At 37.6% G+C, this 118,923-nt stretch overlaps 1 protein-coding gene across 6 annotated transcripts; it reads right to left on the reverse strand.

The window, feature by feature from the left end:
* Positions 1 to 14,634: 14,634 nt before the first annotated feature.
* CYTIP (cytohesin 1 interacting protein) lies at positions 14,635 to 92,652 on the reverse strand. 6 transcript variants are annotated; one of them, XM_065927863.1, is made up of 11 exons: positions 92,524 to 92,567; positions 91,500 to 91,546; positions 91,063 to 91,151; positions 90,910 to 90,967; positions 36,687 to 36,736; positions 36,391 to 36,445; positions 32,380 to 32,482; positions 32,065 to 32,158; positions 29,242 to 29,311; positions 20,938 to 21,004; positions 14,635 to 18,292 (listed from the first exon to the last, which is right to left on the reverse strand). In XM_065927863.1, exons 4-11 carry the CDS (start codon positions 90,910 to 90,912, stop codon positions 17,832 to 17,834), a joined length of 903 nt encoding a protein of 300 aa, XP_065783935.1. In that variant the 5' UTR covers positions 90,913 to 90,967; positions 91,063 to 91,151; positions 91,500 to 91,546; positions 92,524 to 92,567; the 3' UTR covers positions 14,635 to 17,831. The 6 variants fall into 6 exon arrangements, with proteins under 6 accessions (XP_065783935.1, XP_065783932.1, XP_065783933.1 ...); XM_065927860.1 differs by lacking the exons at positions 91,063 to 91,151; positions 91,500 to 91,546 and adding an exon at positions 84,290 to 84,386 and having other exon boundaries at positions 90,910 to 91,013; positions 92,524 to 92,652; XM_065927861.1 differs by lacking the exons at positions 91,063 to 91,151; positions 91,500 to 91,546 and adding an exon at positions 84,290 to 84,386 and having other exon boundaries at positions 92,524 to 92,589.
* Between the last annotated feature and the right edge of the window lie 26,271 nt (positions 92,653 to 118,923).

Raw genomic sequence — 118,923 nt, forward strand, 5'->3', positions numbered from 1 at the left:
GTTGGAAGAAGGGAATTAAAGAAACTCCTTTCAGGTGACTTCCACTGCAGTGAAGTAGGGGTTAGTGTTACACACCAAAAATGAGGAGAAATAGAGGCTGGAAAGTGTAAAGATTTCACTCAGCCATGATGGGAAATCAAACAGGAAATTCATAGGAGAAATTCAGCTTTTTTTCTAAAGAAACTTTTAATAATCTTTGTTGCCGGGGTCCAGCCTTGGCAGGATACAGGGTTACCCTCTGGATGAATGGCGTCGGCGAGAGAAGATACGTGAGACTTCTCTTCTTATAACTCAGAATCCAACCCTTTAACACATCCAGAACTGGCAAACAAATAGTAAGATTTTATTTATTTATTTATTTTTAAATAGTAAGATTTTAGAACAGTGTTTCTTGACTCTCTCTCTCTCAGACTCTCTTGGGGAGCTTGTTTAAAAGGAAGATTTCTGGACCCCGCCCAGACTTATCTGACAGATTATCTGGGATCTGGTGCCTGGGAATCTGCATCCTAACAAGTTTCTCAGGTGATTTCTTGCGCAGCAAGCCAGGACTGGTCTGATGATGCTGTTTCAGAACCACTATCTTAGCTCATGTCTAGTCCTGCAAGTCCTATGCATGACTATTCACCCACATCCTGTTTTTAATCAGTGGCTGAGTCTACAGTTTTAAAACTAAAATAAAAGTGTCACACATTGTGGTGAGGAAATGGCAACTGTGCCTTCAAGTGCAGCTAGCTAGGATCAGACTCAAACCCAAGCTCATCTTCTATGATTTTGTTATTTTTTATTTAAAAAAAAAATAGTTTAAAATCCACTTATTTATGTATGGTCAAGAATGGTAGAATTACAATATTGAAGCATAATTATAATAGTAAGCTGCATTGTTTAGTCAATTAGATTTGAAGATGTATCAACCTAGTTACTTAATTCTGGGCATTTGGGGACAAGATAATCACAGAATTTTACTCTCCAAACAGTGCAAACACCATTCCTCTGTTCAATTCCTCTCTGGTTTAACTGGTTCATTGGTACTTGGAGATTCAAGTAGGAAACAAGTGTGGCAAAAATGGAAGGCACTTTGTGTTGGCCATTAAGAAGGAAGGTGGGTACCATTCCACCTTCTCTGCTCTTCAGACACTTTCATCAGTAATGAATTTCTGATCTGGGCAGAATGCTGTCATGTCAACAGTACCAAATTGACACTGTTGTGAAGAAAGGGAAAGCTCACTTCAAATTCAAGTGATGTGCTTACATGAAAAACTTTGTAGTTTCCTTTCTCATATGTCTGACTCTCATGCATGCTAAATGGCTTCAGTTATGTCCAACTCTTTGCAACCCTATAGACTGTAGCCCTCCAGGGTCCTCTGTCCATGGGATTCTCCAGGCAAGAATAGCAGAGTAGGTTGCCATGCCCTACTCCAGGGGAATCTTCCTGACTCAGGGATCAAACCCACATCTCCTATGTCTCCTGGGTTGGCAAGCGGGTTCTTTACCACTAGTGCCACCTGGGAAATCCATCTGACTTAATGTCATAACGTAAGTGAGGTTCTTTGTTCTCCTCTTCTGAAGGATTTGTGAAAAATAATAATCACATTTCTAACTCCAGTCTGAATTTAGTGACCCTAGTATAAGTTCTTAAAGTACATTACATATCTTTTTGTTTTTGTTTTTTTGTTTATTTCCATTTATTTTTATTAGTTGGAGGCTAATTATTTTACAATATTGTAGTGGTTTTTGCCATACATTGACATGAATCAGCCATGGATTTACATGTGTTCCCCATCCTGAACCCCCCTCCCACCTCCCTCCCCATCCCATCCCTCTGGGTCATCCCAGTGCACCAGCCCTGAGCATTTGTCTCATGCATCCAACCTGGACTATGACCCAGCAATCCCACTCCCAGGCTTACACACCAAGGAAACCAGATCTGAAAGAGACACGTGCACCCCAATGTTCATCGCAGCACTGTTTATAATAGCCAGGACATGGAAGCAACCTAGATGCCCATTACATATCTTTACCTTAGAATTTATCATGAGGAATTCCCTGGTGGTCCACTGACTGGAACTCCACACTTCCACTGCAGGGAACTCCACGCTTCCCTGGTTGGAGAACAAAGATCCTGCATGTCGCATGGTGTGGTTAAAAAAAAAAGAAGAAGAATGTATCATTCTATGATATAAATATATGTCTTCTAACAGAACTCTACCCTAAGTCTTGTGTCTTTAGTAAATATTTTCTTCATCTAGTATCCTAGAAAAAAGGAAAAGTGTACATGCCATCCTTGTAAGTTAAGTTGTGCACCTAGGAAAGGTTAGTGGAAAATCTCACAAAAGAGATCATGAAGTGGTTTTCTTTATGATCGGAATTTGTAGGTAGGTCTCTTCCCTGTTACAGATGTAGAAACTTGATTGTGTCAGCATCATTATTGTTCCTTGTGATTTGTCTTGTCTTTTGGTTGCTTTGAAATTTTTTCTCATTGGCTTAAGTGTTCCATGGTTCTACTCTAATGTGTGAGGTTGGGTTTATTTTTATTTAATCCCCTCGAGTTGCTCTTGGGTGTTTACCAATTCTGCTAAATTCTCAGATCTTCAAATATTGCCCCCCTCTCATTTTCTCTGTTTCGTCTTTCCAAATATCCGTTAGATGTATATTGGAGTTTTTCATTCTCTTTGCCTTGGCTTTAACTTGTTTTAGATACTTTCAATCTCTTTATCTCTCTCTCTACATTAATGCAGTTTCCTTCATTGTTCAGTTCATAAATTCTGTTTCCATGTGTGATATGCTGTTTCATCCATTGTGAAGATTTAATTTCAGTGGCAATATTTTTAGACATGAAATGTGCTTATATTTATTTATATTTTCCGAATTAATGTTGCTATTTTTATTCCAAGATGATTTTTATTCTTTTTATTCTCTTTAATCAATTTCAAAATCCTTATATTTAATAAACTTTATTTTTAGAACAATTGTATATCTACAGAAAAATTGTGAAGATTGTATACAGAGTTCCTCTATACCTTGCACCCAGTTTCACCTCTTACTGACATCATACATTAGTATGGTACATTTCTTATATTTAATGAACCATTATTAATATATTATTACGTTAAGTACATAAATGGGATTTAATGGACATTAACTAATGTCCATAATTTATTCAGAATTTCTTTTACCTAATGTCCTTTTCTGTTCCAGGATGCTATTTCGATATCACATTATATTTATTCATCATATCTACATAGGCTACTCTTGGCTATGACAGTTTCTCAGACTTTACTTGTTTTGATAACCTTGATAGTTTTGAGAAGTGCCAGTTGGCATTTTGTAGAATGTCTTTTAACTATGATTTTTTTTTTAATGTTTTTCTTGCTATTAGAATCAGGGTATAGATTTAGGGGATGAAGAACACAGAGATAGAGTGCCATTTGCACCATGTCATATCAAGTATCAGTTCAGTTCAGTTCAGTTCAGTCGCTCAGTCATGTCCGACTCTTTGAGACCCCATGAATTGCAGCATGCCAGGCCTCCCTGTCCATCACCAACTCCCGGAGTTTACTTAAATTCATGTCCATCGAGTCGGTGATACAATCCAACCATCTCATCCTCTGTCGTCCCCTTCTCCTCCTGCCCCCAATCCCTCCCAACATCAGGGTCTTTTCAAATGAGTCAACTCTTCGCATGAGGTGACCAAAGTATTGAAGTTTCAGCTTCAGCATCAGTCCTTCCAATGAACACCCAGGACTGATCTCCTTTAGGATGGACTGGTTGGATATCCTTGCAGTCCAAGGAACTCTCAAGAGTCTTCTCCTACACCACAGTTCAAAAGCATCAATTTTTCAGTGCTCAGCTTTCTTCACAGTCCAACTCTCACATCCATACCTGACCACTGGAAAAACCATAGCCTTGACTAGATGGACCTTTGTTGGCAAAGTAATGTCTCTGCCCCTTAATATGCTGTCTAGATTGGCCACAACTTTCCTTCCAAGGAGTAAGTGTCTTTTAATTTCATGGCTGCAATCACCATCTGCAGTGATTTTGGAGCCCCCAACAATAAAGTCTGACACTGTTTCCACTGCTTCTATTTCCATCTATTTCCCGTGAAGCGATGGAACCAGATGCCATGATCTTAGTTTTCTGAATGTTGAGCTTTAAGCCAACTTTTTCACTCTCCTCATTCACTTTCATCAAGAGGCTTTTTAGTTCCTCTTCACTTTCTGCCATAAGGGTGGTGTCATCTGCATATCTGAGGTTATTGATATTTCTCCCGGCAATCTTGATTCCAGCTTGTACTTCTTCCAGCCCAGGGTTTCTCGTGACGTACTCTGCATATAAGTTAAATAAGCAGGGTGACAATATACAGCCTTGACATACTCCTTTTCGTATTTGGAGCCAGTCTGTTGTTCCATGTCCAGTTCTAACTGTTGCTTCCAGACCTGCATACAGGTTTCTCAAGAGGCAGGTCAGGTGGTCTGGTATTCCCATCTCTTTCAGAATTTTCTATAGTTTATTGTGATCTACACAGTCAAAGGCTTTGGCATAGTCAATAAAGCAGAAGTAGATGTCTTTCTGGGACTCTCTTGTTTTTTCGATGATCCAAAAGATGTTGGCAATTTGATCTCTGATTCCTCTGCCTTTTCTAAAACCAGCTTGAACATCTGGTAGTTCACGGTTCACGTATTGCTGAAGCCTAGCTTGGAGAATTTTGAGCATTACTTTACTAGCGTGTGAGATGAGTGCAATTGTGCAGTAGTTTGAGCATTCTTTGGCATTGCCTTTCTTTGGGATTGGAATGAAAACTGACCTTTTTCAGTCCTGTGGCCATTGCTGAGTTTTCCAAATTTGCTGGCATGTTGAGTGTAGCACTTTCACAGCATCATCTTTTAGGATTTGAAATAGCTCAACTGGGATTCCATCATCTCCACTAGCTTTGTTTGTAGTGATGCTTTCTAAGGCCCACTTGACTTCACATTTCGGGATGTCTGGCTCTAGGTGAACGAGCACACCATCATGATTATCTAGGTCGTGAAGATCTTTTTTGTACAGTTCTTCTGTGTATTCTTGCCACTTCTTAATATATTCTGCTTCTGTTAGGTCCATACCATTTCTGTCTGTTATCAAACTCATCTTTTCATGAAACGTTCCCTTGGTGTCTCTCATTTTCTTGAAGAGATCTCTAGTCTTTCCCATTCTGTTGTTTTCCTCTATTTCTTTGCATTGATCGCTGAGGAAGGCTTCTTATCTCTCCTTGCTATTCTTTGGAACTCTGCATTCAGACAGGAATATCTTTCCCTTTCTCCTTTGCTTTGCACTTCTCTTCTTTTCACAGCTATTTGTAAGGCCTCCTCAGACAACCATTTTGCCTTTTTGCATTTCTCTTCCATGGGGATGGTCTTAATCCCTGTCTCCTGTACAGTGTCATGAACCTCCGCCCATAGTTCATCAGGCACTCTATCAGATCTAGTCCCTTAAATCTTTTTCTCATTTCCACTGTATATTCATCATATCAAGTATACATATTATCAAAATGCTTTGTCATTACTGCTGCTGATCTTGAGCATCTGACTGAAATAGTGTTTATCGAGAATCTCTACTGTAGAGTTACTTTTTTTCCTCCCCTTTCTCCATTATACTCTTTGGAAGTAAGTCACCATGCTTAAGGAATAGGACTTCTGCTCCACTTCCTTGAAAGTGAAAGTGAAGTGGTTCAGTGGTGTCCGACTCTTTGCGACCCCGTGGACTATAGCCTACCAGACTCCTCCCTCCATGGGATTCTCCAGGCAAGAATACTGGAGTGGGTTGCCATTTCCTTCTCCAGGGGATCTTCCCGACCCAAGGATAGAACCTGGGTCTCCCACGTTACAGGCAGATGCTTTAACCTCTGAGCAACCAGGGAAACTTGAAAGTAGAGTACCTTAAATACATGGAATCCTTTCATATAGGAGATTTGTCTCTTTACCCCATTTATTATTTATTCAGTCATCTATTTATATCAGTATGGATGGACTCATACAAGGATATTTATTTTGTATTTTGGGTTACAATCTACTATTCATTTATTTTGTTGCTCAAAGTGTTCTATATTTGGTAATTGGAAGCTCATTCAGTTGGTTTCTGTGTCTCCGATATATTCCATCACTGTGAGATTTTTTCTTCTTTTTCTTTAATACTTCCTTATTTTCTAGCACTATAAAACACTTAAGGATCTTTTTGTACATTTCTTGTGCCAATCCTAGAATCAGTTGTTTTTCCAGGGAATGCTGGTTTCTTTTATTGGAGGATGGTATTAGAAACCAAAATCTTAGTATTAGGTGTGCTCATTGCTACCAGGATATCTTTGTTTCTGGGCTCTGTCTCAGCTGACAGAGCAAGTTAATATATGTGTGTATATTAACCCATGTATATAAACATATCTATAAGTATTTCTCTGTATAATCATCTATATCTATATTGATATTATAATGGGTAAATTCTGATGTCTCCAACTCTTAACTACTTTTTTGGTATGAATCATTCTAGCCTCTTCTGTTGCTTATCTGTAAATTATCACTCTAACAGTGAAAAGCCTGGTTCCCATAATCAGCCATTTATTTATTAATAGTTTAATTACAATATACATGTATACCAGTATTAGAATGTTTAACTAGCACCCCCATGGGAAACAATTGTTTCAGTTAGAATATAATGTTGATGTGTCATTTTTTTCTTGCCTTGAATATTATAGACTTAAATCATTTCCAGAGTTACTTAGGTCAGCTTCTTTTCCTTCCACTTTCTTAAGTAAGTTGTTTCATACATTACTAATACAGTTAGATTGACTTGTCACATTCTGCATTCAATTCCGGGATCCCCCAAACTTCTAAGTGGGTTTTTATTAATTTGCATACATTGAGTCATTTTTGAGCTGAAAATTCTATGGGTATTGACAAGTGCATAGTGTCATATATTCATAATTATAATGTCAAACAGAGTCGTTTGCTGTTCTTAGTCTGCTCAGCTCCCACAACAAAATTCCATAGACGGGGTGGCATATGCAACAGAAACTTTTCTCTTTGTTCTGGATGCTGGTTCCAGATCTAGTCCAAGATCAATTTTGGGAGGGTTCAGTTTTTGTTTAGAGCTCTTTCTTGGCTTGCAAGTGGCTTTGTCCTTAGGCAGCATCCCTACCCCAAGGCTCTGCTAGGTAGTCAGCCTCCAGAACTTTGAGAAAATAGATATCTGTTGTTTCACCACCTAGTCTGTGGTATTTTATTTCAATAGCCCAGGTAGACTAAGAGAATGCTATAAAACTCGTGAGTACCCCATCTATTCAACCTTCTCCACATACCCAAACAGCCCACACCACCCTCCAAAACCCCTGCAAACCACTGATCTTTTCATAATGACTACAGTATTTTCTCTTCCAGAATGTCATATAGGTGGAACTATACAGTATGCAACTCTTTCAGACTAGCTTCTTTCACTAATCAACATGTATTTAAGGTTCATCAAGACTTTTCCTGGCTTGAGCTCATTTTTACAATAGTTGAATAATATTCCACTGCTTATCCATTAACCTTTTAAAGGACATTTCAGATCATTCCAATTTTTTCTGTGATTGAGAATAAAACTGCCGGAAATATTTGTTTTGGGGTTTTTGCGTGAGGATGTAAGTTTTCAAGTCAATCAGGTAAATATAAATAAACATGAAAAAAGTGAAAGTGTTAGTCGCTCAGTCATGTCCAGCTGTTTATGACCTCATGAACTGTAGCCTGCCAGGCTCCTCTACGAGGTGAAAAGACGGGCAGGTTGCCTTCTCCAGGGTATCTTCCTGACCCAGAGATTGAACCCGGGTCTGCCGCTCTGCAGGCAGATTCTTACTATCTGAGTACCATAGAAGCCCCCAATATAGGCATACTTAGGAAATACTGCAGGTTCAGTTCCAAACTCTGAAATAAAGTAAACGTGTGCATGCTAAGTCACTTCAGTTGTGTCCGACTCTTTGCAACCCTATGGACTGCAGCCTGCCAGGCTTCTCCTTCCATGGGATTCTCCGGGCAAGAATACTGGAGTGGGTGGCCATTTCCTTCTCCAGAGGATCTTCCCAACCCAGGGATTGAACCTGCGACTCTTACGTCTCCTGCATTGGTAGGCGTGTTCTTTACCACTAGCATCATTTGGGAAGCCCTAATAAAGTAAACAGCACAATAAATAGAGTTACATGATTTTTTTGGCTTCCCAGTCCATATAAAAGTTATATTTAAACTATATGGCTGTCTATTAATTGTGCAATATCATTATTTAAAACAATGGCCAATGGAACATCCCTGGTGGTACAGTGGAGAAGAATATGCCCGCCAATGCAGGGGACACAGGCTTGATTTCCTGGTCAGGGAAGATTTTACATGCAGCAGAACTGAGTTCACATGCTGTAATTACTAAAGCCCGTGCACTTAGAGCCCATGCTCTACAATAAGTGAAGTCACCATAATGAGAAGCCCATGCACTGCAATGAAGGCTAGCCCCAGGTCAACTCAACTAGAGAAAGCCCGCATGCAGCAACAAAGGCCCAGTGCAACCAAAAATAAATAAATAAGCTAATTAGTTAACAAAAAAGAATAGGATTAAAAATACCCACCAATGTATATGCCTTAATTTAAAAATACTTTATTGCCAAAAACTGCTAAGCATCATCTGAGCCTTCAGTGTGTTGTAATGCTTTTGTAGGTGGGGTGTCTTACCTTGATGTTGATGGCTGCTGACTGATCATGGTGGTGATTGTCCAAAGTTACGATAGCTGTGGAATTTTTTAAAATAAGACAAAAATAAAGTTTGCCACATCGATTGACTCTTCCTTTTTGGAATGATTTCTCTATAACATGCAATGCTATCTGATAGCATTCTACCGATAGTAGGACTTCTTTCATAATTGGAGTCAGTCCTCTCAAACCCAACTGCTACTTTATCAAATAAGTTTATGTAATATTCTAAATTCTTTGTGATCATTTCAACAGTCTTCACAGCATCATGACCAGGAGTAGATTCCACCTCAATAAATCACTTTCTTTGCTCATCTCTAAGACGTAACTCCTTATCAATTAAAATTTTATCAAGAGATTGCAGCATTACAGACACATCTTCAGGCTCCATTTCTACTTCAGATTTTCTTGCTATTTCCACCAAATCTGCAGCAGTCTCCTCTACTGAAGTTTTTAGCCCCTCAAAATCACCTACAGGGGATGGAATTAACTTCTTCCAATCTCTTGCTGATGTTCATATTTTGGCCTCTGCCCATGTATCACAGTTGTTCTTAATGGCATTTAGAATGGCAAATGTTTTGCTGAAGTTACTTTGCCCAGGTCCATTAGAAGAATCACTATCTATGGCAGCTACAGCCTTCCAAAATGTATTTCTTAAATAATACAACTTAGAAGTCAAAATTATTCCTTGATCCATGAGTTGTACAATGAAGGTTGTGTTAGCAGGCATGAAAACAGCATGAATCTCATTGGATATCTCCAACAGAGCTCTTGGGTGATCAGACACATTGTCAGTGAGCAGTAATATTCTGAAAGGAATCTTTTTTTTTCCTGAACAATAGGTCTAATAGTGAGTTTAAAATAGTAATCCTTGTTATAGGCAGATGTTCTGTCATGTAAGCTCTGTATTTTTCCATTGATAGAGCACAGGCAAAGTAGTTTAACATATTTCTGAAGGGCTCTAGGATTTTCAGAATGGTTTCAACTTAAAGTCAGTTGCTGCATGAGCCTCTAACAAGAGAGTCAGCCTGTCATTTGAAGCTTTGAAGCCAGGCATTGACTTCTCCTCTCTAGCTATGAAAGTCCTATATGGCATCTTCTTCCAATAAAGCTGTTCATCTACATGGAAAATCTACAGGTTAGTGTAATCACCTTCATTAATGATCTTAGCTAGCTCTTCTGAATAACTTGCTGCAGCTTCTGCATCAGCATTGCTTCTTCACCTTGCACTTTGATGTTACAGAGATGACTTCTTTCCTAAAATTTCAGAAACCAACTTCTACTACCTTCAAACGTTTCTTCTGCAGCTTCCTCACATCTCTTGGCCTTCATAGAATTAATGAATGCTCTGGATTAGACTTTGGCTTAAGGAAATAGTGTGGCTAGTTTGAACTTCTATCCAGACCACTCAAATTTTTCCCATATCATCAATAACACTGTTCCACTGTCTTATTCATGTGTTCACTCTAGTGGCACCTTTAGTTGCCCTCAGTAATTTTTTTTTTCCTTTGCATTCACAACTCGGCTAACTATTCAGGAAAGGGACCCAACTTTTGACCTATCTCAACTTTCAGCATGGCTTCCTCACTAAACTCTAACATTTCTAGCTTTTGATTTAAAGAAGGTGTGTGACTCTTCCTTTCACTTGAACACTTAGAGGCCCATTGTGGAGTTATTCACTGGCCTAATTTCAATATTGTGTATCTAAGAGAATAGGGAGGCCTGAGGCAATGGGGGAGAGATGGGGGAACAGTTGGTTGGGGGAACAGTCAGAATACACATAACATTTATCAATTAAGTTTGCCATCTTATATGAACATAGTTTGTTGCAGCTCAAAACAACTATAGTAATAACATCAAAGATCATTGATCACAGATCATCATAACAAATATAAAATATAATAGTAATGAAAAAAATTTAAATATTGCAAGAATTCACAAAATGTGACACCAGGATGTGAAGTGAGCAAATGCAGCTTGCTGATAGACTTGCTTAATGTGGGGTTGCCTTCAATTTTTTTAAAGACCTTCAATTTGTTAAAAAAAAAAAAAAAAAAAAGCATTATCGGTGAAGTACAACAAAATATAGTGCAACTAAGCAAGGTATGTCTGTACCTAAAAGTGCAAATGCTAGATCATATGGTAAAATTATGTTTAGCTTCATAAAAATACTGCCAAACTGTCTTCCAAAGCACTATACTAGTTTGTATTCCCAGCAGCAATGAAGGAATATTTCTGTTAGTCCACATCCTTGCCAGCAATTTATATTGTCATTTATCTGGATTTTAGTCATCCTAACAACCATGGAGTAGTATCTTGTTACTACTTGGGATTTAATTTGTAAATTAAATTTAATTTGTAAATCCCAAGTGATAAGTGATATTGAGCTCTTTTAATGTGCTTATTTGCCACCTACATACCATCTTTGGAGATGTGCTTGCTCACATCTTTTGAGTATGCTTTAATTGGGTTGTTTGCATTCTTATTTTTGAATTTTAAAAGTTCTTTTTATATTTTGGATGCAAGTTCTTTTTCAAATATGTGTTTTGCAAATATTTTCTCCCGGTGTAAGGTTTTTCTTTTGATCCTTTTAACAGTATATTCCCTAAAGTGGAAGTATTTAATTTTAATAAAATCCAATATATCAGGTTTTGCTTTTACAAATCACCTTTTTGGTGTATGTAAAAAATTATCATCAAACCCAAGGTTACCTAGATGTTCTACTATGTCATCATCCAGAAATTTTATACTTTTATGTTCTGCATCTAGGTCTATGATTCATTTAAGTTAATTTCATGAAATGTGTAAAGTCTTGCATATGGATGTCCAATTGTTCAAGAACCATTTTTGAAAATACTGTCCTTTCTCCATGAAACTACATTTACTTCTTTGTCAAAGATCAGTGAGTATATTTGTGCAGGTCTGTGTCTGGGCACTTTAATCTGTTTTGCTCTACAAGTTTATTCTTTTGCCAAAACCATGTTGTCTCAATCATTATAGATTTATAGGACATCTAGAAATAGTTTATTATGATTCCTCTAATTTTCTTCTTCTTCTCTTCCTCCTCCTTCTTCTTATACTTCTTCTTTGGTGTTACATTGGCTATTCTATATTTTACTTTTTCATAGAAATTTTAAAATCTCTTTCTCAATGATTACAAAATAGCTTGCAGGAATGTTGATTGGGATGTCAACAAATCTATAGATTGTTAGGAAGAACTAATAGCAATACTATTGAGTCTTTCAGTCCATGAACACAGAATATCTATTTAGATTTTCTCTGATTTATTTCATCAGCATTGAGATATAAACAGATCTGTATAGATCTGTACATATTTTGTCAAGTTTATACCTAAGTGTTTCATTTTTTGGTACTGTTGTGAACAGTATTGATGGTTGAGTTTAAAATCCTAGTTGTCTATTTCTTGTATACAGGAAATCAGTTACCATGCTTTTGTATAGTGATTTGTTTCCTGTAACCTTGCTATACTCACTTATTAGTTTCAGAATGTTTGTTGTTGATTTAGGGGGATTTTCCACACTGACAATCATATTATCTGAAAACAAAGGCAACTTCATGTCTTCCTTCCCAATTTGTATATCTTTTATTTCCTTTCCTTGTCTTAATGAACTAACTAAGATTTTCAGTATAGTGGTAAATAGAAGTGGTGAGGGGATATCCTTCATGTGTACCTCATCTTAGGGGGAAAGCATCCAGTTTCTCACATCATAATATTAGCTAGCTGTAGGGTTTTAATAGATGTTCTTTATCAAGTTGTGGTGCTTATCCTCTATTCCTAAGATATACATGCTTTCTATTCTTCAAACTGTCTTATTTTCCCAAGTTCTAATAAATGTGTTATTTGCAAGATCACCTGACAATTTGCTCATAGTTAATCATATCATTTTGTGTTTTAGAGTTTTGATTATGAAAGTTTTGATTTTCTGTGGAATTCCTTTCATCTGCTCACAAAGATGTACACACATAGATGTGAAAAAGTCCAGCATATCTATCAGTGAATTCATTTAAATACATTCAGATTCCCTGAGCAGAATTTAGAAGCAAGTAACTGGTTCACTCTTTAACATTCTTTTAAAATCTTTTCATTTCATGCAGTTGGGGGACAAAGCTGGGAGGTCTATAATAGAGCTGGATAGTTTCCTCCTCAGCTTTTTGTCTGGTTATACAATCTTGGCCAATTTCTTTAATTTAAAAAGTCATTAATCTTAGCATTTCTCTATGTAAAAATTAAAAATGGTGACATTCACACTTTCTTTTTGCTCATAGAAGTTTAGAGAAGATTCAATATCTTAAGTTGTCAATTTGTGAACTCCCTGAATAGTGTTGTGACTATTGGGAGCTTCTAACGTAGCTCCCAATCCTCTTCTCCTGATGTTCATGCCTTTGTGTAAGCCCAGCTTTGTGAGTGTGGGTGGGTCCTGTGACTTTTATCTAACAAATAGATGGCACAATTGATAGAATATCACTCTTGTGATTATGTTCTGTTCTATGGCAAAGGTACTGGGATGTCAGTCTGGTTGCATTGCATTATTTAGGACTCTGTCTCACTTCCCTGGTGGCTCAGAGGGTAAAGAATCTGCCTGCAATGTGGGAGACTCAGGTTCAATCCCTGAGTTGGGGAAAATCTTCTGGAGAAAGGAATGGCTACCCCCTCTTGCCTGGAGAATCTGATGGACAGAAGAGCCTGGCAAGCTACAGTCCACGGGGTCACAAAGAGTTGGACATGATTGAGCAACTAATGCTTGTAGTATCTCTTGCTCTCTATTGTTGGGTTTTGATAAGCAAGTTGCCATGAAACCTATGGCTACAAGAAATGCTTCTGACAACAACCCTGAGGAATTGTGATACGAAATCCTTCCCCAGTCAAGCCTGTAGATAAGAACTCAGTCCTGGGTGACATCATGATTGCTTCTCTGTGAAACTCTGAGGATGTTACAAAGAGTGTAGGGTCAGACTGCCCACAGTTCAAAAGCCAATAAACAGGCCAGTTTGGTGAAAAGGAAAGCTTGCTTTATTTCAGATGCCAGCAACTAGGGGGATGGTGGGCAGACATCTGTCCAAAGGCCGTACCCACCCCCAACTGGCAGAGCACCCCCCCACAACCAGAGGGGCAAGAGCTTTTAGAAACCAAAGTGGGGTTACATACAGAAACAGCACAGTCATCTTTGACAGTCATCTTCAAATTGGTCATCAGTGGTCTAATCAAGGTCAACTTGGTTGTTTTAGGTACAGTTAATTTTCAGTTCCAGGGTGTTTCCTCCCATTTCTTTGAGGCCAATTCTTGGAATTGCGGCAGCTTATGTCATGGGTATAGTCTGGTCATCATGTAGTTAATTTTTTCACCTGGTGTTTTAGTATCTATAAGACAGCTCCTGGGTTATGGTTCAGAATATTATCTATAGTCCTTGAGAAGGAAATAAATGTCCTTAACTATATTTAATTACTACATTATTGTTATTATTTAATCTCCTTTGACTGTTTTCCTTTGTTTCTACATTTTCATTTCTCTGATTAAACTTATTCTTTGACTGAAGTTTTCCACAGACAAAAGCAGGCAGTGGATGTTGTGGAGTTGGGGGTCAAGGACCACAGGGTCCTGCTTCGTTTCAAGGAGACCCAGCTAAACATTGCCCATACTCCCGACCCACAAACCTTTGAGATAATAAATATGTTTTAAACCTCCATTTGCAGCAATTTGTCAAACAGCAACAGAAAGCTAATACAAGTGCAAAGCCTCAATTAAATAGGTAATATATTTTAAGAACCTCAAAGAGGTAGGTGTTAGTAGGTCACTCTAGATTTTTTTAAATTTCATTTCATTTAAAGTAAGTAAAGACAGAGAGAGACAGCACAAATTTCTGTAAGTGAAGAGTAGCATTCTTTATTTCATAAAGGTATCAAAATTTTATTTTATTGCCCATAGTTCTATAAGGAATTGGATATAAAGCACCAATAATTTTGTAATCCAAAGTATAGTATAGTTGTTATGTATTATTTACTATGCTTAGACTGTATACATCCACAGATATTTATACTTTATGATTAGTATACACAAGCTGTTTCCAAGTTTGATCTTCAGTTCAGACTAGGATTTTTAATATTGTTTGTATCATGCACTAAGATGGAAAAGCATTAAAAAGTAGAAATGATAAATAAAAGTCATTTCAAAAAATATAGTTCCAACCTGTCTGACATGGTGGTGTTCCTATAGTCACATGACAAGAGTGATTCCTAATAGGTTTGATTCAAATTTGATTTATCAATCAAAGCCATATTAGAAAAATGCATTTTCATAACAAATTGTTAGTTAATAAATTCACCAATATTACATATTTGACAACTTTGGGGTTAAAAAAAAAAAACTCTTCACTTTTCTTTTCCCAGTAAATTATATCAAAGTAAGTCACCATGATCATTGTGCACCAGAAAATTAGAGAAATGACATCTTCTAAAGCCCCACTGAGGTCAGATTCAGGCTGAAAAAACTATGCTATGAGAAATTTACCCACATTTCCACTCAACAAGAGGTTTCTTACAACCTGTGAACACACAAAACATGAGATGCCCTTCCTTCCTGTACTTTGGTTAAAAATGCTTAACTTTTTTCCCCAACATATCTAACTTGACTCTCACGCTTCTTATCGCAGATGACGGCGCAACACGCTGTTCTTCTTCCCTCTACCATTTTGGGTTTGATGCTTACTGTAAGACGGTATCATACAATATTTAACACTTCAAACCACAGAAAAGCAAATGACATCTTGTCTGCTTTTCCAGATGAACTGTGGTAGTTCTTAAAACATTGTTCACGTAGAATACTTTAAAATCATCTTTCCTAAAATAAATGTGGTATTTTTGCCCCTGGACTTGGTGAAAGAGGATTAACAGAAAATGCTACATTCATGTAAGCAGATCTTTAACATGACAATTCTAGTCTGTGGTGAGAAATAAGCAATATCTGTCAAATCACAATTGATTTGCAAGCCCCTGGTGAAAATAAATGTATTGCTAACCGTGTAGCTATTATAAGTTATGTGCTTATGTCTGAAAACTTGCTTGTAGACCTGAGAAGAGTCACCTTATATATGTTTGCCTTCCTATGTACCAAATAGAGTTTTTTCTCCTATTTACAATACCCTTATTCATGCAATATCTACAATTGTACATTTTAGACATTGGGGTTGGGGCAAATGGTAGTCCTGTGGTGATAACTACACAGAACCAGCAAAGAGGTGAGCAACATCCAGAGAGACTCAGCAGGTAAGCTAGAGCTGGGAAAAACCAGCTTCCATTATTAGCCCTCCCAGTGACATGGGAGCTTCTCTGAATACCTGCTTCCTTCTCTATATGCCTAACGTCTCTCTACAGGCTTATTTCTGGGATCACATGGACAACATCCTTCACCTATTATGCATTCAGTAAATGGCAGACAAGACTGCCGTTGTTCCTGTGAAAGCTCTAATTTTCACATGAATGATTCTTACGCAGAGCCCACTGGACACTCCTGAATTTAAAGAATTAATAGAAAGTATGACCCATTAGCGGAGAAGGCAAGGGCAACCCACTCCAGTACTCTTGCCTGGAAAATCCCATGGGCGGAGGAGCCTGGTGGGCTGCAGTCCATGGGGTCGCTAACAGTCAGACACAACTGAACGACTTCGCTTTCACTTTTCACTTGCATGCATTGGAGAAGGAAATGGCAGCCCACTCCAGTGTTCTTGCCTGCAGAATCCCAGGGATGGGAGAGCCTGGTGGGCTGCCGTCTATGGGGTCACACAGAGTCGGACATGATTGAAGAGACGCAGCAGCAGCAGCAGCAGCAGCATGTCCCATTAGAAATATTTTCCTATTTTATTTTATCATTTATTTCTTACCCTACAAGCTTCCTTGCCCTCATCTCTTTTTTTCTCAAAATGAGTCACTCTTTACTCAGTTTAATTGTATCAGCTGCACTCAGTCATCTATCTCTCACACATACACACATACACATGCACACACAGCATTCACAATCAGTACGGACTGTTTATTGCATTGTCCAGATTATCTATCCTAGAATATAGGTAATGAGCAGCTGTATCACCAGAACAGAGATATCATGAACTTTAATGGGCATTGAATAAAAATGTGATTGAAAGGTGAGGAGTAAAGTGATACCAACATAACTAATAGACAAGAGAGTGCTGAGGCAATAACTATTAAGAATATATAATATAAAGTGAGGAGTAATGTGAAAAAAATTCCACAGGAGGAAAATCTTTTTCCTAACTCTAATTTTTCAAATTTTAGATATTTGTTCAAAAAAATCACAAGGCTGTAGGATCTTGAGAGTTCCAGACTTGTCATCAATGTTTAGGAAGAGCAAAAGTTGAACCAGGTAAGAAAGACATCCTAATTCATTTTGTTTAGGCCACCAATAAAAAAGACCTTACTATAGTCTTCTTTAGCACCCATCTTAGAAAACATCTTTCAATGAATTTTATAAGCTTAAATCATCCTATTAAATCTACTTCTTGCTTCATTGTCACTGTGGATGTAAAAAAGGGTTGATGATCATCTTTGCTTCTAATCTTTCATAAATTTGAACAGAAACATTCAAAATCACCTATGAATAAGCCTCTCCATACTCTTCTGAGCTTAAGCAAATATGAAGTTTTGTAACCTACCAATTAATCTACAGAAGGTATTCCAAATAATTACATTCTATCACTTTCTTATTTACACTTGATTCTAAAATTTCTCAACTTTTCACATGACTAATCTAGAAAATAAATATTACCCTTGCTTTCACAGGCAGCATTAAAATAAGCAGGCACTTGAGTTAATTTGCTATATTTTGTAATTTATTATTATTTAATTTTCCTACTGCCTGCTTAGAACTTGAACCGTTCTGGTTAAAAAATATTTGCAGAAGCATACATAATGGTACAAAAGTTTAAATAAAGTTCACTACCGCTATGAAATGCAATGTCAGTTTTGCAATCCATCTGCACTTTCCCACTAAGTTGGGTGGAGTTGATCTAAAGGAATCTGAAGATATTTACAAAATAAGCTAATATGAAAGGGCACGACAGCCCATTAAAAGCGACTCTCTTCCTCTTCCACAGCGCGGTGAAGGCCTGGGATGAATTTCAAGAGCTGTTTCCGGACACTTCCCCTTCTGCTTTTCCTGGGCAGGGTCCCATACATGCCTGAGAAGTTGCCTTCGCACAAAGGAGACATGGACCCACTGCTGGCAGAGCTAATGCTCCGGTTCCTCCTCGAAGAAGACCTCTTCAGAAAATCATCTCCTTCCCTGGGGACAAAGCACTCATCATCTGTGCTTGTCTGGCGGCTGAAGGCTTCCCGACTGGAGTCTTCAGACGCGCAGGTCTGGTACCCATCCTCACTGTCTATCGTCATGGAGCTCAGCCAGCTCTTACAACTGCTTGCACTGGATAATCGATTCCGGTCCAGGAGGGCTGGGCCAGGCAGGAGTCCAAGCAATGTGGATTCATCTATGTCCATATTATCCAAACTTGGGCAGTTAGTTGCATCACCTAGAATGCAGAAAAGAAAGTCTACTGTGAAATAGATCTAAACATCACTTCTTACAAGTAAATACATCAAAATTTCTTTTTGAAAGGCAGAAGAAAGAGTAAGGGTAAATAATTCTTTTCACCAAGCTTGCACAAATAAGTGACTGTCTATGAGATCATTTGATAAGCTTAAGAGTATGAGTTTTCAAGCTATTTGTCCATAGACTGTGTGTGCTCAGTTACTCGGTTGTGTTTGACTCTTTGTGACCCTGTGACTGTAGGCTGCCAGGCTCTTCTGTCCATGGAGTTTTCCAGGCAAGAATACTGGATTAGGTTGCCATTTCCTACTCCAGAGAATCTTCCTGACCCAGGGACCAAACCTCCATCTCTTGCATCTCCTGCATTGGTAGGCGGATAATTTAGCACTGTGACACCTGGGAAACACTTGTTGATGGATTAGTTTCATGTAAAGGATTCCATTGTCACAAAAATAGTCTAGATTAAATAAATTGAAATAAAATTCTTCACATGAAAACAATTCAACTCATCTAACAGCATTCCAGTGCAACTTTAGAGAATTTCCAAAAGAATCATTTCTTACATTGAAGTGATCCTGCCACTTTTTATTAAAATCATCATAGAAATGGGTTCCAAAGAATATACTTGGAGAAATGCCCTCTTATGGATTTTCTCTATTTTAGTTTCTCTGATTTTTTTTTTTTACTGCATTTTTTATTATTATAACATCACTTGAAGTGTATGGAAAGCACAGTTATAAAACCTGCACCTTACGGACTGATTATTAGAGAATTCAAAGATGTTTAGAACAGAAAGGATATCTTAGAGCCTCGATATTCCCAGTTTATTCTTAGAATACTTAAATACTTAAATTCTTTGAAATGGTAGTGTATCCAGAAAACATCCCTGTCCTAAAATAAATAATCATTTGAAAAAATTGAATGTTATCTGCTTGGCTGAATTTCTTCATCCACTTTTTATAACCTACATCTGGGCTCTCCAAACTCAAATTTTAATCTCATACCAACAGCCTGTTCATATCCCACTTGCTTCTGTACTATCTGAGTTGTTTGGTATGCTGCTCAAAGGAAGGAGATTATATGTAATACTAGCCAGAAAAAAAAATCATTTGAAGGTGACTTTGCTTCCGGAAAAGTAATAGAACATTACACACTCAGAAATGTGTTTTTTTTAACCTCATGCTGATTGTCTCTACTGCTGCTCTCCTTTGCCCTTGGTTGACAATATTAAAAGAGACTGTTTGTTTATTTTTCCATTTGATCTGCAAGGTTGAGTAGGGTCAGCCCTGTGGTGACCAGTTAAAATGCATTCTTTTTTGTTAACAAAACCTACTTTATTTCATCTGGCAACAAGTTGATGAATGTCTTTTGATTGGAGAGCATTTGGCTTGTAGAATCTCATGCCCTGGATGTTTATTCTAGATCTATAAAAAGTAAACTAAAGAACTCTTTTAATCTCTCAAAAAAATATAGACAATGGCCTTATGAGGAGCCAATCTCCTTGATCCTGAAATGAGGACCTTGCCTATACAAGGCCATGACCATAGAACCACAGAACTGCCTACACTTATCAGATCAAACCCCATCTCCCCTTCAGGATGCTCCTCTGCAAGTGAAGGCAAAGATATCCCAAACACCATGAAGTCTACAGAAATCCAGGAAGCGGTCATATATTTGTGCCTCTGACTTGTTAGCAAATTTTATATCCCTCAGAAAAACCCTGTTATACATTTTTAAGACTATTACTTTATAAACACAAATAGAGAAGTAACTCATATGTGTTTCATTTCCTGAAAAGAAAGAACTTGAACACAAACTTCTGTCATATATTAGTGCCAAATTAAGAATTTAATGTATCTTTTTTTCTATAAACAGATGATCACTTTAACCAACAGATATTGTAAGGTTACAAATAGAGACTTTAGGTCAGTCTTATCCAACCAAGATATAACCTATATTTCACACCCACATCGCTAGTGGTTTCAGTGCATTATTTGTACACATAAGTTCATTCCTCAGGTTATACCAGTCACAGAGCAAGTACCAAGTCAACAAATTTTAAACTCAACCCTTCTTCTCAGAATGCATACAATGGCAAGAAGCATGTATTTACTGTTTTAAAGATCCTTAACATTTCTTGGGTTTGAGGGCCATGAAGGAGAATACCTCTGCATTATTGTAACTTACACAATTTGAACAAATAATACAAGCTCCACCTAAGGAGCATGCTACCATTCCAGCTTCAAGAGTTTCTCAGAACTACACAGCCCCTGAGCCATAGGTATTCTCAGGAATTTAATTCATCTGCCAAATAGGAAAATGAGGCAATCATTCATATTGCTCTTCTAAAATCCCCAGGTGCTTCTTGCGAGTGTGTGCATGCATACATGCATGTCCATGTTTTCATGTGCATGTGTTATATGTATGGAAGAGGGGACGTCATTGGACTTACCTCTCCTCCAAACACACTGGTCACTCCAAAAGCCAAGCCAAAGGAATACAAACTATTTTTGACCCATGCTAGACAATTTTTTCCTTGTAATGATGCCAATCTTAAAACAAGTTAGACACAGAAGTACTGAAAGAATGAAATGTAAGTGTGGTTTCTGAACCGGAAATCACATTTACCATGAAGCAGGCGTTGTTCCTGTAACTGCAGAGATCTGAACTCCACCCATTTCTTCTTCAAGGTTTGCTGAGAAAGAAGAAAAAAAGTACTAATTATTAGGAAACCCCAGAGAAGACAGCAATGTACTTTCAGATGTTCAGATTTGTCAATTCATTTTTTTCATTTCTTTCTAACACTAACAATCCCTCTCATTCATTTGAAAGATTTTTTTTTTCTGTGTAATAGGAGAATATTGGAAACACCAATTTCTCAAGAAATAGTCTAGAAGCACCAACAAATTGAAACAATGACATTGTTTCAATAGAGACGACAGATACGACAAATAGAAACAATGATATTTATGGGTTTTTTTAAATTATTGGAAAAACAGATTGCTTGGGTTTGTGTCCACTTACTAGCTGATTCAGCAAGACTTTAAACTCTAGGCTTCTCTCATCTATAACATGAGGACAACAGAACCTAAACCCTGGGATTTTCATGAGGGTTATAAGCATTAGTAGATGAAAATGGGTGGAAGGGTGGATACAGCTTAGTAAATGTTCAAAAAAATGTCATGATCATTTTGAATGGACACAGAAGATGTGGTACATATATACAATGAAATATTACTCAGCCATGAAAAAGAATGAAATAATGCCATTTGCAGCAACATGGATGGGCCTGGAGATTATCACACTAAGAAAAAAGCAAGTCAGAAAGAGAAAGACAAATACTATATGATATCACTTATAAGTGGAATCTAAAAAAGTGATACCAATAAACTTATTTATAAAACAGAAACAGATTCACAGACATAGAAAACAAACATGCTTATCAAAGGGGAAACAGGGCAGGGGAGGGATAAATTAGGAGTATAGGATTAATACATACATACCACTATACATAAAATAGATAAACAACAAGAATTTATCGTACACCACAGAGAACTACATTCAGTATCTTATAGTAACATGTAACAGAAAGAAATCTGAAAAAAAAATATGTATAACTGGATCACTTTGCTGTACATCCGAAACTAACACAATATTGTAAATCAATTGTATTTCGATTAAAAGAAATACCACCATCATTCTATAAGCCTGGGTCATTAACACTGTCTTTTCTGCTGGAAATCTATTTATTTTCTATACACAAAAGGGAAGCTGACCAGCTCTAAAAGATATCCTTGGAGGGCTAAACTTAGAACATTTCTTAACAGTTCTTGACTTCTTAGCTGCTTCCTTCCTTGGCTGCCCTGTGCATGAGAACAGTGGCCCAGGGAGGGATGAAGTGGCTGTTGTAATGGTCACAACTGCACATGAGGCCTGGCCTAGCCCACAGCCAGGCTGTGGATGGGAATCGAAAGTCAACGAAGCAGAAGGCACCCAACAAGGCAAAAAGGCTCCTTCTCCCTTCTCTCTGCTTTTTACTCTACCCCTTCCTTTGCCACTTCAGGTCCCCACCGCAAGCCCCCAGGTTTAGGTCCCCCACCACTCAGATTTGCCTGTGAACCCTTATCAGGAAGGAAAGGCAGTCTGGTTAGAAACAAGTGGTCCTTTGTACAAATCAGCCTGGAAGGGGTAGACGAAGGCTAAAACGGGAGAGTGGGGAAAAAGTACATTTGGAAGGGGAAGACTAAAGGAAAAGAAAATATTACAAGAGTGTCATTAAATGTTTAAGGGGGACTCTGGCTGGTTCAGGGAATGAACAATCACTGGGCCGGATTTTCTCAGCCTTGATACAGTAACATATAGCGGCACTCTAATGCCTGTCAATATAATATGTGATCAACAAGTCAAAGACATAAAATACCTCGCTCAGTTAATTCCTTGTTCTTTCGATCCTAAAACATAGTCTACCTGGCTCTAAGACTGCTGGGCTGCCTGAATTATAGCTCTTGTAAACCTGAGGTCATGTGAAGGTCAGAGTCAGGAAACCAGGAAGTACAGAACCAGCAGGGATCTGGCATATACACTAAGTCCTTTTCTCCTTCTTAAAGAGGTTTATGTCTTACAAGAGGATAGAGTCCAATTGGGGAGCATAAGACCAATACTCAAAACTAATTATAGGCAGAAGAGGAAGATGTATTTCTGTACTTACTACCTATAAATACAAAGTCAGGGCTTGCCAAATAGTTTCTGTGAAAATAAAGGTTTTTAAGTATCAAATCTGTTGATTTGTCCCAGTCATCTCAGTATGTCGTCACTTAAACCAAGAAAATACCAGTGTAAAGAGCAGCTGTGTCAAAGTGACTAAGAGCTTTTAGTCCGTATTGAAGCTTCCCTATTTTCTTCAGAGTCTGTTTCGGTCTACTGTTAACATCACAGTGGTGTATTTGGACAAATCTAACCTCTCGTTATTAGAAGAAAATTGAAGCGTAGGCAGGATCTAACCCTACTAGGCCACATCAGCTCAACTCACTGTGCCTGGTTCAGTGCCTGTCATACTGAAGCTGCTCCTTAAATGTTGGCTAAATGAATATATGAAAGGGTGGCTTCCTGAAAAAAACACTCAGCTGTCACAGACTGGATATTTGGTTGAATATGTCTCCAAAGTTTTCATTCTCCATGAAACTTATAGATAAACATTTCCATGGCACTTTACTACTTATATGCCACCTGGGTTTCCCTGGTGGCTCAGACAGAAAACAGTCTGCCTGCATGCAATGCAGGAGACCCTGGGTTTGAACCCTGGGTCGGGAAGATCCCCTGGAGAATGGAATGGCTACCCACTCCAGTATTCTTGCCTGGAGAATTCCATGGCCAGAGGAGCCTGATGGGCTACGGTCTGTGGGGTCACAAAGGGTAAACATGACTGAGCAACTAACACTTACTACTTTCATAGTGCTTTCATGGATAACTGTCCTAAAAGTTCCAATTAAAAAATAAAGGTTCAATGTAGCAAAATGTTTCCCAAGGGCCACAGACTCAGTAAATATCAGAGAATAGTTCCCTCAGTTATCCCACTAGATGTGCTGTTTTCATGTCAAACATTTGAATCATAGGTCACAAGAAAGGGAATCCCTGAAAATTTAGCTCAGAAGGGACCATTGTTTCTGAAGAAGAGGTCGTGGCCACACAAGGAGTCTTTGTGAGACAAGGCACGCTAACGTAGCAGGATGCACAAACTAAATGTCATCGCGTGAAGGGGAAGCTAATCTGACTCTGCTTAATAGGTCAGACCCAGACATTTCTAGCCCAAGTGATGAGCTGGAAATCTCACAATTACAAGATTGGAAAGGCAATAGAAACGAAAGATGATGAAGAGGAATGAACCCAAAGTTCTACTAGACCTGGAGAAAAAGAAAGAGGTCAGGAGAAAATTAGACCCTGTGTGAGGCAGAGACAAAGAAAGGTTTCCTGCTTGATAGAAGAACCTTGGTTAAGCTCTACCACCATGAAAAGGAGGCTGAACAAAGCTGCTAAGGGTGACTATAGCTCATGGAAAGCTTGTACCCACAGGGGCAGAAGCACATGAATGCAGCCTTATGACCCAAGCTGCACACTGGCCCCCGGGGAAGGCATCCAAGCTGCCAGGCCTGGCTCCGTGCTGGAGGTCTTGAGGTGCAGAGCAGAGGCCACTGCCCAGTTCACACTGAGTGGCACCGAGAGGCCAAGGGAAGCAGGCAATCCACACTCCAGAACGCCACAGAAGTTTCATGATAAGAAAGACAACAAAACTGATAATCAGTACATGAATTCTCTGCAAACAAAATAAAAATAGAAAAGTGTTCAAAGACTAAAATAAAGAGTATTTTCAATCCTCTGAGAGAGAAATGTGATGTTCCTAAGAACAAGACATTTGAAACAAAGGAAGACAAGAAAAGATAGGCATGAAAATGAATTATTTGAAAATAAAAAATTAATTTTTAAAACAGTAGAAATAACACATTCTATACAGAACACAGACAACATTACTAAAGATAATATGAAGGAATTAAAAAATAACATAACGATGAAAAGAATTGAAAAAAGAACGTAGATACAGTATATACATACAGATATATATGTATGAGTGAATCACTGCTATACACCTGAAACTAACATAGTTGATTGTAAATCAATTGTACTCCAATTAAAAAATTAAATAAAAACATATTGTGATACAAAATCTGAAAGGGTGGTTAAGAAGCATGGAAGGTAAATCAAAAGACTCTGAAATGTGCCTAGCAGGAGTTTCAGAAGATTATCCAGGGAATGATGAGGAAGGTATATTCACAGAGGTCAAGCTGATGATTACCCCAAACCGAAGAAAGTCACAAAAACTGAGGACACTGAAAGTTCCCAGAAGGATAAATTTAGAAATGAATCCAAGCCTAATCAGACTGTGGTGAAACTAGATCAGTAAAGACAAAAGAACACCTTAAAAGCAACCAAGAAAAAGATGAATAATTGACCAAAATTGAAATACTGGGTTTTGAAAAGAGCCCCAAATGGGAAATCCTCTAGAGAGAATTACCAAGAAAAAAAAAGACATAAAAAGTAGTACAAATGAAAATGGGGACATAAGCACAGCTTGTTAGAAAAGAAAAAGATGAAAATAGAATGTTTATTATCAACTTCGTGCAATAAATTTGAAAATTTCAAAACTTTACTAGCAAAAACATCATTCAATAAAGCTGGCTCAAGCAAAAAACAAACAAACAAAAGCAGAAACCTTGAGCAGTCTTATAAAGAAACTAAAACCGAGTTTAGAAGTATTCACATCAAAAAGAGCCCCAAGTCCAGGTGATTCAGATAGTGTTACAAGAATTCTGCCAGAGGACAAAAAGGGGAAGAGATTCCTCAGCTCATGCTAAGAGCCTAGTAAATTCGATACCAAAACTAAAAAAGCAGATTAAAAAAAAAGATAGTTTGAGAGAAGAAAATTACAGGCCGTTCTATCTGTAAAATGAAGTTAGCTTCAACAATTCTAAAGAAAATGTCAGCAGGCCAAATCTACAAGTATATAAAAAGTATAAATTATGACCACAATTTACATAGTTATGTTATTCTTATTATAATTATGTAAATTATGAATATATTATAGAAATGCAAGGGTGTTTTTACATTAGAAATCTTTAAATGTTATTCACCAAACTGACAGATTTTTAAAAATAAATGAGAAGACCATCTCAACACTTACAGAAAAAAAAGTACCTGCTACAAGATAATATACAAGCACTGTAAAAACAACTAGCAAACTTGGTATAGAAGGGAACCTTCTTAACATGAAAAGTATATCCCTGGAGATAAAGAGTCAAAAGAACTCCCTTTATGGTCAAGAGCAAAGTTAGGATGCCTACTAGTTTAGTTTCTATTCATCACTGTATTGTAGACCTTCCCCAATATAGCAAAATAAGAGCCAAATATCATTCCTAATAGATAGTTACTATCTTCATGAGAAATTCAAAATAATCTATAGATAATTAAAAATTATATATAGTCTGGCAAAGTGTTTGAGTATAATAACAGCATAGGAAAATTTATTTCACACATCTATGAATAAACCTCAAAACAATATTTTTAATAAAGTAACTATATAAGAAAAATCATTTTACAAAGGGATAAATCTAATAAAAGATGCATAAGGTCTATCTGCATAAAAATATAGGACCTTATTGAAATACAAAAAATAATTAAAAATTTTCTAGTGAGATAGTCTTGTCAGTAAGAAAGCTCAATAGCATACAGATATCAGGTTCCTCAAATTGATCTATATAAAACCATGATACTTATCAAAACTCCAAAATTATAGAATTTGACAATCTGATTCTAAAATGTGCACAATTAAAGGGCCAAGAATAACCTAAAAATCTTGCCCAATCAGACATCAATATTTATTACAAAGGTAGAATAGCTGAGTCTGAGAGAAACAAATTAATCAATGGATCAGAATGAGAAGCCTATAAGATTCATTCATATATGGAACTAGTATAAAAATAGAAGTTTCATTTCAGATCCACTGGGGAAAAGGAAAGACTGTATAAAATAAATGGTACTGGGAGAACTGAGTTTCCAAAGAGAAAAAATAAAATAAAACTGGAATCCTATCTTATACCACATAAAAAATTAACTTTAAGTGAATTAAAGACTTCAATATAAAAAAAAAATACTTTAAACTTTTAGAAGTAAATATAGAAAATGCAAATTACCTACAAAAATAAACAATTAGGAGAGCCCTCATAAACAAAATATCAAAGAACAATACAATCAAAGTGCTAAGGAGACAAAACATCAGCTTAGAATAATCCAATTACCTATAAAACTCTTTCAATAGCAGCAGTGAAATAAATATTTTTCAATAACGACCCACCCACCCTCACTAAAAGAAACACTATGACAAGAAGGAAAGTAAACCCAAAAGTAAAGAACAGAATATAGGAAACGGGGCAAGCCCATCAGTTCACAGGTTGGTATACTTGCTCATTACCAGCTGTTAGGAATAAAAACCTGTCTTTTTTATTTTAAAAATTGATAGAATTTTCTAAAGTAAGCAATAATAAAGAAGATGGAATCTTAAATGGACGTTTTAAGATGTTAAGATTCGTGATATTCTAGGAGAGGATGGAGGTGTTGAAAATGTTCTAGGTTAGAAAAACAATAAAGTATGTATATTAAAACTTTAAGAGAAAATGTTCGAAGCACAGAAAATGCTTATAAACATGCAAATATGTGTCGTGCAAGAGAGTTCTTTATTCCATGAAACATAAACCTATTTTTCACTTATGTTTTAAGTAACGTTACTAGCTTATATTCTACATTCCTTTCTTTTTTTTTTTTAACAAAAGGCTGAAACAGCCAGTTTTACTTTTTCAAAAAAGATTTTCACTAAGACCCTCTTCTGCAGAAGCAAATTAGCTTTTGACAGTTTTAAAAAACCTAAAAATAATATGATGAGCTATTTATTCCTTACAAAACTTTAATGATAAAATGTTAGAGACACTTCTTTTAACTTGAAAACTAACACTCACTATTTACAATATCCTGAAGGTCCTAACCAATATTATAAAAGAAGAAAAAAATAAACTAGTTGAACAATTGGGAGTAAAGGGGCAAACTTTTATTATGTGCAGTTAATATGTTTACATAAAAAATCCAAGGGAATCTGCAAACATATAGCTAGAATAAAGGGAGTTCAGCAAGACTCTTGGATCTAAAACTTTACATAAATATCAATAGCAATAAGCATTAGAAAAATTAAAAGATCACTTTAATTACAGCAAGAAAAATTTAGAAATAATTATATTTATTAATTAAAACTACAATTTAAATTTATTTATTATATAGGAATAAATCTATCAGTGTATATGTAATGTACATTATATAATATGTAATGTATAATCAGTGTAAATATAAAATGGATGAAGAAAATACAGAATGTTTTTGAAGTACATAAAAGACTTGAATGGAAAGACACAGACCCTGTGTTTGAAGTAAGCAAAGCAAAAATCATAAAAATGTTCATTGATCTTATTTATTCAAGACAATTCAATTCTTATCACAATCTAACAGAGGATATTTTTTTCAAGAAATTTTATAAATTGATCCAAAAGATCAGAGGGATAAGCAAAATGACAAGAATATAAAACTAATGTTGACAAAGAAGAAAACAGGGCTTGTTGATAAACCAGATGTGGGAGAAAGGAGGAATACAAGATAAAACAGAAATAAGGTAACTCTACCCACTTGGGCCAAATAATTAGGATGCACATGAATGAGGACCTAGATTTCATGGCCTGCCAGAACTTCCTCATTCTAGGAAACTGATATTTTTTAGGCCCTCAAAGAGCCCAGAGAATTTTCACTGAACATCCTGCATTGTTCAGTATCTCCTGAAAACTTCAGTTTCTTCTCCAAAGTTGACAGTGTATTTGCCAGCAAAAGCAGATTCAAGGACATCCACAGGAGTAGAGGCACTTGATCTTTGTAGTAAGAAGGAGGCAAAATGGAAGGACAGCAGAAAACAAAAATCCTAGGCCTTCCTGCACACACATACAGCACTTAGGAAAATTGACAGCTCCTCCATCTTTGTTTTTTCCCAAACAGAATGTAAATCAAAAGAGATCACAGGTGCATTAATGAAAACTTCTTCAGGTGATGTGCTTTCCTGTTGCCTTTCTGAGCCCCATAGACAGAAGGAGGAAGGAAGGAAGTGATTTGCCCTGGTTTGTAGAATTTAATATTCCTGCAAAGGTAATTGTATGGCTCTTGATAATTCAGCAGTTTAGACTCATCACGACATTTCATCTTCAAGGGCTATCTCAATTCTTTAAATAGATCTTTATTCTTCCACTCACACATTCAAGGATGAAAAATTTGCCTCACTGTATTAAATTAAATTACCTTTAAAACTTGCAGCTTTGCCTCAAGCTCTGTTCTTTTGAGAATCATTGTTCCATTAAGAGTCTCTATCCTGTTTTAAGAAAAAAAGGAGGGGGGCGGGAAATAACATGAGTGATTCAAACAAGCACCATCCCTTACGGGGTACTACACTTTGAGCACAGACTATCCTCAAAAAGCAACATAAATGTCACCATTCTCATGGCACTTCAAGTATCTGGACCTAAGCCAAACCTTCTGACAACATTCAAAGAAAGAATTTGGGGAAAAAAAAAAATACACCCTTTGAGAGGGTGACTAGAAGAAAAGACTCTGGTTTATTTGTAAACTGTAGCTCATTTTATAGAAGCCACTCTAGGGCAATGATGGTTGTTCTCGTGTTGTGTGGTCTGGCTGAACCACTTCTCATTTGGTGAATATTCATTGGGCATCTACTATGAGGCAGACTCTAGACACCATGCTAAACGTGAGGAATACAGCAATTGAAAACCCGCGTTAGGGACTTTCAAACAATGAAATCAAAAAACTACTTCTTAAAATGGGAAAATCTTTTCTTCCTTAAGATTCTAGAAAATTTTACCTCTGTAAATTGCCCAAACCTTAGAACTAGAACAAATCGGATCAGAACTACTGAGATATTAACTTTCAAATGACTCATCTCAAAACTTTTAAGTGTACAAACTTTAATCCTATAATTATCAATTTAATGGTGTTCTTTATCCTATACCAATGCCTTTCTGAAAATAAAGAGACTTGTTCTATCCTGAGTGATTTATTTGTTTTGTGGGCTCAAGTTAGAAGCCTTTATTTTGACTACTAAAGCATCATTCTGAATGAGAGAAATACGACGTATGAGATACAAAACTAAGCATCTTTTTGAGGATTGGTTCAAAGTCATTCTGATAAATAAGCTGTAACTCTATAAAGATGCAAGAAATTTGTCCAGGTAAAATAAAAATATTAAATGCAGTCTATTGGGTATGACGCTGTTTCCAAATAGCATTATACCCAAGACAATGAGATGATAGCAAGTCAACAAATCAGCTTTCTCATTTTGGGCTCTTGACTCTAGATGATAGGGAGGATCCATGTGAATCTGTTTGATACCTTACTGTTGATCTGATCTACCCAAGCAACAGATATCTGTGGGCAGAACTGTAGGCATAGATTGGCCGCTGTCTTCAGTATTTGTACAAATTGTCTCTCATTTCCCTGACCTCTGGATTTCCACTTGTCTCCACCCACTACTGTATACACCTGAGGTCTGCCCACTTCACCCATTTGGAATACAGGCTTCTGATTCTAACCACAAGCATGTTCCCTTGAACATGTTCCTACCTCATAGATTGAAATTTCTCTGGAGCTAGAGTGGTCCTCGTCCTTTATCCTGAACTCATAGGAACTATAGAGTTGGACACCGTCCTCTTCCACCACAAGTCATCTTCCGAAATTACTCTCACACAACCGCCTCCCACCCCCCCCCCAAAAAAAAGCCTCCTTTGAAGTTTTAGACTAAGCATGTCCAGGGAATTTTTTTATTGCCAGCTTGCAAGGAACAGCTATGGGATAGCTCGAGAAAGGATCCTGGCATCCAGAGCAGATGGTCAGGTCCCAGTGCGGGCACTTACTAGGTGGTTGGTTTTAACTAAACCTCATTTCAGTCTGAGTCACTTCGTTTATAAATAGGAATAAAATCAACTTCACGAGATGACTGTAAAGAATAAAAGATAATCAGAATAAATTCTAAACCATTAAACCTGACTGGTGAGACCCATGCTTTGCGTCCTGGAAGACACTCTGTCTTCATTTCTTACTCTATTCTTCTTAATTCACCAGCCACCAATTAATTATACTGGCTATCTCTCTATCCCTTGAACATGCCAAGCCTACTTTGATAACTTAAACCTCTCTTTTTCACCTGAAATGTTCTCACCAGGAGTGCTTCAAGTCATCCCTTCTCATCATTTCGCTCTCAGCTCAAAATTCACCTTCTCAGAAAGGACCACTTTTAACATTTCAACTAAAAATGCAGCCCTCTCATTCAGTGTTTTATCCCATACCTTTTTCTACTTTCTCCATAATAGTTATCATAATTTAAATATCAAAGTTACTTATTTTTGTGGGCTTTTCTTACCTATCTCTTTCCATAATTAATAAAGCAGTAGAAGAGTCTTTGTCTCCCTGAGCCTGTCACAGAGCTGGGAATATAGTATTTGCTCAATAAATATTATTTTAATGAATGGGTGAATTCCATCTTTGTCTTATTAGGGTCTAAGGGTGGAAACATCAGTTGAATCTCTATTGGGGAAACGCACATCCCATTAGTAAGTCGGGAATAGTAGCAGAGTCAGTGTATGTGTTGCAGGGCAGGAGGGCTGAGCAGACTGTTCTTTCAGACAACACCAGGAGAGAAAAACAACTGGCTGGTGGTACAAGAAGAAAAAGCTCGGCCCTTCTGAACTTTCATTTGCTCTAACCACAGGATTATGTCCACGGAAATTGGATCCATTCCTCTCTGTCTAAAGAGAATGTGGGCCAGTTTAATTGAATTTGAATCAAAAATAAATTTTTTTAATGTTATCCTTCCCACGCAGACGTTTGGGTTACTGATGCCCTCTGACTTCAGATGTTGACAACATGTTCAAGTTTGAGGAAACCTTGAGAAACAAAAGGAACTGATAGAAACGTCTGTACCCAGACCCCAAGCTATGGCGCGCTGCCTCCCTTCTTGTGATCCTGAACAAAAAGCCTATTCATTCACTCAACAGGCATTATGAGAGACCGTAACAACTTTTTAAGCCCCACAGGAAGCTGCCAGATAGTTACGTTAACAGGTTTCCTGATGATCTGATCAGGTCAACAACTTGTTTGTGGGTAAAGCCTTCTGTGCTCACACCATTGATGTTTGCAAGGACGTCACCTGGGAGATGCCAAGAAAAACAAGTGTTAAAATGGTTGGTTAAATAATCTTTCCTGACCCACAAATGAAACAAAACACACAAGCCCCAAACCTTGGCAACATAAAGGAGCTGAGGAAATTCAAAGCAACAATCACATCTTGACCTTCACCAGCAAAAAAAAAAAAAAAAAAAATTTCTTGCTATTTAAATAATCCCAAACATGAGCATAGTTCTGACTTACCAGCTTGCAGGCCAGCACAGTGTGCTGGGCTGTCCTCCTGGATTTTGCAGATCAGGGTGCATGTATCTGCAGAGCAGGTATTCTGGTTTGAGAGCCTGTAAGTCTGTAAAATGAGAAAGATACATAATTACTATTAAAAACCTCAAAATCTATTTGTCAAAAAAATTAAGCAGTATCAGTTACCTTACATAACATAAATATAAATAACAATTTGGGAAGCTTTTCTGAGTATAAACTGAATCTAAGGACCAATCTGACACTTCCACACATTCTGTAGCTGACCCCATTCATTAAAAAAAAAACCACATCTAGGGCTTCCCTGGTGGCTCAGTGGTAAAGAACCTGCCTACCAATGCAGGAGACACAATGTTGGATCCCTGGTCCAATATTATCCCGCATGCCAGGGGGCGACTAAGCCCATGTGCCACAACTACTGAGCCTGCAAGTCACAACTACTGAAGCCCACATGCTCTAGAGCCTGTGCTTTTTTAAAATAGAAACCACTGCAATGAGAAGCCCACTCACTGCAACTAGAGAGTAGTCCCCACTCACTACAACTAAAGCAACACAGCAACAAAGAACCAGCACAACCAAACAATAAATAAACAAATGTTAAAAGAAAACACATCTGGCTTAAGAAAGCAAGTAGCGTAAGACTGGTTTAAGATTTAAGACTTTCATGCCTAAGAGACCACTTGATGCTATTGTATATTTAACAAGAAAAATTCAGTTTCTCTTTCCCCAGTAGGATAAAACAACAGTAGCCAAGAGCAGAGAGAAAAATCTCTATGTGGTTCTCCCAAGCTAAAGTACTCATTACAGGAGCATATGAAACATTACACATCCAGCAAGGGAGATATGCCAACAATAATTATGTTAAATCAGAGTTCTGCAAATAATGACAATCTGCCCTTCATTAATTCAAAAGCATTATAATTGACTCAATTATCTTCATTCCTGAATGCTCGTTGGTACACCTGCCCTGAATACTCACCAATTCATTAGCCACTCGACTAAAAGAGAAAAAGTTATGCTTCACCTCTTGCCTCAATTTGGCAAAAGCAACTTGGTTTTGTTTTTCCTTTTGATTTGTACCAAGAACACAGCATCAGCGTTTGATGATAGAGTGGCCCAGTGATCTATATTCTTCTTTTTCACATATTTAGGTCATGAGGCCTAGTTCCATTTAGAGTCAAAATCAGCATTCTGAGTTGAGTAGGTCTTCCTAATATCTGTTTCCTAAAATTAAACCACATTCCAGTACTGCATCCTTGTGGAAAAACTAATGTCCAATGTCCATTCCTTTATATTTTAGACATACAATTTCCAGAACCAGCAGAACCAGAAGTCAATCAATGCAAGAAACTTCTAGAAACTTGACTTTGTTAACCTTGAAGGGATTTCTATTCACTCTGAAAGGCATTTAGAATCCCCATATCTTAAAGGCAGATGAGACTTTTAGAGATCATGTAATCTACTCTCAAGACCCTGATGCTAGGAAAGATTGAAGGCAGGAGGAGAAGGGGAGAACAGAGGATGAGATGGTTGGATGGTGTCACTGACTCAATGGACATGAGTTTGAGCAAGCTCCAGGAGTTGGTGATGGACAGGGAGGCCTGACATGCTGCAGTCTATGGAATCGCAAAGAGTCGGACATGACTGGGCGACTGAACTGAACTGAACTGAACTGAACTGAATTTACTTTCCATCAATATCAGAGATTCCTTTAACAGATTTTTTTTGCCAGGAAATTTTTTGCCACTGCCCAGGTCCTTCCAGAAATGAAGCATGGTCTGGTTCACACAACACATGGACCAAAGCTATAAGAGAACTTCCTTTGGGAAACCGCTGTTATAATGATTCTCATTAGCAGTGAGAATTTACACTCCATGTCCAGGAAGCAAAGTAAGTACAGTGAAGGAGAAACATTAATTGATGTAGCATGCACTTGCGTATATGTTTGCTACAGGTGTAAAATTTGTGGTTAGAGATAGGCAGAGGTCCCAAAGGTTTAGAAAGAACTAATCAGTTGGATATTTTTCTTTTGTTCAGTCATTTCCTAGAGACACAAAAGTACACTACTTTCTCATGCCCAATAGCCTTGATTCTTCCTTGTCATTTGCTGACCTTCTATTGGAACCAGGCACATTACTAAGTACTAAGTACTTCACATATGTTATCTCATCTGAAATGCCGAAGAGCCTACTAAAGTAGCACTGAAAGAACACAAATTCAGTTGTAAATGAATCTAAGGTCTGTGTTCTGGTCTCTCCATATCAGCAAAACGCTAACATCCATGGAAACCAGAGGACTTGGACTTATTCTCTCCCAGCTTGCCCTGTGCCCCACTGACCAGGACCCAAATACATGTCCTGGAGGCATAATAAGGGTATGTGAGGTTCTACTTGGCCTTTAAAATGTTCTCAGGGCATGCCCCCTATTTGACAATCACTATAAACCTTGTGAGTACTAGGTAATAGATAATGCATAGAGCTAGTAATGGAAAGCATACACCCATAGGGAATTTGCAGAGGAATGGACACTTGCATCACTAAAATAACATGCTACAGTCCAGAGGTGAAGCCGTCATTCATGTGAATCCACAAAGGTTCAGGCCACTATAACTTGCTGTCTACTAATGACAGTTTTGATTCTTGCTCCATGTAGTATTTATGGTATGAAGGAGAAATGTGGGGGAAGCAGTGATATGTCTATAGAAAGATGAGAAGAGAGTCTCCTTGGTCACATTAAGTAAGGATAAATGAGCAGTCTGCTCCTGTTTTCAGTAGCAATCACTGCGCATCCTTGGGCATAATTCTCATTTGAAAAGAAGTGGTCACAAAAAGCACAGTGTCTCTACAATACAGAATAGGGAGTGTTTCATGACAACGAAGAATAAGAGAGAGTACTATGTTTCTGAAGCCCAATGAAAGAATTAGAGATTTCACCAAATTCAAAAGTAGAATTCAGAAAGGAAAAGGTCTCTTCTTTTCTCTGAGAGCCTTCTCCCTGCTCATTGCAGCTAAAGTTCCATTTTGTTTATTCTTAAAATGTGTCTTATAGAGCAGCTTCCTGTTCCTAATCTTAAAACACACTGAGTTTCCAATTGTTGCCCTGATGATTAGTCACCAAAGTTTTCTGAAGCCAGCACCAAAGTTAAGATATAAAAACTGATGTTTCGCATGAGGATATGATTATGCAGAATGTTTCTAAAAGAAATGCAAAGTGTAATGGAAAAAGAACACAGTAGTACTTAAACTACTTCTGTTGTGCTTAATTAGACAAGCCTTTGTTTGACCTAATGCATTATATTTACAAATATAGCCATGAAAAAGCAGACAGCAAATAAGAAATTAAATTCTTAGGCTATTAAATAGAAATCCATAAAGACTTAAAATTTCCAACAGCATGAGGCAATACACGCATAGAGCCAAATATTCTTAAGTATTTTCAAATAGTAGTTATAAAATGCTATCACTAAAGAAGAGTACAAACTTCTCATAAAGTCCAATATGAAAGCTTTAGTATTTTCAAATGTAATAGTAACTATAAATGAATAGATGCAGTCCATATACACAAATGCATTTCTTTCAAGTATCTCTGAATACTGAAGTGTAGACAAAATCTGATGCACAGTATAAGAAATTATTATGCAAAACCCATCACTAATGGAAATATATAAGATTCACCTATAAAGAGCACGTCATTCTCTTCTTTATGAGCTGACTGATAGCAAGAATTTCTGATCAGTCTCAGACTGACAAGAAGAATAAAGCAAAGAGAAACAAGAAGTTGAGTAAATCTCAGGGTGATTACTTTATCTGCTTGAATGCTTTCTTTCCTTGATGGTACCCAACACAATGAAAAACTACCAAAAGCAGCCACACATAGAGCACAAGTCACAGCCTCTATCAATCCCTAAGCCCGACTTCATTCTTTCTTGGTAAATATCATGACATTGCCAGTGCCACTTTCTTAATTAAAAGTCTGGAAAATTTGAAAACTGCCCACCTGAATTTCAAATCCAAATGTTCCATTATCTTGTTTTTCCACAGTAACAATCTTTCTGTTAAAAAAAAAAAAGCTAGGAATGAAGATCAAAGTATCACATTTGGCACATATCTATCATTAAAAATAGCTGTCAATAAAAAATAGCTGATGTTTGTATAAATTGTAGTATATATGACTCTGTGTGTGTGTGTGTGTGTGTGTGTGTGTGTGTGTGTGTGTATGAGATATCAACAGCCTGGAAAGCTGTGTTCCTAAACATCTTGGTGAGACACCAAAAAATAGATGAAATTCTTTACCTTTGAGACCAGGAAAAGTCACCCACAGAACTCGATCTTGTCAGAGCAAGCTGAAAAATACAAGTACACAGTTATTGAAAGATCCTTAAGACACATCTGTAAAATGTTCTAAATCACAAAGGACTCTTCTTTGGCCCCACTCCTGGGAAATCGTTACAGAAAGGCAGTGATTTCCATTCTCCAGTGATAGCAAAGGAGAGCTGGGAAAGGAACCATTCAGGTATTCCATTTGAAAGATTAAAAGAGGCTTCGATAATAACACCCTATGGCAAAAGAGTTAATGTAATGTGGCAAAATTCCAAAGCTTCCAAAAAGAACTTCCTATCTAATCTGTATCTAAAATAGCCTCTAAAAGTTTAACCACAACGGTTTATAATCACACTGAAATCCAAAGAAAAAATAACACCCATAGAATGGCATATAAAACCCAGATAGTTGATAGTTTGGGGAGATGCTGTTGAAATGACTGTTTATTGTAATAGTTCAATATGTTACTGTTTTTAGAAGGATAAAATCATCTAATACCTAGAAGCATAATTTGGGTAAAATGAGGGACTCAGAACCTCAATTATTTTTATGATTTACTTTTGCAATCATTTTAAAAGAGTACAGTGAGATTTCAGCCAAGAAAGGAAAGGAACTTCAGAATGGTATAAATGTTGTAAATGACATAACCTTTTGCTTCCCTGGTGGCTCAGACGGTAAAGAATCTGCCTGCAATGTGGGAGACCGGGGTTTGATACCTGGGTCGGGAAGATCCCCTGGAGATAAGAATGACAACCCACTCTGGTATTCTTCCCTGGAGATGAGCCTGGCAGGCTATAGTCCACGGGGTTGCAAAGAGTCAGACAGGACTGAGCAACTAACACTTTCACTTTACTCCTCTGCATGTTTTGGGAAGAGATCATTTAGAGATAAGCTTCCAGGATACAGTCTATCATTATAAATAAAGGAAAAGTTGCTGAAAGGTGTCATCTTTCTTTTAAGGTAATTATAGTGAGTTTTGTGTGTTTTGTGTTGGTTCTTTGCTTAGGCATTAACAAATGTTAATCAGCTCTTTCTCAAGTGTTGGTCCAGGGTTCCAAAACAGAAGTTCATGCTACTGGTTAGTCCAAGGTGTTTGTTTAAGTGGCAACCTATTATGTTTCTTATATATCAGTGACTACAGAAAATATCAGGAGATAATGCAGGAGTCCAAACAAATAAAAGTAAAATAGAAGATAACAGCCAAAAGGAGAAAAGTATGCAGAAGAAATTAACACACAAATGAAATCTTCATTAAGGCATTTGTTAGAGAAGCTACATCACTGTAAGGAATTTGAATTACCAAGTACAAAATGCCAGCATTCTCACAAATTTTCTTGAATGGTTCAGAGTTCAGAATTTGGCCACCAGTCAGTATTGTTAACCCAATGAAAAACTGACATCTTCCTACAATAATAATAAATTTATTATACTTTCCTCTTTTATTAGCTCTGGACTGCAAATCATTTATATCCTCTTGAAGACTACAACAAGAGAAGGCTCAGAACCGAAACACACACACACACACACACACACACACACACACACACACACACTTCTCTATATTTGCTTAAAAGAAAACCCTAATGGTGGGAAAGATTGAAGGCAAAAGGAGAAGAGGGGAGCAGAGGATGATACGGTTAGGTAGCAACACTGACTCAGTGGACATGAATGAGCAAACTCCAGGAGACAGTGAAGGACAGGGAAGCCGGGCATGCTGCCATCCACGGGGTCACAAAGAATCAGACACGACTTAGCGAGTGAGCAACAATCTATTTTTAATTTATAAGGACTAACTGCGGAAGGCCTGTTACAGTTTGTGTGGTTTGTTTCAGCCTGATTTTGTCCTGATAAGTGCCATTAACAAGGGTGGGGACCATTCAGCTATGCAGTGGCCTGCCTTCTTGTGGAAGAGAGCAATAAACTTGATATGCCCAAGCATTCTCAACCTCTCAACTATACTATACTCATATTTTTTTATTTTCATTATTTCCATTTGCTTGGCTTTTATCCTTATTTTGGATGTAAAGTACTTAGGTAGGTCATATCATGCTATCTGTAAATCACAACTAGTCTTTATATTTAAAAATATTACTCTTGCTATCAATACTAATCAGATTATGCATATATTTATATATGTGGAAGCATATATGTGTACTTATATGAAGGGCAGATGGGATTAAACACCTCACTTCTGTTCATAATTACTTGTAGCCTTTGGGCCTCTTGAGGGATGTATTCATTTTATTTCTACGCCAACATCTAGCACAGGGTTTGGAATAGAATGGAACCATATAAACAGCTAAACAGAAAAACAAAAGTAAACTACTAGATAACAATACAAGCAAGTAAGTGGTAGTGGGAAATGCAAAGATTTATATGAGTCTTCAACTCTGTCCATTAAATTAAATATTCATAGGAAAAGCTCAAGGGTAGACTTTTAAAAATATAAAATAAAATTTTAATGAAAGAAAACAAACAAGGATTAAAAAAAAAGCTGACTTCTAAAACAGCAAGAACCATAGCAAAAGGACTAATAGAAAACAAAGTCAGTCAAACTCTAGCTAATTGACCTGATTAAAATGGAAATATCTGCCTAGAACAATACGAGATGCAGAGCAGATACTCAGCTCTTGTGGACTGACATGGGTCATCAGTGAAACAAAGAAAAAAATCAGACTAAATCAAATTATGAATTAGTTTCCACTCTGGATCAGCAATGAGCCTATCATAGACACCTAACATTAAATACACAACTGCTAAATGAATGAATAGTTCATTTTCATTCATTTAGCAGGAATTAATGAATTCTTAAAGTTTTAAGACTTTTTCCTCATCAATTTTAAATACACATTTGCTAAGCAAATAATCATAGCATTGATGAGAATCTCAAGATTTCATCTCATCCTCCATTAACCTGCCTTCTAAATTAAAAAAAAAAATCATTCTAGATAGATTCAAATACAAAATTAAGTCCACAAGACAAATCCAAGTTGTCTGTAGAAAAGGAAATTTCCCCACCTCTCTTGGGTTAACAGTTCTACTCTAGCTAATTAGCTAGATTAAAATGGAATTTTCTACCTAGCACAACATGAGATGCAGAGAAGAAACTCAGTTCTTGTGGACTGACTCGGGTTCAGTGAGAAAAAGAAAAAAATCAGACTAAATCAAATTATAAATTAACTTCCACTCTGGATCAGCAATGAGCCTGTCATAGGCACCTAACATTTAAGTTAAAAAAAAATTTAAATAAATGAAGCACCATCAAATTCTCTGACACATGCCACATCTAGACACAGTACCTACTTGTTTTTTATCTGAACTCTCAGACTCAGGCGATGTGGAATGTTCTTAGGGTTCGACCAAACTATCTGTCTACGTGAAAAGAAGTATGTCTGAGTTCTTATCAAAGATCTTACACTTTAGAACAAGTTTTGTCTGCAGCCTGTCCCTGGAGTGAGCAGCCTTCTTCTAGAATCTGACCAGTGGAGTCTCTGCTCCCTAGACCGCCCTCCCAACCCGAGTCTTTTCTCAGGGCTGGAGGGATGACACCAAAACTCTTTAATGAGGAACTGGTATGCAACAAACAGCATATGCTAGCAACAGCTGTCTTTTATTACACATTATCTAATATGAGAAATCTAGGTTTAGCAATTTGGCAGGGTTGCAAACTACACATTCAATTATGTCTCCTGAGAAGACAAAGCTCCTTAACCCCTTGCTAGCCTCTGATCCCTGGGTTGGGAAGATCCTCTGGAGAAGGGAATGGCTACCCACTCCAATATTCTTGCCTGGAGAATTCCATGGACAGAGGAGCCTGATGGACTACAGTCCATGGGGTCACAAGGAGTCGGAAACGACTGAGCAACTAATGCTTTTCACTTTTTTTCAGCTTCTAATATAAAGATGCCTGGGGTTTGGGCTGAGGATTCCAACTCTTGTGTTTTTAGTCAGGTGATTTAAAAGCTTACCAAAAAAATGCAACAAAGTTTTTGTTGCTATGAGATGATTCACAATGTCCTTCTTTAGTGGGAAACAAGACCAAATATTTCAACTGTCAGTTTGCAAAAAATAGGAAAAATCTGTAGCAGAGCCAGATAGTCAGCCCTGCAAAGGAGCTTGTAGTTTCATACTGTAGCCACTTCTGTTGCTAAGTAACAGGCCTGCTACTTCCTCTCCTCACTGTGTACTCATTTCCTGAAAGTGTCAAGAGTGGGGGAAGGGGCAGATACCTATTCACAGATGAGATATTTTTGTTTTGTTGTTTGTTTCAAAAGTCCACAAATTATGTGTTCTGCTCCCTTTCCAGTACCCTACCTCACCCTCCCAATTCTTCCATGAATACAGGTTTTTCCCCTTTTTGAGTCAGGAGGCTTAGAATAACACAGTTCTGCAGAAATATTTTAAGATTAACAAAATAATGGAGCTGAACTCAATTTCTTAACTATAAGTGCTCTTAAGGAATGTAAATACTGTACAACGTTGCAGCTTCTCAAGAAATTCTTATTGTGGGCTCACGAATCTCTTTCAAGAAAAATTTTTGGATATATTCACTAAGCACACCACAATATGGATTAGAGACTCCTTATCAAATTCTTTTGTAATGAAATTAACAGTTTCCTACTAAAAGTATTCATTAAATGATCAAAATATCTTGTTAACATCAAGAACACTTAGGAATTTTGGTGACAGATGAGTGTGTGGCCAGAAATAAAACAAAAGCTCCTGAAGGGCAGAATCCATCTCAGAAATACATACAAAGTCAGTACAATATTCTATATCTGACTTAGAACTGAAATCACCCTTTCAGAAGTTGTCTATTTAGTAATAATTTGATAACCAAAGAAAACCAAACAAAGAAAAACAGTGTGTGGTTCCACGAATGCATATTCAGTCTTCCCATCTGTTTGTCAGTTTTTCACTAGAGAATTCAGTGAAAACTACTTTCCAAGGGTGACCTACTGCCCTTGGGAAAATGGGTGTAAGGCCCATGACTACTCTTTTAGTATCACAACATTCATCAAGATAACACTACTTCATACCATCTCCTTCCTACAGCATTTTCCATTGCAGGGATTTTTTTTCCTAAAACTGTGTTCAAAACCAGGAGACCTCACTGGGCGTATGTCACCTCCTACAAAAACAGGTATTGAGATAATACAAACACAGAGAAATCTATTTTTAAATAATGTTGAGTGCAAACACCCAAATGATTCTGAAAATTAATCTGAAACTACGGGCTAACCAGACACAGCTTTGCAGAAACCAAAGCAAATGATAACAAGAAGTATGAATTGTTGACGTCAGCACTGAAAGGGTTGAAAATAACAGTGGGCAGAAAACACCTGCTTGTGGGATTGCTTCACAGGGATCTCGTTGCCTGCAATTCAGTCAGTGCCAAATGAATAGTTATTCTCTAAAGACCAGTTAAAGTAAATGAACATCCATTTGGAAAATTTTGAACAGTGGGAATAAACTTGCATCAAGTCTCATTGATGATAATTGTACAGAATCAAATATATCATATACAAATGTTTTGTTTTACTTTTTATTTTCCTTAAATAAATTTCACAACAGTAACAAAAAGAGATTTGAATAGGAGGAGTCTTACAATGGGAAAGAATATGAGGAAAGGGAGAAGAAAAGACCTACAAAAGATGTGAACATATTAGTAAAATAATTGGTGTGGAAGTGTGTGTGTATGTGTAAATAGATATACAGATTACACACACACACACACATCTGTATCTCATATACCTAAATTGTTATCTTCTCCCATAGACTCCCTGATTGCTTCATTTCAGTTCATGCTTTCTTCACTCAGGCTTCAAACCAAATGTGGCTCCCTCTTCTCTGCTTTTCACAGCCAAGTCTTTATGTCTCTTTTCCATTCCTTCAGTTTCTCTTTCTCCAACTACTGCAAAAATTGCTCCCTCACCACTAGTCTCTAGCCACTTACCGACAAGCAAGGTTCCAGAGTAAGGTTCCTAAAACTTTGTATTCAGTCATGCTCAGTTGGTTCCCTGTGTGCTGGTCAGACTACTCCTTCCTCAGGTCCAAATCTTACGAAAAGCAGGCCTGCTCTGAGGTCTCCTCTCCTCTCCCACACAGACACTCATCAGGTCTATCTAACAGAGTTATGTACTATTACTTAAACTGCCCTAAGGGCCCCAAGATCTGTACCTCAGCATTTTAATTGTTCCTTTGCTCTGGAATACCCTTCAATATACAGTACATCTATCCTTGAAGACTGTATTCAAAGACATGTACTTGGGTTAGAGCATGTATGTTACTTTATATTGTATAACACCTACTTGTTCTGTCTACTCAATCGTAAACCCTATAAGGCCAGGAAATTGTCCTTCTCATCTTTATACACCCTACACTGCTATACACCTGAAAAGTGAATAAAGGTTTTGGTATTTCCCACAGGGGCTTTATTTCCAGAAAATAACTCGATAGGAATGATTTTTTTTTATTAAATTTAATGTCATAAAGGCACTTTGGAATTGAAAAAGATCAATCATCCAAACCAGAACAAATTATTCCCTTATTTCTTTTGAAAAATACCAAAGAATCAACTATGTGCATCACTAAAAAAAGATCATGACTCTTCCACTATGCTATAACTCTGTAATCCTGAAACTAGAAGGCTTAAGAGGAACATACAATATGCATGCAAGATTTAAGGGCAAAAATTCATGCTTTAAAACAATTCTAAATATTTTTGCATTCAGATGTGTATGTGGGACATTATAGCAAGCTAACAAACCAAAATCTGAAGAGACTTTTTTGGTTTAATTCTGTTTTACAAGTTGGAAATTGAAAAAACTCTCAATAAATCCAGTTGGACATGGATTTTCCCAAATAAGTTTCCCTCTCTAGGGAAATACTTTGCAATCAAAATTAAAATAATAACACAATTACTGAGTTATTGAGCACATACTGCATATCAGTCATTCTGTTAAGCACCGCGCATTTCTTCACTTACACCGCAGAAGAGCCCGCAGGATGGTTCTATTGTTATCTTCATTTCAGAAAAAAGCAAACTGAATCTTAGAGAAGAAAATGACTTATTCAAGATTCCACAGCTACTAAGTGGCACATCTTGCACTCATTTATTCAATAAAAGTCTTAATTCCCAATAGTGTGAGGTACATGCCAGTGCCCAGAACTAAAGATAATGTTGTCAATAAAACTTGCACTAAAAAATATGCATTCTCCCTGGATTATGAACTGACATGACTATTAGAGACTGGGAGAGAGCCTGGGTGGGAAGGACTCCTTCCCAATGGGAGACATATAGGAAAAAGGAGCAATAATTCTCAAACTGGTTGTGTCTACAATACACACCATCTTCAAGCTGATATGCTTAATGATTTTTATATTATCAAAATACCTCTTGTAGTAAGAAAATAATATTCTTTCAGGTTTGCCTTAAAAATGTTTTCTTATGGTCTTAAATCTTAAATTAAGATTTAATGACTAGAGTGTGAGTTTTCTGGGCTCCTTGCCTCTTTCTTCACTCATACTCTGAGCCACTAGTTTCAAAGGATCTGAAATAACATTTTTAACATGCAGTCAGACAAATATATCACTCTGCTCTCAAGAGAACAAGAACACTGTAAAAGGTAAAAAATAGCATTCATACCTGCTTTCTTCCCCGAGGCAAAGTAGCCACAGTATCTGCCAGCATTTGAAGCCTTCTGTTATCATCATCCATGGTAAAATTGCCTGTGAGTGTGGAGTAAGAGCTATGCCCTGGACCACCACAGTACTCCATGAAATTGCCATTGCTGCTCTGTTTCCTGAGTTTTTGTAAAGACATTGTGAGTAAAGATTACTCCAGCTAGCACATGGTTGAGTGGCCTTGCAGGGTGGGGGAAACTAAAAGTATAACCCTCTGACAAGTAATCAAAAGTAGCAAAGCAGAAAGAGCCCATGTGACTTCTGTGGTTTGAGGTACTTGTTACACAAACACTATCTTGCAGTTCACTCCCATTTCTCAGGGCTGTTTTCTTTAAGCCCCTGAGAGAAGGCTAGTTTTTAGCATTCAAATAAATAGATTTATATTTTCTTTCTCTTCAAACAGCCAGAACTCTTACACTTTCAGGTCCTATGGCAAGTTGTATTCAAAACACTGTCCACCTTTTTTGTAAAGGAAAAAGAAAAATTTCCCCAAATTCTGCCATTAGTTTGACATCTACTCTCCTACTTAGTATGGGCCAGTGTAGTGTAAAGGTCAGGATGTGTGGATACTGATTCCCCATGAATATAAGCAAGACCTACAGGGTCCAGTCATAATGTCCTCTCACGAAGTCTTTGTAATGTACTTTCGCCAAACATCTTGGCTCATTAATGCTCATGAAAAAGACATTATATCTGCCACTTGGGCTGTGACCATTCAACATTCCTCTGGTTGTCCTTCCACTACTTCATCCTCACTAAAATTATCTATCATGTCTACAAAGAGCAATGGGAGGGGAAGCACATTTAGAGCACAAAGTTGGCCATGTCCAGACTAGACTTAGTTACAACATCAGTAACTGGTCCAAGGGAGGAATGGAGAGGGCATGAAAGTAACAGGCGAACCAAACAGGCACAGGAACATTTCCAGCTGGTCCCTGCCAATGCACATGCACCAAGGGCAACAACATGAATTACTCACTTTCACTGATGCTTTTATTGGTGGAAGTTAGGGAAATGGTTTTAAGGAAATAAGTTTCAGATGGAGGAGTAGGAGTCATAAATAGAAGGCAAATTCAAAACAAAATCAAAATGAGAAGTTTTGGATAGTATAAAAAGTGAATTGTCATTTTCAAAATCATTGGGAAGTTCAACAGTAGAATATTAAAGCGTCAAAAAGTCTTTAAAATGGAAGTCAAAGCAAATTCAGCTCAAGCAAAATCTGCCAAATGTAAATCGTAAAATCTTCAGAGTTAACGGTGCTTAAGAGATGGAGTTACCTCAGAAATTTTTAAAACCCTATCACAGCATGACTCATTACAATTGGAACTGGATAATGACATTAACAAAATGATGTCTCCAAAGACGTGAATGAATGAATGAATGAATGAAAGTCATTCAGTTGTGTCTGACTCTTTGCTTCCCCATGGACTATAGCCCTCCAGGCTCTTCTGTCCATGGGGATTTTCCAGGTCAGAGTACTGGAGTGGGTAGCCATTCCCTTCTCCAGGGGATCTTCCTAACCCAGGAATCAAACCCAAGTCTCCCACATTGCAGGCGATTCTTTACCATCTGAGCCACCAGGGAAGCCCTATAAAGATCTAAATCAGGGATGACAAACACATATGCCTCCAAGGTTCAGTTTGATAAAATAATATAAATGTGTAATACAAAAGGGAGTTGTAGAGACTTTGGCAACTAATGAATATGGTCAATTATAAAGACATTTATGGTGTGTGTGAGAGAGAGAGAGAGAGATGAGAGAGAGATTGAGTTTTAAAGTATCTCCAGGTTACTATAAGGTACATGAAATAAATTAACACTATTATTTGAGGACAGCAGTCCACCCATCTTCTGGGAATTTTATAAAATTAGGTAAATATTTTAATATTTCAAGATACCACATAGAAATGACATGTTTGTCTGATATAAGGACACTAAGTCAACCAACAATCAGGTTTTACAGACAGATGTTAAAATTGTATCAATTAAGTTGTGTGATACTAATCTTAAGCTAATATAAATTATAGAAATCTATTGAAAGAATAGATTTTAGAAAAATATACTAAATTCAGAAATTGGAAAATAAAATTTTTACTAGATTTATGAAATGTGTTTAACAAGTAGAATACTTTAGATTATGAGATCCATGGCTGTAAAATCAGAGTCAAGGGGAAGTTTGACATTCAGCCAGTGCATACCAGTATGGTCACCCTTGTTAATTACATGTTTATGACTTGGTCTATTTTGATCAAAATAGATCAGTTCTCTCTTCTGATTATCAGGACCTATATCACACTAATTAGTAAATATTTTAATAACTTTGTTGTTCAGTCTCTCAGTTGTGCCCAATTCTTTGTGACCCCATGGACTGCAGCATGTCAGGCTTCCCTGTCCTTCACAACCTCCCTGAGTTTGCTAAAACTCATGTCTACTGAGTCGATGATGCCATCCAGCCATCTCATCTTCTGTTGACCCCTTCTCCTCCAGCCCTCAATCTTTCCCAGTATCAGGGTTTCTTCCAATGAGTAGGCTCTTCATATCAGACAGACAAAGGATTGGAGTTTCAGTTTCAGCATCAATCCTTCCAGTGAATAGTCAGGATTAATTTCCTTTAAGATTGACTGGTTTGATCTCCTTGCTGTCCAAGGGACTCTCAAGGGTCTTCTCCAGCACCACAGTTAGAAATATTTTATTTTAATAACTACCCTGATTAAAGTATCCTTTGTGATAACTGTAGGAAAAACTAATGTTTCCATACAAATGTGATTTCAACCTTCAAACCTTGATTTACAAAGATTTTCTACTATTTACTTCATATTCTATAAAATTTCCATTAAGATTGCCATTGTATTAATTGCCATTTTATTAATTATAATACCCTAAAACCAACTTTCCCTTCATCATCCCCTTTATTTCATAATAAAATGAAACCAGATCAAGTTATCTACCTACTCAGAAAAATTCAGGAGTACCTCATTGTCTATAAAACAAACTAAAGAATTCCAAGTTCTTATCTAACTTCATCTCTGAAATGTCATATCACTTTTATAAGATACATAAGTAGTTTAATGGATAGGAAGTCTTACACCTCTGAAGCAAGGTCTTGGAATGACACTGTGTGCTGCTGACAGAGGGCAAGACATGGTGACTGCCTTCATTCTCATATCACTTTTTTCAGATCATTCTTTTAAGACTTCGTATTTTACAGTTAGATTATAAAGCTAATTTAACTTATATGCAGAGTACATCATGAGAAACACTGGGCTGGAGGAAGAACAAGCTGGAATCAAGATTGCCGGGAGAAATATCAATAACCTCAGATATGCAGATGATACCACCCTTATGGCAGAAAGTGAAGAGGAACTAAAAAGCCTCTTGATGAAAGTGAAAGAGGAGAGTGAAAAAGTTGGCTTAAAGCTCAACATTCAGAAAACTAAGATCATGGCGTCTGGTCCCATCACCTCATGGGAAATAGATGGAGAAACAGTGGAAACAGTGTCAGACTTTATTGTTGGGGGCTCCAAAATCACTGCAGATGGTGATTGCAGCCATGAAATTAAAAGATACTCCTTGGAAGGAAAGTTATGACCAACCTAGATAGCATATTAAAAAGCAGAGACATTACTTTGCCAACAAAGGTCCATCTAGTCAAGGCTATGGTTTTTCCAGTGGTCATGTATGGATGTAAGAGTTAGACTATAAGGAAAGCTGAGCACAGAAGAATTGATGCTTTTGAACTGTGGTGTTGGAGAAGACTCTTGAGTCCCTTGAACAGCAAGGAGATCCAACCAGTCCATCCTAAAGGAGATCAGTCCTGGGTGTTCATTCGAAGAACTGATGTTGAAGCTGAAACTCCAATACTTTGGCCACCTGATGTGAAGAGCTGACTCATTGGAAAAGACCCTGATGCTGGGAAAGTTTAGGGCAGGAGGAGAAGGGGATGACAGAGGATGAGATGGTTGGATGGTATCACTGACTCAATGCACATGGGTTTGGGTGGACTCCGGGAGTTTGTGATGGACAGGGAGGCCTGGTGTGCTGCAGTTCATGGGGTCTCAAAGAGTCGGACACGACTGCACAACTGAACTGATAAAGCTAATTATTCACAAGTCTGTTTCTACACTGTCTAATTTCCTCTAACCACCTCATTTTCTATATGAACACCTATATCTAGGTGTTCAGTAAATGTTTGTTAATAGAAAGAAAAGGGTAGAGGAGAAGATATTTAACAAAATTAATTCAACAACATTGTTCTAAAGCATCAAAGAAGAAAAACTAAACTGGCAGAAAAAATTTGTGCTATTAACCCATATTCCAAAGTTCTATAATTTTCTATAATTCTATGGACAGAATTTTTTACAGTATTCAAACTAGTCAAAAAATCTTGAGATGAGATCCAGTTTATTTTACCAGTGCTATACTAAATTTTCAAGATAAATACAAATCTTATATTAATTGTCCAAGAGCATAAAACAAGACGCATTCTCTAAAGCTAATTAATCTGATCTTGCCTGAGAATCCCATGAACAGAGGAGACTGGCCAGCTATAGTTCATAGGGTCACAAAGATTCAGACACGACTGAAGAGACTTAGCATACATACACAAACTATATATAAAAGGCATAAAAGAATGAAGGAAGGAAAGAAGGGAGAGAGAATATTAAGCTAATCTCACTTATTAATTCTGATACAAATGTCCTAATAAAATATCAAATTGAGCCAAATACTGTATTAAAAATAATACTTCTCAACACAGTAGGATGTGTCCCAGGAATACAAAGATACTTCAACATTAGGATATAAAATATTAACATAAATCACTAAATCTCTAGATGAAAGGAAACATTCAGTGCAATAGACACCAAGACTGGTATGATTCCTTTGCTTTGAAAAATCCAGGGAAACTTTCTTAACATAATGAAAAGTATCTGTCAGGAACACACACCAAATAACATTTTCAGTGTTGAAATGTATTTCTAATACAGTGAGAAGAAAAGAAGAGATGACAATAACTCTCACCAATAATCACTGCTGTACTTCATATCACAAATAGGAGGTATAGAATTTGTAAAGAAAGAAACTAAACCATAAGATTTGTTTGTGACATGGCTTCATAACTAGAATATCCAAGACAATCCACTGAGGAACAGACTTAGTAAGATAATTTTCCTAAATGTAAGATTCAAAGGGTATATAAAGAGAAATAAATTTCTCATATAGCAGCAGGGGATGATATGAACTTGTAATAACAGAGGAAAGAAACATTAACAAAATAGCCAAAATTTCATAAAACAGGAATGAACTTAGCAAGCATTTTTAATATTTTATGAATAACATTATCAAGTCCAGAGTAAGGGAAAAAAAATACCACGCCCCTATATAAGAAAGTCCTTCTTGTAAAGATGTCTATTATCTTCAAATTTTCTAAAATATTCAATGTACTGAATTCAAAATCTACGTAGGTTTTGTTTGCTTGCTTGTTCATAAAACTTGGCACATATTCTTACACCCATCTTAAAGAGCAAGTGCACGAGACTAACTAAGAAGAGTTTGAAAATAGTGGCAGGGGATAGAGGTAAGGTGAACATTGAGAAAATTACCCTACTTGGGTATAGAAGAGTTAGGATTGTGTGGTCAAATAGGAGAGGTATATGAAAAGAATACTGAAAAATCAAATATTGTCAATGAATAGAAAACCCAAAACACATCCATGCATATTCATAAACTTATTATATTATTAACCTATTTCAATTCATTAGGAAAAGAATAGCCTTTCCAATAAATGGGATTGGTACCTGTATGGAAACAATTAAGTTATAGCCTTTTATTAAGTTATAAAAATAGCACCAGATGACTTAAGGAGCTAAATGTAAATATAGTTTCCTTGATATAGACATTTTTTAAAGTCTTTATTGAATTTGTTACAGTATTGCTTCTGCTTTATGTTTCGGTTTTTTTGGCCATAAAGCATGTGGGATCTTAGCTCCCCAATCAGGGATCAAATCCACACCATCTGCATTGGAAGGCTAACTCTTAACCACTGGACAACCAAGAAAGTCCCTAAAAATAACTTTAAATATTCAAAATAATAGCAGAAAATTATAGAGTATTTCAGTAAGAATAGATTAGAGAGTTCAGAGAGCATTAATAACATAAATGTTAAAAATTTCTGTTCAGTGTAAGCTATAATATACATAAGCTAAAGCTAAATGACAACAAGAAATTATTTGTGATACATAATTGGTTAAAGGCCATAATACATAAGGAATATTTAAATTATTCTTTGAAGAAAAGTGTTTTTAAATGAACAAAGACTCTGAAGAGATAACTTACAGAGAAAGTCAAATCATCAATATGCTTATTAAAGGATGTTCAAACATACAAGTAACCAGGAAAGTAAAACTTGAAACAGCAGTTAGATACTAACTGCTGCCCACCAAAAAATGAACAAAAAATTTAAACTGGTGGTATCCAGTGCTGGTGAAGTTACAAGCAAATGGGCTCTTAGAACTTTGGAGGAATATAAATCAAAAAAATTTTATTTGTGGAGTAATTTGACAGTGGGTTTCCCAAATGACACTAGTGCCAAAGAACCCACCTGCCAAGGCAGGAGACCAGGTTCAATCCCTGGGTTGGTAAGAGCCCATGGAGGAGGGCATGGCAACCCTCTCCAGTGTTCTTGCCTGGATAATCCCATGGACAGCGGAGCCTGGAGGCCTTCAGTCCACAGGGTCTCAAAGGGTCAAACAAGACTGAAGCGCTCAGGCACACAATTCAACAGTATCAAAATTTTAAAATGCATTCCAAGAATTCTACTTTTAAGAATTTATTCTACAAAAGTACTCTTACATGTGCAGAACACAAGTATGTTTCTTGTGACATTGTAATTGTGAAAAATTGATGTTTTAAATGAATATCAGTTGAGAAATAGCTAATAACTTGTGATAATTTAATTCAGCAGAATACTCGGCACTCATTGAAAAGTATAGACAATTATGTGCAAAAACATTTTTAAGACAAATAAAGTAGGGGGAAAGGAGAACGATGGACACAATATGATCCCATTTATTCTTTTTTCTTAAAGAAAGATCACATATCTATATGTATTCAGTCACTCACTCATGTCCAACTCTTTGCTACCCCATGGACTGTAGCCTGTCAGACTCCTCTGTCCATGGGATCCTCCTTGCAAGAATACTGAAGTGGGTTGCCAATTCCTCCTCCAAGGGATATTTCCAACCCAGGGATCACACCCTCTTCTGTGTCTCTTGCATTGCAGGCAGATACTTTTAACACATACAGTGACTTGTATAAACATAAAAAGATTACATAATATGGATGGTTCCCTATTTTAAATGGTCTGACTTAGAATTTTTCAACTTTACATTGATGTGAAAGTGGCATTCAAAAGAAACCAAGACTCTTGAGAGCCCTTTGGACTGCAAGGAGATCCAATCAGTCAATCCTAAAGGAAATCAGTCCTGAATATTCATTGGAAGGACTGATACTGAAGCTGAAACTCCAATACTTTGGTCATCTGATTTTGTGACGAATATGAAGAACTGACTCATTTGAAAAGATCCTGATGCTGGGAAAAATTGAAGGCAGGCAGCGAAGGGGACGACAGAGCATAAGATGGTTGGATGGCATCACTGACTCGATGGACATGAGTTTGAGCAATCTCTGGGAGAGGGTGATGGACAGGGAGGCCTCACATGCTTCAGTCCATGGGGTCACAAATAGTCAGACACGACTGAGTGACTGAACTGACTGATACTTTGAATTATGAATTTTAATTTTCAGGCTAGTGACATAGGAAATAATACTTGTGATGCTGGGCAAGGCAACAACACATGGCTCCCAGTCAGCCATGTCATCATGAGGATAAAAAATCAATACACCTACAACCATTCTATTTCTTTCAGTATAGTAGTCAACAAATTACATGAAATATTCATCGGTTTATAGACTTTATGTTAAATGATTTTGCCAAAATATTGGCGAATAAATTTTTCTGAGAGCATTTAAATTCAGCTGGGCTCAGCTATGCTGCTTGGTAGGTTAGATGTATCAAATGTATTTCAACTATCAATATTTTCAGTTTACAGTAGGTTTATCAGGACATAACCTCATTGCATGGAGAGGAAGATCTGCATATATTAATCTGTTAACAGTGGTTACCTCCGGAGGAGTTGAGGGAAGAGTGAAAGTGAAAGTGTTAGCCACTCAATCATACCTAACTCTTGGCAACCCCCTGCACTGTAGGACTCCTCTGTCCATGGAATCCTCCAGGCAAGAATACTGGAGTGGATTGCTATTCCCTTCTCCAGGGGATCTTCCTGACCCAGAGATCAAACTCAGGTCTCCTGCACTTCAGGAAGATTCTTTAACATATGTGTCACCAGGGAAGAATATGAAAGTTTATGAAGGAAGACTTTCAATTTTTATTCTATATATGGTTTGCACATTTTTAAAAAAACAAGTATGCATTCTTTTTTAGTTGGTCAACTTTTAAAATATTGATAACTCACAGAGAATTTTTAAAAATCAATCACATATTAATGATAGTGATATCTTATGATTTTCTAGGTCCTCATATTGTTTATGCTAGTGATAAGAATTATTGTTCTATCAACTGAAGGTTTGATGTTTCTTTATAGGCTAAGATTTTATTTTGCTTAATGGGATTTTTAGGTAATTCTTTCATATTTCTTAATCATTTTCTTCTAACCAAGTAAAACTCCTCCTCAAAAAGGACTGATAAAATTTTCATAAAATAGAATCATAAAGGAAAGTAATGCAATCATGGGCCACTAATTTTTGTTTTTTAATATTTATTTATTTGTTTGACTGACCTGGGAGTTTGTTGTGGCATGTGGGATCTTTAATTGCAGTATGCTGGATCTAGTTCCCTGACCAGGGATTGAACTCAGACCCTCTGCATTGGGAGCACAGAGTCTTATCCACTGGACTGCAAGGGAACTCCTATGGGCCACTAATTTTTATGCGAGCAAAGAGCAATGGTTTGTCCTATCACAAGCCACAGTTCTCAAGTTGACAGTTATCAATTGCCTAATTCAGTTCTCATTAGTCGTTTAGGGTCTCCACTTCCCCCACTACATGCACACAGTTCCATTTCAAAATCCAAATCTTTTATCAAAATTCAAGGTAAACAAGTGACGATGTTTCTTCCTCTTCCCTTATCTAACATCATGTGTCACCCTTCGGGTTCAAGTTCTACTTAACTTGCTCAATAGGTGTGGACAGAGTCACCTCATTAGAACTGGGAAGGACTTCAGGGCTTTAGAAAGTAACTTCTTAGAAGCAATAAACCTGTCTGAGACTGGAATTTTGTGTAATACTTGGAAAAATAAAATACTTACTTGAGATGCAGATAATTTCCCCCTGGCTTTTGAGTAAAATCCAAAAGTTTTAGCCTGTCATTTGAGGTTGTGTATGTTCCAGCAGATCCTGTGACGTCATATCAAACCACATCCTGGTCACACTGGCCTTCTAACCCTCTGACAGATGCAGTTTCTCTTTAGGACTTTCTTCTGCCCGAATCACTGTTTCCCCATTAGCCTTCTTTTGTCTTGTTTCTGCTACCTCTCTCCATATATATATATATATATATACACATGTATACACACCTTCAAATCTCAGCTCAAATACTATCTAGTAAAGAAGCCTTAAATATTCCCAACTGAGTGGAGAAAGGTATTAAACAGGCCACACCCAAATGGAATGGCTCCAAGAAGAGCTATCACTTTGGAGTCTCTATGCAGACACTCCTACAATCCCCTCACTACCCAGAGATGCCTGGATTGTTCCTGCTACCTGTAGGAGACTCGACTTTGACAATAGTAAAGAATCAGCAGAGAAGGACAAGCAGGAAGCAACTTAAGGAAATGTTCCACACCTTCTTGGTTTTTGTTTTGAGTCTAGGAAGGTGGGATGGGGGAGGGATGTGTGTGCACTAGAAGGAAGTACAAAAGAGGAATAGGGTGACTTTAGAACACCAGAATCCTTTCTTTTCTATCACTGTCTAATTATAATTTCAAAAAAAGATAGGAAATCTCAATTTCTTTGAGATTCAAATACAGTACAGGAAAGAACAGTATATTAATCATCTGGATATGTCCATAACCCAGCACAGAACCTGATTAACAATGGACATCAGTAAATATTTCTTAACTTTATTTAGTCAAAATGAAAGCAAAAAATGCAGCACAAAATAGTAAGTATGGAAGATAAACCAATAATAATACATACTTCTTTGGTAAATCCATGTTTGCCAACTATACCTAGAACTATAAGTCATCAGAAGATATTAGCTTAATTTACAGAATATTAGACTGGAAGGAAACAGAGCCATCTCATCTAACTCCCTTAATTTTCAGATTAAAAAAATTAAGGCCTAGAAAATTTAGGTTTTGCCAGTGTCAGAGTAATTTAATGCAGAACAATTACTGGATCACTAGATCTACTTCAACTCAATTCTACAAATATTTACTGAGAATATAGTCATAGTAACAGCTTGGCAATGGGCTAAAGAGCTTAATCCCATAAAACAATGAGAATAATAATATAGTTCTCATTCTTTTCCAGGTGAAGATTCTGAGGCTAACACACTTGCCTAATATTACACAGCTAATACCTAGCACAGCCAGGATTAGAATTCACAGCATCCATTTCCAAAGACGGGGTTACCACTGTGCCTTCCCAAATTATGCAAACATTGTCTGGATATAAAGATGAACGAGGTGTGACCCTTACCCTCATGTAGTTCATATCTGGTAGAAAAGACAGAGAAAAAATAATGTCTCATTATGAAGCAATTAAAATAGTGGTTCTAACAACTACTATGAATTTACCAAAAAAGGACAAAATAGTATTTGTAAACTTAAGAAGTTTAAACTTCTTAAGTTTACAACCTATATCTGTATATCATTAACCATAATGAAAAGAAAAGTACCAATTATTGGCTACTACCTTATGGGTTAAACTGTATCTCTCCAAAAGATATGTTGAAATCCTCTAACTCTCAGTATCTATATGACTTATTTTAGAAATAGGGTCTTTGCGGTTAAGACGAGGTCTTGGGATTTCCCTAATCAAACATGGTGCTTCCCAAGTGGCTCAATGGTAAAAAAGCAGGAGACAAAGTGTCGATCTCTGGGTCAGGAAGATCTCCTGAACCAGGAAATGGCAACCCACTCTAGTATTCTTGCCTGCAAAATCCCATGGACAGAGGAGCCATGGACAGACAGTCCACAGGGTTGCAGAAGAGGCAGACAGGACTTAGGGACTAAACAACAATTCAATATGACCGGCATAAGTCCTTATAAGAAGAGGAAAATGCCATGTTTGAAAAAGACACTCCCGAATAACACAACGTGATGTCAAAGGCAGAGTCTGGATTGTAAGCTTTGCAGTTGTAAAGCAAGCCATGGCTGTATCAACAGCCTGCACCAGAAACTGTGAAGAGGCAAGGAAGGACTCTACCCAGGGCCCTACATGGTGCCTGGCCCTAAGACCGCTTCTGTAGCCTCTGCAAAAATTCTGTTGTTTGAAGGCAATAAATTTGTGATAATTTGTCATGGCAACTAGGAAACTCATACATTCTTCTCCCTTACACTTAGAGATATTATGACAATATTAAAAGCACAATGTGCCGTCAATCTCAAGAACAGGTGATTGCTCAGCACCTCATTGGCCAGGATATTAACTCAAAACACAGTGGACGGTCTTTGAAGTAACAAGTATTGAAATTTAATATTCAAATATATGACAAAGAATTGTGCTGAATTTGGAAATAGGGACACTTCAGCCAAGCACTGTGAGCATTCTATTTCACTAATAAGCTGCAGGTGGGGAAGGGGAAATTAGAAAGGTTGTGAGATGAATGATTTAATGTAAGATAGCTGGACAGCTGGCCCAGTTCCCAAAAGAGAAGTCTGGGAAAGTTGCCATGAAGTCCGGACACTGTTTCAAGAGGGAGCAGCAAGGACGGCTCCCTCCTCACCAATGGAAAAGTACAGAAGCTACTGCCTCTTGGACAAGCACCTGACCAGTGTGGCCCTGCTGGTGTCAACCAGAAACTGGTCTGTTCTCTCTTGTCGGGCACAGATACTATTTTCTACTTAGGAGAACTGATTTCTGGTGTTGAGAAAACCCATCAGTTACTGTATGTAGACCCATTTACACCTTTGAATGTAATGAGGGCATTGTTGATGTAAAACCAGTGAAAGGAAAAAAAAAGGTTTGAGAAAAAGGCAGTAGCAATGATTTAAGCTGCAGAAGATCTTGTTTCCTTCTCTAGCTCTACCATCTGTCAGCCCTGGGGCTTGTTTAGGCGAAGTTAGTGCCAGTGAGGGGTACATTTCCCCATATACTCAATGCAGGGAGACATGCCACATTGGTCTAAGAATTAAAATAAATGACATAGGAAGAGGAAAAGGTTTTTTGATTATGTAAAGTCCTATAAAAATGTAAGGGTTTTAAAAGTTTCCTAGAGGCTGCTAGAATTTGGCACACAGCCTGGACTCCTCTGATGCCATATTCCTAAAAATCATTATAGGGCCTTCCTGGTGGTCCAGTGGTTAAGAATCTGCCTTGCAATGCAGATTGCAAGGCGATACTGGTTCAATCCCTGGTCCAAGAGAGCCCACACGATAAGGGACAACTAAACTGTGTGCCACAGCTACTGAGCCTGCACCCTAAAGCCTTGAGCCAAAACTACTCAGCCTCTGTGTCACAGTTACTAAAGCCCAGGTGCCCTAGAGCCTGGACTCTGCAATAGGAGAAGCCACCAGAGTGAGAAGCCTGCACACCATAACTAGAGTAGCACCTGCTTGCCACAGCTAGAGAAAGCCCCCTCACAGCAACAAAGACCTAGCACAGCCAAATGAATAAATAAATAAAATGAAGACCACTACACACATTGATTCTATTACACACACACCAAAAGGCCAAGTGTTTCAAACGCAGAGACTGTCTTCACATCAGCTACAGGGTCAACGTCAGACTCCATCACATAATTTGTAGAACCTTCCCTGACTTGAGTCCAGCATTCTTTCACTACTGTATATTTTTGTGTGTGCCCTTATGTGCACACAATCTCTGCGAGGAATAATGCCAACTGGTTTGGCTTGAGCTCTTAGGCCCCTGGGTAAATTAACTGACCTGGGCTCACTGTCTTCAGCTTTAAAATGGGATCAATCATTCTACATATCACCCAGTAAAATGTAATAGGAGCCAGTACATAGTGTTTGCTCAATAAATGTTTCTTGTTATTATTATTATTATTATTCGTAGTTTGCCCTGCAACTACTTGGGACTGTTGTGTTCCCTGAATATGCACAGTTTTTCGAACTTCATCTTGCTCATAACATATAGTTCACTTGGATTTACTTGTGATTGTATGGTGGTGGTTTTGTTGCTAAGTCATTCCTGACTCTCTTGCAGCCCCATGGACTATTTCTGCCAGGTTCCTCTGTCCATGGGATTTCCCAGGCAAGAATACTGGAGTGGGTTGCCAGTTCCTTATCCAGGGATCTTCCTGACCCAGGAATTGAACCCATGTCTCCTGCATCACAGGCAGATTCTTTACCACTGAGCCACCAGGGAAGCCCACATTTACCTATCACCTCTATCTGTGGAAATCCTACCCATTCTCCCTGGCCTAACTTAAATGCTACCTCCTTCATGAAACCTTGCCTGGTATCCCAAGCGGATATGAGCATCCCCTCCCCAGAGCACTTGATGCACGTCTGCAGGATCTCTCTATGATAAATCATACTTTGTTCCATGAAAATTCTGTGCACATGCCTTTCTTTTGTAATAACTTGTAAGCTCACCTCCCCCAGTCCCACCTCAAGAGAGTTTCTTTCTCGTTCATCTTTGTATCCCTCCAGCCCTTAAAAGAGTGACTTTCTTATAAGAGCTGTGTGGTACACATTTGATGGATACATCCATAATCTCCCCAAAGCTCTGGCAGTTGATTTATTTTCCCAGTGATTCTTTCCTTTGGGCAATGTAGGAGTTTGATGAATAATATTTACTGTGTGCTTAATACTTAAATGTAATTTATGTTTACTGGGTGTTTGGCTTAATAACAATGAGTGTGAAATAACTTGATAGTTTGAAAGGAAAATCTAATACAGTAATAATATATATTTTATACTTTATTTCTATGATGATAAAGTGCCATCAATTGCAATATTCACCATCGATTTACCAATTTCTTTTCAAGGAAAACGTCCACACTTAATGTACCCAGAGATGGCAAGAAGCATCCTAATTTCAGAAATGTAAAATGTGAAGAAGTTGTGCATCAGAAATGAAGAAGTACAGTTGGGGCTCTTTTCTCCCAACATAGACCCCCCACCTTGTGGTCCCACTGTGCCCCAGGATGTACATGTTAAACTAGGCTCACCCAGCCAGTCCTGTAGGGCAGAATGCAGCCTCACATCTTGTTTGTCTCAGGTTTCTTTTCTTCTATTTGCTAGGACCTCACATTTTGTGACTTCTGCCTCTAAAATATCCAACATCTGTCTCCCCCCTTCCATGACCACCTGCTTCTTCCAAGCTCAGGTCCTGGATTCAGTCCTTAACACAATAGAGCAGGCAAAGGGGCTCCCAGTATAGACTCTCCCAAACCTAACTATCTAATCATGTCCTACCCCATGCCTACTGAATTAGGTTTAGATTTCTTAGCCTTTTATTAAAAGTTACCCACAATCTAATACTTAGCTAATTTCCCAGTATTAATTTTTAATCTAAATAAATTGATTTAGAGACTTCCCTGGTGGTTCAGTAGTTAAGCCTCTGCGCTTCCACTGAAAGGGGCATGGTCTTGATCTTTGGTTGAGTAACTAAAATCCCACATGACATATGGTGCAACCATAAATAAACAAATTGCTTTAGAGGCTCCAAGATATAGCCTTCCTCCTGAGTACATACCTATCATTGTTATACCTCTGCATCTTTTTAAAAATATTCCCTCTTCCTAAAATGAGAAGGGTCCACTCATTTGAAATTCCCTCTACTATGAAGAGCTGAGCTTAAAAGCCACTTCCCTGTGAAGCATACCCTGATGACAGCAGCCAGAATGTTTCAATACCACTACTGAACTTCTATAAAATTTACTATCTGCCCCATTCACATAGCCCTTGGCACATCATCATATAATGCAACTATTTACTTACATAGCTATTCTCATATTAGGGTAGGAACCGCAATTTATATTAATATTTATTTTCAACCCTCATAGGCTTCAGCATCTTGGTTTAGTAAAAGTTGGATGAACATATATTACAGAAATAAGTTTTTGGAACAGATAATTTAGATGATTGGATGTGACAAGGAGGTGTCTGAGGTGCCATGGAGAGTCAGACCAAATAAAAATTACTGAAATTAAGAATTTATTTCAAGCTATATCTGGCATTCATTCAGTGTGACATTCAGAAGCATGGCAGAGGAACACTGGGGAAGTTAAGAATTCACTAGAAGGTGAAATAGCCATTGTCCCTAACCAATTTGTTTTTCTTAGACCAAATAGAATATGTGCAAAGTAGAAATTATAACATGTTACATATTCCCAGAGTCAAGGAGGGGGAAAACCAGGGTATAGGTAATCTACAAAATACCAGTATTTTGCATTAGTAGTGTCAAGAAAAAAGTATCATCACCATTTTACAGGAAAGAGAGAATCAAGGAAAAATAATGCCATTTTACAAGAAGAGAAAAGGAAGCACTTTATGTCTTTCTTGCTAGTGATACAACTTCAGTGGATCAGCTCTGAAACAGAGAATTTCAGCAACACCCTTCTTCTTAAGACTGGTGAAGAATAAAAATGAAGTCTGTGTAAGAGATTCATCTGGAGAGAGACAGTAATTACCGGCCAGGACTGATTAAAATTCTCACTAGGGCCTCAGAGACGCACACTGAACATGGCTAAGTAACGGAAGGAAGGCATAACAACTGCTTCTCGGAGCACGTGTGGAGGGAGGAACAAAGAGGAAAATATAACCCTGGCTTCCAGCCACGAGCTCAAAATCTGAATGAAGGAAAAGCCAGATTGTATCGATCTGTCACTCCTATCCGTGATATGATATTCAGCTCTACCATTGGTAAGATTATTAATAGTCCAGGTCTTTTACACACTGCTGCATTTCCTCTCCTTAAATAATAGCTATCAGAAAGGCCAAGTGTGTTTGTGTCACAGATTTTGTCTCACTCACTCACTTGCAAAAATTCTGTACATATTACACACCAATACAGAATCAAATCGGGAATGTTTCTTTCCCTCTTGACTCCAGAAAACAGACCCAAGATTTCACTCCCAGAACCAAGGGTTGCAAGGTGTATTTTTTGCCAGGCTTCTGACTCCCCTATTTCCCTGGCTTTGAGAGTCAGTTTACTAACTGACTTTTTAAGTAGATCTTTCAAAATAGATGTTTTTGAAATATTCTTTCTAAAACGCAAGGATAGGAACTTCCCTGGAAGTCCAGTGGTTAAGATTCAGGGATCACTGATTCAATCCTTGGTCAGAGAATTAAGACCCCACATGCCACACAGGCATGTCCAAAATACGTAAAATAAAGAGATTCTATCTTAAAAAATAAAGAATAAATAAAACGCAGGGATAACATGAGCAATGGTGTTCACTACAATTAACTGACTTGTTTTCCAACTACTGCTAACTGATGACTTTATTTTTTCAAAGGAAAATAATTCCCTTAAATAGCAAAGAGCTTGTGAGAGCATACCATTGTCAATTTGACCCTCTTCACGGGATCCCTTGCTTGTTGTTTGCTATCCTTTTCTTAAAGGTTTGACATTTGAAACACGGCTCTCTTTTAAGCAACTGGAAAACTAAAATCCCTTACATTGGTGAACTCTCCAGGAAAAACAGTATGGGGGACGGGGTAGGGGGCAGAAGGGACACACGAGGACGTAAAATAGCCTTCATCATTTTCAAGGGAACCACTTTGCCTTAGGGTAACTTCCCTTTTCCTTCACTTTTGGAATTCGATTTCCTCAGAGGCAGGAATCATGTCAGGGAAACGTTGGACTGCATGGGACTTTAAAAATTGGCTAGTCCTTGCTCAATAACCCCTGAAGCCCTTTTGCCATTCTCCTAGGGAATAGTAGTTAATTATTTTCTCAGTTCCTTGGGCTTGTGAAGGTTTCAGGTACAGAGATAAATGCAATTCTGTTATTTTGCTTTTAAGTACTGAAAGTTTGTTAGTTTTATAATATTTAGTTTTGTGGTTGTCTTTCTTTTTATTTCCTTTTTTTAACCTTTTTTTTTTTTTTTTTTTTTTTTTTTTGCAACATAGTTTGCAAAGAGACACACAAAATTGGCATGCAAACCAGGTTTGAAAAAAAGTAGGGCAGGCTGGGTAAAACCAATGGACTTCACAGAAGAAATTGTACTTGGCAATAATTTTATTTGTATTCTTTTTTTATTATTTTTTACGGCTGGTATTTGAACACTGCTAAGAATAAGCAGGACAATGGGCTTTGTAGAGGGAAAGAAAGAAGATAAACATTGAACCCAAATGCCTACATCATAGATTAAATAAAATTTCTCCCAATTCTATGAATGTTTCATCATTAGCTTTAAGAATGCTGTATTTTTTTTCCTCCTGTGGTTAACTCCATACACTCTGCATGTTTCTTCTCATTCCATATTTCAGGTAGATGAGAAGCCATTATAAATTCTGAGCTGTGGAGACCTTAAAAATCAACCAATGCCCTCAGTATCTAATGCAGACAATTTGATACAAAGATGTAGAGCAACTTGTCTGGAGACTTGGGTCATTGGGAGTAGCTGTAGAAAAAGGCAAAGGACTTCTAGTTCCTAGAGCCATGCTCTTCCTGCCAAAGTGAAAGTTGCTCAGTTGTGTCCGACTCTTTGCGACCCCATGGACTATACAGTCCATGGAATTCTCCAGGCCAGAATACTGGAGTGGGTAGCCTTTCCCTTCTCCAAAGGCTATTCCCACCCCAGGGATCGAACCCATGTCTCCTGCATTGAGGGCGGATTCTTTACCAGCTGAGCTAAAAGGGAAGTCCAAGAATATTGGAGTGAGTAATCTATCCCTTCTCCAGTGAATCTTCCTGACCCAGGAATTGAACCAGGGTCTTCTGCATTGCAGGTGGATTCTTTACCAACTGAGCTATCAAGGAAGCCCAAATCGCCCTACCTTTTCCTGGAGGATCATCGTTAGAACCCACTTTGCTGTTTTCTCACCTTCATAAATCCAACCTTTTAAATGTTCAATCATTTTTACAATCTTTCAACTAATCTGTAAAATTTCAACATGCAGTTAGGTAACAATAAATGTTCAATAAAATGTAAAATAATCAGGTCCTTTTTTCATATTGGTATCAAACGTTCCAGCTCTCTAACCTTACTATCTTTCTCTTCCTCCTCGTAAAAATAATTCTTTGCTGCTATTTTCTGACTTTAGACCAAATTCTCATACATATTTCTGGTTTTACTTTTTGTTCTACTCCCTTTCATGTGCTACAGATCAGATTGCTAAGATTTCTGAAGCCTGACACAAGAATCGTTTAGTACTCAATCCTGCTGCCTACTGCCTGTCATCCGTCCATCAATTCAAAAATGAATATGTAGGAATGCATTTCACAGTCTTGGCAGGACAAATTTTTTAAAGACTCTGACTGATTTACAACATTATACTAAATTGCTAGAAATATACTCTGACAAAAAATAACCCTCAATACTAAAACATAATTATAAGACAGCAAAAACAAAAAAACACCTGGAAAAAGTCCGAGATAAATCAACTCTAAATGAAACTGCTTTTCTTTTTACTTGTTATTTTAAATTAAGTAAATCTAAGACTTTTTTGCCCTTGATTATTTGAAGTAGAAAGGAAAAGAGATCAAATATAGATACAATCACAATAACTGGAATTTCATTCAAAAACAAAACTAATGTATTAAAGCAAAAAAATCCATTTTACCAAAATATGCACAGTGAATTAGTATGACCTTCTTATATTGGAAAGGAAAAATATCATGAAGTAAGGAATCTCGCTCTCTAATAAATATTCTCTCCACTGAGGCTTTGCCATCTCAGGTGGAAAGCTAGGGAAATGAAAAAGTTAATTTAAGATACACATAATAAAGTTTTTAAAAACACACATGGATATTGACACTTTTTGTTCAATATCAGTCTATATAAAAATAGAAATTTAGGGTACTCATTGTAAAATATCCTAAATATGCCACCTAGAAAAACTGTGTGTGTTTTCCTCTAGAAGAATAAAACAGAAAGAGAGAAGTCAAAAGAAGGGCATGGGGAAAGAGGAGGAAAATAAGGGGGTAAAAGGAGGAAAAGGCAAATCAGCAGGGGGAGGACAAAGTTGTAGACTTTTCCTGAGTTATGGTGAAGACTCAGCAGGAGAAAGATGGTCCTATTTAACTCTTAAGATTTCTCCTCTTTAACTTCATAATTTATGTCTTTCTGTCCAACTTCACATTACCTTTCTATCCACACTGAACTTCATCTAGAATCTCAAAATCAAATAGTATGATTGGAATATAAAACATCCTTGAGATAATCCCTCTCCTGTGCTTCATTTTACAGACAAGGAAACTTAGAAGCATGGCCTTTAGTTTGCCCAAGAACACATAGAAAATTGTTTTAAATAAGTTAGAAGACAGTGATACATTTAAGATGGATGACCAACAAGGACCTACTATATAGGGTGAAGTAAGCCAGAAAGAAAAACACCAATACAGTATACTAATGCATATATATGGAATTTAGAAAGATGGTAACGATAACCTTGTATGTGAGACAGCAAAAGAGACACAGATGTATAGAACAGTCTTTTGGACTCTGTGGGAGAGGGCGAGGACAGGATGATACCGGAGAATGGCATTGAAACATGTAAATTATCATATGTGAAACAAATCGCCAGTCCAGTTTTGATGCATGAGACAGGGTGCTCAGGGCTGGTGCACTGGGATGACCCTGAGGGATGGGATGGGGAGGGAGGTGGGAGGGGGGTTCAGGATGGGGAACCCATGTACACCCATGGAGGATTCAAGTCAATGTATGGAAAAAACAATATAATATTGTAAAGTAAAATAAATAAATAAATAATTTTTTTTTTAAAGGACCTACTGTACAGCACAGGGAAATCTAATCAGTGTTATGTGGCAGCTGAGTGGGAAGGGAGTTCAGGGGAAAAAGGATAAGTGTATATGTATAGCTGAGTCCCTTTACTGTCCACCTGAAACCATCACAACATTATAAATTGGCTATACTCCAATACAAAATATAAAGTCTAAAGAAAAAAATAAGAAATAAATTGATTCTAAACAAAATTACTCTGGGCAGGAGGTCGTGGGATGGCCCTTTATATCAACTCATCAAAAACCTATAACTGAATATTTAGGAAAGATATATTGTTTGTCCTCAAGTGTTTGATCCCATGTATATGAAGACACTTAAGTTGGAGGACTAAGAATAACTTTTTATTAAAAGTTTTCACAGGAGTATATCTTCTTGGGTTTTGAGGATCTTAACTAGAAGAGTTGGAGTTGAACTAGCTGGTAAAAAGCAGACTTCCTTCACTGAATTTATTTCATGTAGAAGAAACTTAAATATGGAAAATATTAATAACTTTAGAGGAAAGAAAGCCCCAGTTTTAGCATTTCATAGGTTGTGGATAAATGGGAGATGATTCAGATAAGTAAACAGGAAGAAGCTAAAACTCTAATGACAGGGTTTGGATAAAGCATAAATGACTTGATATCAGTCTTTTGATTATCTACAAAAGGACATGACTGACATCCTCAGATATCCAAATAAGAACAATCTGGTTATTCCTCTTCAGATGATTACTTAAGGTGGTACTTTCCAGAAAGGAAGACCTTCAACATTAGCATGTACTGTCAAGGGAATTTGTGAAGTGTCTTTTCTGAAGTTCTACAAAGACAAGACATCTGGGGAAGAGGGTTGGATGAAACCCAGTGACTACATATAAGAACTGAGCATGTGGGATTTCCCTGGTTAGTATTCGGTGCTTTCACTGCCGTGGTCCAGGTTCAGTCACTGGTTGGGGAACTAAGCTCCTGCATGTCATGGGGCATGGTCAAAATAAATAAATGAATAAAACTGAGCATGTAAGAATTGAGTGTTATCAAGTACTTATCTAGCCCTAACAAGTCAAGTGGAACACCAATAATGTGGGAAAAAGAAAATATATTCTATCCTCAAAAGGAAAAAAAAAAAAAATAGGAGGTAAAAAGAAAATTGCCTTGGTCTGTCTCCTAGCATTTACAGAACAGAACACCACGGGTGTTTGCATCTACAAAGACTGAAAGATACTATCAAAAATTATCAGTTTGTGGGGTCACAGTTCCTGCCAGAGTAACCTAATTGCCTTTGACTCACTTTTAATCTGAGTGGATGTGGTGAGAATGGCTGATGTGCTTAACAGCATTTAGTGTTGGTGTTAAATATAGAAAATTCACGAAAGATTCTTATCTACAGAGGAATGGAAAACATTGTTACATATGATGAAAGAGTCAGAGAGAAAGAAAGGTGGGAAACGTCCCCCTTCCTGCCACACAGATCATCTATCAACAAAGATCTGACTGGCCTCAAAGGAAGCTCTGTGCCCAAAAGAAATAGGTGAATGTGTGGTGGGGACTGAAAATCAGATACATTATGAATAACATTACCAAAATATATATGTATGTATTACCTGAAGGTATGATGGAAAAATTACACACTTCAAAATTGAAAACAGGATAGCTAACCATTCTTAAGAGGTACAAAGAGAACCAATTCTGAACATTGCAACATTGAATATAAGAGAAAAAAGATATGAAGCAACAAATCACAAGAAAGAGCTTTTCTTTAAAAACAGCAGTTTTAAAACCTTAATTGCAATTTTATGTGACCCTAATGCTCATCCTAGCCTATACATCAGTTGGCTCTTGTTAGTATAGTTGAAGATGGAAAGACACATTGGAGGTTCTCTCTTTTCATAAACCTACCACACCAAAGAGCTCACCTCTAAAAGGAAATCAAGAAAATAAAAGCATAAGACATACATATCGAAATACTTAAAGACTTCCCATATCAGCATATTAAGTAAGCAACCATCGGAAATATTTGAAGTTAGTGTCGACAAGAGTTATTAGAGTTGATAAGGTTTAACACATAAGAATAATTGCTATACACCAATTTTTGAGGAAACAGTCCTTGGGCAATTATATCTCTTTGATATCCTTCAATAAATCACATTAAAAACTTTTGGTTTTCAAAATATCATCATGGTAATTAGACACCAAAACCAATCATACATTTTCACCACTTGCTTTACACTCTTAACATACAGAAAAACTGGAGTTAATGGTCTGAATTAGATATAACTTTACCCAGAGAGAATCGGTGAAAATTCAATTAACAACAACTTTTAGCAAAGGTCTAAAACAATGTTGAAGTTATTAAAACCTCATCTCTGTCCTGCATGAGCCTACAGTCTGGTAAAAAATCAACTTACCCATTTCCATAGCATACAAAACAGAAAATGGTAAAAAACACTTCAAGAAGACTGAACAGAGAGATTAATTTTTCTTGAGGTGGGTAGGAGTTGCCTTTGAAGGAGGAAGAGAAATTTAGAGAATCAGTATAATTCCAATAGTTAGAAGTGGTGGCCAGGGAAGAACCAACATTACCCATGTGAATGAGCTATTCCATGTGAAGGAGAATCAATAAGGAAAACACAGAGAGAACTGGTCAGAGACTGGTGAGGAGACTGGTGTTCCAGGATAGTAAAAAGGGAATATAAAAAAATGCTTAGCAAGGGGTAATCACCATGCATCTTATTAGGGCTGGATGTCAACTGTGCCAAATAATTTGAACTTGATTCAACAATCAAAGCAGAATGACTCTTTTTTTTTTTGGCTGTGCCACATGGCTTACAGGACCCCAGGGCCACAACAAAGAAAGCACTGAGCCCTGACCACTGGACCTCCAGAGAACTCCCCAGGGAATCATTCATTTTTTGAGGAGAGGTATAAGATAACTAAATAGGAATTTTAAGAAAATGACTTGGAATTAGATTAGGAATTGAAGGAAGAAAGTTTAAGACCAGTTCAGTTAATGTCTTAATCTTATAAACAGGTGATAAAGGCTTGAACTAGATGAGCATCAGTGGAGGAAAGGGAGAAAAAAATAGAAGCCAGAAGTGCTGGAAAGAAATAAGTAATAGGATTTTGTGCCTCTTCCATATAAAGAGCAACGGATGAGGGAGATGATAACTGAACTATCCTGAGGAGCAGGAAGGATGATGAACAGTGATAGCAAGGATACTACTCCACTGTTTGACCCTAATTTCATTGCCACCACTCCAATCAAGATGCAACAGTTCAGTTCAGTTGCTCAATTGTGTCCAACTCTTTACAATCCCATGAACTGCAGCATGCCAGGCTTCCCTGTCCATCACCAACTCCCAGACTTTGTTCAAACTCATGTCCATCAAGTTAATAATACCATTCAGCCATCTCATCCTCTGTCATCCCCTTCTATCCTGCTTTCAATCTTTCCTAGCATCAGAGTCTTTTCCAATCAGTCAGTTCTTCACATTAGGTGGCCAAAGTCCTGGAGTTTCAGCTTCAGCATCAGTCCTTCCAGTGAGTATTCAGGACTGATTTCCTTTAGGAATGACTGGTTGATCTCCTTGCAGTCCAAGGGACTCTCAAGAGTCTTCTCCAACACCACAGTTTAAAATGATTAATTTTTTGGAGTGCCAAAGATCCAACAAACAAGGCTCAATCTCTGAGGTCCATAAATTAAAATCATATTGGGAAATCTAAATCATCACTATGAACAAAGCTAATGGAGGTGATGGAATTTCAGTTGCATCATTTCAAACCCTAAAAGATGATGTGAAAGTGCTGCACTCAATATGCCAACAAATTTGGAAAACTCAGCAATCACCACAGGACTGGAAAAGGTCAGTTTTCATTCCAATCCCAAAGAAAGGCAATGCCAAAGAATGCTCAAACTACTACATAATTGCACTCATCTCACATGCTAGTAAAGTAATACTCAAAATTCTCCAAGCCAGACTTCAACAATACATGAACAATACATGAACTTCCAGATGTTCAAGCTGGATTGAGAGAAGGCAGAGGAACCAGAGATCAAATTGCCAACATCCATTGGATCATCAAAAAAAGCAAGAGAGTCCCAGAAAACTATCTACTTCTGCTTTATTGACTATGCCAAAGCCTTTGACTATGTGGATCACAATAAACTGTGGAAAATTCTGAAAGAGATGGGAAAACCAGACAACTTGACCTGCCTCTTGAGAAACCTGTATGCAGGTCAGGAAGCAACAGTTAGAACTGAACATGGAATAGACTGGCTCCAAATAGGGAAAGGAGTACATCAAGGCTATATATTGTCTCCCTGCTTATTTAACTTATATGCAGAGTACATCATGAGAAATGCTGGACTGGATGAAGCACCAGCTGGAATCAAGATTGCTGTGAGAAATATCAATAACCTCAGATATGCAGATGACACCACACTTATGGCAGAAAGTGAAGAACTAAAAAGCCTCTTGATGAAAGTGAAAGAGGAGAGTATAAATGTTGGCTTAAAACTCAACATTCAGAAAACTAAGATCATGGCATCTGGTCCCATCACTTCATGGAAAATAGATGGGGAAACAGTGGAAACAGTGACAGACTTTATTTTGGGGGGCTCCAAAATCATTGCTGATGATAACTGCAGCCATGAAATTAAAAGATGCTAGCTCCTTGGAAGAAAATTTATGACCAACCTGGACAGTGTATTAAAAAGCAGAGACATTACTTTGCCAACAAAGTTCTGTCTAGTCGAAGCTATGATTTTTCCAATAGTCATGTATGGATGTGAGAGTTGGACTATAAAGAAAGTTGAGTGCCAAAGAATTGATGCTTTTGAACTGTGGTGTTGGAGAAGATTCTTGAGAGTCCTTTGGACTGAAAGGAGATCCAGCTAGCCCATCCTAAATGAAATCAGTCCTGAGTGTTCATTGGAAGGACTGATACTGAAGCTGAAACTCCAATACTTTGGCCACCTGAGACAAAGAACTGACTGATTGGAAAAGACCTTGATGGTGGGAAAGATTGAAGATAGGAGGAGAAGGGGATGACAGAGAATGAGATTGTTGGATGGCATCACTGACTCAATGGACATGAGTTTGAGTAAACTCCAGGAGCTGGCGATAGACAGGGAGGCCTGGCATGCTGCAGTCCATGGGATCACAAAGAGTCGGACATGACTGAGCAACTAAACTGAACTGAACTGGGAAATCTAATTCTCTCTTTATCTGACACTACAGTAGCCATTTTCATTGGCAGGTTAAAAAGTATCAAGATACTGTTGACCTTCAATGATCTATTCAAAAGTAATGGTTTCAAGTAGTTTGAATATTAAAAATAATAATAAAACATAAGCCACTACCTCATCTTCCTTGTTAGCACTAAATAAAAGGGAGGATGGAGTCAAACAATACTACAGATATCCACTTGGATGGAGAATTCAGTAGAGAATATAACAGAAAGCTACAGGTAGCCAGACATATTTAGCCAAAGACAATGACTCTGACAGAAGTTGTCCAAATACACTTACTTATGAATACAACAAGCTCTTTTCACATTGTGTCTCTGGTTCTAAGCCCTCTCATCATCACTGAATCTTAATGATTGTTTGCTCTAACTCTATTGAAGTCAAAATGGGAAAAAGAGCAGAGCCCTTAAAACTTGACTGCCCCACTTAAGACCCCTCTGAGGGAAGACCACAATTATGTGCATTGCAGTTGGACCTGTTCATGTGGTGGAGGGTCAGAGATTATTCCTAGTAGCCAGATTGGTCTGATTCAGGGTTATCAGTTCAACTGACATCAAGAGAGAACAAATATGTCAATTTCCTGTGAGCAGAGGAGTTGAGAGCTGACTGAGGAAACCAAGTGTGAGACAGCAGTACAGAGAAGACAGAAAAACAAAAAAGACAAATAAGACATATCAGAAAAGGGTTCTGAAACAAGTTCTGTGAACAAGACCTTCCATCCTGTCCATGTGTCTGTTTTGCACAGCTTACTTTGCTTGACTTGGCCAAGAGATAAGTTCTTCAAAAACCAGGCCTCAGCTGGAGTTACAGACGAGTCTCAGTACCAGAAGGCCAACACATATTCCATCAGTGCTCTGATTAGCATCTGTAATATTCATCCCCCCAAATCCAAGAGTAAAGAAGACACATTTGGCCCTCATCTTTCCTACTCAGGGTTTCACCTTCATACTAATTTAACCACTGCCCAATATGCAAAACTTTTGAGCAATTCAGGTGAGCAGGGCTTTCCATGCTGACTGTGGTTCCAGAGGATGCAAGGTTTCAGCGCACCTGCTTCCACGAAACTCGGCCTAGCACTGGCTCTGTTTCCCCTTCACAATCACAATGGCACTTCTCAGAAGCCTCTGGGACAAAGAAGACAGCTCAAAGTCATCTGCTAGTTACCCCCAAGGGAATCAGTTCATAAACACCTATTCTAGGAACCCCTAGCAATTGTGCCTGGTGAGATTTGACACTCCAGATGCTACTTTTGAGATAACGGACGGCATCTGCACAAGCATGAACCACTACCTCCCCTCCCTTGATGGCCCAGAGCAGTGAAAAGAGCTGCCTCCTCCCAACCTGGGTTCACAATTCACTTTCCTGGACAGTAAGTGAGCACCTACTGTATACAAGTATAGGAAATAAAGGTCTGGACAATAGAGGGATGTGTCTACAGTAAAAAGATACTTGTAACAGCGCATACAGCATAATCTCAGAGACCTTATAGTCAATTCAGGAAAACAAACGTGTTCACGAAGTAGTGGCCATCCTCCTGCCAGGGTCTCTGTTCAACCTCACAACAGGTGTATGCTCATTCTCTCAGTTGTATCTGACACTTTGTGACCTCATGGACTGTAGCCTGTCGGGCTTCTCTGTCCATGGGATTCTCCAGGCAAGAATACTGGAGCAGGTTGCCATATCCCCCTACAGGGGATCTTCTTGACTTAGGGACTGAACTTGCATCACCTGTGCCTCCTGCATTGCAGGTGGATTCTTTACCTGCTAAGCCAGTGGGGAAGCATGTTCACAAATACCCCTAATACATCAATTTACAACACAAGTACCTTAAGAGATCCATAAACTAAGATGAATATTTACACGTGTGTATATCCTGATTTATGCACAGACAATTCTCAAATACATAAAAAATTATATTGGTTACCACTGTAGAGTACTGCTTAGGGGTAAAGAATGGAAGTCTTTGTGTTTGCCCATCTCTCTGTATGTTTTAGTCATTACCTTATACATGCACTTACCTCTGTAGCTTCAAAAATAGTTTAAGTCCTAAAATACAAACAAAATAAAGTGGGAAAGAGCTAAGCAAGTGATGCTGAGTACCCGATGAGGACTAACTACGGACCCTATGAGGATAGGATGCATCCAAGCAGCTGTGAATCACTGAATTTTCTCTCTGTGTGTGCCTCAGTTTTCACATCTATATAAATTTAGTAGCAACCTCACACAGTAACACCAAAGGCTCAATAAACATAATAAAATATCTATATAGAAGCTCTATACAGTCAGCAAAAACAAGACCAGGAACTGACTGTGGTTCAGATCATAAACTCCTTATTGCCAAATTCAGACTTAAATGAAGCAGGGAAAACCACTAGATCATTCAGGTATGACCTAAAACAAATCCCTTATGATTATACACTAGAAGTGACAAATAGATTCAAGGGATTAGATCTGATTAGAGTGCCTGAAGAACTATGGGCAGAGGTTTGTAACACTGTACAGGAGGTGGTGATCAAAATCATCCCCAAGAAGAAGAAATGCAAAAAAGGCAAAATGGTTGTATGAGGAGGCCTTACAAATAGCTGAAAAAACAAGAGGAACTAAAGGCAAAAGAGAAAAGGAAAGATATATCCATTTGAATGCAGAGTTCCAAAGAATAGCAAGGAGAGATAAGTAAGTCTTCCTAAGTGATCAATGCAAAGAAATAGAGGGAAACAATAGAATGGGAAAGACTAGATATCTCTTCAAGAAAATGAGAGATACCAAGGGAACATTTCATGCAAAGATGGGTACAATAAGGATAGAAATGGTATGAACCTAATGGAAGATATTAAAAAGAGGTGGCAAGAATACACAGAAGAACTATTAAAAAAAAAAAAAAAACCTTAATGACCCAGATAACCATGATGATGTGATGTGATCATTCACCTAGAGCCAGACATCCTGAAGTGCAAAGTCACGTGGGTCTTAGGAAGCATCAGTATGAACAAAGCTAGTGAAGGTGATGGAACTCCAGTTGAGTCGTTTCAAATCCTAAAAGATGATGCTGTGAAAGTGCTTTAGTCAATATACCAGAAAATTTGGAAATCTCAGCAGTGGCCACAGGGCTGGAAAAGGTCAGTTTTCATTCCAATCCCAAAGAAAGGCAATGCCAAAAGATGTTCAAAACTACTACACAATTGCATTCATCTCACACACTAGTAAAGTAATGCACAAAATTCTCCAAGCTAGGCTTCAACAGTAGATGAACCATGAACTTCCAGATATTCAAGTTGGCTTTAGCAAAGGCAGAGGAACCAGAGATCAAATTGCCAACATTTGTTGGATTATTGAAAAAGCAAGAGAGTCCCTGAAAAACATTTACTTCTGCTTCACTGACTACACTAAAGCCTTTGACTGTGTGAATCACAACAAACTGTGGAAAATTCTTAAAGAGATGGAAATACCAGACCATCTGACCTGCCTCATGAGAAATCTGTATTCTGGACATGGAACAATGGAATGGTTCCAAGTTGAGAAACGAGTACGTCAAGGCTATATATTGTCACCCTGCTTATTTAACTTAAATGCAGAGTACATCATGCAAAATGCCAAGCTGGATGAAGCACAAGCTGGAATCAAGATTGCCAGGAGAAATATCAATAACCTCAGATATGCAGATGACACCACCCTTATGGCAGAAAACAAAGAGGAACTGAAGAGCCTCTTGGTGAAAGTGAAAGAGGACTGTGAAAAAGCTGGCTTAAAACTCAACATTCAAAAGACAAAGATCATGGCATCTGGTCCCATGATTTAATGGCAAATAGGTGGGGAAACAATGGAAACAGTGAGAGACTTTATTTTCTTGGGCTCCAAAATCACTGCAGATGGTGGCTGCAGTGATGAAACTAAAAGACACTTTCTCCTTGGAAGAAGAGCTATGACAAACCTAGAGAGTGTACTAAAAAGTAGAGACATTACTTTGCTGACAAAGGTCCACATACTCAAAGCTATGGTTTTTCCAGTAGTCATGTATGGATGTGAGAGTTGGACGATAAAGAAAGCTGAGCCCCGAAGAACTGATACTTTTGAACCGTGGTATAGGAAAAGACTCTTGAGAGTCCCTTGGACTGCAAGGAGATCAAACCAGTCAGTCTTAAAGGAAATCAGTCCTGAATGTTCACTGGAAGGACTGATGCTGAAGCTGAAACTCCAATACTTTGGCCACCTGGTGTAAAGAATTGACTCATTAGACCTGAGAAAGACTGAAGGCTGGAGGAGAAGGGGATGACAGAGGATGAGACAGTTGTATGGCATCACCAACTCGATGGACATGAGTTTGAGCAAGCTCTGAGAGTTGGTGAAGGACAGGGAAACCTCGAGTGCTACCGTCCATGGGGTCTCAAAGAGTAGAACATGACTGAGTGACTGAACTGAACTGAAGATATTCTCAAATATCTTAACACTTATATATGGAATTTAGAAAAATAGTCCTGATGAACCCATCTGCAGGGAAGGAATGGAGTCACAGACATAGAGAATGGACTTATGGACACAGCAGGGAAGGAGATGGTTGGACAAATTGAGAAAGTAGCATTAACATATATACACTATGCATGTTTAAAATAGATAGCTAGTGGGAAGCTTCTATATAACCTAGGGCCCTTTGTGATGACCTGGAGTAGTGAAATGGGAGGGGGAAGGAAGGCTCAAGAAGGAAGGCTCAAGAAGGAAAGCTATGATTCTCATTGCTGTATAGCAAAAACCAACACAACATTGTAAAGCAATTATCTTCCAATTAAAAAATAAAACAAATATCTAAGCTATCCTGAGGGGCTGGGAATTGGCACAGCATATAGACACAGAATCAGACAGCTGCTTTAGGAGGAAAGACAATCTCTTTCCTCCTTAAAGGATATAAAGGAACCAGTATTCTTAGCTGTAATTACAAGAGAGAATATATGATGGCTTTGATAACAATTTGAGAACTTCTGTAAATGCCACATTGACTTATATTTTCCAAAATGTTAAAAGACCACTAAATTCAAATTTTTCCACCCACTTCCCCATTCTGCTTCCCCTTCAGAGTTTTCAATGGGGGTGATGAGTTGTCTGCATGTTACAGATGACTGCCAGCCATAGGAGATCAAGGAGATTAGGTGGTTTACAATAATTTTGCATCTAACGTTTAGCTTCTCCTTCTATTTGGAGACATCTGGTATTATCTTAGCGATGTCAAAGCAACACCAATCCTCCATTTGTTCTTATATATAATTTTTCCATTCAAATTATATAGGATGGCATAGGTCACCCAAAAGATGGAGTGTTGTAAGTTATCTTCTCTACCAATACATCCCATGTTCTACAAAGTTTATGAAAATATAACCTAGCTCTGAAGGGCTGGAGTTATCTAAAGGAAATGGAGAAGATGAAGTTGTCCATGAAATTACATGGTGTGAGAGCACAACCATAGTATTTCATAATTGACAATGAGTTGTCTAAAGTTTTGTAGATTTCAGGGTAATGTCATCATCACTTTGCTTGCTAAGTCAAATGAGTAATGAGCAGTTCCTCTCTGATTCAAGAACTTCTGCTGCTTCCTATTTGGTTTAACTTACCCAAGTACCTTAGAAACAGATAAAATATTATTTCAGCTCCTTAGAGATGGCTGGACTTAATGTTTTCTTTCTTATGAACTAGGTGTTTCACCTCTTGCAAATTTCTGGCATTTCAGGAAAATTTTTTATCTCCATTTTTGTTTCTTTAACTTGGAGATGATTCCAGCTTCTCAACTGTAAGAAAACTCTCTATACTCACAATGAATTAAACCAAAAAAAGGAGAGCAAACACTTTCCAAAGAAAAGAGAAATGATGCTAAAGGTTGTCAAGAGTCAACTGACTGCATTTTAATAAAATTTAACCACTTTAAATCCCTTTTAGTATTAATAGGGGTGAGATCAAATAAGCCAAGAGATTGACTAACAAAATCTGGCTGATTCCACCACTGTGCAGTGAATAAGGACAAATGTATGTATGTGAAATGTATGTATGTGAATTGTAATGAACATTGTCTGGAGAATAGACCAGACAAACTGCATATTTCAAACTCTTACTGATACATCGGGTAGAATGGAATATGGGTATGAATTATCCCTAATTAGCTCTATGTAAAGTTTTATTTAAAGGGAAAATTTTACCTACAAAGATTGTGACAACATTTAGCTGGGATTTCTGAAAGCTGGTCCCAGCAACCAGCAAAAAAAAAAAGAAAAGAATGTATAAAGGATTTATGTGAACACCAGTCAGCCCTTTTCCAGGCCATTTTCCCCTCCATTTCATGTCTCTGCCTATAGCAATATTCTGAAAAAGTGGAAGGTCATGTTAAAATAACAATGGTCATTGATTCTCTTCCAAGTACTCTTCTATCATAAGCCTTTAGCACTCACGTTGCTTCAATAGGAAGGCTACTCATTATAAGATAAATAAGCTTTGATGATCTAATGTATAACATGATATGATAGTTGATAACACTGTATTGTATAATTGAAATTTGTACAAATATAGAATTTAAATGTTCTCACAAAAAAAAAAAAAAGGAAACTTGTGATATGATGGATAGGTTAACTAACTCAATGTGGGTGATCCTTTCATGATGTATACATACATTAAATCGTCATGCCGTACACTTTAAATATCTTATAGTTTTGTCAATTATACCTTAGTAAAGCTGGAGGTTAAAAAAAAAAAAAAAAGAAGTCTATTGAAGCAGACAGTACTTCCAAACAAGAAATAGAGCCCCACTAACCCATGACCTACAGCTAAATACATCTTCTATTCTTAGCTTTCCAGGTCATACCTCTTACTCCATCACTAGAAATGCCTCTTCAATGATCTGATTAGAATCAATTTGACACCTGCTCTAACTTCATCCCTTCAAAATAAGGTATTTCTATAGTTTTTAAAAATACATCCAAAGCTAAAGGACATACATGTTCATGTCCCCTTACCTAGCACAGAGAGTAAAAATTTAAATTTGTCTTTGTATTCTCCCTTATTTTAAGTGTTTTTACAATAAGTAAAAAATATTCTTATAAATAATGTTTTTTTACTGAAAAGGTTTTTATAGCATGCCAAAGCATCAATATATTTGCACATTACATAACAATTGCTGATATAAATAGTTTTAATCTGATAATCCAAGCACCTGTTGTCTTCCTGTCCCCGAGTGGAGTGGTTTCAACTAAAATACTTCACATCATTTTTTATGACCAAGAATTAACAGGGCCAAGCCCATAACAACCAGATAAGCAGATAGTATGAACAAAAATAAAAAACAAAACAGAACAGAAAATCAGTGCCTAATAAAACCTTGCTCCAGGATGGATCTTCAGGCCTCCCCACTGACTGCTGACTCTAACAGTGTTTCTCCATCACTGGGGCCCACCGGCCCTCAAGAAGACCGTTTGTTTATCTTGTGTTTTGCAATGATGTTTATGTTCACCACCATCCGTCCCCCACCAAATTCATGGGCTTCCCAGGTGGTGGGAGCGGTAAAGAACTCACCTGCCAATGCAGGTTTGATTGCTGGGTCAGGAAGACCTCCTGAAGGAGGGCATGGCAACCCACTCCAGTATTCTTTCCTGGAGAATCTCATGGACAGAGAAACCTGGTGGGCTATGGTCCAGGGTCGCAAAAAGTCAGACACAACTGAAGCAACTTAGCCTGCACATACATGCCCCAAATTCATATATTGAAACCCTAATGCCCAACATGATGGTGTTTGGAGATGAGGCCTTTAGAAGGCAATTAGGTCTTAGGAGTGAAGCTCTAATGACAGGATTAGTGCCCTTATAAAAAAAAAGACAAGAGGGCTTGTCTGTCTGTGCTCTCTCCACCACATGAGGACACAGCAAAAAGGAAGTTGACTCTTGGCAGAATCTGACCATGCTAGCCCTGTGATCTTAGACTTCCCAGACTCCAGAAGTGTGAGAAATAAATATTTGTTGTTTAAACCATCCAGTCAATGGTGTTTTTATAGCAGCCTGAGATGAACATGCCTTGAAACCTGTGATAAATGTACAGTCCACAAAGTCTACCAGGCTATTTGGTCGTGTTGCTGCCAGCGTGTCTCATGGAAGGAAGCACTGCTAGGATGCACAGGCTTTAGGGATCAAGTAAATTGTGAATGCAGCTTAAGCACCATTTACTGTTAAGTATCATATATTATTTTAATGTGTTCCATAAACTGAGGATAATATTCAGTAAACCAAAGTTTCTTAAATTCTCTGAACCTCAGTAACCTCACCTGCAAAATGAAGATAATATATTTGTTTTTGCAGGGTTATTCTGAGAGATGAAAAAATGCCTAGGGCAGGGCTTGGAATATAGTAACTCAAAATTTTAAATGGCTTAATACTATGGAGAACAGTACTGAGATTCTTTAACAAAAAACTAAAAACAGAGCTACCATTTGATCCAGCAGTCTAACTACTGGGCATATTTAGGAGAAGATCATAATTCAAAAAGATACATACATTTCAATGCTCATTGCAGCATTATTTATGACAGCTAAGACATGGAAGCAACATAATTGTCCATCAACAGAGAAATGGATAAAGATGTGGTATATATAACACAATGGAATATTACCCAGCCATAAAAAAGAATGAAATAATGCCATTTGCAGCAACATGGATGAACCTAGAGATTATCATATTAAGTGAAGTAAGTCACACAGAGAAAGACAAATGTCATATAATACCACTCATATGTGGAATCTAAAAAAAATGAAACAGGTTTTTTGTTTACAAAACGGAAGTAGACTCACAGACAGAGGACACAGGCTTGTGGTTGCCAAAGGGGAAAGGTGAGGAAAGGGATGAATTGGGAGATTGAGATTGGTATATCCACACTACTATATGTAAACAGATGATCAACAAAGACCTATTGGAGAGCACGGGGAACTCTACTCAATACTCTGTAATAACTTATAATGGGAAAAGAGTCTGAAGATTAGATATATGAGGATGTATAACTAAATCACTTTACTGTACACCTAATACAACATTGTGAATCAATTATACTCCAATATAAAATGAAAATTTCGAAAAGTCTTAGTAGTAGTGTAAGAGGAGAAGGAAAAGTGGTAATGGTAGAAATAGTCACAGTAGCTGTTGCAATAGTCATAAGGTAGAAGCAGTCATAAAGTAGTAGTAATAACGTTAGTAAAGACACTGGAATGCTACTGAAAGAATGATGAGAAGGGAGAAGTTAAGACCCAGGACATCGTAGGCTAATCATGTTCAAAAGCCATCATGCCAGGCATAAGGACTGTAAGGTTAAAGAAATTTGAGTCAGTGAAGTCCGCTTCTAAGCAGAACAAGGAAGAATCTACAAAAAGCATCCTGGGAAAATGACTGCATCACTTCAACTTTGGCTACATAGATCTTCTCTAATGAGGCTATTCACAAGAAGGGTCCATTCTAAGAGGTCACTTGATTAGATTTGTACAAACCTCCGGGCAAGTTGGATCTGCAGTCAGACACCAGAAGAACCCTTCAATCCAGAAAGGCACATTCAGGATTTCTGTTCACAATATCACTGCTTATGTAATTTCTTTGTGACATGTATTAAATAGTACCGAGAAAGCACCCCAAAGTTTTAACAAACCATAGCACCACCAAAAACAAACAATGATTTCCACTTTCCATCTCTTGTCAGAGTCTGGCCAAGTGTGGTTTGGATGATTTGCTACTTTGTCATTCTGGTGCTTCTGGAGTCCCGGGGTATGCTTGGGTCACATGCTTCACGCACGTGTCTCCCATGAGGAGGGACTTGGAAGCATCAGACCCACACAGCCTCTCTCCTTCAGGTTTTAGCTTGCTTCTCCAGGACACTTTCCATGATCACCCTCTCCAATCACCCATCTGAGTGTCTGTCTTATGCACTGTGTTCTGTCACAGCCTGTGGGATTTTTCTTAACACATCATCCTGTAACCAGCTATCTCTTTTCTATAAATTCTGATAGATTTAAGCTCTCTTGAGGCAAGGTCACTTTCCTTTTCTTCACTTGTATCTCTGTCACACAGCTAAGTGCCTGGCAATGGTTGGTGCTCTCTCTATACTTGCTAAAAGAATGATTGACTGTGAAGCAACGGTGGAAGGGTTTACATCAGAAGTTAAGAGCAACAAGAATTCCAAGAAGGAACTTATCTGACATGGAGTACAACTGCAGGCTGATACAGCTGAACACTTCTAAAGAAACTTGGTGACTCCAGATGCATTTGAGCCTACCTATAGGCATTCCAACTTAAAATTTACAATTCTGGTTGTGACTTTTATATTTACAAAGCAGCAGCCAAAGTCAATAGCTGTCCTACCAGTAGGTGCATACCCACTGAAAGGTGAACTGGCTCAAGTGATGAAATGTTCCTGTAAATAGGCACAATACCACTTGCATTTAAAAAATTGGCATTTGGGGTACAGTATTTGGTGACAGGCAAAACTGCCTTCAGAGAGAAAGAGGAGATGGGAAATGAAAGAAAGGGAGCGCTGAGGAGTATGAATTCACAGGCATCGCCTTGGCTCAACAGAGCAAAGCATCAAAACAACGCATATGCTAGAATGATTAATGCCATGGGATTCAGTGGCATCACCCTTTGGAGATCCAACAACCAGAATGTCACATCCTGAACTGATGAAGGACCCTGTGGAATCTTACTGAGTCTGAGGGGAAGGAAAATGCTCCTCTCTACATAAAAGAGTTCAGCAATGACTCAATGGAAAAATACAGCTTTAAGTATACTTTATTCAAGATCTTCCGACATGAATAGTTACGTTCATAGTTTAACTAAAAACCATTGATATCTTCTGAAAGGGAATTAAGAAAAATAGCATTCTTTTCTGCCATGCCCACCTAAGTGGCCACTCACTGTTGGAACATGGGATTAGGTGGTGGTGGGCAGGCTAGTGCAAGGGAAGATGGGATGAGACGCCCAGGGTAATCTGAGACAGAATCTGAAGCTATAGACTTGAGTGTGTGGATCAGGGGTCCAGTATGCTGAGAGCAAGCACATAAGGGCCTGTCTCTGGAAGGGTTTGATTATAGTTAAGAGGTCCAGTTGAGAACTAAAAATTCAGGGAAATAAATTCTACTGGCTATGGAACCAAGCCTACAGTCAGGAGATTAGCACATCCAACTTCAGGGAAGAAAAGCGTTTGAAGAAAATAAGACTTCATACACTTCCAAGACAGACAAGGCTAATTGAAGTGAAGGTAGGAAAAACTGGAAACTTCTTATGTTTTTAAACTATAGAGAAGTTAAAGTAACAGATAATAGACAAATTATGTCTACATTTGCTGCTGCTTCCTAACCTCTCAAAATTTATAATATAGCAAAGAATTGGAAAGCATGTTCATGGACTGAAACAAAATATAGAGAAAATGCTAGAGACTGAATTCCCAACATTCATTTCTTCGAAAACACCTTAAGCAGACATTTTAAGGGTAACTGAAAATCTATTTGGCATCTCTAAAAACAAGAGTTTGGACAGAAAACTGGTTTGTTTTAGGAAAACACTTTCATCAGCATATCCCAAGGGATAGGTTGGCTTCCCAATGGCTGAGTGAGAGGCCCAGGTCAGTCCTTGCAGTTGCTCTGTTGATTCCAATGCTCTAAAAGTGTTAGCCAAAAGCATTAATTGTTCCAGTATCTTTATTTGTTCTACACTCCATTCCAGCTCTACCACAGTCTCAGATTTGAGATCATATTTATGTGCCTTTCACCATTTTCAATGATCTACCCATTTTTCTTTGTCTCTGTATTGCACCCTGTATTTCTTTCTCTTTCTTATTTAAAATAATTTTCCCCATTATTATGTCTGTTTTAGGCAGTCTGTAAAACATAAAAATCCGTTCCACCACCAATTATCACTGTGAACATTTGTCATGACTTTTCTAGTCCTTTTTATTGTTATTAATTTTAACTAGATGAAACAGTTATGCATAAATAATTATATATATCCTCTTTTACTACACTTAGAGTGCAATCTAATAACTGTTTTCTTTCCTCACTAAGAACTACTCACCACATAATCTTAATTTTGGTGTGATGGTTCATCCTATGCCTATACCACTACAACTGCTGCTGCTGCTGCTAAGTCGTTTCAGTCGTGTCTGACTCTGTGCGACCCCACAGATGGCAGCCCACCAGGCTCCTCCATCCCTGGGATTTTCCAGGCAAGAATAGTGGAGTGGGTTGCCATTTCCTTCTCCAGTTATTACCAATTAATTCAATTTTATTTAACATTGTTTCTAATAATTCACTATTAGAAATAATGATTGCTATAAAAATGTGAACATAACTCTTTGTCCACACAGTCATTTTTGTAGAACAAAATCCTCATATGAGAAAATACTAGTTTGAAAAATATGGCTGGTTTTAAGGCTCTTGATGGTGGTAGTGGTTTAGTTGCTAAGTCGTGTCCGACTCTTGCTACCGCATGGACTATAGCCCGCCAGGCGCCTCTGTCCATGGGATTTCCAGTCAAGAATACTGGAGTGGATTGCCTTTTACTTCTCCAGGGCGTCTTCCCTACCCAAGAATCGAACCCAGGTCTCCAGGACTGCAGGCAAATTCTTTACCGACTGAGCTATGAGGGAAGCCCAGTCTCTTAATGGATATTGCTAAATTAAAGGCAGAAAGCTTGCACATTAAATCGTTCATCCCTCCTGCAGAATTCCTGACAAACTTATTATCAGTTAAAAATCTTTGCTAAAAGTTGCTCTGTGAAAACTATCAAATTTTTGTTTTAATTTGAATTTTTGAAAATTTGCCCTTCATTTAATACAAGAGAAGGTTGCTGCTGCTGCTGCTAAGTCACTTCAGTCGTGTCCGACTCTGTGCGACCCCATAGATGGCAGCCCACCAGGCTCCTCCATCCCTGGGATTCTCCAGGCAAGAACACTGGAGTGGGTTGCCATTTCCTTCTCCAATGCACGAAAGTGAAAAGTGAAAATGACTCTTCGCGACCCGATGGACTGCAGCCTACCAGGCTCCTCCGTCCATGGGATTTTCCAGACAAGAGTACTGGAGTGGGGTGCCAACGCCTTCTCCGAAGAGAAGGTTAGGATTTTTCACATTTTATTAATCATTCTGTTTCCTCTTTTGTGATTTGCTTATAGATATGTATGAAAAAATCACAATTTCCTTACCGTGTTAATAGCTGTTTATTTTTTCATTTGGCTTATAACATACAGAAAATTCTTCTAATTTTTTTATTCATCAATCATTTCCTCTGTCATTTCCTTAATTGCTTTTAAGTTTAGAAATTTTTCCATCTAATGATCAGATACTCAAATATATTTCTTCCAAATTATTTTGGTGTAACTATTTACACTTAGCTTTTTAATCTATTTGGAATAAAATCGGTATTTTTATGGGGTTCACTAAACTGAATTTTTTTAATCTAAATACTCTGTTCCCCCAAAATAGCATTTTAAATTACCCATCCCTTGTCTCACTGATTTATGGTACTTAATTTATCCTATTAAACTTTTCTGTTATTCTATCCTATTTATTTTTATTAAATTAAAAGCTCTGATCTTTAGCTAGTACTGGTTATTGTTCTCAGATTTCAACTCTACCCCTTACTAGTTATCTAGCAGTAGACTGGTTATGGCCTCTATGACTCAGTTTCCTTACCTGTAAAATAGGCATATCAGTATTACTCCCATCATGACACTGTTATGAAGAGAACATTGATTAATAAAATAAAGAACTTAGAACAATGTTTGGCACATAGAAGGCACCGCAGTGTTGGCTATTACTGTTGTCCTTCTGTGTTAGCAAGGCAAATCTTTCTTGCAACCCTGATCTTTCAAAATTTTCATACCACCTTTATCTGTTTCTTTTTTTAAATAACCTTTATTTTCAAATGAAAATAGATTTCTTTTAATTTTCTGATAATAAAAAATGTATGTCCAGTATAATAACATTTTTCAGAAATTGCATAAATATAATTTTAAATCACTTAACACCAACCACCCAAAATACATGTTCTTAATACTTAACTAGGAAATTTTCAAATATTGACTCTTTATTAGTTGGGTATAACCTCTTATTTTGATAGAAGGTTGTTTGAGAGACCAAGGCACACAAAGAATGGGCATCTACAGCTAAATGTGAAAGAGTAACGTAATAAGCAAATGCAAGTTTTGCCCAAGGGGCTATATTTCTCAGAACCATCCTACATTGAATTTACCAGCTTCGACTTTGTCTTTCTCTGCATCTTTTAACCTGGTTTAAAGACCAACAAAAATTGTGAACATAAAAGAATGTTCTAGGAAAACAGATCCCAGCTTTTGGGGAGTCTTTGGTTTTTCCAGGTAATAATGAGTCACTGTAGACTTACATCATTAAGAACAGCAACTCTGGTGCAGAGTTTTCTGTGGCCTTGAGCTGACTGTACTATCAAAGAGAAGGCTTCCAGGAAGAGGTGTCTCTACTTACCCACCTGTGCTGCTGCCCAGTCATCTCAGGATCAGTATCAATGATTATAAAATACAGAGGAGGCAGAAGACTGTGACTATCATTTAGTAGCCATTCACTGTCAAAGGGGAGTCATTAACAAAACATCATTCGGTGCCATACAAAAGTGGAAAATCTATTATCTATTTAGAAAGCAGATTTCTCTATTTTGGCTGCTTATAATAATGTAATAATATTTCAATATAAATTAATTTTAAGTAGACTATCTTTTAGAGTAGTTTTAGGATCACAGCAAAATGGAATAGAAAGTACAGAGTTCTCATATGCCCCTTGTCCTCATACACACACAGCCACCCCCACCATCAACATTTCCACTCCAGGGGATTTGTTACCACTAATGAACCTACACTAATATATTATTATCACCCATAGTCCAGAGTTCATATTAGGGTTCACTTTGTGGTTGTACATTCTGTGTGTTTGGGTAAGTATATAATGACATGTATCCACCATATTAGTATCATACAGACAAATCTCACTGCTCTAAAATCCTTTGTTCTCCACTGGTTCATCTCTCTGTTAACCCACTCCCTAGCAATCAGTGGTCTTTTCACTGTCTCCAAGTTTTGCCTTTTCCTAGATATCATATAGATGAACTTTGGAATCAAACATTTTGTAGCCTTTTCAGGTAGCCTTCTTTCACTTAGTACTATGCATTTAAGATTCTTCCATGTTCTTTCATGACTTGATAGCTAGCTCATTTTTTAGTACTGAATAATATTCCATGGTCTGGACATACACAGTTTATTTACCTACTAAAGAACATTTTGGTTGCTTTCTAGTTTGGGCAATTATGAATAAAGCTACTTAAACATTCATGTGCATGTAATAACGTGGATGTAATTTTTCAGCTCATTTGGGTAAATACTAAGGAGTGCAGTTGCTGGATTCTATGGTAAGTACATGTTCAGTTTTACAAGAAACTATCAAACTATCTTCCAAAGTGACTGTATCATTTCTAACTCCCATTAGCAATTAATAAGAGTTCCTGTTGCTCCCCATCTTGACTAGCGTTTAGTGTTGTCAGTATTTTATATTTTCACTATCCAAATAGGTGTGTACTGGTATCTTATTGTCATTTCAGTTTGCAATTCTGTAATGAGATGATGCTAGGCATCTTTATAAATGTTTATCTGCTATCTGTATATCTTCTTTGAAGAAGTGTCCATTTTGGATCTTTTGTACATTCATTAATCAGCTTGGTTTTTTTATCGTTGAGTTTCAAGTTTCTTTGTATATTTTGTATCGCTGTCTTTTATCAGATATGTCTTTAATAAGTATTTTCTCCCAATATATCTGGCCATTTCATTTTCTTGACAATATCTTTCACAGGTGAGTTATATAATTTATATCAATTAATTTTTGCCTCCCAAGAGTGCACAATGTAACAGGCTATGGACGGCAAGTTTTCCTCCTACCCCAGATGTGACCTGTAGAGCCCCAATAGTGAGATAAAGAAGATGGATAACTAACGACTGAAGCCACCATCTCCTTCAAGGCTCACTAAAGTGAAAGTGAAAGTCGCTTAGTCATGTCTGGCTCTTTCTGACCTCATGGACTATACAGTCCATGGAATTCTCCAGGCTAGAATACTGGAGTGGGTAGCCATTCCCTCTCCAGGGGATCTTCCCAACCCAGGGATCGAATCCAGGTCCCCTGCATTGCAGGTGGATTCTTTACCAGCTGAGCCACCAGGGAAGCCCAAGAATACTGGAGTGGGTAGCCTATCCCTTCCCCAATGGATCTTCCCATCCCAGGAATCAAACTGGTGTCTCCTGCACTAAGGCACAGGTGAAACACTCTGATGCTCTCCTCTGTCATTCATACTGTGCCCTCGCCTTCTCCGGTTGGGTCTAAAAGGAAGACTGAATGGAAAAGAGATGCAGAAAAATTGTCAAAGCTGTGAGGCAGCCTTGGTAAGGGTGGGAAGGGAGTGATGTTGCCAGTTTTTCATCTACACCTCTCACCACTGAACAAGTGTAGCAGCTGCCAAGAGAGCCACTCTTAAAACCAGAGAGGAGTGCCTACAGTAAGGGGATGCTGCCGTTTCATTTCTAGCTTTGACATCTGTATAGGTGGTGGCCTTGCTAATCCATACCCTGCCCTGTACCTATTTAAACAGAAGGAAAAATCGAGATGTAGAGAAGAGAGAAGGCACAGTCCTGGAGCATGTGGCCACAGGCCAAGTGAACTCAGGAGAAGGAGCCAGGTTTGTGTTCTCTTACCATGTTCCATGTGTGAGGGTTGGCTGCTGAAGGAGCAGACCTCAGTAGCAGGAGGCTGAGTGGCTTACAGGCCTTCCTGTGGCAGGGTTTCCTGTATCACTGACTGTCCACTGAAAACCCTCCTATGGATGCCTACCAGCCAGATGAGCTGGGCAGTGCACATTAATCCGAAAAAGAGCCCAAAGCTTACACAGAAGAACTACAGGTACACTACTAAATGTGAAAGACTTGTCCTCTTTTCTTCTCCTTCCTCCCTGCCCCAGGTATCATGAAACTGTAGTAGCCTAGAAATGTGAGAGCGGATGGTATCCCAGAGACATAACCCAGCCCTGTCCTTCTGATCACCAAACCTTACTTCGGTCCTGTGATATGGGAGGGCACCATTTTCAATTGGATGAGATTGAGTTTTTACAGCACAGAATTGGTTTTGTTTTTGTTTTACAGAAAAAGAAAACTGACCAAGCCATCATGGTATCTGCTCAAAGAAAAGGGAGATTTGACAAAGCTTAAGTAATTAGAGAAGAAAAAAATTGTTACTTTCATGCATATGCCCTAGGCCAGTTCAGATGTCTCAGTGAACTCATTACTCAAAGTAAACAAAATAGTATAATATTACCCTTAAGAACAGAAGTGCTCCATTAAAATGATCATAAGTGGAAAGTGAAAGAATAGGACACTAATATACTTTACATTATATTTATGAATAATAATTAGGAAACAAAGAAAAACTGTATGGGATTATTATGAATGCAGTTGTACAGCAGATTAAGGTATATTAGTAGCATCCAGGTGGTGCTGGTGGTAAAGAACCTGGCTGCCAATGCAGAAGATTTAAGAGATTCGTGTTCAATCCCTAGGTTGGGAAGATCCCCTGGAGAAAGGCAAAGCAATCCACTCCAGTGTTCTTGCCTGGAGAATCCCATGGACAGAGGAGCCTGGTGGGCTACAGTCCATGAGATCGCAAAAGAGTCGGACACAGCTGAAGCAACTTGGCACAATGGCACAAAGGGAGTAGGAACATGGGTTTTGGAATTAGGAAGACCTAGGTTCAAATCCTGACTGAGCTGCTTGCTGTCTCTGTGACCTCTCATAATCCTCCTGGAAAATGGCCACAAGGTTAACCTTGTTAGCTTAACTAGGTTAACATAAGGATGAAAGATGAAATGTGATGACTGGAGTGGGTAGCCTTTCCCTTCTCCAGGGCATTTTCCTAACCCAGGGGTCAAGTCCAGGTCTCTCACATTGCATGTGGATTCTTTACCAGCTAAGCCACGAGGGAAGCCCATAATACCTGTCAGTAGATAAGTATTCAAAAAAAATAATGACTTCTGTTATCACTATTTCCTTCACAATTTATCATTACTATCAATTTCACAGTTGTTTATTCAGAGAACTAACAGGATTTGTTGAAAACATATTTAAGTTGAAATTTGAATTTGTGGGGGGGAAACACTAAAAATTTCATGCTGCTGCTGCTAAGTCGCTTCAGTCGTGTCCGATTCTGTGCGACCCCACAGACAGCAACCTACCAGGTTCCTCCGTCCCTGGGATTCTCCAGGCAAGAATACTGGAGCGGGTTGCCATTTCCTTCTCCAATGCATGCATGCATGCATGCTAAGTCGCTGCAGTCGTGTCCAACTCTGTGCGACCCTATGGACAGCAGCCCACTAGACCCCTCCATCCACAGGATTCTCTAAGCAAGAATACTGGAGTGGGTTGCCAAAAAATTTCATAGTTCAGGGTAAACAAAATTCCTGAAAATAGCTCTCATCTGGCGATAACTTAGGTACTGTAGTTAGGGACTACTTTCCAGATGAGAGAAATATAAAATGAAATGTTTAAAGTGTTGGGATTTGGCCCACCATCTATGCCTTATCACCATGTATCAGGCCTAGAAGGACATTTAGAGAGGAGAGTAAGGCCCAAAGAAGTGAAATGCCTTGCCTGCAGATACTTTGAGCCTACCTAACCCCTTCCTGTTCATATCATACCTCATCTATTAACTTGTTGGCTGGTTCAGCCACAGCTTACCTTCAAGTGCTGATAAATGTCATCTTTGTCTTTTAAGAAAGGCACCTAACTGGGACTTCCCTAGTGGTCCAGTGGCCAAGTCTCCATGCTCCTAATTCATGGGGCCAGGGTTCAATCCCTGGTCAGGGAACTGGATCCCACATACTGCAACTAAGAGTTCTCATGCCGCAACTAAGACCTGGTATAGCCAAGGAAATAATTTTTTTTTTTTTTAAAAAAAGGCACCTAACTAAGGAATCAGTCCCATTTCCTCTTCTCTTCATGTGTCACCTTGGGAGAGAACCTGGCAGCAGCCTTCTGCAAGCCAGCCAGCCAGTTCAGTACAACCTGACATCACACTGAATTACCAGAAAACGATTTCATTTAATGACAGTCTATTTGATTTGTGGTTCCTGTTTCCTTCCTCCTTTTGACTGTTTCTCTCTTCATTCATTATTCCTTTGATGTAGGGTGGGTGGCAGAGATGAACAAATCACTGAATTTGATGCATTTCACTTTGTTCCTTTTTAGACGTTCTTATAATGGTTTTTCCAAGGAAAATCCATTAAACTATTGACTTAAATACTATTTGGGGATCAATTATAATTCCAATTAACTGTACCATCTGTGTTGTTCATTACTATTCTCAAGAAACATTCACAATGGTGAGAAATTGTGTCTCCCAAGCTCCTGTTTATTCATCTTCCGGTCTAGGATCTATCTTCAGATGCTGCCCCTGGACCCCCAGGATCCAGGAACTAGCCTCCTGGTTGATCCTGCCTTGTATCTGCTGCAAACTATTTTCCTGGCTTCAGAGGAATTATCATTGACATTTCTTTCTCTCCCCACCACAAGAGGAAATGTTTACTAGTTGCTTTACTATATGCCAGTCACTCTGCTAGGTGCTCTGTATTATTTCTTTAAATCCATGAGGTAGACAACAAGGCTCTCCTCTTTCAAAAAAGAAGAATATGAATTTCAGAAGGAAAAGCACTTTGCGAAAAAGCCACAAGGGTATTCGAACCCAGGTCTGGGTGCCACAGGCACTGCTTCCTCATCCAGGCTGCTCAGTCCCTCTCAGCACCAGGTAGCTGGTGGCTTCCGAACCAACAGTCCTCTGATGAGATCAACAAGCTATAGAAACTCTATACATTCTTTCTCAAGAGTGATGTCCTCAAACACCTGCCTCTTTTACAAAGTAAAGATTCCCAGGGATACATATTCCCACCCCAAACCGTTGACTTCCTGAATCAGAATCACTAGAATTAACAACGACAATCGCTAGAAGTTCCAGAACTAGTCCTAGAACGCTTTGCATCCTAAAAGTTTGAGATCCACTGCTCTGTCTTTCTTTCTTGACACCAAAGCTGTCCTTTAATAAAGTTTTCTTGGAGACGATCTCCTGACCGCTGGTGGTTGAACCAAAAGTGTGATTGCCTTGATGAGCATGTGAGGGAACAATGTGATCTGCTCCCAGCTCACCTTCTGGCTGCAACTTTTTGAGAAAGTTCCAACTGCCTCTGGCTGAGCTCTGATTACCTTATTCAGGCCTGTCTCACAGAAAGTACATAAAGCACCTAATTTGGTGATCTTTTTTTGTAGCAGCTACAAAAAGAAATATCATTTTTGATCAGTACGTTTTTTTGATTGTCTATTCTTTGCAGATTGTACAGAGCTAAGAACAGAGTCCCTGTCCTCAGAAAGGCTAATGTGGATATAGGTAAGAAAATAATGTCTTCTCTACCTTTATTCTTACACACACACACACGGTAAATTTCCATTAGCTGCCTTATCCTGTCTTCGTCATTAGAATATCATATTTGAGCTCTAGTGCTCAGTCCATTTAAACTTGGCTTCCCACCAATTTCCTCTTTCCTTTTCTATTAACAAGAACCTTCAACTTTCTAAATCAGCCTATTTTATTGGTATTTTTCCTTTCTTGCAGTAACATCACACTCCTGTTTTTACTGGACCTTTCTAACTGTCGCCCAAAATTGTCTGGATGTCACAAATTTAACATTTGCCTTGAAGAAGACATCCCTATGATCAAATCTACTTACCATATGCTATCAGAGAAAGTAGAAGAGACATAGGTACAAGAATATCAACCAAAAAGAGACCTAGTAAACAAGTAGAAGCTGAAAATATTTAGGAGCTAAACCAGAAAGAACCAAGCAGCTTATTCATTAAACACTTTGAATAAAGAATTCCCAACAATAATTCCTTCCATATTTTATTTATCTTATTATAAAACACTTCACTAGAATTTGTTCACTTCCTCCTCTCCCCCACATCAAAGATGAGAACATAATGAGAGTCAAGCACATATTTCAAAGTTGAACTTACCATGGAAGTTTAGCTGGTAAATCTCAGCCAGAGATCCCTCCTGGTTGCCACACCAGAGCTGTAAGAGGTATAATCTGGTCTGCTCTAAATGAATTTACAACCCCCTGCAATGCAACAAGACACTGACATTCCAAAAAGGAAATTCTATCTCACCCTAATTCATGCTGCCCTTCTCCTTCTTCCTGAAGGGGGTTCCAATCTATTTATTTCAGGGCATGGGCAAACTGTTTAGTATCAAATACCTCAGAAAAAGAAACAACAAAAATTCAGTAAATGCCTATTGATCCTTGAGCCCTGTGCAAGTGGGAAATCAAGGCTCTTCATTCTATACTGAATTAAGTGGAGAAAGAAACAGTTTCTTATCTGAAGTCACACCCATCTAAATGTTTCACATGTGGATTTTATGGGGACACTAAGTTTTCAGAGTTTCAAATGTTACTTACTATAAACTAACTCCAAATTTTATTCTCCTTGCTTTTGTTTTCAGATTAATGAGTTCAGTTTAATTGGAAGGAACTTCCATAATTTATTTCAAACAAAATTTAAGACCTTTGGTTTACTCCATGCTGTTCAACTAAAGTCAGACTTACCTGAGTTTTCCCTTTAAAGCAAAGCAGACACCATTCATGTGGTCTGTCTTTTCAACAGAAAACCATGTTAGTTTTTTATCCACATAACATTCATTTCCAATCCCTAGAAACAATTTCTAGAGAGAGCAAATTTGCCACACATACAGCAAGTAGTATATAAATATGCATCATGAAAAATTTTCCACACACAGAGAAAACATCATGATTTGGTTTGGAAAACAAGTCATTTTATAAGTTGTGGAAAATAAGATCTGTTCCTGTCTTTAGGCAAGATCTGCCACTGATAGTCATTTTAGTTATTCTGTGCTTGTAACCAGCTTTCCCTGAATTACCTTGAGATATTCATGGTGTGTGATCAATTGCAAGCTAATATATTGTAACCTCAAAAAGAAAAAAACTCTTTTTCTTGAATTTGCTCATAAAGGACTGCTCTTTTTAATAGAGAACAGTTTTGTTTCCCAAATCACATTTGACCTGTTTAATTATTGAGTTTCTATATATCAAGACAATTTTTATAGCAATAAACACCTCGGAAGACATTGCAGCCTATGATTATCTATTGTGAGATAGAATCTCTTCTTTTCATCATCAAATATTAAAAAAAAAAAAAAAAAAAAAAAAACAAAAACTTGTAGGGAAAGTAATCATTAAAGTTGAAGTTTCTACCCATGTAAAAGAAACACATCTTGTCTTATGAGTTCCTTATAAAACTACAGTATTTTCTACCAGTTACTAGATAAGGTTTTGTATTGTGTGTCTAAAATTACACACACTTTAGAAATCAGCTGCTTCGGTGTGTGCTCCCAAATGCCTCTATGACACCCTCTATCTCCCTTCAGGATCTAAGTCAATGTATCCTCACAGATCAACCTGCCTGTCCCAATAGTTTCTTCCATGGCTGACGAAGAATCTGCATCCTTCTATACACCAGTTGCTCTAAGTGTTATTAGGATCAGCCCAAATTCCATTTTACCAGCGTCTCTGGCAAAGTCTTAAATCTTTCTGGGGTTTGCTCTGCCCCTACCTGTGCGGCAGGGCTGGAGGTGGCAGGAGGACCGCCGTGAGAGCGGTGTGGCCGCCTTCGGGAGATTCTGGCCCGGCACAGAGCTGGGGGAAGGCAGAGCCGAAGGAAGAAGAGGGGGAGGAATTTGTGTGCCGCTGCAAACGTGAAAGGGTGCCAAAAAAAACACCATTCTTTTTCCCAAGAAGTTCAAAGAGCTTTGCAAACATTAACTCAGGAGCCCAAGTAGTCATGCAGAAATTATTAATCTATTATGCCGTTAAAGTAACCACTGCAAGCAAAGTCATGAGGAAAGGGAGTCTGTTCATTGTTTCACTAGACCTCAGATATTTATTGAGTACCTACTATGTGTGCGGCGCTGAAGGGAACAGAAACGAGGAAGACAGCCAAGATCTGTGCTCCTCCAGGCTCTTAACGCTAGTCCCCGGCCTTTGTTTGCCCAGTCAGGGTACAAAGCACCTGGTTACACTTCGTATTACACTTATTTACACTTTTATTTTTGCCTAAATTGTTTAATGGAATGTGCTCCATCCTTCAGAATGCCTGCTGCCGCTGCTGCTAAGTCGCTTCAGTCGTGTCCGACTCTGTGCGACCCCATAGACGGCAGCCCACCAGGCTCCCATCCCTGGGATTCTCCAGGCAAGAACACTGGAGTGGGTTGCCATTTCCTTCTCCAATGCATGAAAGTGAAAAGTGAAAGTGAAGCCCTCTCTGACTCTTTGCGACCCCATGGACTGCAGCCTACCAGGCTCCTCTGTCCATGGGATTTTCCAGGCAAGAGTACTGGAGTGGGTTGTCAGTTCCTTCTCCATCAGAATGCCTATAATGTGCTAAATGCTGAGGAAACACACACAAGGAAGATTACCTGTAAATCTCATTACGATGACCAGAGTTGGGGAGTATCAATTCAAAGTGTTAAGATGTTAAGATGTTAAGAAGCCATCAACAAAGCTTTATTGTGAGTAGTCCTGTCTCTTGCAATGTTTACGGAATTACTATAGGCAGACAAAAAGAGTTAAGATCAGTAATATTATTCCAAGCAGTTTATATAAGTAATTTGACTTTAAAACATGATTAATCAGATGAGCAAGCCTATTTGCTGAAGCGGAGAAGCTTTATCCATGGGTTTTTTCTGACCTCTTTTTTGTTTTATGTGACAAAACAGCAGGTCAGATATAGAAAGTGACTTGTGCTCTTTCTAAATATTTCTCCTTAGACAGCAGACTAGATATTTTAAGTTATATGGTTATCTATGACTAACTGGACCAAAGAGGCTCTTTTTTAAAAATGTGTGACTTTCTGATGAATCGAAAGGGATTTAAGCTGTTGTGTTTTAAAAATGCAAGATAACAATTCTAGTCTGTTCTGGAAGTCTCTAACCCAGTTTGGATGGAACTTAGAGATCATTGCAGTCCTTATTCAGCAACTTACACAAATGTTGAAAGTCAGAGGGAATTATCACACCACTTAAAACTCAACTTCCCTCCCTCATAAACTCTTCTCTGACTAAACAAAATATAACAGAGGATCGACTTCCCTGGTGGTTCAGTAGCTAAGACTCCACAATGCCAGTGCAGGGGGCCCAGGTTCAATCTCTGGTTGGGGAACTAGATCCCACATGCCACAACTAAGAGTTTACTTGCTGCAACTGAGCCCACAAGCCACAACTAACACCCAGAACAACCAAACAAATAAATAAATATTTTTAAAAAGAATGTAACAGAGAAATAAAATTGATCTGTTATTAAGTGTATTATTTGATACACATACCCCGTGAAATTCAAACTCGTCATCTTATTAACTAAGTAGCCTCTACACTGGGCCCCAAGCTACCAGTCCAGCCTCAGGTTCATCTCCCTATTATTCTCACTGCAGCATAAACATTCATAATTTTCACTATATCATACTTACCTGGAACACTGCCTTGAAGGCTGCTGCCCACTCCCTCCAATACATACGTAATGAGCTCTGCTCACCTAGAAAATTGTTCATTTTTTAAGATCCTATACTTCTAGTTGCTTCTTCCCCAATTTTCACACCACTAGCTTGTTATGTATCTATTTACATAAATATGTAACTAAAGCTTGCAAACTTCCTATATAGAGAGATTCCTTTGTATGTTCAACAACTAGTACTACAACTTTGTTGAAGCTGAATTTCCTACAAAACATCAATATAACACTTCCTGAAGCTGGTAAGGTGATGAATTAAACATGGGTTTACTCTGCACACGAAAGCACAAATGGGATGTCTAAAAACCCTTTATTACGCAAAGCTGCTAATAAAGAGAATAATATAAGTTAAATAAATTATTAAGTTAAAAAATATACTATTTTTATTAAAAAGCTACAATAATATCAACATCATTGCCATTCAGCTTTTTACCCTTTAAATGAACCAAGACCATATTCTACTCCAATTATAATAATTACACTGAAGAGAAAATAGTATGCTTATGGAATTGCTACAGAGGACAAGAAAGCTAACCACTGAAGCAGTGACAATACTAGCTGAAGCTATTTATTTCTGGTTTCAAATGAAACTGGACAAGAGAAGTGAGGGATAGGAAAAGCCCAGAAAAAAAGAGGAAAGAAGAAAAGGGAGGTTATATTGCTGTCAAAGATTATCCTTCAGATTCACTTTTGCCATTTTTCTCTTTGTGACAATGAGAAAAAAGGTGTTCTTATAGGTTGTACTGAGCATAGTGATAGTCAGTTGAAGATAAACACTGCTTAGTTAACAAGCTGTTTTGTCTCTAGAGTTTCTTATAAAAATTATTTACAGGATATCCTTTCTTTTCATTCTCTGCATTTGAAATATTGATGATTTGTTTTCTAGTTTTATGCAAATAAATTTCAGGAACTCAATAACTGAACAATGTGGATTTGTGCATTAATGTGAACTCTTGTGTGGTCTGTCTTATGTAAAGTTAGTTGATAAAGCAGTGACAGGGTTTGAGAGAATTGATTCTAATTTTGAAATAAGTTCTAATTTGGACAAAATGTTATTAAACAACATTGCAGACTGCAGAGAAATCATTCATGAAAGGAAGAGTCAACTGAGGAAGCAATCTAACTGGTATCCTGTTTTAAGAAATTGCCACAGCCATCCAAGCTTCAGCAACCACCACCTGATCAGTCAACAGCCATCATCCTCAAGGCAAGACCTTCCTCCAGCCTTGCTGAAGGCTGAGACATGGTTAGCAGTTTTGTAGCATAATTTACAATTTAGGTATATACATTGGTTTTTTTAAGACATAATGCTATTGCACATTTACTAGACTACTGTATAGTGTCTAGTATTTTTATATGTACTGGAAAACCAAAAAGTTTATGTGACTCAGCTTATTGTGATACTTGCATTACTGCAGTGATTTGGATCCAAACCTACAATATTGCTGAGGTCAGCCTCCTCCATATCACTTTGGGGGTGTGTGTGTGTGTGTGTGTGTGTGTGTGTGTTATGTGTGTGCATATTCTGGTGTGAACCTGTGAATAGCATATATATTTAAGATGTCACACTTTCAGTGGACACAGTGAAGTGCTTTCTCCTTCCTTATTAGTTCATCTGATCCTCACAGGTGGGCAGTCTGACAGTACTCTCAAGGTTCTTCCATCATAAACCATGTGAATACTTCAAAAATTATTAGAGATGCAGCTTTGATTCTTTATATTTCTTTAAAAATGTTAATATTGTACCCCTGTTTACTGAGCAAGAAGTATGCATATGCTACACAAAGTTTTTTTTCCCCCTGATGATTGGAAGTCTTCTAAAAAGCCACATGTCATTCAGGGGCTGCATTCCTTGATTAATTATTCCCCATCAACATGCAAGCAAATATTTATTTTCAGATAAAACCCCGAACTCTCAACCTTCATTAATTCCTTAACAGGCAATGCAAATTCATTTTTCCTGCCAAATCCAGCAGAGGGCAGGATGCTCCCACCAACAGCCAGCTAGCTGGTGCCACCAGCCAAACCAGGGTAACTACTTGGTAGAGAGTGTTGTGATGTTAGAGCAATCATCATTTTCTCTCCTGAATCTGAGAACAGGTGTGGGCTTAAGCTGAGAATAGTGGCTGTGGTACATGGTCTGAGAAATGTCAGAAAAAGTATTACTTTGAAGTTTGCCCACATTTTGTTTGGAATTTGATCTTTAAGATACCTGGAAACCAGCCAATTCCAATTATCTTCCTGAAATATCTTGCTGAAGTAGGCTACATGAGAGAATTAATTTAAAAGGTGGCATGATAATTTCTGTTTCTGGGGTTAGGCTGTCTGAGGTCACAGGTGGGCCATTATACTCACATGCCCTGTCTCAGGTCACCATCTCAACCCGTTCTCACTCACCATCTCTCTGCTCTTCAGAACTTCTCATGGCTTCCCACTGCTTGGCCCCCTCTGCTTGTCCTCACTGCACAGTCCCCAGGGATAAGGGCTAATGACCTCCTGCTCACTAATTCACATCCTCTCTTTCTCCAGGCCTAACTCAGGACCCCACCACCTCTAGGAAGTTTCTGGAGATCCCAGGCCCAGTGATCATTTGAGAAACTTTCATTAAGTGAACTACTAGATGAAGGCTTTGTACCAGGCTTTGGGTCATAAAAAGTATTGCGCATTCCCCTAGTCCAGGTCTTAGCACGGTCAATGCAAAATGAAAGGAAGCAAGGATAAACACCACAACTCCCAGGAGAGACAAACCAGGGCTTCCGAAGGTGGCAGAAAAATGGTAACAATCTGTGAGAGTTTCCAAACTATGGACTAGAAATTTATCATTGGTACCATTTATATCTCCCTTTTTCACTCTCCCTCTCTCTCTCCCTGTATGTATTATATACATAATAATTTATAGACAATTATTATAAATAAATATATTTATGCTTTTGTGTGTGTTAGTCACTCAGTGATGTCCGACTCTTTGCGGCTCCATGGACTGTAACCCTCCAGGCTCTTTCACTCATGGGATTTTCCAGGCAAGAATACTGAAGTGGATTGCCATTTCCTTCTCCAGGATATCTTCCCAACACAGGGATCGAACCTGGGTCTCCCACATTGCAGGCAGACTCATCGTCAGAGCCACCAAGGAAGCTAATGTTATGTTTTTACGTGTATATAAAACCAGTAGTGAAATTGATACCTATAATTCTAATACATAAGGTTCCCTCTAGTCTTCTCCCTTTGCTCATTTGTAACTCCTTTTTCTGACAGTGATAATTCAGCTCTCATTCTACAAAATTTATTTACTTATTTACTCAATTTCTGAATATACACAGTTTCAGAATTACTAATATACATAACCTCTGTGAAAAACAAATTTACTAAAACGAGTGCAATATTTACATGTAACTCTTTTGTCTGTGGGCTTCCTTGGAGGCTCAGGGGTAAAGAATCCTCCTGCCAATGCAGCAGATGCAGGTTTGATCCCTGGGTCAGGAAGATCCCCTGGAGAAGGATATGGCAATCCACTCCAGTCTTCTTGCCTGGAGAATTCCATGGACAGAGGAGTCTGACAGGCTTCAGTCCATGGGATCGCAAAAAGTCGGACTTGATTGAGCAACTGAGCACTCACAGGCGCTTTTGTCTTTGACCTTGTGGAATATATTCAAATCACTGTTTTTCAATATTACTTAGGTTTATTACTTTTTATCCCATTTGTTATGGTTGTGGTATCCATTTCTAGTACACTTATTGAAAGTGAAAGTCGCTTAGTCATGTCTGACTCTTTGCATCCCCATGGACTATATAGTCCGTTTTAACTTATTCTTGCCATATTCATTTTTGCCCAGATGATATATGTTTAATTTCTTCTATCTACTTCATTTTTACTTGAAGTGTACCATACTCTAGATATATTTTGACACTTTGCTTTTTTATATGAAAGCATATTATGGACATCACTGTATGTTGGTTCAAAACAGTCTTCCTCATTCCTTTTTATAGCTGCATAATACTCTCTATAGAGAGAATGTATCAGAGTTTATTCAACAGCTCTTCCACAAATGAGCATTTAGGTGGTTTTCCAAATTTTGTGTTTACAAACAATGTTCTAATGAATAACATTGTGTGCTGTGTTACTAGAGACAGTTCTTCAAAATAACTTCCTTGAAACAGGATTGAGTGAAAAAGTAAATGCATATGTGCCTTTGTTAAATATTGCTAAGTTTTCCTGGAAAGCTTTTAATATCTGTTAATGTCCAAACCCTACTCCCAGAGGTTCTTGTTTAATTGACTGAAGAATATGGCCAAGCATTATGTTAGTATCATGGTTCTATACTTTCTGTCACTTGAGAGGTATAATTTGCCCCATAAATCCATATAATCTAAGTGCACAATTAAATAATCTTTAAAATAAGTGTGTAGATTTGTTCAAATATCACCACAATTGGTATCTTTTCAAAGCTTTCTAATCATTCCAATGACCATGAAGTCTAAGGCCCACTACTGTTGGTGCTTTTTGCTACCACATGGTGTCACTATTAAAGGCCATCTGCTACTTGGAGGCAGATGGCTTTTTTTTCCTGCACTGCAGCGGCCCTGCTGGTTTAGATTCAGTGAAACCTGTTTCACGTAGAACAAACTACCCCTCAAAATCAGTTCTCATTCTTCAGAGTGAAATCAAAATCCCTAAGCTACAAAGGCTGCATTTGAGGGAGGTTCCAGCAGCAGTTACACCCTTGGCCCAGTCAGTTCTCCACTAAACTAGTGCGCTTCGAACCTTGTCATTAAGCCAAACTTCATTTGTGACTTCTTTAAGGATAATCTCTTTTACATGTCATTTGGTTCCTTCTATCTCAGCAACAATCTGAACATAACCCTAAGAAAGGAAAACTCAACATAAACTTTAAATATCTCCAATATGAGACACTCCTTTGAATGTCTCTCTGAAAAACCACTCATACTGTTCCTTATAGAAAGGGTATATCTAGGGCAGACTCAGTCTGGGAGATGTTGAAAGGGTTTCCTTAGTAGGAGATATTTGAACAAAGCTTTAACCTGGTGAAACAGGTAGATAAAGAGGACACATCCCAGCCAAAGCAAGAGACATGTATATGCAATGACCTTGCAGGAGGATAGAAAAGTAAGGCTAGTGTGACTGGTGCAAAGAAAGATGATGGGGGAATATTTTGCTAGATAAGATTCTATAGAAGCTGAAAGATTTTGCTCCTAATCTTAAAAGCAGTGGAGTCCCACTGAAAAAAAATTTAAGTCCTGTATTAGGGAAAGATAGGGGGATTGCATGACTTGACAACATTTACTAAGAAAAATTCACTGACCGCAGCAAAGAAAACAGACTGGCAAAAGTAGCTAGTGGAAACCCAATTAGAAAACTGATGCTTTGAAACAGGGAGAAATGATTTTTTTTTTTTTAATCCAGTGGGTGACTGAAGTGGTGCTAATATTGAGAAAAGCAGTAGACTGACAGGACTTAATGACTGGCTGACTCTGGAGGCTGGGAGAAAGATATCAAAGATGACTCAAGCTAACTTACTATACCACCCACTTCCCCTCCCTGCTGCAATCATCTTCAGTCCTCCTCATCATTCATTTTAAACTTTTAGCTCATAACTCTCTGTCGCCTTCTTGACAATAATCAAGAATTGTCGCTTGGAGAAAGCAACAATAATCTTGAATTGTGATAATTCTTGATTATTTCAATACACCTGCAGGAAATCCTTCCATTATCCTGGTTGCTTTAGTTCTTTGATTTCCTCTCCTTCAATCATTTTGTATTCTCTGTCACCTTAGTAACAGAATCCCATGGACACATACCTGACCTTTCGCTCTTGTTAACCGAAATCCTTTCATAGTCTCATTTGCGAAAACCCCTCCTAGCCCTGCAATAACTTTTTGACTCTACTTGGCCCTGTATCCATTGATCCTTCCACAACTGCACTGTCCATCGTCTCATCGTATGCTTACTTTCATTACTAAACAACTTAAATTACAGAATTATCACAATCACCCTCTTTCATATACCTTCAACTCACTTAGATCCCTTGCAGTCTGTAGACCCTCATGGCCAACCCACCATTATGATCATTAAGTGATGCCCTTTGGGGTTGTGTAAAAATAAGGCATATGCCTGGTATCTTATGTTTTCCCCTTAAGATCTAATCTCTTTCCTCTTCCTTCCCACTTGAGGCCCTGAGAAGCTGATCTGTAAGTATTATGTCTGTAGTGTTCTCATGCCCTCTGCTTTCAAATGTGCAAACAATGGAAAGTCCTAGCAGGATATAGAAAGGATAGAGGATTATAGAGTTCTGGTTATTTATTCCATTGTTTCTGTCCCTGCAAGTTCACCAAAGGTTGTCTATATCCCTAAATGAAGTCAGTTCACTGGCCCATTGTAGGGGACTCATTCTCCTTGTGGATTTTGGAAATCTCTGCTTTCACCCAGGCCTTCTATTTAGAGATGTTAGTAGTTCTACTGCTAGTAGACCTGGATTCTTGCACATACCTATAGTTCGACTGCACTTCACTCACAACTTTTGTTTTATATTTATTATCAAAGTATAAGTGACACCGTGTAATGCACATGAGATACTCTCCTTTGACAAATGTATAGACCTAAAAATCCCACATTCGAATTAAAATATAGAAAATTTCCATCACATCTGAACATTTTCTCATGACCCTTTCCTGTCAGTAAAAATGCTATTCTGCCACAGCAAGAGCTATTCTGATTTCTGGTCACCATAAATTATATTTATCTACTTTAAACTTTCATAAATTAAATTACATAGTTTTTACTCTTCTGTGTCTTGCTTTTTACTATCAACATTATGTCTATGAGATTCATAATATAGTTGTATCTGTGGTGTATCTCCTTTTCCTGAAAATTTTATCCCAGTGTATGGATATACTATATACATTAAAGTGGTTTCTAGTTATTATTTTTTATACATAAAATATTATGAGTATTCTTCTAGAGTCTTGTGGGCATATGTTTTCATTTTTCTTAGATAATTAAAGAGGAGTTGAAATGCTAAGTCATAAAGAAAACCTGTGTTTACACTTGTAAGAAATCTTCATTTGTAAGAAATTTTCAAAGTGATCAAATGATTTTATATTCCATAAATAAGGCATGATGGCTCCAGTTGCTCCATGTTTTCACCATGTTTGGGGTTTTCTTTATAATTTTAGGCATTTTACTGAATGTGTGGTAGCATCTCGTTGTGGTTTTAATTTGCATTTCTAATACTGAGCACCTGCTCATGTGCTTTTTGCTCATTTGTCAACCTTCTTTGGGGAGGTGTCCCAGTCTTTGGCCCAGTGGGTAAGGAAGCATTTATCTTTTTATGAGCAAATTATACATAGTTCTTTTTATATTTTCAATGTAAGGCTTTTTCATATACATATATTTTGACAGTGTTTTCTTTCATTTAGTGCCTTGCTTAATCCACATTTTCTGTAGATAAGAGACCATTATATCGATGTTATTTTCCTGTTTCGATTGTTATATTGCTGTGGTTATCTAAGAGAATGTCCTTGTTTTAGAAGATACACACTGAAGAAGGCAGAAGGTAAGAAGCATCATGTCTAATATAGGTAGCAATCTTTCTCTCTCTCTCTCTCTCTCTCTCTAATAGACAGAGATAAAATGCTATAGCAAGTATGATAAAATGTTAACATGGAGAATCTGAGTGAAGAGTAATAAGGAAGTCTTTACATTAGCAACTTTTCTGAAAGTCTGAAATAATTTCAACATAAAATTTTAAAAAATAATATACGATATGAAAGAAGTCATAACAAGAAAGTCTTTTAGTGAGAAGGAAGGTGTTAGAGACTGAATCTTTGGTTGTGCCACGCAGCTTACAGGATCTTAGCTCCCCGACCAGGGATCAAACCTGGGCCACAGCAGTAAAAGCACTGAGTCCTAAATACTGGAATTTAGCACCCAGGAATTCCTGGACTGAATCTTTTTATGTCCCCCAAATTCATATGTTGAAGCCCTTACTCCAATGTGATATATTAGGAGGTAGGGCCTTTGGAAAGTAATTAGGTCTAAACAAGATCATGATAGTGGCACCCCAGTGATGGGATTAGTGCCATTTTAAGAAGTGAAAGGGAAGCCAGAGTTCCCTTCTCTGCTATATGAGGATACAATGAGAAGTCAGCCATCTACAAACCAGGAAGAGGGATCTCATCAGACACTAAACCTGCCAGCACCTTAATATTAGACTCTCCAGCATCCAAAACTGTGCAAAATACTTATTCATTTTTTTAAGCTATTCACCCTCTGATATTTTGTTATAGGAGTCTAAACCAAGGTGGAAATATTCCTCAGACTTATATACTAGTGGGATGACAAGTCAGATAAGGATGGAAGTATGTTAAAAATGTTATGTAGAAGTTAAATTGTAGAAAATTTAAATGCCACACTAAAGATAATTTATTATGTAACTAACAATAGAGCAACAATTATTAACAATAATGATAATATTACAATACATTAATAATTATTAACAATATGTTAGCAATTATTGACTATTGGGACAATATGTGTGATGTACTATTTTAGGAAAATTAATATGGCAAAGGCATTCTTGGGGAGACAAGAGACTAGTTGGAGGAACCAACTAATAGATAATTGCAATAACCCAGCAAAAGAAGGTTTGAACTTGGGTAGTAATGAGAATGAAAAGGAAAGAACAGATATGAAAAGCATTATGATGCAGTACCTCTGGATGGGCCTTAGAAAACCATAACCTTTCAAAAGCTCCTCAGGAAATTCCCATACACAGCCAGGCTTTGAGACTAGCAGAGGTAACAGTACCAAATAGTGACATAAATGAAGCAAGGCCACTGGACAGAGGAATTTGTGATCAAAGAGAGCAATGATGCTAAAGAAAGTGAGGGCTACCATAATAAAATTGTGACTTTAATTATCATCAGACAGAGCACTTAAACAAAAGTGAAGTGAAATCGCTCAGTCGTGTCCAACTCTTTGCGACCCCATGCACTGTAGCCTACCAGGATCTTCAGTCCATGGGATTTTCCAGGCAAGAATACTGGAGTGGGTTGCCATTTCCTTCTCCAACTTAAACAAAATGAAAACGCAAAGTAACAAATCCTAAAGGAATGTAACGAAATGGAAAACTTTACATTGACTAGAAATGAAGCCAGAAATTTAGATGAAGGCTGATCAGTACTGTTTAGGACAATATTTTTTTTTTATATCTTTACTAAATTATAAAGAATTTTAAATTTTTTAATGTATTTTGGGGGTTATGAATTAATAAAAATATGCATGATACAATACAAGCTGTATCTACTCTTATTCCTTTTCTTCATCTCCCTCATTGACCTGAGCTATAAAAAAGTCTCTCTTGCATATTTCCAAAAGAATGAACCAAATGCCTGTTCCTAAAACCTTCTAGTTATACACTTAATTCTCTGTAATTTCTACCTCATGAGACTCCGCAGGATAGCATAGCACGGAGTAGTTAATGCTTTACACTCAGTGTCAAACAAAATAGAGTGAAGTCACCGTTCCGGAGTCATAAGAACAACAAAAAATCCCTTTCTCCCACCCCCTCTCTCTCTAATAGAATTCAAATAATTGAATATTTGAGTATTTTTTAAGAAAACAAAGTTTGACTGATCCAGACAGTAAATACACAGGCAAACAGTGGAATAAAATGAGAGCTACATCAAGCACTTCACGGTGGTCGATAAATGGTATCTTCCTCCACCAACCAACTCCACCCACTATGAGAGGAGAGTGAGAGGAAGAAGAGAAACTGCTGTAATTCTAAAATAAAGTTCATTCGTGTTCTTGCTGGCAACCTCAGTTCTCTCCTCAGGCAACAAATTCATTTCTCTTGGGCCCTCTTGGGATATAGAGTGTTTTACCAAAGGAGTGCAAAGAGGTTATAAAGTAACATTCAGGAGTATTTTCTGCATATTGTGGGAGGAAAGAGAGAGCAGGCAAAGACCTCTGGGAACAATCTTCTCTCTCCCACTAATTCTACCAATTAGAGATTCATAGTGGTTAATGAGCTGTTCTTTTAAAGCGCGAAGTTCTTATACAGTTAAGCCTCACTTGCACCTGAATGTCATCAAACAAATATTCTATTTTAGCTAAAATTCAAGGCAGAAAAGCTTGTGGTAGAGGAAGGAGACATGAAGAAACCCTTCTTTATGAGGATTAGGGGTAGTGGCAGACTTCTGATAGCTAAAGACTCAAAGGGCAATCACTATCTGAAATTAAGGGAAGAAATGGCAGGATCTCTAAAGTGAAAGGGGCAACGGGAAGTTCAGTGTTGACATTTTGATCAAAGGTCAAAGAGCAATGGATGTGTGCCACTCATATTCCAGCAGGACTTTCAGGACTACAGTAATACAGACGGATAATAATAGTTTCTCTAATTTTTATACAAAAAAATATAATTCTTACAACAATTTTATGACAGGTATTATATCATCATTTCCTCATTGAGAAAACTTGCACACAGACATTATAGAGCGTGCTCAAGTTTTACACTAAAACTCATTAATGTAAGGACGGAATTTGACTATCCTTTTTTTTTTTTTTTTTCTTAAAAAATGTACCTTGTCTTCAGGAAAGGCCTCTGCATTTGGCAGACTATAAATCTCATCTTCCTTCTGCTGGACTCAATCTTCTCAGTCTAGAGCTTCGTGGACTTGTCTAGTTCAACTCAATGCCTATCTGGTCAACCTATGCCCTTTTAAAGAAGGGTGTCAAAGAGTGAAAAGAATTCAAACTGTGGATTAACTCTGGGACTGCATCTCAGCTCTGCCATTTATGTGCTATGTGCTGTCAGCATAGTTCTTTGTCTGTAAAATCCATGATCATTCCTCTTAGAGTATTCTTGGTGGTTATTTGAGTTATCTATTGGTGCATAACAAACCACATCACAATTTAGTGGTTTAAAAAATTGATATCTATCGGGGCTTCCCATGTGGCTCAGTGGTAAAGAATCTGCCTGCAATGCAGAATGTAAGGGTTCAATCTCTAGGTCAAGAAGATTACCTGGAGCAAATGACAATCCACTCTAGTATTCTTGCCTGGAAAACCCCATGGACAGGGGAACCTGTCCATGGGGTTGCCAAGTCAGAAGTGACTGAGCACACATTTTGCTAATGATTCTGCGATCTGATCAAACTCTGGTAGGGACAGGTCATATCTGCTCTACTTAGCATCAGCAGGGGCAACTTGAAGACTAGGGCAAGCATCATGTAAAGTAGGGATCTCCAACCTTCAGGATCTAATGACGATCTGAGTTGGAGCTGATGTAATCATAATAGTAGAAATAAAGTGCAAAATAAATGTAATGTACTTGAATTACATTTACAATTCAACTGAATTACAAAACTTTCCTTCCCAGTCCGTGTAAAGATTGTCTTCGATGAAACTAGTTCCTAGTGCCAAAAAGATTGGGGACTACTGATGTCAATGCTTAGTTACTCACAAGTCTGGCTACCGATTCTGGCTGTAGTCTGATCCCTTCACTGGTGCTGTCAGTCAGAACATCTACATCTCCCTATAGCTTGGGCTTCCTTGCAGAATGGGGTTCCAGAATTATGCAATCCAAGAGAAAGAGCTGTTAGGTGGAAGCTCTATTTCTTTTTATGCTCTAGCCTCAGAAGCCACATAACACCACTTTTTATAGAATGCTATTCTTTGAGGTAGCCACCAAGGTTTGCCAGGTTTTAGGGAATGGGACATATATTCCATTAATGGGGGGGGGGGGGGGCGGGGTGATGACAATGTTCTGGAAGATCACTGGGAACCAAAAGTAGAGTAGAGGCTGCTCTTGGAAACTAAAATCTGCCAGGATTAACTTTCGGTCATACCAATTCATATCTCTTCCCCAAGCAAAATGAACTCACTCTTCCCCAAGACCTCTCTTCCAAGCTCATCAGGCTTAGACTTGAGGTTTGGAATCTTGTCATCTAAACCTGATGAAGTTCTTTGGGTGTGACTCCTTGGGTAAGCACCACGAGTACCATTTCTCTTGATTTGCAGATCTGTGAACTGTAGAAATGATTCATCTATTCCACATATACCTGAGATACAATAATGTATTAGATGGAAGAAAACCATTAAATGTATTTATATTCAAAAAATATAAAACACAAGCAGTCACTGGTTCATAACAGTTCTTAAATACAGCCAGATACATGTTATTACCAGTTCCCTGATTAGTGCTCCGTTCTGCTACCAGAAATTCTCCATGAGTCTTTGCTTCTGGGGCTCTTTCCAACCACTAACATACGTTTTCTATTCCATAAAATGTGGGTTACCTTCGTAGTTTTGTGGGTTTTTAGTCTGCTTTCTGTCCACAGATTTTAAGGGGTCCAAAGTGCAAAAGGGTAAGTCACTCAGTCATGTCCGACTCTTTGCAACCCCATGGTCTCTAACCCTCTAGGATTCTCTGCCCATGGGGTTTTCCAGGCAAGAATATTGGAGTGGGTAACCTTCCCTTCTCCAGGGGATCTTCCTGACCTGGGGATGGAACATGAATATCCCACATTGCAGGCAGATTCTTTACCATCTTAATATATCTTTCAAAGTTATACTATCTCTATCTTTCTCAGTAGAAGGAGATAAAATTCCTTTAAACACTTCGTGGGTTTCTTATGAATCAATTTACAATTCACCCCATTAGACAATAGAAATATGTCCAGATCTCACTGGGATAAACTTTTTTCTGACTTCAGGTCTCCTTAAAGCCATTTCCTTTAAGATTCTTAGAAAGCTTATTATTTTTATAGAATGAATCTGTAAGGCACCTAGCGAGATCCCTAGAGGGCCTTCGTCTGTTTGAAATGGTCTATAAGGTACTATCTAAAAACTTCATGAGGCTTTAACAAAAGATTTTATATTTAGACCACATTTTCCTGACAGCACCCTGGATTTGATCTCTGCTCAGAAGCCACATCTTAATTTTAGAATCATTTGCCATCTGGAGAGGCTGGGAATGAGAAACAGTTTTCTTTTCCAACCCAGCAAGTCCTAGAGAATTTATATATAACATTTCTTTCTTTAGCTCATCTTTCTTCCTTGCATTTTACTACAGGAAGCTAAAAGCAGACAAGAGGCAAATCACATTCAACCCTCTTTCAGCAATTCTTCTTAGCTAGAAAATAGGTGTATTTATTATTTTCCACCTTATTGCAGGAGACATTGTTGCTAAACTTGCTTTTACTATGTAACAAGAGTACCTTTTCCTCCAGCTTCCAATATTTTTCTCTTTCCTTTAAATTTTCACCAAAAGTTGTTTTAAGGTCCATAAAGCTTTCTCATTTCCTCTATCCCTTTCAGATCTAACACTATCCTAAAGATGCTTCCCATTTCTGCCTGCTTCCAAGTCCTAGAGCCACTTACATATATGTTTGGTCTAGTTTTGGCTGAATGTTGCTTCCTGAGACCAAAATGTATTCCAGCTGTTTACTCCTGCCTATAAAACCACCCTAAAACTCAATGACCTAAAAGAATGACATTTATTTTGCTCAGAAATCTTCAATTAGAGGAAAAACTCTGTTCAACTCAGCCTTAGCAGGGGCAGCTTAAAGGCTGATGACTGAATTCCTATTTTGTCTCTGCTCCATGATGTTTGGGATGTCAGCAGGTGAATGATTTCTAGGCTGGGGACTGGACGTGAAGACTTGTTAACTCAAGTTTGATATTGGCTGTTGGCTGAAATCTTTTGGGGCTGTTGGACAGAACAACTACACGTAATCTTTCCATGTGTCCTGAACTTTCCTACAACAGGTGGCTGGATTGCAAGAGTTAACATTTTGAGAGAAATAGTGAGCCAAAAGAAGTTGTGTTACCGTCTATGATTTACCCTTGAAAGTGGTGGATGTCACCTGTGTTGCATTCTTCTCATTGAAATAGTCACACAGGCCTTGTAAGTTCAAGTGGAAGAGAAATGGTTTCCAAAGAAAGGACAGTGGCAAAGTTCTGGAACAGTATGTGAGACCAAAATATATTATTGTCATTTTTGGAAAATATGCTCTGCCTCAAAAGGGAAAAATGAAATAATTTACATTTTAAAACATATGTCAGTTCACTGTCTCAAGTAAAACAAATTTCTCTTCTATCTTCACCCAAAATACAACCAAAATAACATGGGGTATATTCGTGGTCTTTAAAGACACCTTGGATTGAAGGTACAATCTTATGAGTGTATATGTGTGTATAATTTTTTTATGTGGGAAGAACACACCACATTTTTAAAATATCGTTGACCAGAATCTATTGACTAAGAACTGTTGCTATGATCTATATTACAGAGTGGGCGTCCCTGTTAGCTTAGATGGTAAAGAATCTGCCTGCAATGCAGGAGAGCTGGGTTCAACCCCTGGGTTGGAAAGATCCCCTGGAGAAGGGAATACCACTCTAGTATTCTTGTTGGGAGAATTCTGTGGGCAGAGGAGCCTGGTGGGCTACAGTCCATGGGGTTGCAAAGAGCCAGACATGACTGAGAGCGACTAACCACCACATATTATAGAGTACAATGTTTTAAAACTGTATTTCCTATTCCAGTAATAGGACCTGTTTCCAGTAATGCAGAAGGTCAGTTTTACAGATGTTTCCCTCAGAAAAATTAACAGAAGGAAAAAGGAGCATCATTATAAAAAGTTACATTTCCTATCATTTTTATAATCTAATTGGTATATATTAGATGGTCTTAAGCAAACACATATTGCCTCTTTGCTCCATTCTGCCCTTAAATAAACTCTCTCAACAGAAACCACAATCAATTTGTAGTAATTCAGCATTCCTGTTTCTTTAGCTGCTGCTGCTGCTAAGTCGCTTCAGTCGTGTCCGACTCTGTGTGACCCCATAGATGGAGTGGGCATCAAAAGGGGTATATTATGATAGTACTGAAAGCCATCGGGGACTGTGTCAACCTGCCCCTAGAGTTGTTCTCAAATTTCAATAACAAGCTCTAGTTTCATAAATCTAGCCTCAAAAGATGTTAAGTTACATTCATGTGGGTCACAACTCAAAAGTGACCAAGCCATGTGAGGAAGGAAGTAATAAAGCAAAATTCTTTCCCCTTCTAAGCCAACCCTCACCACTATAATTCCCATTATCTACTGCTTCTTGAGTCACTAGAGTGGGAAATGGAAGAACACATAATCAGATAGGAAAAGAAGAAAAAGTGGTAGTAAGAATGAGGAATGTAAGTATTCCATTAGGAGGTGTGTCAGGCACTTGCCTCTCCAGTCTCCAGTTCCAGACAAGAAAAACTTGTTATCATCAGAAATAAGATAGAACTGTCAAAAGTATATATTATTACTTATATTCATTTAGAATATTAATCAATGGTTTTGTTTCTAGTGTCCTATAAAAATTGCAAATTGATAGGGATCTAGAACTAAAGATCCAAGTAACATAATCATGCTAGAAAATATTATTTTCAAGCTACTTCTACACTGACATTGAACACTGCAGAGACAATTTTGAAAATGCTTACAAGTAGCCTGTACCTCGGAAGTTAATATTCACCATCGCCCACCATCTGTCTATACTAACTCCTCAATATGAACAAATGATTGTGATCTTTCTCTCTCTCATTGCCTGGTCCTACCTCCTTTAATGAATTGGACCTGCCCAAAGTTTGTTGCAGTTACTCTACTTGATTCAGTTTCAAAAGACCTAGTCCATTGAATAGACAAACTTATTGATAAATAATTAGGAAAATACATATAATACATTAAAAACTTAAAAGTAAAAATAGATACTTCTGCTCTCATCCATGACAGACTATCTGGTGCAGTAATTGGTTCTCTGTCATCTAACAACATGAATGATTCCCAAATATATTATGCTAAGCAAATGAAGTCAAATACCAAAAAAAGGACATTTTAACATTTGAGTCTTTAGTAACTGTAGCACATTAGAGCGGATACATCAGGAAGCAATTAAAAGTCAGGACTGCATCTTAGAAGGGAAGTTTGGACTATAAGCATGTAGGTTTGTTAAAGACAAAAGAGCAGATGAGATCACGAAAAGAGAATTTTTAGGTTGCAAAGAGCCAAAGCCAAATATTAGCATTTAAGGAATACACAGAGAAAGGAAACTATGTGAAGAATGCTGAGAAACAGAAAAAGAGGTAGGAAAAGAAGAACCAGGAGACAGAGATCTTTCAGAAAATAAGGAAAAGTAATTCTAGGAGAGGACATTCTATGTCAAAGACCCAAGAAGGACTAAGAAAGAGAAGGGTAATGTGTTTTTTGCACTAGGCTATGGACGGACATTCCTGAGCATAGAGAATGTAATTTTAGAGGAGTGATGAGAACAAAAGTTCTATTACAGTGGATTGAGGAGTGGATGAGAGGGGGAGATGGGGACAGAGAATATATCCCACTTCTCTAAAAGTTTATTTCAGAAAGTGAAGAAGAAATCAAGAAATAGCCAAGTCTATGCATCTCTATGAATATTTCTATGAATGTAATCTTCCTACCTGATTGTAAATTTAGGCTATTTTAATAAGCACTTTTCAGCAAATGGATTCTCAGTAAGAGGTTCAGGATATCACCCATGCATATCTGATAAAGGAAAACAGAGTTAGAGAAAAGCATATCTTATGAACTATACTTCACATATAGAAAATCACATTTTATGAACCATAGTTCACATATTATATGAAAGCAAAGATCCAGATCGTGGTATAGAATTGAAATGAAAGCCTTGTTTTTGTTCTGGGCAGAAAGCTAGGCTCTACTTCCTCGTTCTGGTTCACTCGTATCTCATGCGATTGTGTCACCTTGTATTTCTCCTTTTGAAAAGAAAAGGCAAGCTCAGCAGTCCTTTTCTCCTAAACTGCTTCAGTAACCAGCTGTTGCCACATTAAAAGCTTTAGCTGGAAGATTATAAAAATAGTCTAATGCTTCCTAGCAGGTAACTACTCACGAACCAATTCTCTTTTCAGGGACGTGGTGAAGTTAAATCAAATGGCCTAGGAAAGACAGGCTATGAGAGAGAAGAGAGAGCTGGTAGACATTTAAATGGCAAAAATGCATTGTGTTTGGAATGTTTTGTGTAAATGCTAAACAGAACCCACACTTTAACCACCTGCTTCTTGTTTGGAAGGGTTCAAATGAACAATTTTAAGCACAACTGAGGAACACTCAAAAGAAAATCAAGTGTAATTTCCTAAGTTGCTGAAGCAAGGGTTCTTCTATGAAATCACCACTAGTATCTCTAAACTGAATTTGTTTATATTTGAAATTTACTAAACACAGTTTGGTGGCACCTGGAAACTTCTTCACGCAGAGATAAAATTATAAGAAAGACTTTTTAAAATGATTGTTTCTGTGTGTGTGTGTGTTTTAAAATATCTTGGATTATATTTAAGATAAATTTTTCTCTTTCTTGTGAAAAAAAAAATTGTTTTTAAGACATATTAAAAAGTAGGGGGGAAAGTACCATATGAAGACACCTACATGACACCAACCACACAGCTTGTCTTAAAATTCTTAACCTGTCTGCTGTCTCTCAACTTGGGGGGGGAGGAATGCTAACAATAGAATTTTCAGGTTTCTTTGATAAATCTACTAAGATAGCTCTTCTACTACCTTTGTTAAAAACCAACTTCACATTATCATTGCTGCTTTAAAACCTTCAGCCTCCCTCAAAGACAGAACCAAGTTTAAATGCTATAATCTGAATCCCATCAGACCCTCCATTCTAACTCTATGGTTATTCACCAACTACCAAGGACTTCTCGGTCTATTGTACAAATCTTTCCTATCCGACAGCACCAACTCATTAATTTTCATGATGCTTTCAACTTAACTCATACTTCATTTCCATATCTTTATTATCATTTAATATCTGTACCCATACTCAGCCTTAACAATTTTCTTCCTATGACATCTCTGTATTACTAACTTCTAAGGTTGGATAGCAATTCATGTACATGCTTTGTCTTCCTAAATAGATTCTCTTCTTAAGTACAGGAGCTTACTGCTTCCTTAGCACCACCTACAGTGACTGTTATGATACTATGCATTTAACAACAATATTTGACAAAGATTTGTTGACCAATATATGCTGCTGCTGCTGCTAAGTCGCTTCAGTCGTGTCTGACTCTGTGCGACCCCATAGATCGCAACCCACCAGGCTCCTCCATCCCTGGATTCTCCAGGCAAGAACACTGGAGTGGGTTGCCATTTCCTTCTCCGACTAATATATGAGAGGAAAATAATTTAACTTATTTTAGAAGTGACTGTAATTACAACTTTGTTAGATATAGTGTTAGCAAAAATTAGAGAAAAATGCTTCTCACCAAATAATTTTGAAGAAACTACTCAAATAAAAGTTGTAACAATGCTCCTTAACTGAATGTACACTCATTTCCTCTAAAAGTCATAAGGCATCTCTTTAAAATCTCACTTCTAGAACAACCCATAAAACAGCCTGGATTTAATCATTCTCTGATGTTCAGGAATCCATCCTAAGAGAAAAAAGGTAACTCTTCAATTTTAAGTTCACCCATTAGGTAAATTACTTCATCAGCTTATTCAACTTTTAAACACATTAGTGTAAAAACAGTCTAATGCTGGGGGGAAGAAGGGGGTGGGACAAATTGAGGAACAGCACTGACACATACGCACTGCAATGAGTAATAGCACGGGGAGCTCAGCTCGATGTTCTGTGATGACCGATAAGGGTGGGATGGAAGGGTGGAACAGAGGTTCAAAAGGAAGAATATATGTATACTTACAGCTGATTCATGTTATTGTACAGCAGAAACTACCACATTGTAAAGCAATTACATTCCAATGAAAAATAAATAAAAATCAAGTTAAAAAGTTATTACAAAATTAGAACTGAAGATAAAACACAACCACTAGTGCTACTGAAACTAAACCACTAGTTTTATTTATTGGGTAGATTTCACATAGACTGATGTAAAATATTTTGTCTTTCTCCTCAAATTCAAGAAGTTAATGATGAAGCTTGATTTAATGATTATTGAACAAGAATATTTGGCTTGTGAATCGGGTTAGTACTCACTTAAAGCAAGATAATGAGGACACAACAAAACTGCCCCCCAAATGGAAAAAAATGAAGACGCAAAAGAAATTCAGAACCTACACCAAAAACAAAACCAATGCAGAGTTCTGTTTCTCTATGCTAAGTCCTGGAAAAATCTTTGTAGGGTTAAAACTATAAACCAACCTAATTTTCTCCTAATGTCAGTCTGGAATAGCCACTATGAATTTGGCGAAACTCTTCTTGATTGGGTTTTAAAAGAGACATTTGTTGGGGAGTAGGGAAGGGGTGTTAATGCATTCCATACAGTATTTCTGACTGTGTGATTTAAAATTACATCTTCAAATTTGACTGAAATTATCCTTAATTCTAGTGCTCAAGTACTTATTCATCATGATTCTATATACTGCAGGATACATGGTATAATATAATGTCAGTTAATACACAATGCCATAAAGAAAATAAAACAGACTGAGTGGATAGTGAATGACAAACAACGCTGCTCTAGAAAAGATGGCCAAAAAAAAGGCCTGTTTGCTGTGACAGTTTTCAAACAGAAACTTAAGCCATATAGATATCTAGAGGGGAACATTACAGGCAGAGGAAACAAAGCAAATCCCTTGGACAGGTATGTGCAGGGCAGGTTCAAGGAGCAGCAAGCTGGAGAACAACTAGGGGTGGAGGTAATGGGATATGGGAAATAAAGGCAGGGAAGTTTTCAGGGTTCGTGTCCCTAAGGCATTTGTAGACCTTTTGAGTATTTTAGGCTTTTAAGTTTGAAGGAAGCTATCTTAGGCTTGAGGGCAGGCCAGTAGTCTTTCAATAAACACTCAAATATTTTTCCTGTTACTCAACAGAAAAAATAAAACAAAGACTATAGTCCTAAGTCTATGTAGAAAAATAGCTGTTAAAAAAGCAAATGTCTCTTCCAGGAAGGAAGGAAGGAAAATTCCAGTGCCCATGGAGCCAGCATTTAAATTTCCAAAGCCCCCTTCATAAACTGCATGCAAATATAAATACAATTTTAAAATGATAGAACAATTGTACAAAAACTGGAATATGACACATTTTATTTAAAATAGAGCTCTATATGCTTCACAGAAACAAGTGCAAGGAGTGCTTAAGTTATTGTCTTTGCCACTTACAAAACAATACATTTTTGGAAAATGCATACATAAAAATATAACATTTAGGCAAATACCTATTTACATATGGAGACAGCTGAAAGCTAATTGCATAAATTATTGTTATGCAATAATATTTTTAAAAGCTTTAAAATAAATACTTTGATGATTTGCTGTTGGTTAAGTTAAACATTTTGGTATGAAGGCTATCACTGAGTTCTTACTAAACACTAAAATACTCGTATTTTTAAACAAAACAAGTATACATGTATTACTATAAAATGCATATTTCCACAGATTAGAAATTGATGAAACTTTCAAATATCATTCATTTCACTTTGGAATTTGGAATTCTCTTCAGCTTCAATGATTCAATTGCAACTACTAAAATCTCCATCTGCATATTTTTCATGTAATTTATTGTCTAATTCTCATTTTAAAACCTATTTTATTTCTTCATACTTCATATATACATTCATTTGTGCTTGTCTGTTGAAAGGTAATATCTTTTTACATTCTTAAGAATTTCAGCTAATTTATAATGTCTTTACAACAGCGATTCTTTTCACAGTAGTTCAAGAGTTCAAGGCATGTTTTGCAATGTCAAAATGCAATGGTTTTGACATTTGTAATATGTTCTTAGGTATAAGAAAAGTCACACTACCAAAAGAAAAGTATAATTAGTATTAGTACTTTGAAAGTCAATCCAAAATTCCTTTTTTTGAGATCTGAATCTAATTTTCTGTTTTTAGGACAACTTAAAACCTGAAACACAGATTAAGTTTGAATAATTTTCTCTAGCATAGGATCAGAAGAGTATAAGAACTTAACACTAATCACTGTGGAAATGAACTAGAGTTTAATATTTTGTCTATATAAGAGAAAAAATTATTGGATTTTTAAAAATATTTAGCTGCTTATATTTAGCCTATTGGAAGAAATGGAGATATAGGTAAATCACACTCTAATCCTGCACTAGATAGAATTTAGGCAAGTAATTGCCTTTTTAAAGGCAAAATGAATGAATAGGTTTGGGCATGGAATAAAAACTCAGTGGAGATATAAAAATTAGGGTCCCTGTGTCTTGCTGCCTATTTTCTGGGTTGAAAAATTAAGTCAAAAGGATAAACATGCAATCTCTCTTGCTCTCTTGGGGATGTAGCATGAAAATTTTAAGTATTATTTTTTTCCAAGTTCTCTGTTCAATTTACAGATGTAAGAAACCATTTTGAAATTTTGGTTTTCATTTTCTGAAGATGTATAAGCAGGCCCATTTCTGAAGATATATAAGCTAATACGGTATGTTTCTGCAAAATATAAAAATATTTCTGAGTTGAAGAGACAATTGCAGGTTGGAGTTCAACTCCTACCTACCCCTCAAATAAGACGACTCATGCAAAGTATATGCACAGCTGGATTTTGCAGACACTCAATGTGGGGCTAATTTCCTTAATGCAATCAGATTCTTAGTGGCTATGCTAATACTCAGGTTGCTCTACTCCGGGTAAAAATCTATTAGTTAAAACAGTTAGATATGGAGAGAAAAACTTCTTGGAAAAAAACACTGACCAATGATAAGAAAATATAATCATATTTTAAAATATTAAAATCTAGGATGAGATAGAGCTCATACTCTCCCAATTGTATTAATCTATGACTGAATTAAAAAGTATCTTGGAAGTTATATTAAGAGGGATTTTTCAATGGGGATTACTACTTAATTTCAAAATAATATTATATTCCAAACCATATGGCATAATGGCTTAATTTTAAAAGATGGTCAAAGCAAAATAAAGCAATAGTATGAAGTATAGCAGAAAGAAATTTAGCAATCACATTATGGGACATATATTTCACATTCTCTGTCCACACCACCATCTCTTAAGTGGAATTTATCATTAAGGCAAAAGTAGACATTTCTTGTATATTAACTAAAAGCTAAAATTTAACTAGACTGCTAGTGTTTTTAAAATTTAAAAGAAAGTCTTCTCTGCCATTAACAAATACATTCTTCACAGTGCCAAATGAAAAATTGCCAGAGAAGGCCTTAGATGAAAGTTCTCGTATTTGGATATGGGAAATTAAAGTCTTGTTAGGAGGTTTAGTGTGTAGCGATCTGGACAGGAGCTAGAATACTAAATGAACAGTGATTGGAATTGATGAAATCCAGCAAAGATATTTTTTAATGCACTGAAAGAATGAGGATGAGCTAATGAGAAACTAAGAAAAGAAAGAAGTAAGATAATGTGCTACTAGACATGGTCCCACATTTAACAAATCATTTTTCACTCCTGCTCCAATGTATGCAGAGAAAAAACAATCACTATAGAAAGGAGACAAGAAGAGCCATGAAGCATCTCCTATCACTATTTGCAAGAAGAAATTCTATATTCTCACGATTCCTAAATTTTACTCAGCACTCCAATGGCTACCTACCTAGCTTGACAACTATTTTACATTTCTTCCTTAGCTTACTTTGGTTTTTCTCACTAATCTCATCATAAGTGAGCAAACTGTTTTAGCAGAAATCAAGAGAAGTAAGATTTGATCATTTTCACGTTCATTAGTTTACATTCAAGGTAGGTAAAGATGGATGCTAATTATTTCTTAATTAGTAAATGTTGGATATGGCAGGGCACTGTGGTAGGTATCACCACTGGGTTCTCATATTAGTTCTGCTAATAACTAGCAGTTGTTTAATCTCTGATCTTTGTTTTCTTCATCTACAAAATATGGGAATTGAATTATAAAATCTCTTATATCCTTTGCAATTCCCAAATACTGGGTTTCAATTTTGTCTGACACCTCTAAAATAATTTAGATCACTAAGGGATTCTCCCTTCATTAGAAGGCTAAATAGTAGCATGATTAAGTTCCATAGTAACTAGTCTTTCTTTTTAATTAGCGAGTAAAGATAATTTGGGGAGACAGTGAGGGAGAATATTTTAAAAGAAGGTGAAAAATAATGAAATAAAAAAGAAAAGCTAGAGGGAGAAAAGAAAGTCAAATAACTAAAAATCTGCATTAAAACACTGAAAATTTTCTATACTACAGAAATTCTATATAACATTGCAATGAAATTTTTGTATTCCAAATGACATTTTTTTCGGTCTAGAAGTAACTCTCAGGAACAAAGGGATTACTGTCTTTACTAAATAACACATCAAGTCCATGTAGTAGCTTATGGAGGTAATTAACACAAAATATTATCAAATATAGAAGTAGTATGTTTCACAAAAGAAAAAATATTTATAAACTCTTTGAAAACCACAATGACACCATCTTAAGAAACTAATTCTTAAACATTTCCAAATAACTTAAAATGCTGCAGTTGTAAATTCATCTAAAAGAACAATTATTGAAAACATCAACTGACATTAACTTCACTCATTTGCTATTGTTTCCTTCTTGATTTCCTTATGGGAAATAAAATATCCATACTTTAAATTTATTTAAATGAATTATATTTCCAAATTTATTTTAAATAATTAACCAGAAACTATTCCTTGTTAAGTGTTTTCAAGTTGAACTTTGCATAATGGCAAACATGGGTTTCCTGCCTTCAGATGATTTGCTAGTAGTTTCCCTGGAGCTCTAGCGCCAGTGCGAGTGTAAGTCGCTCAGTCATGTTCGACTCTGCAACCCCATGGACTGTAGCCCACCAGGCTCCTCTGTCCATGGACTTCTCCAGTACTTTTGCATAAATTCTAAGATAACCCTGAGTTTTCTCTGCCCCAGTAAGTCAAATGGTGGCAAAATTTCAGGATAGTAGAAGTAGTTTTGTTTTATTTAATAATCCTACTAAGGTCAAAGTATTACAAATAATAAATGTTTACGGGACATCTAACCTAGTGAATCTATTGTAGATTGCCATTTTAAAATCAAAGCTGATTTTGAAGTCTTCAGACACTAGAATCAGGTTGCTATTTTCATATAATCATGGAAATTTAAAATGCAAAGTTAATTGAAAGTATAAAGATGAGAAGCAAGTGCCATACCTAAAATAGTGCCCGACACAGTCATGTTTCACTTAACTTTCAAGTCAGAATATGAATTAAGAATTCTAGATGTGACATGCCAAATATTTTAGACAGAATAAAGCACACAACAGAATCTGTACCAATTACATCCTTAAATGCTTAGCTTATAAGGCAACAAGTTCATGCTGAAATATTGACAACAAATGATGTTTCCCTTACTTTAAGGAAGTGATGCTGCATATAAATTCCATCATCACTTTATACAGTACTGAAATTTCATAAATAGCATTTTCCCAAGCTTCACATTACACCCAAAG

This window comes from Muntiacus reevesi, chromosome 3 (assembly GCF_963930625.1).
Source record: "Muntiacus reevesi chromosome 3, mMunRee1.1, whole genome shotgun sequence".
In the NCBI taxonomy this organism is placed as follows: Eukaryota; Metazoa; Chordata; class Mammalia; order Artiodactyla; family Cervidae; genus Muntiacus; species Muntiacus reevesi.

What these genes read in the sequence shown, in the direction of transcription:
- CYTIP (XM_065927859.1), bottom strand. Translation starts at nt 44,538, where the DNA reads ATGTCTTTACAAAAACTCAGGAAACAGAGCAGCAATGGCAATTTCATG. An exon ending in TGCCTCGGGGAAGAAAGCAG is followed by an intron (nt 36,737 to 44,361) that starts GTATGAATGCTA and finishes TGTATTTTTCAG; the next exon opens with CTTGCTCTGACAAGATCGAG. An exon ending in CATTTGGATTTGAAATTCAG is followed by an intron (nt 32,483 to 36,390) that starts GTGGGCAGTTTT and finishes CTCATTTTACAG; the next exon opens with ACTTACAGGCTCTCAAACCA.